The 144,179-nt window shown below is 41.2% G+C and overlaps 2 protein-coding genes across 5 annotated transcripts; both read left to right on the plus strand.

Moving 5' to 3' along the window:
* The first annotated feature begins 3,676 nt into the window (after nucleotides 1-3,676).
* Nucleotides 3,677-52,193, plus strand: faah2a (fatty acid amide hydrolase 2a). 2 transcript variants are annotated; one of them, XM_087992160.1, is made up of 11 exons: nucleotides 3,682-3,918; nucleotides 10,956-11,038; nucleotides 13,398-13,534; nucleotides 15,145-15,354; nucleotides 20,265-20,384; nucleotides 23,283-23,418; nucleotides 29,424-29,541; nucleotides 36,617-36,736; nucleotides 41,772-41,883; nucleotides 48,144-48,338; nucleotides 51,200-52,193. In XM_087992160.1, the coding sequence occupies exons 1-11, from the start codon at nucleotides 3,733-3,735 to the stop codon at nucleotides 51,373-51,375; spliced, it is 1,593 nt and encodes a 530-aa protein (XP_087848286.1). In that variant the 5' UTR covers nucleotides 3,682-3,732; the 3' UTR covers nucleotides 51,376-52,193. The 2 variants fall into 2 exon arrangements, with proteins under 2 accessions (XP_087848287.1, XP_087848286.1); XM_087992161.1 differs by lacking the exon at nucleotides 48,144-48,338 and having other exon boundaries at nucleotides 3,677-3,918.
* A 12,311-nt stretch (nucleotides 52,194-64,504) lies between these two features.
* LOC122557135 (uncharacterized) lies at nucleotides 64,505-103,339 on the plus strand. 3 transcript variants are annotated; one of them, XM_043704480.2, is made up of 9 exons: nucleotides 64,505-64,604; nucleotides 65,355-65,547; nucleotides 75,178-75,304; nucleotides 77,566-77,695; nucleotides 81,372-81,550; nucleotides 90,215-90,390; nucleotides 93,969-94,131; nucleotides 95,411-95,544; nucleotides 102,031-103,339. In XM_043704480.2, the coding sequence occupies exons 3-9, from the start codon at nucleotides 75,202-75,204 to the stop codon at nucleotides 102,865-102,867; spliced, it is 1,722 nt and encodes a 573-aa protein (XP_043560415.2). In that variant the 5' UTR covers nucleotides 64,505-64,604; nucleotides 65,355-65,547; nucleotides 75,178-75,201; the 3' UTR covers nucleotides 102,868-103,339. The 3 variants fall into 3 exon arrangements, with proteins under 3 accessions (XP_043560415.2, XP_043560414.2, XP_043560417.2); XM_043704479.2 differs by having other exon boundaries at nucleotides 65,355-65,543; XM_043704482.2 differs by having other exon boundaries at nucleotides 65,355-65,543; nucleotides 81,375-81,550.
* The last annotated feature ends 40,840 nt before the right edge of the window (nucleotides 103,340-144,179 follow it).

Genomic DNA, 144,179 nt, shown 5'->3' on the forward strand with positions numbered 1-144,179 from the left:
TGCATTTCGTTAACATGAATTCACTATAATGCGATTGATGAATTGGGATCATCGTCCTGAAGAAGGGTTAGGCCAGAAACATTGACTTCTCCATCTTCTTATGCTGTCTGGCTGGCTTGCTGTGTTCTTCCAGCCTCCTGCCTGTCTACATTGGAATCCAGCATCTGCAGTTTTTTTTTGTTTCTGACATTGTTTCTAAAATATGACCTTTTATAACGTGTGCGTTGGCAGTAACGCGAACACATTGCCAACACTTGAAACCCTGTTTCTAAAGCGCAATTTTTCTATAACACAGGGTTGCACAAGAATGCAACTATCATGCCCTGAATACAAAGCTAGTTGGGAGGGAGAACTGTGAGGTGGTTGCAAAGATGCTTAAGGGTGATTTGGCCAAGTTGAATGAGTGGACTAATGCATGGCAGATAATGTATTATGTGGATGAATGTGATGTTATCTACTTCAGTAGGAAAAACATATTTTTATCTGAATGGTAAATTGGGAAAGGGTGAGGAGCAACCAGACACCAGTCACTGAAAGTAAGCATGCAGGCATAATAGCAGTGAAGAACGCAAATGGTATGTTGGCCTTCATGGCGAGAGGATTATTTTTCTTTAACGTGGTTGACCAAGCAAAGCTAGTGCATTTGATGACTATTTTATGCCTATGAAGACAGCATCTTTGTTTGCTTCTCTGGCAGCATAACATGGACAGTGCTCAAAACCTCCTTGACTAAGGTGATCTGGTGCTTGTTATTAGTGAATCAGGTGATGTATTCAATCATGTGGACAATGCGGGAGCTATTGACATTCATGACCTTCAACAAAATTCAGATGAAAGGTCAACCTGGATCAGCCCCCAGTACATGATGGCTCAGTGGTTAGCACTGCCGCCTCACAATACCAGGAACCTGGGTTAGATTCCAGCCTTGGGCAACTGACGGTGTGGAGTTTGCATATTCTCTCTATGTCTGTATGGGTTTCCGGGGATGTTGCCAGGGTTGGAGGATTTGAGCGATAGGGAGAGGCTGGGGCTGTTTTCCCTGGAACATCGGAGGCTGAGGGGTGACCTTATAGAGGTTTATGAGGGGCATGGATAGGGTAATTAGGCAAAGTCTTTTCCCTGGGGTCAGTGAGTCCAGAACTGGAGGGAATAGGTTTAGGGTGAGAGGGGAAAGATATAAAAGAGACCTAAGGGGCAACTTTTTCACGCAGAGGGTTGTACATGTATGGAATGAATTGCCAGAGGATGTGGTGGAGGTTGGTACAATTGCAACATTTAAGAGGCATTTGGATGGGTATATGAATAGGAAGGGTTTGGAGGGATATGGGTTGGGTGCAGGTGGGACTAGATTGGGTTGGGATATCTTGTCGGCATGGATGGCTTGGACTGAAGGGTCTGTTTCCATGCTGTACATCTCTATGACTCGATGTGTAGGTTAGGTGTATTGACCATGCCAAATTTCTCATAGTGTCCAGCAGTGTGCAGGCTAGGTGGGTTACAACATGCAGAGTGACAAGGTCTGACAAGGGATGCTTTTTGGAATGACGCTTTTCGGAGGGATGGTGTGGAAGTGATGGCCAAATGGTTTACTTCCACAATGTAGGGATTCTACAGGTAGCATTATTTCTGAGTCTTCCTCTGCTTCTTGGATGGTTTCTTGATTACTACATGATCATTTCGGTGCCTTTCGGGACACAGTACCCATTGCCACAGTTGCTGACTTATTCATGGCGTCTGATTTCACAGGAACAGGGATGTCTTGCTGCCGTTGTACAGAGCCTTAGTAAGACAATACCTGCAGTGTTGCATACAGTTTTGGTCTCCTTTCTGAGGAAGAATGTTCTGGCTATGGAAGAAGTGCATTGAGGTTTCCCAGTATAATTCCTGGGATGGGAAACTGACGAGAAGCTGGATAGATTATGACTATATTCACTGGAGTTTGGAAGAATGAAGGGAATCTTATCGAAGCCTATAAAATTCTAACAGGGTTTAGTGTAATGGAAAAAACATTAATGTAAAACATGCAAAAATGATGTTCTCATGACTGTGGAGTCTAGTGACAGGAGCCACAGTTCAAGGATGTGGTGTAGGCCATTTTAGTCTGAAGTGAGAAGAAATGTCTTCATCCAGAGAATGGTGAGCTTGTAAAAATCTCTGCCACAGATAACACGGGAGGTCAAAACATTGATTATTTACAAGAGAATTTAGATATAGTTATTGAGCTAAAGGGATCAAAGGGTATGGGAGAAAGTGCAAACAGTGTATAGAGCTGAATAATCAGCTGTAATCATATTGAATGTCAGAGCATGTTTGAAGGGCTGAAAGCCTTACATCTGCTCCTATGTTCGATGCTTTTCTGTTCTGTAAGCTGTAAAAATAAGTTTAAAAACATTAATGAAAATTTACTCATTCAGAATGACAGCTTTCCCCAGAAAGTATTTCATGTTAGTTTATACCCAGAAACAACAGGTTTTTAATTCACTTGTGGAACATGGGCATTGCTGGCTGGCTAACATTTATTGTCCATCCCAAGTTTTGCCTTTGAGAAGGTGGTTGTGAGCTGTCTCCTTGAATCACTCCAGTCCATGTGCTGTAATTAGACCTAAAACGCACTTAGAGAATTCCAGGATTTTGACCCAGCAAAATTGCTTGATAAAGATTAAGCCAAAGCTTTCATCTCACACTCATCAAGACAAATCAATAAACCAAATTTCAAAGATCAGATCAATTTAGATTGTAGGAGAAAAGGGTGCTGATTGATTGTCAAGTTGACACGGCTTGGCTGAGGAATACCAGGAAGGCCCAAGGCCTAACTCTATTCTTTTTGCAGACATTTAAATTTTTTAAAAATTGTTTAAACAACATTGAAATGTGATTAATGTCTTGAAATCATTTATAGAGCCAACGTTATACAGCACAGAAACAGACCGTTCAGTCCAACTCATCCACATCGACTAAATACCCTAAATTAATCTAGTCCCATTTGCCAGCACTTGTCTGTATCTCTCTAAACCTTTCCCATTCATATACCCATCAGATGCCTTTTAAATATTGTTACTGTACCCGTCTCCACCATTTCATCTGCCAGCTCATTCCATACAAGCACCATCCTTTGCGAAAAAATGTTGACACTAAGGTCCCTTTGAAATCTTTCCCCTCTCACCCTAAACCTATGCCCTCTAGCTTTGGACTCCCCTATACGGGGGGGAAAAGACCTTGACTATTTATCCTATCCATGCCCCTCATGATTTTATAAACCTCTATAAGGTCACCCCTCAGCCTCCAATGCTACAGGGAAAACAGCTCCAGCCTGTGCAACCTCTGTGTATAGCTCAAAACTTCCAACACCTGGCAACTCCTTGCAATTTCATCACGCAAACTAATTCCCACTTGAGTCATTGCTTTCCTTTTCTCTCTCTTTAATGTCCTGGTGTTGCTCTTGCACTACCCCTTCCAGCCTTAAGGAAACATAAATGGAGAGGTGGCGGCAAACTAGTGGTAAAGTTACTGAATTACTAAAAACAGTTACATAGATAAATGCTGGAAGGAGGGTGGCAGGGAATAGGGGGATTGATGAAGGGTTAAGAGAGAGGAAATGGTCTGAGTGGTCCCCGGAGAGTAGTCAGTCCCGCCCCGTCCTGCGCCGCCCCAAGTGCGCAGGCTCAGCCTTTGCCCGGGTCTCGAGCACTGGCAGTTGGTCTGCCTGTCCTGGGAGAGGCACGGTCTCGAGCCATGTCCCGGCCGACGCTCGAGCGGGGCCTTGCGCTGCTGCTGCGTGCCGTCTCGCGCCTTCTGCTCGCCCTCCTCTCGCTCGTGCAGTCCTTCGGCTCCCGGGACCTGCGGCCGGTGCCGCCGGCCGTTCAGCCCCTCCTGCTGCTGCCCGGGGTCGAATTGGCCCGCAGGATCCGCCAGCGACAGGTAACCGGTTTGCGGGGCGAGGGAGAGATGGGGCGGGGCGACACAGTTCACAGTAATCCATCATCTGAGGTGATGAGGCTAAGACAACCCCGCCAGACGTGGAAGTTGTGACAGATCTCCGAGCTGAAAACAGAAAAAATGTGTCATTCAGGGCTAGGGCTGATCTTCCTGGCCGCCTTGTCTGTAGATCATCTGGCTGATGTTGTGCCAGCTGTAGTTCAGCTGGTCTCGGTTACATTCGCTTCTGAGTCAGCGAAGGCCACAATTTGCTGGAAAAATTAGCCTCGTGTTAACGATGACCCCTGATCAAATTGTACTTTGGCCAGAGACGCTCAGCAAATTGCGAATCCTCACAGTGTCCCAGATAGTTTGAGCGTTTGAATCATCGAATGGTTCGAGCGGAGAACAATCCATTCACGGCGGAAGCAGTGTCAGCAGTCTGGACCATTTATAATAATTCACCCAAGGCTGTTTTGACAGTATCTTGCAAACTCAAGACCATTACTATCTGAAGAACAAGGGCAGTAGATACATGGAAGCACCATCACATGTAAGGTCCCTTCCAAGCCATTCATTATCCCACCTTTCAGCTCTTCAACTTTCTCTATTTAGGATTCAAAGACGGAGACAGTTTACATCCAACCTGCTGGTGTTATAAACCACTTCAGTGAAACGTTTTCAATAATTAACTTGTAAATATTTCTGCTAGCTTTGAGAACTAGTGGGTTTTTGTGTACTGGTGGGGGTTTCAAGGTAACAATTGTGTATCAAGGTTTGTTAGAAATTTCTGGGCTTGGCCTTTTTTAACACTAAGGGAAAATACTCATTGATTAGAGAGAGAGATCTTTCCATTTTACTTTCAGTTTTGGGAGTTGTGCAAACTGCTTGATGAAAATGGGCATATAAGTCTCTGCTCCTTAGAAAGGAGGGAAATGGTTAAATTTGTTAATGTGAAATTACCTTGGAATAAGGAATTAATAATAGATTGTGAATGTAAGTATTTGGATAAAACTTTGAAGAGGTTATTTGAAGCTGAGTACATTCAAGCTAAACTTGTATGATAGCTCTTGCTGGTGTGAGAACTGTACAAAGGGTACTTTTGGATACTGTTCAAGGAATGTTTTTTGAAATGTGGAAAGGAGTATTTTGAGATCAATAGGATTCTGCTTCTACTGTGTTTAAAAATCTTTGGATTTGTGTTATAAGTAAATGGCTTGGTTTCCTTTTATTATATCTTTGTTTCTTTATGTTAATAAACATATTGTTAAATCAAAATCTGCTGATGTTTCAGTGAGATATCACCTCATTAAAGCCAAAGTAAAATCTGATCTTTCAAGCCAGATTTCATTCTGGAAGATGACTTGTTTTAGTAATAACATCAGCTGAGATCATAAGCCAAATAAAGGAATTGAACAAGTTGCTTTACCTGAATAGACAGGCCCAACTTACACTCCTAAACTTTTGTGGCAGCAAGAGATGGTTTGATTGAAACATGTAAAATCCTAAGTGTTCTTAAAAAGGTAGATATGGAAAGTACATAGGAGGGTCCAGGGGTCACTGTTTAAAAATAGGTCATCCATTCAGGTACTTTTTTCTACAGGGGTGAGTGTCATTGGAGATCACTTTCTCAAAAGATGGTAAAACAAAGTCTATTTACATATTTCTAAAAATAGATATATTCTTGATAAGGGGCGATTGATTATTGGAGCTAGGCAGAAATGCCAAATAAGTTAATCAATGGCAGTGCAGGCTTGAGGTGCCAAATGGCTGACGACTGGAAAAACTTTCAAGACCTTACCCCAATCCCCATACACCAGGTTTTCTCATCATGTGTGCTGATATCACTCTCAGCCCATTGTCAGCTACTAGTCAGTCGTAGAGATGTACAGCATGGAAACAGACCCTTTGGTCCAACCTGTCCACGCCGACCAGATATCCCAACCCAAACTAGTCCCACCTGCCAGCATCCAGCCTATCTCCCTCCACCTTTCCTATTCATATACCCATCCAGATGCCTTTTAAATGTTGCAATTGTACTAGCCTCCACCACTTCCTCTGGCAGCTCATTACATACACATAACACCCTCTACATGAAAAGGTTGCCCCTTGGGACGCTTTTATATCTTTTCCCCTCTCACCTAAACCTATGCCCTCTAGTTCTGGACTCCCCCACTCCAGGGAAAATATTTGGTCTATTTATCTTATTCATGCCCCTCATAATTTTGTAAACCTCTAAGTTCACCCCTCAGCCTCCGACACTCCAGGGAAAACAGCCCCAGCCTATTCAACCTCCATATAGCTCAAATCCTCCAACCCTGGCAACATCTTTGTAAATCTTTTCTGAACCCTTTCAAGTTTCACAACATCCTTCTGATAGGAAGGAGACCAGAATTACATGCAATATTTCAAAAGTGGCCTTGCCAATGTCCTGTACAGCCGCAACATGACCACCCAACTCCTGTACTCAATACTCCAACCAATATAGAAAAGCATACCAAACACCGCCTTCACTATCCTATCTACCTGTGACTCTACTTTCAAGGAGCTATGAACCTGCACTCCAAGGTCCCTGTTCAGCAATACTCCCTAGGACCTTACCATTGAGTGTATAAGTCCTGCTGAAATTTGCTTTCCCAAAATGCAGCACCTCGCAGTTATCTGAATTAAACTCCATCTGCTACTCCTCAGCCCATTGGCCCATCTGATCAAGATCCCGTTGTAGTCTGAGGTAACTTTCTTCACTGTCCACTACACCTCTAATTTTGGTGTCTTCTGCAAACTTACTAACTAACCTCTTATGCTCATATCCAAATCATTTATGTAGGTCATTAAGATGTGGGTGAATTATACCTTTTAAGAGAGTTAAGAGCTAGCTGTAACATCACCAAGTGCTCTCAATAAACACAATGTGATGTGTTCCAGCTACTGGAGTAGCTGGTTGCCTGGAAATGACAAAAAGCAGATTTGAATTGGGCCAATCAATTTAAATTATACCCTGAAAAATACGAAATTCCAATCAAGTTTGAATTGAGTATATTGACAATTTTAAAAGCCAATGACAAAATCCAACGCTTTGGGGGTATAAGATGGGAAAAAATGAACAGTTGAGAGGATAACTGCCAAGCCCAGCATGTAAACAGACTGCCTGAAAAATTGCCCTCTTAAAAGGTATCTTTTCAATCAGTAACCTGTAATGTAGAAATTTCTAAGAAGAAAAAAAGAAGACACGGTAAGATTCAAATAGAAAAACCGAAAGCTGACTGGGTTTGAGATAAGAAATGTTGTTTTGTAAATCTAAATTAGGAGTTTTATCGAACTTGTATTATAAAAGGGAAGGTAAAAGATAGGTTAGAGTAAGGGCTAGTGAATAGTTGTTAGTTAATTATTCTCTGTTATACTTTAAGAAATAAAGTTGTTAATTTTTACTTTAAATAGTTCTTGGCCACTTGAATTTTTACAGATTACTACACAGGATAAATCTTTTCTATTTTGCTGGTTTTACATTAGACAGGAGGGTTTGCCCCGTGTCGTAACATAAGTGATGAAAAGTAGTGGACCCAGCACTGATCCTTGTGGCACTCCACTAGTCACAAGCCTCCAGTCTGAAAAATAACCCTCCAGCACCACCCTCTGTCTTCCATCTTTGAGCCAGTTCTGTCTACCTTTGAAGTGTGGTGCTGGAAAACACTGCAGGTCAGGCAGCAACCGAGGAGCAGGAGAGTTGACGTTTTGGGCATAAGCCCTTCATCAGGAGTGGAAAGGGGGTTGAGAGATAAATATATATCTCTCAGCTCCTTCACCCTCCACATTCCTGATGAAGGGATTATGCCCGAAATGTCGGTTCGCCTCCTCCTCTGATGCTGCCTGACCTACTGTGCTGTTCCAGCGCCACACATTTCAACTCCAACTCTCCAGCACCTGCAGTCCTCACTTTACCAAGCTATTATCACCTTTACCAACATGTAGGACATATCTTTCAGCTGAAAAGTCTGTGAAAATGACTAAGTAAACAAAAATGCTCTCTGCTGTAAATTCTGGCTTTAGAGTGCAAAGTCTAGGTTGGGAGTTTGGTAGAGTACTCGTAATGCTGCAGTGTTGCTAGTGCATTCTTTTGAATGAGATATTAAATGAAGGTCCAGTCGTCTCCTCCTGCTAGACCTAAAAGTTCCTATTGCATTACTTGAAGCATGGAGTTCTTCCTGGTGTCCTGGTGAATATTTATCTGAATGTGCATATTAGTTGCCAGTATCCCAAGACTGAAGTACATAATCTCAAATGTTACAATGCTAACTACTCTTTGAAATATTCAATTGGCTTTAAATTGGGCCATCCCAAGCACATGAGGCATCATATAAATAGCTTACTTTTAAGTAAATTTTTATTTTAAGCAAAGTTTTATTTTGATCTGTTTTGAGTCATAGAAACAATTGATGAGATTTAGGATCCATAGGAGTGAAGATGACCACAGTCCTTTTGAAGTTGTGCTTTTTTTTTAATAACAAGAATTTCACATCTTAAACTAAAACTGGAAGATGTGATAATGTTAAAATACTTAACCTTGTGTGAACAAACATGTTGAGTTATTGAGCTGAAAACCTAGTTAGAAATTGGTACCTGTTGAGGGATTTATGACACACGCTCAGAGCAAATGGAACTTGAACCTAGACCTCCTTTCTCAGAGATAGAGACACTATCGCTGTGCCACAAGGGACCTACTAGCCAGAAATAGAGTAAGTCAGTCAACATCTGAGGCAACCATATGAAGTTCATGTCTGATGTTTGGAAAACTCTGGTTTACTCATCTCTCCACAGATGCCTTTTTTTTTTCTCTGAGCATTTCCAGAATTTTCTGTTTTCTTTTTCAGATGTCCAGCATCTGTAAATACTACATTTTTGATTAGACCAATCTTCATTCATATTTCTTAAATGTAGAATTGTAATAATAGGAATGTACTCTACTAACCTTATTCTCAGGCGGTTTGAGGTTGGTCCTTACCTGACTGTACCTTGGTTTTAATGTCTTTGATTAACAGCTTACTCTCTCACCTTTTGAAAGAATCTGACTTATTGCCTCTCGTTCTCGTTTCCTGAGAATTTGATGGCTAAAGGCTTTGTACAGTGTTGTCCGTCTGCCATTATAGTAATCAAAGGCTTTGATCCTCGTTTTCTATTTTCAGTGCCAATCTAAAAAATCAGGCTATTTTGAGGATGAAGAAAAGTTTTATGTTTAAAGTTTGTATCTAGAGAAGCAATTTGTACCTTTTCTGTTGTGGATTGTGGAGAAATCTATGCTTAATTGTTAAATTACTCCTTTTTATTTAAAATAAAACTATTTGTTGGCGCAAAGTCTGTGTCTGAATTTTGCCAGGGTACATCAAATCTGGTTTTCGAGGTAGAGAGGATAATGCAATAAGTTTCCAAGTATCTTTATTGTCCTAGAAATTGGGCAGAAAATTAGACACTGCAGATTGCAGAAGGCAAGAAGTCCACTTAAAGGAATGACCCTAGGATCTCAAGAAGATACCCAAAGTGAAAATGTAACCATTTTGCTCATGTATTTAAAATCCATATTATTCATCTGCTTGGATACTTGATCCTTGCTTGGAATTTGATCTTTATCATTGCTGTTATCTTGGCTTTTAAGTAATTGGTTTGCTTACTATTAGTACCAGAATGGCAGTCTGAAGGTGTATGATCTATCTTCATTCTCATCAGTAAAAGTGTTAACGCTTATTCTCAATAATAGCATATTATTTATTTTTGACTAGTTAAATAGTAAATGACTTTTGATTATTCATCTGCCAGTCTATTTTTGTTGTTCTTGCTGTAATACATGCTCAACAACTTTTAGCATGAAATAAAATGTTGATTACTATCTTTAATGTTTCCCATATTCATTTAGTGATGTCACCATTTGGTAATTATTCTCAACAAGCATTTATTCTTTCAAAATAATCATTGTGCAAAATGGCATTTTTCTTTAGGAACATATGAATTGGAGTAACCATTCAGTCTGTTGAGCCTACCCCACTCCTCAATTCAATCACAGCTGATGCAACCCTTCAAAACCTTTTTCCCACCCCATTCCTATAATCCTGTATGCCAGAAATATGTCAATCTCTTAAAGAGACTGCATGACTGAGCTTCCACTGTTCACTGTGATAGACGATTCCAAAGGTGCACAGCCCACTGAATAAACACAACAACTCATTTCATTAGCATCCACTTTTATTAAATTTTGCCAACTAATTCTAGACTCCCCAACTAGGGCAATATACTCCCTGCCCCTACCCTTTCAATCTCTTTAAGCTTCAATGAAACCACCTTCCATTCTTTCAGGCCCTGTATGCCCATTCTCTCTCCATGGACAGTTCCACCATTCCAGAACAAGCCTGATGATCTTTCGTTACACTCCCTCAGCAATAATAAACCTGAGGGAAGCAGACCAAAATTGCACAAGATATTCCAGGTGCACTCAAACTACAGGCCTGTACAATTGAAACAAGACTTCACCACTCCTGTACTCAAACAAGCTTGCAATCAAGGCAAGCATTCTATGAGCTTTCCTAATAGTTTGCTGTATATGCACATTAACTTTCAGTGACTTGTTGACAAGGGCACCTCAGTCCCTTGGTACATCTGTATTCTCCAAACTCTTAGCATTTAAAAAATATTCTACACATCTGTTCCTTAAACCAAACTGGATAACCTCCCATTTTTCCACATTATATTCGATTTGCCATGTTCTTGTTCAGCTATTAAGCCTTTCCAAATTCTCTTGAAGCCACTTTATCTATCTCATAACATACATTTCTACTTAGCTTTGTATCATCTGCAAATTTGGAAATGGTACATTTGGTCCCTACCGCCAAATCATTAATATATGTTTGTTGTAATATTCTATCATTCCCCCTCCATATGCAGAAAAATAACTAACCAAGATGTTTCTCTAGATGTTAAATTTCTGATGCTGGTGTGAAATAATGTTACAAACTGCAAACTAACTTTAACAATTCATCTCTTGCAATTAATTCTAGGTAAAGTGTGTGGACGTAATACAAGAATATATCAACAGAATCAGGGATATCAATCCGATAGTTAATGCTCTTGTTGCAGAGAGGTAAGGTATTTGTTTTGTGTGCCATTTGCCAAAACACCTTCTTTTTTTCCTGTGATCACCCGAGTATCCTATTATCTGAATAATATGGCACAGCAATAGTAGGCATGCGGTACTTAGTCTCTCCCTTGCCATCTTGGGGAGAAGGAACAAAACACTACGTCTGTGCCCAATTCCTGAACAGTTTGTATATCGGTGTTGGAGAGGTTAAAGTTGAAATTGGTGCTGACATGATCAGAATTGTTACCTTGTTGATGCCCACTGCTGAAGTTCACATAAGTGGCCACTTGTATCAATTCTGGAGAATGCCTGTGACTTCTGAAATAATATCTCAGCAAAGGATCATTGCGTTCACAAAAGAAGGGTTGAAAACCGATTGGATAATACACAATTTGTGTCATACTTGGCACTATGAGGCTTCATTCAGTTTCTGCCATCACTGACATATGAACATAAAATGTAGGTGCTGGAGAAAGCCAATCAATTCATTAAGTCCACTGTGACCTAGAATGAGCTCATGACTGATCTGATGATTCTCTGCTCCATTTTCCTTTCTTTTCCCCATAGCAATGATTCCCTTACTGAAAAAAAATCTATCTCAACCTTGAATGTACTTAATAATCCAGCGTGTTTTGTCTTCTGATAAAGAATTCCACAAATTCACAAACCTCCAAGAGAAGAAATTCCTCCTTGCCTGCAAACTCCTTATTCTAAGATTATGCTCTCTGATCAGAGATTCTACCACAAGGGGAACAACCTCCCTGTATCTGCCTTGTCAGGCCCCCTAAAAATCTTGTTTGCTTAAATCAGGTCACCTCTGATTCTACTTCAGTATTTGCAGACCCAACATAATCAATCTCTCCTCATAAGACAATCCATCCATACCCAATATCAGCCCAGTGAAACCTATCTGACTGCTTCAAATGCCTTTGATAAAGGGACTAAAACTGTTTGCAGCATTCTGTGTGGGGTTCTAACTTGTGCTTATGTAGCTTTAGTAGGAATCCTTATTTTTGTATTCCATATCTTTTGAAATAAAGGTTGACATGGCATTTGCCTCCTCTGCTACTCCTGAACTTGTATACTATAACATAAGGGTTATGAGTCACTTGGCTCACTATTCAGTTTGATTATGGCTGATCTGTTAATTCCGCATTCCCTTATATTCCTAATAACCTTTCATTCCTTTGATTGTCAGAATTTATCTACTTCTACCTTAAACATTCAAAGACTCTGCTTTCACTGTCTTTTGAAGAGAGTTAAAAAGACCCGTGATTATCTGTGAGAAAAAAAGTTATCCACGTGTCTTAAATGCTGTCACCTTATTTTTAAACAGTCACTCCCAAGTTCTAGATCCTCCCACAAGAGGAAACCCCCTTTCCCACATCTATCCTGAAAGTTCCCTTTGTGATGTTATGCATTTCAATGAAGTAATCTCCTACTCATCTAAACTTCAGCCAATAAAAGCCAAGCTTTTTCAACTTTTCTTCATGAGATTACCTGCCAATTCTAGGCATTAACTATATCTAGATCGATTAAATATTCTCTGAACTGCTTCCAATGCATTTGCAACCAACCTTAAATAAGGAGAGCAATACTCTACATAGTACTTCATTTGCGGAGTGGCTATGCAGCTTGTAATTTCATCAGGTACTTCACAATTTTTAAACCATGCCGCTTCATCTGAATACTGTCAAAAGCCATCCCTGTGAGCTCTTCAGTGCCTCAGAGTATAAGCCCATGCCTGGATTCTTCCAGAATCTCATTACCATCTTTCCCATTCTTTGTGTGTTCTCTTACACATTATGAAAACCAGGTTGGTACGGTGTGAAATTTATATCAGGAGTTTTGTATAGTTGTTAAAACAAAAGGTTATTATACTTGATTCAAGGGAAAATTCCATTTTAGTCTGTTAATCCTTCTCAATTGCTAAAGCATTAAAATTTGACTTGAAGATGATTTTTCTTAAAGTTCTGAAAAGTTTTTGATTCTGACTTTCATATCTCGACTTTAGCATTGTATTAGATTAGATTTAGATTACATTACATTACAGTGTGGAAACAGGCCCTTCGGCCCAACAAATCCACACCGACCCGCCGAAGCGAAACCCACCCATACCCCTACATTTACCCCTTACCTAACACTATGGGCAATTTAGCATGGCCAATTCACCTGACCTGCACATCTTTGGACTGTGGGAGGAAACCGGAGCACCCGGAGGAAACCCACACAGACACTGGGAGAATGTGCAAACTCCACACAGTCAGTCGCCTGAGGCGGGAAATGAATTCGGGTTGCTGGCGCTGTATTCTTATATGCTTTTTTGCCCCAACCTCCATTGGCATATTTGTCGCTACTCTAGGTTTGCTGCTGCCTTGAAGGAGGCCCAGCAGGTGGATGACAGGCTTGCTGAAGCGAATGAAGATGAGAAGTTGCTAGAAGAGACTGTTCCTTATCTTGGTGTTCCTTTCACAGTCAAAGAAGCAATTGCATTAGAAGGTATGTTAATAATTTGTATGTGACGCAATGTAGACCATATTATAGGTGGAAGTTCTGGTGACCATGAAGCTACTAAAAACTATAATTTCATTGTCATTCTTCATAATGATCACTGAAGTGGTCACTTTGGTTTTCTGTCAATCTTGTATATTTTTTGTTTTGGGTCAACTGGTTATGATCCTGTTATTTTATTCTCTAACTTGTAATCTGAGTTGAAATGCTTCTACTACTGTCACATGTACTTCTAATCCTGTGATTTTATAAGGACTGAGCCAAGTCTCTCTCTCTCTCTCTCTCTCTCTCTCTCTCTCTCTCTCTCTCTCTCTCTCTCTCTCTCTCTCTCTCTCTCTCTCTCTCTCTCTCTCTCTCAGATCTAAAAGGTGTAGTCCAACAGTCACTGACTTGTCAGTGGAATGTGCACCCTGTTGTTACCATCTGTATGAAACTACCAGCTGTGCAAAAGGCCTTTGCTACATTCCATGGCTGTTTGCTTAAAGTGTTCAGAAACATGCTATTTTGAGCAATCTGCATACTTTGACCAGACACCACTGTTTGAACTCTGTGAAATTATGCAATACTGGTTTTAGTTGAAGGATTGCTGGGTGAAATCCTAAACACTCGTGAAATCCTAAACACTCATTCCCCAACTACTTCCTTTGCCTTCCTGCATCTTCTAGACTTCCTCCTCCTCATTTGCAATATTGAACAATCTCTATATGTAGAGAAGAAATGAGCGCATGAAAGAAATGACCTTTCTAAGAGGAATCTCTTCCGTCAAGTATTTTTGGAAGGCTATTTGGTAGTGTTCTACTTTGTTTTAGGAGCAAAATCAAGTGCTTTTATGAGGCAAAAGAACATCGAACCTTCTAAGTTTGTTAAGAGCTTCATGAAAGACATTATTCCTTTATTATGGAAACAACTGGAAGCTACGTTATTTCTGGTTTCCAATTGGGTCAGTGAGTGGCGTGTCAATTTAACAGTACAGTGAAAAAATTAATTTAAAATTTGTGAAACAGACATTCTGCTGTCTACATTGCAGTGTTAGTCTCAAAAATGGCAATTCATCTCAATTTGTGCCGTTTATAGTTATGAGTATAACTAGGAAAGGTTTGGAGGGATATGGGCCAAATGCAGGCAGATGTGACTAATTTAGTTTGGGAACATGGCCAGCATGGCGTAGTTGGACCAAAGGGTCTGTTTTCATGCTGTATGACTCAAAACATTTGCTGTATCGTATAATTAGCCGGCACTTATGGGCCGGGAGTGTAACAGTTGATCAAATATTCCAGGTAATCAAGAGGTACGCATAACCACAGTAAGTCCTGACCAAATGAAACTTCAAGACATCAATATCCCTCAAAAGATCAATGTGGAAACATTACATACCTCCTAAAATCAAGGTTAATAACACAGTAATAGAATTGAAATGCAGTGAGTATACATGTCACTGTTATACTTCATTTACAGCATAAATACTCTGTCACTATAGATTGTGGTATCTGCATATTTTTGCCAGTTTATCAAGCGTGCCAGTTGATAAGGTGGCATTTAAAACAAAGTTTGCAGTGCTATCTTTGACATTTGTTTACACTTCTCCCTTGCCTGCCCAGGTTCACCCAATTCATCTGGCCTTGTAAGCCGAAAGAATGTGATTGCCCTTACTGATGCTGCTGTTGTGACTAACCTCAGAAAAGCTGGTGCCATCCCACTAGGTGTAACAAACTGCAGTGAACTCTGTATGTGGTATGAATCCAGCAACAATGTATATGGAACAACTAGAAACCCATACAATGTGGATCGCATTGTAGGTGGAAGCTCAGGTGAGCATTAAGCTACATAACAATTAGAATTTCATTGTCATTCTTCATAATGATGGGGCTTGATAAATTAAGTTTTGTGAGAACATGTCATAACTTCTAAAGCTGTTCAAAAGAAACTACTATTGCTGAAAACATTTCTATTGCTATCAGGAAATAAAAGGCTGCTATTAAATCAAAACATAAGGAGATTTCATGGCAGATATAGCCCTAATAACCTCAGTTTGAAAATCTAAAAGAATGGATATTGCTACCTCGCCTCTGCAACATGGAATCAAATCCAGTTCAAACTGCTTATGAAAATGCCTCCTGTCTGTTTGCATTAAAGATTCAAGCTATATCTAAATCCTGGTGATGGAAGCTTGCAGTACAAAAAAAATCCAGAAATGAAAGTCTCACTCAAATGATCACAGGATGGCTGATGTCCAAAAAGCACAATCTCTCAAATGCAATAAATGCCAACCTTATCCCAAGTATTATTGATGAGCAATTTGACAGAGTGGAGCAGAGCAGAGGATTTGAAGATCTGTATGGGAACCAAACCTATTTGTTTGGACAATTTCTATATAAACTTAGGGAAGCCATAGTAAGTGACAGAGATGATTTGTGCTCCTCAGGTTGAAAGTTTTCTTTTAAATGTAGTACTGGCAGTGCATTTTTGAAGAATGATAATTCAACAGAAATGCTATAGAAAAGTTACAATTATTCTTTTCTCTGTTTTTTTCCATGTTATATAGGATTACCAATGTGATGGACTACCTATTCCTATCAAGCATTAATTTGTTTTTAATCTTGTTTTAAAGATGCAAATTTCTATTCACCTCCCTCTATTTGCCCTCTTGCCAGTAACCCTCCCTATTGGTGTGGACTGGGGACAGTGTCACTACCTGTGGCCTGTCTACATCAGTTTAATAAGGTATTGGAATTAGTGATATTATCAAAATATTCAGAATCTTGTAAAGAATTCCTCCTTGAAAACCCTGAAGTGTCCAAGATTTGATAATTGTTTTGTGTTAAGTAGTATCATATCTGACTTGAGGAGTCCCTGATGCAGACAAGTGTTTGTAAAAGCAGGCACAGAATGCACGTTAACAGAAATTAAAGAACCTTTTGCAATTAACCTGACTTATCCAGAAAATAGCATTTAGTGGGCATTCGTGAATTAGGAGAAACACTGTTGAAAGCGCAAGGTTCTTGAGCTTTACATGAGTAGACATGTGGGAGGACTAGAATAGGAAAAGCAAGATAAATACTTTGAAAAGAAAGGGAAAAGACTAAAACAAAAGTCAGATTTTGTGCTTTAGGCATGAAATGGAAAGGAAAACTAATTCTTATGGAATACAGGGAGAACTAGCCATTTGGATACAGAACTGGCTCAAAGGTAGAGGAGAGGGGTGGTGGTAGAGGGTTGTTTTTCAGACTGGAGGCCTGTAACCAGTGAAGTGCCACAAGGATCGGTGCTGCGTCCACTACTTTTCATCACTTGTATAAAAATGATTTGGATGTGAGCATAGTTAGTAAGCTTGTGGATGACACCAAAATTGGAGGTGTAGTGGACAGCAAAGAGGGTTACCTCAGATTACAATGGGATCTTGATCAGATGGGCCAATGGACTGAGAAATGGCAGATAGAGTTTAATTTAAATAAATGTGAGGTGCTGCATTTTGGGAAAGTAAATCTTAACAGGACTTACACACTTAATGATAAGGTCCTAGGGAGTGTTATTGAACAAAGGGACCTTGGAGTGCAGATTCATAGCTCCTTGAAAGTGGAGTCGCGGGCGGATAGGATAGTGAAGGCAGCGTTTGGTATGCTTTACTTTGTTGGTCAGAGTATTGAATACAGAAGTTAGGAGGTCATGTTGCGGCTGTACAGGACATTGGTCAGGCCACTGTTGGAATATTGCTTGCAGTTCTGGTCTCCTTCCTATCGGAAAGATGTTGTGAAACTTGAAAGGGTTCAGAAAAGATTTACAAGGATGTTGCCAGGGTTGGAGGATTTGAGCTATACAGAGAGATTGAATAGGCGAAGGCTGTTTTCCCTGGAGCATCGGAGGCTGAGGGATGACCTTATAAAGGTTTACAAAATCATGAGAGACATGAATAGGATAAATAGACAAAGTATTTTCCCTGGGGTGTGGGGAGTCCAGAACTAGAGGGCATAGATTTGGGGTGAGAGGGGAAAGATATAAAAGAGACCTAAGGGGCAACTTTTTCTCACACAGGGTGTTGTGTGCATGGAATGAGCTGCCAGAGGAAGTGGTGGAGGCTAGTACAATTGCAACATTTAAAAGGCATCTGAATGGGTATATGAATAGGAAGGGTTCAGAGGGATATGGGCCAGGTGGGACTAGATTGGGTTGGGATATCTGGTTGGCATGGGCGAGTTGGACTGAAGGGTCTGTTTCCGTGCTTATCAGTCTCCCATGGGGAACCTTGTTAAACGTCTTACTGAAGTCCATATGGATCACATCTACTGCTCTGCCCTCATCAATCTTCTTTGTTACTTTAAAAAACTCAATCAAGTTTGTGAGACATGATTTCCCACGCACAAAGCCATGTTGACTATCCCTAATCAGTTCTTGCCTTTCCAAATACATGTACATCCTGTCCCTCAGGATTCCCTCCAACAACTTGCCCACCACCGAGGTCAGGCTCACCGGTCTATAGTTCCCTGGCTTGTTGTTACCACCCTTCTTAAACAGTGGCACCACGATTGCCAACCTCCAGTCTTCCGGCACCTCACCTATTTGTATCGATGATACAAATATCTCAGCAAGAGGCCCAGCAATCACTTCTCTAGCTTCCCACAGAGTTCTCGGGTACACCTGATCAGGTCCTGGGGATTTATCCACTTTAACTGTTTCAAGACATCCAGCACTTCCTCCTCCTGTAATCTGGACATTTTGCAAGATGTCACCATCTGTTTCCCGACCATCTATATCTTCTATATCCTTTCCCACAGTAAATACTGATGCAAAATATTCATTTAGTATTTCCCCCATTTTCTGTGGCTCCACACAAAGGCCGCCTTGCTAATCTTTGAGGGGCCCTATTCTCTCCCTAGTTACCCTTTTGTCCTTAATGTATTTGTAAAAACCCTTTGGATTCTCCTTAATTCTATTTGCCAAAGCTATCTCATGTCCCCTTTTTGCCCTCCTGATTTCCCTCTTAAGTATACTCCTACTTTTTTTAATACTCTTCTAAGGATTCACTCGATCTATCCTGTTTATACCTGATATATGCTTCCTTCTTTTTCTTAGCCAAACCCTCAATTTCTTTAGTCATCCAGCATTCCCTATACCTACCAGCCTTCCCTTTCACCCTGACAGGAATATATTTTCTCTGGATTCTTGTTATCTCATTTCTGAAGGCTTCCCATTTTCCAGCTGTCCCTTTACCTGTGAACATCTGCCTCCAATCAGCTTTCGAAAGTTCTTGCCTAATACCGTCAAAATTGGCCTTTCTCCAATTTAGAACTTCAACTTTTAGATCTGGTCTATCCTTTTCCTTCACTATTTTAAAACTAATAGAATTATGGACGCTGGCCCCAAAGTGCTCCCCCACTGACACCTCAGTCACCTGCCCAGCCTTATTTCCCAAGAGTAGGTCAAGCTTTGCACCTTCTCTAGTAGGTACATCCACATACTGAATCAGAAAATTGTCTTGTACACACTTAACAAATTCCTCTACATCTAAACCCTTAACACTATGGCAGTCCCAGTCGATGTTTGGAAAGTTAAAATCTTCTACCATAACTACCCTATTATTCTTACTGAGATCTCCTTACAAGTTTTTTTTCTCAATTTCGCTCTGACTATTGGGGTCTATAATACAATCCTAATGAGATGATCATCCCTTTCTTGTTTCTCAGTTCCACCCAAATAACTTCCCTGGATGTATTTCTGGGAATATCCTCCTTCAACACAGCTGTAATGCTTTCCCTTATCAAAAATACCACTCCCCCTCCTCTCTTGCCTCCCTTTCTATCCTTCCTGTAGCATTTGTATCCTGGAACATTAAGCTGCCAGTCTTGCCCATCCCTGAGCCATGTTTCCGTAATTGCTATGATATTCCAGTCCCATGTTCCTAAGTATGCCCTGAGTTCATCTGCCTTCCCTGTTAGGCCCCTTGCATTGAAATAAATGCAGTTTAATTTATTAGTCCTACCTTGTCCCTGCCTGCCCTGACTGTTTGACTCACTTCTGTTCTCAGCTGTACCCATCCCAGATTGGGCACGTGCATGGCAAATGAAGTGTAATGTGGATAAAGATGAGGTTATCCACTTTGGCAAAAACAGGAAGACAGAGTATTCTATGTGATAGATTGAGAAAGGGGGATGTGCGAAAGGACCTGAGTGTCTTTGTATACTTGTCAGTGAAAGTAGGAATCCAGCAGGCAGTAAAGAAGGTAAATGGTATTTTGGCCTTCATGGCGTGCGGATTTGAGGACAGGACCAGAGTAGGCTTGCTGCAGTTGTACAAGCTGCACCTGGGTGTAATACGTAGTTTTGGTTGTCTTACCTGAGAAAGGATGTTCTGACAGTGGTGAGAGTGAAGCAAGGCTTACCAGACACATCCCTGGGATGGGAGACTGATGTGTAAAAGATTCTGGATCAATTAGGACTAAAATGACTGGAGTTCAGAAGAATGAGGGGGTGATCTCCTAGAAACCTATTAAATTCTAACAGGGTGAGTCTGTGTAAACACTGGAAAGATGTTACTCATGACCAAGGAGTCCAAAACCTTATAGCTTTCTGGCCTTAATATTGAGTTTAACAATTTCAGAGTGTGAGCACCCCTATGTTTGTCCCCCTTCCTCCAGATTAAGGTATTGTCTGCTATGCACCACTCTCCCTCTCCAGTTCTAAAGACCTGAAATGTGATTCTGCTTTCTTGTTTTGTGCTTTTGTAGGTGGTGAGGGATGCATAATTGCTGCAGCTGGATCAGTAATGGGGGTAGGTTCTGACATTGGTGGGAGCATTCGAATACCTGCCTTCTTCAATGGAATTTATGGACACAAGCCTACAACAGGTCAAAATTTTCTTGATCTTGACACTGGTTTGGTCGTGTGAATCATATTTCAAAATACTGCCATTTAGATATTTTTTGTGACTAATATGGTTTTGCATTGATTGCTAGTTAATTATTTTTAGTGAATCTTGGATTTGAGTTACAACTGATATATTATAATAGCTCTTATGTTTAATCCAGTGTTTTCATTTCGTTGAATCAAAACATGAAATTACTTTGAATCATTAAATAGCTTGTTGGCTCCCACAGTTAAGAATTTTTTCTTTTTTGTGCAGTTGTCTACATTTCAACAATCTGAAATACCACTCTCCCTATACATATTTGCCACTACGTCTCTCTTGATCTATCCCTTAACCAATTTGTCAGTTCACTTTAGCTAGCTTTGCCTGCATGCCTTCATAATTGCTTGTATTTAAGTTTAAGATGAGAGTCTTGAACCTATTCTCCCAGACCCCCCCCCCCCCCGAAAAAAAACATAAAATTCAATTGGAACACTTAGAAGATGCGGTCGTTAATTTATCCTGTCTTGATGCACAAATTGGTTCTAGTATTACTTGCTCTATAGTTGGCCTCAATGTTCTGAGAAACTATCCTCAAAACCTACGAAATCCTCCTCAAGCTACCTTTGCGCGTTTGATTTTTCTAGCCTATATAGATTAAAATCCCACATGAATATCACATACTTTTCTGACCAGTTTCCATTGTTTCCTCCTTGATATTCATTATTGCTGTGTGGTGATTTTTGGGATCTGTGCTACTTCCCCAAGCAATTTCTTGCCGCATTTATCATTTCTCATCCATGCCTAAACCTGCTTCTACATCCTGGTTTCTTAACATAGATTATGCCACTGTATTGTGCTCACACCTCCATTAATTAATATAACATCTGTCTTTTCCTTGCTTCAGTTCTCAAATGAAATTAATCTTGGAGGATAAAGAATCTTCTACGCCGTCCAAAGTTGTGCATTTATTCTGGCCCTGGAAAATTATCCTGTATAACAATTTTGTTTTGTAGAGATCAGTTTTGTCGCCTCTCTCAATTTGCTACTTTAGTCTCTCTTGAAACTAGCTTCATATTGTTTTGTTACAACATGGTGAACCTTTTACTGTTAAACCAAAAACCCAAAAAAGCTCGGTTCACCTCTCCTCGTAATTTGTTAAAATATGAGTGACCAAGAACTCCTAAATTCCACTATTTAAAGAAAGTTTATTTTCTTATTTTATTTTCAATTTAGTTTCTTACTCTAAAAGTAACATTAAACTAAAAAAAATCACAAATCTAAGCCCCTTTTCTCTTAACTGCTTGCTCTCTGACTCTAATTCTATAACAATGTGCTATTCCGGTAAGACACTTAGTAAAATTACATTAGCTTAATCTCCAAACCACACAATCTCTGTCGTCTTCTATGTCTTCACTCTTCTGGCTGCTGATTTCCCTGGGTCGCATCTTCCTTTTTACTGTGAGTATGTTTCACATGAGAAGTTACCTTTGACAGACAGTGTTTTCTAATTTCTTTGAGAGCAAAATGTTAGATGAACGATTAGCTCTCCAGCAGTTTCTCTCAAGAGCGTTTGCTCTCTGACCAATTTTGAAAATGTCGACATTCTTATACCTCCAACATCGGATCTTCTTGTTGGCAAAATGATAAATTCAAACTCTGTTGTGTTTTAGTATCCTGTGGCATGATTTAAACTGGTTAAATTCAAGTTGTTGTCAAAACAGCAACCAACTTCAATATCCATTTCACAGCCAAATGTTAACATATTTTCAATTTTCCAGTACACTCTGGGACTGCTATCTAGTCATATACACAGGTGCTTGTAATCTGTCAGTTCAGAACAGTATTCATGCTCTCTCTTGAAGGTATAGTACATGCCTTCAACTTCATAACACTTTTAACTTATTTCATCTTGGTTTCTTGTCCATTTATGTGAGAGAAAGACTGTGGATAGTAGTTACATCACTGGATTAGTAATATAGTAGTCCAGGCAAATACTTTAGGTAACTAGACCAAATTTATCCATATCAGTGGGTAGAGTTTAAATTCAATAAACGTAAATCTGGAATTGAAAACTAATCTCCGTCATGATCATGAAACTATCATTGTTGAAAAAATAATGCCTGTTTGAGAAAGGAATCTGACATGCCTACCATTCTGAAGTAGGGTCACTGAACTCAAAATGTTAATTCTGCTTTCTTACCAGAGATGCTGCCACACCACCTCAATTTCTCCAGTAATTTCTGTTTTTTTTTGTTTTGATTCTTACCTGTTAGATCTACACGTACTCCAGATCAACAGGAGTGTGGTCGGTTCTTCAGTACACGCTGATGTGGTTTAGCAAGGGAAACTTAAGATGGACAACAAACGTTGACTTTATCAGCAGTGTTCATCCCATAAAAGAATAATGCTAAATAGATTTAAGACAAGGTTTCAAGAACAGAAGTGTGATTTTGATCTATCTGCATCTCTAACTTCCATCCAACTTCATTCCATTTATTTTTAAAAATAAAATGAGTGACTACAAAGAATTCTTGGTTTCTAAACAAGACGTGCAGATTGAAATTCAGGAATCTGTAAGATTACTTCCCTTATGAAGATTGGATTTTGTTTTCCCTTTGTATCTTAAACTATAAAACCTAGCCTAGATAAATGTAGATTGTAATAAAAAATGTATTCAGCATGAACTAGATGCAACTAGGAAAATATCACGCATTAAGATTTTCCTCTTTGAATCATACATTATTTAGATATTCTCACAAATTAATTAAAAAATGTCCATGTATCACAATTGTGATTGGCTTAGTATGTACCCCTCTGATGTTGACTGCACAACTTATGCGAAGTCGTTTGTTTTACCTGTGGTAATTCTGTAAACATTTTAATGCTATGCTTTCAGGTTTGGTGCCTAATGATGGTCAGTTTCCAAATGCAATGGGTCTAAAAGCTGAATTTCTCTGTACTGGTCCTATGTGTCGTTATGCTGATGATCTCATTCCAATGTTCAAAGTCATGGCTGGCCCAAATATCTCCAAGTAAGAAAAAAAAACTTAACCAGTAGTCATTATTTCTATTGACTAACAGACCTTTATACTTCACAGAAGAAAGAACAAATGAAAGTCTTGTAAGTGATTTAGAAAAGTTGACTGAAAGTTTGCTCAAGAAATCGTTTTGTGGAATGGTTTTTGAAGGTTGATATATCTGAAAGTTTTGCTATCAACAATTGGTTTTGCGGGATATAAATTGACAAAAGGCTTAAAGCAGGATTTTACCTTTTTATTATGTAATAATTGGGATCTATGTAAAGAAAAGGTGTAGGGAGAGAACTAGGAGCACAAGGACAGTCTTGAGGAAGAAACATTTTTGTCCCTCCATAATTGACCTAAGGTAATGAATGATCGGTTTGAAGCATTGGAGTTGTCATGTTGGTGCTTCTTCAATGATGTTAGTATTAGGACGCTAATCCAGTATTGATGAAGATACAGCATTGTTTGCGAAAAGTAAATATAGTGTATAATCTTGAGTGATGTTCACATGGTATTGCTGTTCTTTCCTGTTTTAGTTGCTCAAGATACAGGAGAAGTTGCTGTCATAGTAGATAGCCGTGATCATAGATAACAGTATAGTACGCTGGTTTTGGGTTGAACGTTGCGTCCAGTGACATGAGCAGTTTTGATCAACAACATTTACTTTCATGCTGTAGGTTCCTTATGTTTGACTATACCTATCCAGTTGAGTGTTTCATCACACTCCTGATTTGAGTCTTTTAAATGATTGAGAGGTTTGCAGGATCTGGAGCTGAACCATTTATATACTTCTACTCTGCTTTTCTTTTTAATGGGTAATGTCTTTCACTGGCAAAGACAATATTTGTTGTGACATGCTGGCTATATCAAAAGGCAGTTCCAAGTCAGCCACACTGCTGTGGGTTTGATGTCTAATGTTGGCAGATTTTCCTTCCCTAAGGGACATGAATGAACCAGAAAGGTTTTTTCCAGCAATTACTGATGATTGTCATGATTATCAGCATTTGGGTTAGCTTTATTTTTCAAATTTATTAATTTAAATTCAAATTCCACCAATGGCTATGATGAGATTTGAATCTCTGACCCAGAACATTAACCACTGGGTTATTAGTGCGGTAATATTATCACTACCTCGCACCTTCTAGTTGTTTTTAATATGACTGATCAATTCAACATCTGGTCAATGGTGACCCTTGGAATTTTATTGGTGGTGGACCTGACGGTATTTAATGTCAGGAGGAAGGTGGCTTGTCTTCATTTCATTTGAAATGGTAGACTAAGTGTGGAACCAGAAAGGACCGAATATGTTTAATAAGAAGCAGCACTGCAAGAAAATCCTCAATCAGCACAGAGCACTAAAAGAGGAGCATCTGTATTTTAAAAAGGAGCAGTTGCAACAGTGCATATAACATAGGGAAAGAGCACAGATGGAAAGTAACTGATTTGAGTAACAAGCTTTATTTTGTTAACAAAAGCTATCTTCCCTCAGAGACTGAAGTAAGAAGATATGAGGCAATTGATGAGAAGCTGTTTTTAGTTGAAAAGAATGCAAACTGAGTTTTGTTTGTAAACTAGAAAATTGTAAATTATAGTTTGGTAAAATTAGTAACTTAAGCAAGGTAAACTGTTTAATGCAATTAAAATCTTCAAATTTTAGTTAAAATTCACTAAGAAAACTAATTGATCACACAAATTGATCCATAAGATGAGATAGAAGTAACTGTGCAAATTGTGTGCTGTAACCACTGCAAAAGAAGGGTGGATAGTATTGTGATTGTGACTGTGAACATTCATATCCGTAGCGTTTGCAGCTGGAGGAATGTCACCTCAGTGTTGTTAAACTGGAGTCCAAGATGTAAACATTGTAAGACATTGGGTTGGGGAACAGTTAACTGGATATTTTGTTTAAGGATGCAATCACACCCTTTAGATCTTAAAGGCTGGCCATTGCACAGGTAAAGGAGGATATGACTGTGAAAAAGGTAGGTATGAGGATCCAAACTTCAGAATGAAGGCACCTTGGCTCTTAGCCTTGGCAAAGGTTGTGAATCACTTGCTACACGTTGGATGAGAATAAGGACTGTAGGATGGGCAGGAGGCAATTCAAGTGAGATGAGTAATAAGGAATGTCGTAGAGGATAGTATCATTAGCGCAATAGAAACTGTTGTCTGCAATCCTAACTCAGTGTTGGAGAGTTTCCTTGTGGGAGGAATAAGAGTAGAGATGAACTTTGGGGAGAATCCTGTTGTCCTGATCCATAAAGGAATCATTGACTTAGATGAACTAGGAATAATGTTCTGCTGAGAAAGCTTGAGGACGAAAGGTCCAAACTTAAAATACAGAGCCTCAAAGGTAATGATTTGTGTTGTTATTAATAGGGCATTAGTGACTGAAGTTATATCAAATAAAATTAGAAAAAAGTTAAAACTAAATTCATTGTCTGAATTAAACATTTTCAACAAATTAGAAGAACTAATAGCAAAGAAAAAAATAGTGTGTTATAATAGCAACAGCAAAAGCATGGTTATGAGATTTGGAATTAAAATGTCCAGGATAATTTTTAGAAGAGGTAGGTAAAAGGGAAAAGCAGGAAGGGTAGCTGTAAAGGATTGGATGACTGCAGTAAATAGAAGGGATCTTCTATTTTGAGTATACACAAAGCAAGAATCAGAAAAAAAAAGGTGTCTATGAACAACTCCCTTAAACAAGCCTTCTGGTGTAGGACAGACAATAAATCAGGAAATTAGAAGTGCATGTAACAAGTGTAGCGTAGTAATCTTAAATTTTCATATTCTTTTAGACTGAACAAACAAAAATTACAGGAAAGGTGTTCAGCAATTTCACGCTTTTTTTGCTTTGGGCAGGCCCTTGACATTTTCCTGCAGATGTGCACGTGTGGTATCTTGAAGGGACAGACTAGTGCATGACCTCTGGGGAATGTTTGGGTTGGAGGCCACAAGCTTAGAGGGAAAATTGGTGTAGAATTAATGAAATGTATATGTTTTTGTTTGTATCATAATGCTGAGGAATCAATTAAAAGAACAAGTTATTTTGGATCTTGTATATTGCAGTAAGGAAAGGTTAGTTACTAAGGTAAAAACAATGATTACTAATCCTGTTGTAAAGGGCCATTGAGAGCAGTGTGACCATAGTATGGTAACATTTTTAGATTAGATTACTTAGTGTGGAAACAGGCCCTTCGGCCCAACAAGTCCACACCGCCCCGCCGAAGCGCAACCCACCCATACATTTGCCCCTTACCTAACACTGCGGGCAATTTAGCATGGCCAATTCACCTGACCTGCACATCTTTGGACTGTGGGAGGAAACTGGAGCACCCGGAGGAAACCCACGCAGACATGGGGAGAACGTGCAAACTCCACACAGTCAGTTGCCTGAGGCGGGAACTGAACCCAGGTCTCTGGCGCTGTGAGGCAGCAATGCTAACCACTGTGCCACCGTGCCGCCCACAAATTTATATTAAGCTTGAAAGTGATTTATCAAGTTTGAAACTAGGATCATAAGCAAACAATGCAAGTATGAGAGATAAGTGAGCCAAGATGGATTTGGAAACTACAGTGTAAGTTGTGACAGATAAGTAGCAATTAAAGAATTGAAACATTATTTATAACAACTGTAAGTCTGTTCAGGCAACTCACACAGAATTGTGCCCAACTGTGGTTAACAAGGAGAGTTAAAAGATCATATCATACCAAACAGACTTTGTGTTGGTAAAAAGTGTAATAGGTCTGAAGAGTAGGACAATTTTAGGATTCAGCAAAGCAAAACAAACCAAGAAATTGATAAGTGACAAAGGATTTTATTAGCATAAATTTAACTCTCAAGCATTCAGTGGAGGTAGATGTGGATGTATTAACAGCACAGACAGATGAATAAAATTGGTGAGTAAGGAAATAGCAGACACATTAATGTAATATTTTGGATCTGTCTTCATGGTGGAAGTTTCAAAATTATTCCTGAAATAATGAGGGACCACCAAGGATCTCGCACGAATGAGGAATTTGAAGAAAAAAATACAAGTAACGAAATAGTATTGGAGAAATTTATGGGATTAAGTAGGAACAAATCCTCTGGACCTCATAGTCTGCATCCAAGAGTATTAAGAGTTTCCTGACGGCTTGCATGCATTTGTCATTTTCCAGAATTCCTTTGATTCTCGATCAGTTATCAAGGATTGGAAGGTGACAAACATATTCCTGCTATTTATGAAAGGAAGAGAAAATGACGATTTATGTGCTACTTCTCCTAACGTTAGTAATAGAAAAAAAGCTAGAATATATTATTGAATTAACTTGATTGTCACATTGATTGAAGTGATAGCAAGGCACTCTGAAAATAATAACTTAGATTAAGCCAAATCAACATGAATTTATGAAAGGAGAATCATATTTGATAAATATATATATTTTCAAGATGTAGCTATTAAATGGATAAGGGAGAATCAGTGGTTTAATGTATTTAGATTTTTAGGAAGTATCCAGTGAGGTGCCACACGTGCGGCTACTACTCCGCATTAGACCTCATGGGTTTGGGACAGGTTAATAGATGAAGATTGGAATATATGAAATGTATGCAGGTTGAAACTAGTGTAGCACTAAAAAGATTAGTCGTTGGATATCGGGTATATGCAATCTACTTGAATACCTTTGATTAGATTTCTGAATGTTATTATAACACTGTGGTTAAACCCTTCTGCTAATTAAACCAAACCCCCACACAAGCTCACCTCTCCTCGTAATCTGGTAAAGTATGATTGTTGGAGAACTACCCAAATTCCACTATTTAACAAAAATATCAATTTATTCTTTAACTCTAAAAGTGAACATTAAACAACAGCTACTTTACAACTCTAAGCGTCCTTTCTCTTAAAGATTTGTTATCTACCTCCCACTCTCTAACAATATACCGATCAAATAAAGTCCCTATTAAATTTACAGCAACTTAGTTTTCAAAACCAGACAGCAGCTGTCTTTTCTGGTGTCAGTCTTCCTCTGTTTGTAGATATTCCCGGGTTGTCTTCAGTCTTCTGCTGCAAAGAGGTTTCACATGAAAAAGTACCTATGACAGAGTGTGGTGAATAGCAGTCTTTCAATGGCAGTTGGCCAACTGTCCAAAATTCCTACTTTTTTGTACCCAAACATTGGATTGTGTCATTCATTCGGTGTTGTCATAACAGTAAAATTCAAATTCGATTCGGTTTTAGTCTCTTGGGGCATAGTTTAAACTGATTAAATTGAAATCGTGGCCAAAACAACTGGAGTATCTAGTTTAAAGCCAAATGTTACATATTTTCAATTTTCCAGCACACACTGTGACTGCTAATCAATCACATGATACGTGCTTGCCAGCTTTCAGCTTTCACTCTCTTGAAGGTACAATACACCCCTTCAACTTCATAACAACGTCATGTATCGAAATTCACTGATGCTGCGCAGGTAGGTGAGGAGATGTAAGATGATATCAATAGGTTCGGATGAGTGGACATGAACACAGCTGTTGGGATACATTGTGATAAAATGTGAAGTTATCCAAAGGATTGTTGTGGCCCAACCTTTGTGCAGTTTTGGTTCCTTAAGGAAGGACAGAACAGACTTATCCTTGAAGTGTGGCAAAAATTCATGTGTGTGGTTCCTGGGATAAAACTATTGTTCTCTGAGAAAATATAATATTTTTCAATATTCAACAAGTAGATTATCCACAACTGACAGACTGTCCATTGTTGTTCTACTAACCTGTTCCCTATTTGTAACCTGGAATGCTGGTATGTGTCCTGATTTAGAATTTTTGAAATTGTTGATCTTACTTTGCTATCTGGAAAAAATATCTGTTGTCAACTTTTAAACATTTATATAAAAGTTGACTTAACACTGATAAGGCTATCTGAGATTTCAATAGAATTTGTTTATTTTTAAACTACCTTGAGCTCTATGGAATATTAAATTGTCAGAACTCTTCTTCCCGAATAACTTGTTCGATTTTTGTATTGAAAAAGGGTGAAACTTGATGAAGAGGTTTATATTAAGAAAGTGAAATTCTATTCCATGGAACACGATGGAGGATCTCCATTCCTGTCCAAAGTGGACAAAGAACTGATTCATGCTCAGAGAAGGGTATGTTGAGGACTTGATTCCAAAAGTAATGAACTGTTGTTTGTATTTTCAAAAGGTGTTGCCCATGCTTTCTTGTCCTTGAGTAGAAAAATGTTCCTGGTTTCCCCCTTGATTGACTTCAGAATCTCACCCTTGAGTAGTGACTGCTATATTTCCACCATTAGCATCTCATTAAAAGAACCAACTTGCTCTAGTTAAATCCCACTTCCAATTCTCCTCTCCTCCACTGATAAATTAGGTGGTGCAAATTCCTGACAGGTTAAACAGATTGGGCACATACCAGCTGCAGCTCACCTCATGCATGTTCCAGCCATTATTTTAATTGTATCTTCACAATAACATCCCCACATGATCCACAACCACTATCCTCTTTGTTCCTTCATCCACACCAATCCATGTCAACAAACCACGTCTTGTCTGCTCTCAGACCAACTACGTTCCTTTCCTCAGTTTCTCATGCCTTCAGTACCACTTTGAGCTGATGGATGCTGCGAAATATTGCATTTTAGGCAGGACTTACACAAAGGCAGGACTTACACAATTAATGGTAGGGCCCTGGGTAGTGTTGTAGAACAGGGAAACCTAGGGTTTTAGGTACGTAATTCTTTGAAATTTGCACCACAAGTGGACAGGGTAGTTAAAAAGCTGTTCAGTACATTTGCCTTCATTGCTCAGACCTTTGAATACAAGAGTTGGGATGTTACGTTGAAGTTATACAGGACATTAGTGAGACCTCTTCTGGAATACTGTGTGCAGTTCTGGTTGCCCTGTTACAGGAAGGATATTAAATTGGAATGGATTCAGAAAAAGTTTACTAGGATGTTGCCAGGGATGGAAGATTTGAGTTATAAAGAGAGGCTGGATAAGTTAGGACCTTTTTCACCAGAGCATGATGGGTGACCTTAGAGGTCAATATAATCAGGAGGCGTGTAGGTAAGGTGAATAGCAAGGTCTTTTCCCAAAGGTAGTGAGTTCAAAACGAACAGACATATTTTTAAAGTGAGAGGAGAAAATTTTAAAAAGGACGAGTGGCAACTTTTTTACACAGTGGTTTGTTTGTGGAAAGAACTACTAGAGGAAGTGATGGCTGCAGGTAGTTACATTTAAAAGACATTTGTTTAAGTAAATGAACAGGAAAGGTTTGGAGGGATATGGGCAAACATAGGCAAGTAGGACTAGTTTAGTTTGGGAACATGGTCGCTGTGGACTAGTTGGACTTGAAGGGTGTGTTTCCATGCTGTATGACTCTAAAACTTTATGAACCTGCTTCCACCGCCTGTGACGCAGGACTCCAAAGTTGCTTCATATTTGGCAAAAATGTTTCTCCCCATCTCTGTTCTTAATGGATAAATTCTAATTTGAAAACAGTGCCTTCCAATTCTGAACCAACCCCAGGAGGAATAGCTTCCACGTCAACCTTGTCAAGACTATTCAGGATCTTGTATACTTCAATCAAGCCACATGTCACGTTTATAAACTCCAATGGAAACAAAGCCACCGTGCCCAACTTATCTTCATAAGACAACCCACTCATTTTCAGATATCAATCCAGTAAATTTCCCCAGAACTTCCTCCAGTGTATTCGCCTCCTTCCTTCAACAAGTAGACCCAAACTGCACACAGCATTTGAAATGTGTTCTCACCAGTATCCTGTTCACATGAAACAAAATACATTTAAGGTAAATTCTTCTTGTAAAAACCTATTAGCCATCTTTAATACATGCTGTACTCAACGTGATGTTTTTTTGTGACTCCTGCATTAGAGCAGCAATATCCCTCTGTACCTTGAAATTTTGCTGTCATTCTCCATGTTTTACGAGTTCACAGGATGTGAGTGTTACAGGCGTATCCAGAACTTATTCCCATCTCTAATTTCTCTATAACTGAATGACTTATTAACAGTCAACCATATTGCCTTTTTATTTAATTCACTTTTAGGCTGTGGGCATGCAAACTAGGCTAGCATTTATTGTTTGTCCCTAGTTGCCATTGTTGAAACTTTATTGCTGGAACAGCACAGCAGGTCAGGCAGCATCCAGGGAACAGGAGATTCGACGTTTCGGGCACAGGCCCTTCTTCAGGAATGAGCAGAGAGTGTTCAGCAGGAGAAGATAAAAGGTAGGGAGGAGGGACTTGGAGGAGGGGCGTTGGAAATGTGATAGGTGGAAAGAGGTCAAGGTGAGGGTGATAGGTCGGAGTAGGATGGAGGCGGAGAGGTCAGGAAGAAGACTGCAGGTCAGGAAGGCGGTGCCGGGCTGGAGGATTCGGCTGAGACAAGGTGGGGGGAGGGGGGGGATGAAGAAACTGGTGAAGTCCAAGTTCATCCCCTGTGGTTGGAGGGTTCCCAGTCGGAAGATAAGACGCTCCTCCTCCGACCGTCGCGTTGTTGTGGTTTGGCGGTGGATGAGTCCAATGACCTGCATATCCTCGGTGGAGTGGGAGGGGGAGTTGAAATGCTGTGCTACAGGGTGGTTGGGTTGGTTCGTCCGGGTGGCCCAGAGGTGCTCTCTGAATCGCTCCGCAAGTAGGCGGCCTGTCTCCCCAATATAGAGGAGGCCACACCGGCTGCAGTAGATGATGTGGGTGGAGGTGCAGGTGAATCTGTGGCGGATATGGAAGTTTCCTTTGGGGCCTTGGAGAGAAGTGAGGGGGGAGGTGTGGGCGCAAGTGTTGCACCTCCTGCGGTTGCAAGGGAAGGTGCCGGGAGTGGAGGTTGGGTCGGTGGGGGGTGTGGATCTGACAAGGGAGTCGCGGAGGGAGTGGTCTCTACGGAAAGCTGATAGGGGAGGAGAGGGAAATATATCCTTGGTGCTGGGGTCTGTTTGAAGGTGGCGGAAGTGACGGCGGATGATGCGCTGTACATGGAGATTGGTGGGGTGGTAGGTGAGGACCAGTGGGGTTCTGTCCTGGTGGCGGTTGGAGGGGCGGGGCTCAAGGGCGGAGGAGCGGGAAGTGGAGGAGATGCGGTGGAGGGCACCGTCGACCACGTCGGGGGGGAAATTGCGGTCCTTGAAGAAGGAGGAGGCCATCTGTGTTGTACGTATTTTGAACTGGTCCTCCTGGGAGCAGATGCGGCGGAGACGAAGGAATTGGGAGAATGGGATGGCGTTTTTACAGGGGGCAGGATGGGAGGAGGTGTAGTCCAGGTAGCTGTGGGAGTCGGTTGGTTTGTAGTAGATGTCCGTGTTGATTCGGTCGCCTGAGATAGAAACAGAAAGGTCTAGGAAGGGGAGGGAGGAGTCCGAGACTGTCCAGGTGAATTTGAGGTCGGGGTGGAAGGTGTTAGTGTAGTGGATGAACTGTTCAACCTCCTCGTGGGAGCACGAGGTAGCGCCGATACAGTCATCAATGTAGCGAAGGAAAAGATGGGGGGTGGGGCCAGTGTAGTTGCGGAAGATGGATTGTTCCACATACCCTACGAAGAGGCAGGCATTGCTGGGGCCCATGCGGGTGCCCATGGCTACTCCTTTTGTTTGGAGAAAGTGGGAGGATTGGAAAGAAAAGTTGTTCAGGGTGAGGACCAGTTCGGTCAGTCGAAGGAGGGTGTCGGTGGAAGGGTACTGGGTGGTACGGCGGGAAAGGAAGAAGCGGAGTGCTTTGAGTCCTTCGTGATGGGGGATGGAGGTGTACAGGGACTGGATGTCCATGGTGAAGATGAGGCGTTGGGGACCGGGGAAGCGGAAATCCTGGAGGTGGAGGAGGGCGTGGGTGGTGTCACGAACGTAGGTGGGGAGTTCTTGGACTAATGGGGACAGGACCGTGTCGAGGTATGCCGAGATGAGTTCGGTTGGGCAGGAGCAGGCTGAGACGATGGGTCGTCCGGGGCAGTCAGGTTTGTGGATTTTGGGCAGGAGGTAGAAACGGGCGGTGCGGGGTTGTGGGATTATGAGGTTGGAGGCGGTGGATGGGAGGTCCCCTGAGGTGATGAGGTTATGGATGGTCTGGGAGATGATGGTTTGGTGGTGGGGGGTGGGGTCATGGTCAAGGGGACGGTAGGAGGAGGTATCTGCGAGCTGGCGTTTGGCCTCAGCGGTGTAAAGGTCAGTGCGCCAAACTACTACTGCGCCTCCCTTGTCAGCTGGTTTGATGGTGAGGTTGGGGTTGGAGTGGAGGGCTGCGCGTTCCGAGGGTGAGAGGTTGGAGTGGGTGGGAGGGGTGTGGGAGTTCAGGTAGCGGTTAATATCACGGCGGCAGTTTGCTATGAAGAGGTCGAGGGCAAGGACCGCAATTTCCCCCCTGACGTGGTCGACGGTGCCCTCCACCGCATCTCCTCCACTTCCCGCTCCTCCGCCCTTGAGCCCCGCCCCTCCAACCGCCACCAGGACAGAACCCCACTGGTCCTCACCTACCACCCCACCAATCTCCATGTACAGCGCATCATCCGCCGTCACTTCCGCCACCTCCAAACAGACCCCAGCACCAAGGATATATTTCCCTCCCCTCCCCTATCAGCTTTCTGTAGAGACCACTCCCTCCGCGACTCCCTTGTCAGATCCACACCCCCCACCGACCCAACCTCCACTCCCGGCACCTTCCCTTGCAACCGCAGGAGGTGCAACACTTGCGCCCACACCTCCCCCCTCACTTCTCTCCAAGGCCCCAAAGGAAACTTCCATATCCGCCACAGATTCACCTGCACCTCCACCCACATCATCTACTGCATCCGCTGCAGCCGGTGTGGCCTCCTCTATATTGGGGAGACAGGCCGCCTACTTGCGGAGCGATTCAGAGAGCACCTCTGGGCCACCCGGACGAACCAACCCAACCACCCTGTAGCACAGCATTTCAACTCCCCCTCCCACTCCACCGAGGATATGCAGGTCATTGGACTCATCCACCGCCAAACCACAACAACGCGACGGTCGGAGGAGGAGCGTCTTATCTTCCGACTGGGAACCCTCCAACCACAGGGGATGAACTTGGACTTCACCAGTTTCTTCATCCCCCCCCCCCCCCCCCCCCCCTACCTTGTCTCAGCCGAATCCCTCCAGCCCGGCACCGCCTTCCTGACCTGCAGTCTTCTTCTTGACCTCTCCGCCTCCATCCTACTCCGACCTATCACCCTCACCTTGACCTCTTTCCACCTATCACATTTCCAACGCCCCTCCTCCAAGTCCCTCCTCCCTACCTTTTATCTTCTCCTGCTGAACACTCTCTGCTCATTCCTGAAGAAGGGCCTGTGCCCGAAACGTCGAATCTCCTGTTCCCTGGATGCTGCCTGACCTGCTGTGCTGTTCCAGCAATAAAGTTTCAACTTTGATCTCCAGCATCTGCAGACCTCACTTTCTCCTAGTTGCCATTGTGAAGACTGGTGAACTGCCTATTTGAACCACAGCATCCAAATGCTGTAGGTAGACCCTCAATGTTGTTAGGGACTGAATTCCAGGACTTTAACCCAATGACACTGAAGGCTTGGTGGTATATTTCCAAGTCACGATGGTGGGTTGCTTGCAGGGGAACTTGCAGGTGGTGTTCCGATGTATCTGCTGCGTTTGTCTTTCTAAATGGAAATGGTTGTGCATTTGGAAGGTGTTGACAAAAGGGACTTTGGTGAATTTCTGTCATGCATCTTGTCAATGATGCTCATTACTGCTACTGAGCATCAGTGATAGAGGGAGTAGATGTGGTGTCAGTCAAGTGGGTTGCTTTGCCTTGGATGCTGTACGTTGGGAGGATTTAATCACTCCTGCCTTGTAGATGATGGACAAGCTTAGGAGCGTTGAGAGGTGAGTTACTCACTGCAGGGTTTCTAGCCCCTGACCTGCTCTTGTAGCCACTGTATTTATATGCTAGTCCAATGAAGTTTCTGTTCAGTGGTACCACCCAAAATGTTGATGACGATTCACTGATAGCAAAGTCATTGAATGTCAAAGGATGATGGTTAATTTGTCTCTTATTGCACTTGACCATGCTTGGCATTTTTGAGGTGCATCTGTTACTTGTTTGCAGTTGCATATATGCTATACCAAGTAGTTTCCTTCCCTCAAAATTGGTTAACCAGATAGGTATTTACCATGATCTAATGGTTACCATTGGACGAGCTTTTAATTCAAAATTTTTATCATACAAAATTTCATGATGGAATGGTGAGATTTGAATTGCAGTCCCCAGGATTTAAGTCTGGGACTCTGTATTGCTAGAGTAATGATATTATCATTATGCTGCTGCCTCTCTCTTAAAATTGATAAGAACTGCTGAAAAATAAGTTTGTGATACTCTGAACTTTTATTCTTCCTGCCAAAGTGAGCATTTTCCCACATAATACTCCATCTGCCATACTTTTGCACACTTGCTTAGCCTTTCTGTAACTGTCTGCAAATTCTGGTACAGAGTCATAAACTGGCATCCTTTTTTCCAGAATTTAATTGGGGCAAATTTCTGCTGATTATGGATAAGAAATATGATAATTTAGTAGCAGTGGTAGAATTGCGAGTGATGGCATTGTAGAGCTATATTGTAAGTGTACATGCGAAAAATAACATTGTACCTCCCAATATCACTGCAAGGTAGTGTGTAGATGAGCAATAGGAGTCATTGGGGGAATACAGTGTGCTTCACTGTGTAAAAGACTGCAAACAGCTTGAAGAATGACAAGGGAATGTTGACCATTGCAATCATGTAGGATGTCATTTGTGACTTTGGTACTGCCAGGAGGAGGTAACCTGACTGAATTCAGACACAGAGTTCTGAGACAGCAGAATGGATTTAAGAGATACTATGTTCAACGACTCTGGAAGAGGAAAGGAAGTTGGAGATGGGCCTGTGGATCACGAGTGTTCCTTTTCACATGTGTAACTATAGACAATTTAAGAAAGTTAATTGATTTATCAAATTTCTCCTACACTGTCATTGTACATGGTCTGGTATTTTGCAATTTGGCACAGTTTGTCTTTATTTATTTATAAATTATGTAAGAACTTACCCAAACATTTTGAAGGATATAATTTAACACTCCTACAGTTACATACTCTTTGGCTAACAAGTATTTCTTATTTACTCTCTGTTTGCCATCAGGCAGTGTGAATCTTGATGCTACATATTTAATGCTTTTGTGCATTATTTTGCCATTTTTCAGCTAACTGAATATCTTGAAGTGCAGTTTGGTGTTCAGGTACAGCAAGTTCAGATCCACAAGATGAAGTACGCTTTCCAGATTTGGTCAGCAATGATGACTGCCTCAGAGGCTGATGGCAAGGTATAGTTGTTTATTTTTGATATTTGAAGAATTTATAGTATTTACTTGCTTTCCTTGTTGGAAGAAACTCTGAAGTCAAACTTTTTACACTTGAATTTCCAACATTCATTTTTATGATAATCTGTCCCCAAAATTTAAACAAAGGCCCTGATTTTCTGACAGCCATGCAACCATTATTCCAATATTTGTGAGTTCTGCAGAGGGACCTTGCAGAATCCCCATCATAGTACTCTGAAGGAATTGCCCAGGCAATTGAAGATTTTGTTGGCCAATCCTCTATGCCTGAAATCCTCTCCTCTATTTAACTCAGATTTCAGACAATTTTAATGAAATTAAGTAAAATAGTGACTAGATAAAATGTATAGTCTAACTCCAGTGTAATTATTCAACATACTCAATACATAGTCCGTACACCAATTCCCAGCACTACATCCCCAGACTCCATGCTTACCGGACTCTGTCCCGGGGTAGTTGAGTCCTAATACTCCCTTCCCCTACTCAGCCCTCAACAACCCTCATTTTCCCTGCTGCTGGACCAAACCTGATGCCCCTCCATCCCTCCAACTTCTCCCATTGCCTGACACCTACCCCCTTATCTTGCTCTACGCTTTATTCTACTTCCCCATTGCAGAGTGTGAGCCCCCACCACCCAGGCCAGACCACATCCCCCCCCCCCCCCACCCGCCCCTTCTCAAAACCATACCCAAACTGTGAAGCTAACAAAGCATCCATGCCCCTCCCCATCCAGTCAAGAACGGCCAGAAGACTCCAGACCCAGTTTTTCCCACTCGCCCCATCTACTCTAACCCCACTGCATTACTTTATTTGGCCACCTTATTCATTTGGCATCCTAGTCACATAGCACCCTGCCACTTGCCCACCTGGTATCCTACTTACCTGGCCAACTATCCTTATTCATTTGGCCTCCTACACCTGGCAACCTGACCAGCCGATAGTCCAGAATTCTGTTTACCTGGCATACTACTCTCGCAGCTCCATATCCTAGCACCCTGACATTGCACGCAGCCAATGTACTAACTGTTTGACAGCAGCTGTCAAAATGGCTGTCAGGATTTTTAATTTTCAAATACAGCAGCTGACAGCAGTGAAAAGGGGGCATGGTTTGTCTGTCTTCCCCATCCCTGACAATCTGTCCTTTCAGACATGTGGAGCTCCCTACCTGCATTTTTTTAAAAAAGGACTTTTGCTACTGTTTGGAAAATCTGGCCTGTAGTTAGTTCCTTGATCTTTTATTTCACTTTTTGGGTTGAACTCAGCATCCTGTTTGACTTGGAAATTATCATGTGGTATAATACTTTCCACCACAAGGATCATCTATTTCATTACCAGTACATTGCATACGTTTAGCTTTATCTAGTGCGTTATTGTTGAAACCTTGATCCATACTTTTTCTTTTATACTGACACCTCTATTTATGGAGTACCTGACTGAATATTCTATACTTTGTCCTTTTTTGGATTTGAGTTTGCCAATAGTAGCCAAATGTATTTTTCTCGAAATAAATCTCTGTGGAGTACACCCATTTTCTTTCTCTCTCCTGCATATAAATAGGAGAGTTAGGAGTATTTAGAAGGATAGATATTTATACTTCCATATTTCCAACTGTATTCATTTGCTTTAAATTTTTGCTAAATAGTTTGCTTCTGGTGGATGGATGTCAACTCTAATGTGTGTGAAGTATTTAGCTATATTGGTAAAATGGATAAAACACTCCAATTTATGTTATGGTCAGTAGGGTATGGAACTAAGGAGGGAGACAGTGCATTCCTTTAGCCTTTGGTATAACGTTGATTTGTATAAATTTCCACTCTAGCAGAGGGTTAAATGTGTTGTGGAGGATATGTAGAAAGTTGATTAATTTCTCTGGGCATCTGGCATTTGACAGGTCTTTGAGCCCTTCCCAATTGACTGTGTCAAATGCCTTTGTCAGATCGTTGAAGACCATGTAGAGAGGCTGGTTGTTCTCCTGGCATTTATTTTGGAGTTGCCAGTCAGTGAATATTATGTCCATAGATCCATGGTTGTGTCAGAAGCCACACAGGTTTTCAGGAAGGATTTCCTCAGACAGGGAAAAGGTGCCTTGTGAGGATTTAGGTTATAGTCTTCCAGGTGATAGAGAGCAAGAGGAGTCCTAAGTAGTTCTCACCGTCCACTTTGTCTCCCTTCTTCTAGATCGTGGTGATGGTATAACCCCTAAGATTTGCAGGGATCTCTGTACAGATTTTCGGGAACAATTGATGGAGGTGATGGGTAAACTGGTCTTTTCCAGAATAGTGGGCAGTGTTAAGTGGGATACCACTGGGAGCAGTGCCAGGACTTCAGCTATTCAATATAATATTGATTTGGATATGGGAATTAAATGTAATATCTCTAAATTTGCAGATGACAAAGCTGGATGGGAGGATGAGCTGTGAAGAGCATGCAGTATCATTCAGATAAATTGAGTGGGCAAATGCATGGCAAATGCTGAATAATCTGGATAAATGGGACATTTATCCATGTTGGTCACAAAAACAGGAAGATTATTATTGGGCTATAAACTAATAGCACATTGAGACCAGAGTGTCCTTGTAAAACAGTCACTGAAGCATACTGCTGTAGCAGGTGGTCAAGAAAGAAAATTATATTTTAACCTTAATAGGAAGAGGAAATACAGGAGCAAGTATGTCTTGCTGCAGTTCTACAGGGCCAAAATGAAACCATACCTGTAAAATTGTGTGTAGATTTTCCCTCCTTATCTGAGGAAGGATGCTTTTGCTATAGAGGGAGTGCAGCGAAGCTTTACAGGACTGAATTTTGAATAGTTGTATCAGTGTGAGGGGAGATCTCATTGAAACCTAGAAAATTCTAACAGGACTACAGAGGAGCCTTGATTATCCGAAGAACATGGACGTGGAGTATTTTGTTCAATTAATCAAATTCCAGATAATCGAATGCCAGTTGACATTGTTTACCCAAACATTGAGACCTTGCTATTTTGTCGGATAATCCAATATTTGGATAATCGAATGCTGGATAACGGAGGTTTCTCTGTATATAGTATATGTAGAATGAATATTCCTAATGGCAGGCATGTCAACAACTAAGGGTCACAGGCTGCATGCCCTCTAATCTGCATGCGGCCAAGCATTCTGATGTTCTGCGCATGGCGATCTGTGTCAGAAAATCAATCACAACAGTGACTTCAGTTCCAGAGGTCACTGCCAGAAAAAGACGTTGTAGACCCTTGCAGCAAATAAGAATATTGGAGCCAACACTGGTCATATTGTAAGGATGCAGGGTCAACCATTTCTGACTGAGATGAGAATTTCTTCACCCAGAGTGTAGTGAGTCTGTGGAATTCATTACCACAGAAAGCAGTTGAAATCAAAATATTGTCTGATTTATGGAAGGAGCTGGGTATAGCACTTAGTGATCAAAGGGTATTGAGGCGGGAAGCAGGATTAGGCTATTGAGTTGGCTGATCAGCCATCACTATTATGAATAGTGGAGCCAGCTTAAAGGGTTGAATAGCTTACTCCTATTTTGTGTTTGTGATATGGTACAAAATACCAAGGATGCTGGAAATCTGAAATAAAGATAGAAATTGCTGGAAATACTCAGCAGACCTGACAGCCTCTGTGGAGAAGGAAACAAGCTGGCAGTTCAGGTTGATTACCTTTTCATCAGAACCACGTTGAATACTTACAAATATTTTCAATTGTTGTTCTACATTGATAGCTAATATTGTTCTCCATTTTCTTCTTGAAAGTTGTATCCAAATCATTAATTTATTAAGTTACTTTATATTATGCTTATGTTCTTTATTATTATGTCATAATATGGTTATGTTTATTGTGCCTAGATATTCTAGATAGTAGCAAGTCTTCCCCTGTTGAGTCTTTATTTTGGGGTTAGGAAAAAGTCCTTAGATACATTGAGAACTCCATCAAATTACCCAATTTATTTCCTTGATTTTCTCTTGACAAATGAATATTGGAGTAGTTGAAATTCCTTCCATTACTTTTTTTTAACCCCCCAGTCTCCTTTCTTGTCTACCTCTCTTCTATTCAATGGTCTATATGCCACACCTGTTAATTTGATTAATTCTTTATTGTTGTTTATTTCTGTCAGTGCGAATGGTTTCTGTTTTGGTCTTGATGAAAACTGTATCTCATTTTTACACTGTCATTGTACATCCATAATAAGTGCAGCAACTCCTTGCCCCTTTTCTTTATATCTTCTAAATATTTTGCAGCCTGCCATGTTTTGTTCCCAGTCCTTTACTTTGTCATGCTGCTGTATTCCCTACTATATCTGTTTTCTCTCAGCATGATTGTCTCCAACATGGACTCTGTGTGCTTTACTATATGGGCAGTCACTTAATCTTCATAGGATAGTCTTCACTTTATAATGCACTATTGTTTTAGATTCTTCTTCACGAATTCTTCTTTTTACTTTGGTATATTTGTCCTCTCTTATTTTGCTCTTCGCTATGCTCTTCTTTGCTGTTTTATTTATGTTAATGCTATTCACATTTCTTGTAGATACCTCCTTACGTTTTGTTGTCTAAAGTTTTTGAAACTTCCCTACTTTCCATTTCTGCTAGAACATGGATCCCATCCTTGTACAAGAACTGGTGCAGTGTCTCATGAAAAGGAGCTCCTCTTCTCACATCAGATCTTTGGCTTTGTTTCAATTCTCCTAATATGTCTTTGTGAATCTGCATCTGGGATCAGGCAATAATCCAGCCTGTATTTTTAAGTTTAAACCTAATTCTTATCACTTTCAACAGGAAACACTTCACACAGTGTGATAATGGTTTGCAGTTCTCTTCCATAAATGACAATTGATAAATTGATGGATGCTTGGTGCAAAGCTTGGTACAGATCCAACTTCAAATTTTATGATGATGATTGGAGTTTTGTGATGATTGGAGATTTTTCTTGTGTAATTAAGTTGACTCTCCCATTAGTCAAAACTGCAAACTGCGAAATCAGATTACACATTTAAATACAGTACTTTACTTTAACAGGAATTCAAGTCGTTCAAAGATTTGATGGCAGATGGTGGGAAGGAGATAAAACCATTGTGGGAGCTAATGAAAAAGGTTCTGGGGATATCACCACACACATTTCCTGCAATAGGTAATGTATACCTTGACAGAATGCAGAGTGTTGTAATTGATACATTAAAATATAATTATACTACTTAGTTTATATTGTTGTAAAACTTGTTCATAACTTTTTCATTGAGATACTACGTTTGTAGTGTTCAAGATTTTAGAAGTACTAAGACTGAAATTTTTCAAGTGAACACAGATATTTGGATAATCATAGCATAAGGAATTTACTGTCAGAATGAAATGCTGTGCAATTTGGCTGCTGATTTAGAATGCAGGACATCAAGCAGTGTAACCCATCAAACTAGTATCTTAGTTTATCAATACTGATTTGAAATCTGAAGGCAGAAAATATCCAATTGAATTAAATATGCCATCACTTTTTAAAAAAAACTTAGATAGACTGTGGGTATAGCTGGCAAAGCCAGCATTTGTTGGCCATCCCTAGTTGCCCTTGAACTGATTGGCTGTCTTCGCCATTTCAGAGGACTGTGAAGCATCAATCACATTGCTGTGGGTCTGTAGTTGCTGTTAGGCCAGGTGAGGTAAGGACGATAATTATCCTTGCCCAAAGGACATTAGTGAATCGGATCGGATTTTGTAATGGTTGCCACTTTGTAATGTAATGTTGCTACTAAACTAAATTTGCTTTTAAGTATTTGCCATGGTGTGAGTTAAACCCATGTCTATCAAGTATTAGCCTGGGCCTTTGGATTACCAGTCCAATGATATCTCTCATGTACCTCTGCCTCCACACAAGTGAGTCTGTTTGCTGAATGTGTTCCATACTGGCTTTTTAAGCGTACTGTTGGAATCAACTGTTTTAGTGAATTTGGATATAATAGAAGTCTTCCAGTCATGAAGTATCCTACAAACATGTTGGTAATTCTGCCCTTGTGCCTTGGTCTCTCTCTGCAGCCTTAGAATGCAAGTGACAATTACTATTTAAGGTCAAGATGTTGACAAACCACAAGATTGGCTCATACCTTGAGAAAATCATCTGCACATTGCAGTCCAATAACATTTATTTCAATGTATTGTTTATTTAATGCTTTGCTAATTCCACCCTTGCTACATTATCTATAAATATGTTCTTATTCAAAATACTATGGGTATGTGAAACTGGCTCAGGAGGCATGAAGTCATTATTTGCATAGCTAAATGTGAATGTGGTGTTATGGAATTTTTTTCAGTCAACAGTAATAATACAGAAGAAAAGTAGAAAAAAAAGCATGTTTATTTCCAATCGGAAAGCTTTGAAGACATTTTATGGGAGAAGTGAACTGAAGGGGAAAATATAGCTGGTTTAGAGAACCTGGAGAAAGTTCTGTGCAGTTTTTCATTAACTAAAAGGACAGTTTGTCTGTGTTTTTTTTTCACCTTTGACTTGACGGAGCAGTACTAAAGAATTTGGAAGATAAATTGTGAAGTAAAAATAATGGTCATGGGAATGGTAATATTAGATAGTATCGCGAAGAAGATTGACACTGTTCTTTCAGCAACTCATGAAAATCTAGGAGGCTCTGTTGTACATCCAATATCAGGGTTCAGTATGTCTGCTCAGGACTTCAAAGGAATTTGATGTTGGAGAGTGGTGATTCAGTAGGTACCAGTAACACAGCAGAACAAAGATAAAGATTCTACATAGTCAAATGACAAGCTCGGCACCAAATTAAGAAGCAGAATTTCAAATTAATAATCTTTTTATTATTTGAACCACTTGCGAATTGGGATGGGCTAAATAAGATTAAAGAAGTGAATGAAGGCTCAAACTTCTATTGGGTGAAGTGAGGTCTGCTTGATGGACACTATTCTAAGTACTGGGGAAAGTGAGATTTGTACTGTTGGGATGGTTGAAGTGTGCTAGGATTGGTGTTCTACCAAGTTGTGTAACTAGGGAAGACGAGAAGGTTTTAAACTAAATAGTTTTTAGAGACAAAAGATCATATTTTGAAAGTTAAGATACTTCAAAAAGTAGAGAAGATAAGTGAGCAGTTCTAATACTGGAAATGATAAGCAGACTAAACGTCAGCTAATTTACAACAGTTTAATAAAAGGGTAAAACTGAAACCTTTATATCTGGAATGCATGTAATATATAAAACAAAACAGATGAACTGAAAGAATACAAAGAAATAAATATGATCTGATGGCCATTATGGAGATATTGCTGCAGGTTGACAGATTGGACATTTCAGAAGGTGAGATAAGGTGGAGATGTGATTCTGCTTAATTAGTGGTCGTGTTAATACAATAGAAATGGATGAACTAAGTTCAGGAAACCAAGCTATAGAAATGGTTTGGGTAGCGAACAGAAACATGGGCAAGGCGTTGCTTGTGAGAGCAGCGTACAGGACCCCAATCAATAACCCCAGTGGAGCAGAATATAAAGGAAGAAATAATGGAAGTAGTCAGACAGATGTTGTGATAATCAGGAGATTCTGGAAAGTATGGAGAATTCAGGTGAGCAAAAGCAACCTCGATAAGTTCATAAAATCTTTTAAGGATAGTTTTAGAATAGCATGTTCTGAAGTCAACCATAGAGAAGCTACTTTAGAGCTGCATCGTGCAGCAAGATGGGATTAATTAATTTTATAAATGGGAAGGTGTCTATAGGAAGCAGTGATTACAAAATAATTGACTTTTACATTTTGTTGAAGGGACAAAAGGGTGGGTCCAAAACAACTGTTTTGTATAGGGCAATATTGAGATCACGAAGGCAGACTAAGTTTAAGTGCATTACAGCAAGTGATGGTTAAGGAATATGCTAATAGAAATGTAATGACAGATATCTATGGGGATATTTCAGATTATAGAGAAGAGAAAAACAATCCAAGGGGAGTACCCACCATCAGTTTAAACTAAGGAAAATTAAGGCTGTATCAAACTAAGCACTTGCTTGTGCAACAATGGGTGGCAGGTCAGAAAATTGGACACAATTCTTTAAAAAAGTGAAGAATGAATAAAAGATGAATTGGGATGGAATTAGGCTGAGAAAAAGCTAGCCAGAAATATGGAAAAAGCTATTTAGAGTTTGTACTTAATAGTGGGAAAAACATGTGAGCTTGGATCATATGGTGATTGAGTCTGGAAATTCTACAGGTTATTTGCATTTGCCTTCATCATGCAAGAAAGGAAGGGTGGTGGGATAGCTTAGTTAGTATGAGATTGAATAAGTACAATAGCGAGAAATGATTTGTACTGAAAGTTGCAGAATCCAAAAAGTGGAAGTAAGGAATAACAAGGGGAAGAAGACACTGGTTAAAGAAGTCTGTAGGCACCTCTAGGAGCTGTCCTGTAGGTTAGATAATAAGTTGGGAGATAATGAGAGTTTGTATAAAGAAAAAATACAGTACATTAATGCGAGAAGATTTTAATCATTTTCCAGTTTGGGAAAATCAAATTGACAGAGTTAGCCATGAGGAAGAATTAGTAGTGTATTTGAGACTTCCTTTAAATATACAAGAAGGGATATAGAGGCTTATGTGAATATCGGTCCCTTAGAGAATGAAGACAGGGAAATAATAATGGCTTGCAAGGAAATGGCAGAAAAATTGAATACGTCATTTGCATCAGTCGTCTTGGTAGAGGGCACGCAAACATTTGAAAAATACCAAGTGAAGGACAAAAAGGTGAAGAGGTAATAAATACAACAACAATCATTCAAAAAAAAACGTACAAAGTAAACTAGTGGGGCTAAAGTCTAGTATGTCCTTTGGACTTGGTGAGCTGCATTCCAGGATATTAAAGGAAGCAGTTGTAGAGATTGTGGCTGCATTGGTTGTGATTTCATAAGAATCCTTAGCTCCTGGAACAGTCATAAAGCATTGGAAAACTGTCAGTGTAACAGATTTGTTGAAAAAAGCAAGTCAAAAAACAGGTGACTACAGGCCAGTTGGCTTAACATCCGTTATTAGGAAAATTTTAGTCTGTTATTAGCAGAGCATTTAAAATGCAAAATATAACCAAGCAGTATCAGCATGAAGACCAAATTATACTTGACAAATTCTTTATAGAGTCCTAGAGATGTACAGCATAGAAACAAACCCTTCGGTCCAACTTGTCCATGCCGACCAGATATCCCAACCCAATCTAGTCCCACCTGCCAGCATCCTGCCCATATTCCTCCAAACCCTTCCTATTCATATACCATCCAGGTGCCTTTTAAATGTTGCAATTGTACCAGCCTTCACCATTTCCTCTGGCAGCTCATTCCATATACGTACCACCCTCTGTGAAAATGGTGCCAATGTCCTGTACAGCCACAACATGACCTCCCAACTCCTGTACTCAATACTCTGACCAATAAAGGAAAGCATACCATATGTCATCTTCACTATCCTATCTACCCTCAACTCTACTTTCAAGAAGCTATGAACCTATACTCCAAGTCTCTTTGTTCAGCAACACTCCCTCGGACCTTACCATTAATGATTTAAGTCCTGCTAAGATTTGCTTTCCCAAAATACACCTCCGCTCACTTATTTAAATTAAGCTCCATCTGTCAGTTCTCAGCCCATTGGCCCATCTCATCAACATCACGTTGTAATCTGAGGTAACCTTCTTCGTTGTCCACTACACCTCAATTTTGGTGTCATCTGCAAACGTACTAGCTATACCTCTTATGCTCACATCTAAATCATTTCTATAAATGATGAAAAGGAGTGGATCCAGCACTGCTTCTTGTGGCACTTCACTGGTCACAGGCCTCCAGTCTGAAAAACATCCCTCCACTAACACCCTCTGTCTTCTCACTTTGAGCCAGTTCTGAACCCAAATGGCTAGTTCTCCCTGTATTCCATGAGATCTAACCTTAATCACCAGTCTCCCATGGAGAGCCTTGTCGAACACCTTACTGAAGTCTATATAAATCATGTCTACCGCTCTGCCCTCATCAATCCTCTTTGTTACTTCTTCAAAAAACTCAATCAAGTTTGTGAGACATGATTTCTCATGCACAAAGCCATGTTGGCTATCCCTAATCAGTTCTTGCCTTTCCAAATACATATACATCCTGTCCCTTAAGATTCCCTCCAATAACATGCCCACGATTGATGTCAGGCTCACTGATCTATAGTTCCCTGGCTTGTCCTTACCACCTTTCTTAAACAGTGGCAGCACATTAGCCAACCTCCAGTCTTCTGGCACCTCACCTGTGGCTATCAATGATACAAATATAGAATTCTTTGAGGAGGTAACAAAGCAGGTGCAGTTAGGTGCAGTTATTAGCATGGTTAGAGGATCGGCTAACTGATAGATACTTTGGATAAAAGGTGTATTTTCAGGTTGGTAACCTGTAAATAGTGGAGTGCCGCAAGAATCGATGCTGGAGTCACAATTGTTTACAGTACGTGTTTATGACTTAGATGAGGTAAGTGAATGTACTATTGCAGATGAAAAAATAACTGGGAAGGTAAATGGTGAAGATGACACGGAGAGTGTACAGTTGAATATAGATAGGTTGTGAATGGGGAAGCACTTGGCCAATGGAATATAATTTGGGTAAATGAGGTTGTGCACCTTGGAAAAATAGAGGAACGAGCTGTTTAACTTGGGGATAAAAAACTGCAGATAGTTGTCACATAGAGGAATTTGGGGATCCTTGTGCATAAATCACAAAAAGGTAGCATCGCAATCTCGGCCTGTAATGGGGAAGGGAAATGGAATTTTGACCTTTATTTCAATGGGAATGGAATATAAAAATAGTGAAGTCTTGCTAAACTATACAAGCTCCTAGTCAGACCACACCTAGAATATTGTGTAATTTAGTCCCCTTAACTATAGAAAGATATGCTAGCAATGAGATGATCCAGAGAAGATTTCCTAGATTGGTCCTGGGGACGGAGGATTTTCTTGAGAGGTTGAGTAGGTTGGGTCTGCACCCATTGATGTTTAGAGTAATAAAGGCGATCTTATTGGAAAATTGTAAGATTCTTCGTATGTAGATCCTGACAGCTTGTATCCCCTTGTGTGAGTGTCTAAAACCATGGCATAATCTCAGAGTAAGGCATTGCACATTTCAGACAGATGAGGAATTGCTTCTGAGAGTAGTAAATAAATGGACTTATTTACCATCGAGTACTGTTGAGGCTGGGTCATCAAGCATATTCAAGGCTGCGAAAGTTTTTTTTCATCAGCATGGGTTTATGGGGAAAAGGCAGGAAAGTGGAGTGAAAGATTTTCAGATCAGCCATGGTCTCAATGAACGTTGGAGCAGAGTCAAAGGGCCAAATGGGCTACTTCTGCTCCAACATCTTATGATCACATTGTTTGTTTCTTTATACAGGTCTTGGTATTGTGGAAGATTTGGCCAAGGTAGATCACCGTAGTAATGTTAAGCTGATGAACATGTGTCACAATCTACAGACTGAGCTGTCCAGTTTACTAGGAGATAACGGTGTGTTGTTATATCCATCCCATCCAAAAATTGCACCTAGGCACCACCATCCCAAACTTATGCCCTTCAACTTTGCATACACAGGCAAGTAACAAATCTGAAGTTGAATATTTTTAAGTTACATAATCTCATAAAGAAAAATTGTGAATTTAAAATGTAATTTCTTATTTAGAAAAGTGTCCACAGCTTTTATTGCCAAAGAATAAACTAAGTTGCACAAAATTTTAAAATTTCGCTCATTGCCATAGTCTATAGCTGTTGGGGTTCTGTTCGCCGAGCTGGGAATTTGTGTTGCAGACGTTTCGTCCCCTGTCTAGGTGACATCCTCAGTGCTTGGGAGCCTCCTGTGAAGCCAGGCTTCACAGGAGGCTCCCAAGCACTGAGGATGTCACCTATACAGGGGACGAAACGTCTGCAACACAAATTCCCAGCTCAGTGAACAGAACCACAACAACGAGCACCCCAGCTACAAATCTTCTCACAAACTTTGAATAGTCTATAGCATCCTGTTCAGAATCTGTTGTATTTGGTATGAATTATAACAGTGTAAAGTGTGCAGTATCTCCTTTGGAATTTCATTTCAAACCTATGCACACACAATTCGAATGTACTAAGGCAATAAATCAGCAAATTGCTAACTTCACACTTAGTACTCACCAGCACTTGTCAAATATTTACCTTTTTTTTTACACTTGCCGGTTTCACATTTGTTGACTTGTTTAGGTTCAAGATCTGCTGTCATGTTTTACAATTCCCCATTCTTTGTTCTTGCCATGTTTCTCGTCAAAGCTGAATATCACTTGCTACTTTAACCTTTCTATTAAAGTATCCAGATACCCATCAAGAGATCATTTTAAATTGATCATTTAGGAAACCTCCAATAATTAAGTTGGTTAAATTGAATCATCCTGGTTTCTCAGGATCTCCGCTTCTAATTTCATGGTTTGTCTGTACTATTGTTGGATACACAGTAGTGACCCAGTAATATCTTTGATAAAAAGTTATTATTCTTGATTCTGAAAGCTGTTTGAGAGTTTAATGGGGACATGCTGCTACATTAACCCAAAAGTAAGGATAGAGTTTTAAAACAGATGGAGGTTATCTGCCTATAGAAACCATTGGCACCCCTGTCTTTGCTCAGTTGAATCATCTGCCTTTTAAATTATTTCAGAACTTTGCATTTAGAAAGTCATTGCATATATAAATTGCCCTCCACCTGAAGTGTTTCCCATTCCTCGACTTGTCTTTGATCAATTTGCATCTATGTTTCCTTGCTGTTATTTGTGGCTTAACTTGAAAAAATTAATTAATCTTTATTAAGAGATGAACATCAACTTGAATTTTGAACTGTGGTGCAATTCTAACTGTTGGTGAACTTACCATTTTTCCGGTATTGAATAGTATAAATATTACCCAAAGTAATTTTTAAATCCTTAAGCTTAAGTTTAAGCATTTAAAATGCTAAGATAACACTCAACTTCATTGCAATGTTCCAACTCTGACAGGAAGAATATGCTGGAAATCAAGTCCCACTATTCCACAAGCCGTGTAAATACCAAAATCTTACTTTGTCAACAAAAATAATCAATTTGTTTCTCTTTGTTATTCCTATCTTGATCAAGAGACGTTAACTAAATTTCTTCAATGAACTTGAAGATAAACATATTAAGTACAAACATGTTTTTAAATAACTGGCAAAATGAGAGAAGACTGCACAGCTGTACGAAGTTTTGTAGATTTGAAAACAAACACACGAGAAAAAAAATTTGTGGATCGCTAGCCCAATCTAAATGGTTAGAATGAGTTGACTTCTCAGTTCGTACAGGCACAGAATCCCTACTGTGCAGAAAGAGGCCATTCAACCCATCGAGTTTGCACTAACCCTCCAAAGTGTATCCCAACTAGTCCCAGCTCCCCTACCCAAACCTGTAGCCTCACATTTACCATGGCTAATCTATCTAGCCTGCATATCCCTGGACACGACAGACAATTTAGCCTGGCCAATCCAATCAACCAGTACATCTTTGGACTATGGGAGGAAACTGGAGCACCAAGCAGAAATCCATGCAGGTACTGGGAGAATGTGCAAACCCAACACAGTCACCCAAAGCTGAAATCGAACCTAGGTCTCTGGTGCTGTCAGGCAGCAGTGCTAAGCACTATACTGCCATGCCCAAGCCGTTCCTTTGGTCCTATAGCTCACATCATGTTGGTTGCAAAGCAATGGAAGATCTTCAGACTAGATTTTAGAATCAAATGGAAAACAGGAGTCCTGATATTAGAAACTTTCCGTTTTTGTTTTTTTCAAATTATTTCCCTGAGTGAAAAGTAACTTTTTATTTGGTTTTACTTTAATGAGCATTTTCTTTCTTTGAGGTTCCCTGTTGCAAGGTTTTTTTCCAACTGCCACTTTTCAAGAGAGACTGAATATGCTGTTTCCAGCTAGAAGGTTCTTTTGCAGTTGAGGGAAATAAATTATTGGAAGAACCAGCAAGTTGCTACCAGCAACCTATAATCTCTTCCAAAGCTGTTTTGTCTAACAATTATAACCTTAATGAAAACTCTTATTTCTATTTTAAAAGCACTTTCTTTTGTCCCCAGAGTTACTTGGCTTTGCATAAAAAACAGGCAATCCCAAAATCTCTGACATTTGAAGCCTCAAACATCCTTTGCAACCCAAAAATTGTGCAAATCTTCCATTATCCAAGATTTAATCCATAAACCTGTTTCTAACATTTAATTAGTTACCATAATGATAGAATTACATTTTAAATATCTTGAGTATTATTAATGTTAAATTGTAGACTTTTATTGTTCAGAAGAAAAAGCAATTTTTCATTAGTTTTCATTTTATGTTTACTGAATCTATTTTCTGGGTATATTTAGAAGTAAACTGGGTAAAATGCATTTAAACTCCATTTAATATTTGTTATTTCATCTTCTAGCGATATTTAATGTGCTTGGACTGCCAGTGACCCAATGTCCCCTTGGCTTAAGCAAAGATGGACTGCCTCTTGGAATTCAGCTTGTGGCTAATCACCATAATGACCATCTCTGTTTGCATGTGGCTCAGCATTTAGAGAGTGCCTTTGGTGGATGGCGAAATCCAGGAGCATCCTAAATAAATCTCAAATTAGACTTAGTCATGCTTCAAAAATTATAGGATTTTTAAAAAATTAATGATAGAGAGCCAAAATTCATGTATAGATGTTCAATATCAAGTTAGAAGATTTATTCCTTTGATGGAGAATTATCACTTAAATATGTCAAACCCTGCAATAATATAAAAGTGAAACAATTTTGAAAGCTATGACTGATGCTTGTAGCTATGTTTTTCTTAGTTGTTAATTGATACTTGTGAATACCAAGTCTGCACACTTAAGTCATCCCTACTATCATTGGTGTAGAATTATGTTTGCCATTATTTGCACTGTGAATAATTTGCCTGTACAACCTTGATCATTCTAGTTAGTTTTAATAGAAGTTTCGTTCTAAGAGAATATATAACTCTAGAATTCATTTCCAAAATGCAGGCTTTTGACAATTTTTTTATACTTCATGTACAAATTATTTGTGCTGATTTGTAATTTAAAGAAGCACTTCTTTAACCACTGATTTCCACTGGTCCTTCGATTATTTGTAACTTTTGCAGTTTAGTAGAACTGTGTTTATTGTGCTTCTTTCTTTGTAGCTCTGCTATTGTAAAATTTAAGTGTGATGTTATATCTTAAAGTAAATTTAGGACAGGTGGACTGTTCTAAATAAAATTACACAAGTTAGTAAATACATGGAAATCTAAGAATGTACAGTTACGGATTCATATGGCATTGCACTGTTAATTTTGTTTACTGTGTAACAGTTTGAAATAAATTTTGATGTGTTTGTGCTAATGCCCCGTTTATATAACTGATGAGCAATAAAGCTACTTTAAATGATGTGGTTAGAGGTTTTTCTGCATCTTTACCTTGACAAAACCTCAATTAATCGTAACCTAGTCTTAATTTACGCTTACGCGACTGGATTAAGCCATGTTTCTAGAAATGCAACAAGCATTGTTATCATTAAAATTTGCTTATACTTTCAAGCCTTCCCATTCTTCTATTACAGAAGTCAATAGGTTGTTACTGAGTGTTGTGTACTTTGTGCACTTTCCCTTCATAACGTTACATTTATTGCTCAGTGAAAGAGTATAGTTGAAACCTCCAAACATATAATTTGATGTATTCTACAGTTACCAATGTTGCCTTAGCATTCAATTCTACTTGTCATTTTGGTTCTGCTCTAAGTTCAAACCAAAATTAGCTAGCACTTGGTAAACTTGTTAACCTCCAATGGTACTTCAAGGTTTATGGGAAATGTAACCTATTCTCACTGATATTAAATGCACTATCTTCCAAATTTTTTAGTCACATTTAACTTATGTGATGATGTTTCTTCTGATTGAACCCTATTGTCAAAGAACCATATGTAAACAGGACAAAACAGATGATATAAGAAACATTGGAGTTTGGTGTTGTTAAAATATCAATTCTTGTGGATGTTTACTTGCAATTTACCTTCCTCCATTTGTTTTGGACCATGTAAATCATACAGGCTTGTTGAATTAAATTGGCCAAACCTTTTTCACTATTATATTATTAGATGTAGTTACATAATTTATTTTCCTGCCGGTATTCAGATTATAACTAAATCAGATTGCAGCAAAAATCCGATTCCAGTAAACTGTAAATAGAAAATTTAGTGTTTCATGGACAGTTGTAGTCATACCGCACAGGAGTGCACTTTGGCCCTTCGAGTCTGTGCTGACCTATCTGCAGTAACCCCACTTGATAGCATTTGGTCCATAGCCTTGAACATCATGACATTTCAAGTGTTCATCCATGTTCCTTTTACAGATTGAGGTTAAAGGTTTGCACAAAGAATTTTAGCTGGTGCCGGTTGTCATAGTTGTGGGTGTGTTTGCCGAGCTGGGAAGTCAATTTTCAGATGTTTTGCCCCTTGTCTAAGTGACATCTTCAGTGCTTTGGAGCCTCCTGTGAAGCACTGCTGTACTGTCTGTTCTGGAATTTATTTGGTTCCATTCGATGCTGCTCCTAGTTGCCAGTTCCAGTTGTTTGTTGTAGTGGCTGGTACATTGAGTCTAAATCTATGTTTGTTGATGAAGTCTGTGGATGAATACCATGCTTCTAGAAGTTCTCTGGTTGTCCTCTCTTTAGCTTGTTCTATGATCGTTGTGTTGTCCCAGTCAAATCTGTCGTCCTTGGTCATTTGTGTGTATGGCTACTTAGGACAGCTGGTTGTGGCATTTAGTTGATGGTTGTGGATGCGTCTATATAGTGTTTTGCGCAGTCTTTGCATGGAACCTTGTAAATTGTTTGTCTTGCACATGATGGGTATAGGGTATTTCATTCTGGTGAGTTGTGTGAACATGGCTGTCAGTTTATGGGCTGTCAATGGTCGGAGAAGTTTGGCTGTCAGTTCAGAGACATTCGCTATACAAGATAGCGTGGCTAGTGAGTTAGGTCATGGCATGTCCTCATCGCATTGCTTGTTTGTTAGGCATCTGTGGATGAAGTTGCAGGGATATCTTCTTTGCAAAGACAGAGGACAGAACAGAACTATAAGCAGCGAGAGAACAGCACTACAAAACAAAATGACTAACCAACAGCCGAGAAGACAACATGACAAGACACCTGGGTAAGAAACCACTCCAATAGACAGCTTACAGACGCAGAAAAAGCTATACTAGCCAAGGGACTCAACAGCAAAGACAAGGGCACAAAATTAACAGACTTCCTAGCTGCGCTAGAATGTAAGCTCAGAACTAATGCACTAACCAAAGAGAGACAGCAAGCAGACTAAACATTGTACCCTTACTAACAAAAAAGGTAAATAAACAGCCTCAACACCAAAGAGAGAGAAACCCTAAAAATACTCAAAAATGACAAGAACATGATCATAGCACCAGTGGATAAGATCAGAATGACTCTTATTATGGATATGATCAAATATATTCAGAAAACAGAGAAACTACTTGCAGATACCGACACCAACCTACAGAGGGAGTGTGACTCTACACTACAGCTAACCAATAGAATAAATAATATATTACAGAACCTACAAAAATGGCTTATAACCAGGATTGACTTAAGAGAATGAAACCAGAACAAGCCACTCTCCCACACATCCAACCCAAATCTGGATCAAATGTGGATGACACTTTTGTTCTTATTAAGAGAACAAATGGAGAACACACCAGATAATCAACACCATGCTCAGTGATAAGATTTGCAAGAGAGGAGGAAACCAATAATCAACTCCTATCCCTGGATGTGATGGTAGAAATAGCACACAACAATGAATGCGCCAACGTTGGGCAACTGTGTGGAGTTTGGACATTCTCCCCATGTATACGTGGGTTTCCTCCGGGTGCTTCCGTTTCCTCCTACAGTCCAAAGATGTGCAGGTTAGGTGAATTGGCCGTGCTAAATTGCCCATCGTATTCAGGGATGTGCAGGTTGGGTGCATTAGTCATGGGAAATGTAGGGATCTAGGGTTGGGGAATGGGTCTGGGTGGGTCACCCAGAGGATCAGTGTGGACTTGTTGGGCAAAATGGCTCGTTTCCACACTAGGAATTCTATGAAAAGTGTATAGAAAAGTCATACACACGGACCGCATCCTGATCGACAACAGCAACCACCCAAACGCACAAGAGAAGTTGCATTAGGACCCTGTTCAAAAGGACAACAAACTGCAACACTCTAGAAAATAACAAGACATCTACAGAGTCTTTGCAAAGAATGGATATCCCTGTAACTTCATCTGCAGGTGCCTAGCAGGCAGACAACACAATGAGGACATGCCACAATCTAACTCACTAGCCACGCTACCTTTATATTAAAAAAAAAAGTCTCTGAACTGACAGCCAGACTTCTCCGACCACTTGGATTCATGACAGCCCATAAATCGACAGCCACCCTCTGGGAACAATTCACCAGAATAAAAGGCCCTATACCCATGATGTGCAAGACAAACATAATTTACAAGACCGCATGAAATGCTGTGTAGGACAAACAGTCAGACAACTAGCAATTTGCATCCATGAACAACTCTCCACCAAACACCACAACCAGCTGTTCATAGGAGCCATAAACATAGATGGCAAGGATCACAAATCTGGCTGGCACAACATAATGATCATAGGACAAGCTAAAAAGAAGACTGCCAGAAAATTTCTAGACGCATGGCATTCATCCACAGACTCCATCAACAAACACATAGACCCAGACCCAATACACCAGCTACTACAATGAACAATGTCAACTGGCAACTGGAAGCAGCAGGAATGAAACCAAATAAATTCCAGAAGAGGTATGGCAGAATAGCAGTGATTCACAGGAGGCTGTAAAGCACAGATGATGTCACCTAGGCAGGGGACAAAACATCTGCAAATCAATTTCCCAGCTCTGTGAACATACCCAAAACTACGACAGATTATGAGGTTCCCAATCTCTGCTATTATCCTAGGCAATGTATTTCAGATTATCTGGGTAAAAATACCTTTTCCTTAAATCTCCTATAAACCTATCCTTTGCTTTAAAATTATGCCCCCTTGCTACTATCCACCCTGTCCATGCCTCTCAATCTTTTGCACTTCAGTCAGGACCCACACTCGCTTTCTCTACTCTTAAGATACCAACCCAAGCCTATCCAGCCTCTCTTCATAGATAAAATGCTCTAAACTAGGCAACGTCATGGTGGTGGAATTCTGCAGCACAAACACTCTGCATGCCTGGCTAGGAGTTTTAAAAATATATCCATATTTAAATATTGCAGTATTCTTTCAATGCAATGTATTACAACAAATTGCTTGAAAGGTTTACTTAACATGTCTGTTCCTGTTTCAATGATTCTGTGAACTTGTTTATTACAATGTTTAATATCCTTTAAAAATAATAGAGAAAGGAATTCCATGAATATTTAGAACAGTCGCATACCAGAATTGCTATAAGCTGGTAAAACCAGTTGCTACACCTCCAATATGATTAATGATGTTTCACTACGTCGGCATGTATATGTAATTTTTGTGTGGTTTATTACTACAATGGAATGTTCATCAATGATTCTCTTCTAATTATTCATCAACTTGACTATCCAAATGTTCTGATTCATAATTCAAAGTATACTGCAACTTTGCTATTTATTTTCTCCCTATAATTTTCAGGTTTTATGGCAAAGAATTGGAAGAAATTTTAAGTTTAAATCTTCTCACTTGCAGAGTTAAAATTGGGTCCTTGCAATTTGGTGTCACTCTTCATTTATATAATTCATTTCAAATTAATTGTTCTGCAAAATGAAAGAAGCTAAAGATGTTCTGATAAAATGTTTAAGTATTTTCTGTTTTTACATTTCACATTTCCAGCATTCGTAGAATTTCATGTTTGCCCTAGTTCCATGAGATGCACTATAATTTTCCTCATTTAGTTTTGCAGCACCCACACCTGGCAATGTTTTGATGAAACTATGACCAAATATATTTAAACATCACCCATTTCAAAAACCTTTCGGTTCGCAATTCAGTTGCCAGATAATTTTCCATTAATATGAGGTAAAGTGTTTTTAGCTGTATTTGATCATGAATTTCAAGAGATTTTGATTGCTTTTTGGATGTGAGATCCGAATGCTGAATAGCACAAATATAATTTTGGCTGGTGCCTTGTGTAGAAACTTCCCATAAGTTCATCGAAATGTAGCCAGTTGTTGAGGAAGAGTAGCAGCACCATGCATATTTTAAAATAAGATGTCAACCATGTGAAGCTACAACACGGTTTCTGTTACATGCCAAAAAGCAGAAGCAGCATGCAATAGAAAGGCTATTGATTCCTACAGCCTAAGGATTAAATTTAAGTTTTGCAATCCTGCCACTGTCAGTGGTGAATGGTGTTGGACAGTTAAGGCTTTTGTCTAAATACAGTCATCCTTCCAACTCCTCTTTATGACTCAGAAGCTTGGACAACATTAGAGACGCTGCCATCAGGCTCTTGAGAAGTACCATCAATGCTGTTTGAGATAGATTCTCCACATCAGCTGGGAACACAGACGTACTAACATTAGCATACTTGAAGCAGCCAATAGCACCAACATCAAGACCCCTGATCATCCAAAACCAACTCTGTTTTAGGATGCCTGAGTTCTGACTACCAAAGCAAATCATCTTCATCCAGTTCAAGGAAGGCACTTGAACGAGAGGAGGACAAAGGAAACATTTCAAAGGCTCACTGAAGGCTTCTGTCAATAAATATAACATAGACATCAGTGCATGGGTGACTTATTCAGTACAAACTGACTTGGAGGAAGCTCTTGTATGAAGGGACACAATTACTTGAAAACACCATTGGCAAGAGTAAGTACGGAAAAGGAACTAGAGAAAGGCATGCCAGCGATTTCAAGGCCAAGGACCAAATCCATCTCCGGGGGAAACAGCCAAATGTTTGGTCAGAGGTGCAGCTCCAGGATCAGGCTCATCAACCACTCAAGGATCCACAGAACTCATGACCACTGACATAGGATTTCCTATGTGGACAATCATGCTTGTTAGCGAGTGATTGCTGACAACAACAGGCAATTAAACAATCAATAGCAGATGGATGTTCCACAAATATCCCTGTTCTTAATGATTTTGGAGTTGAGTGCATTAGTGGAAATGAGAAGCTGAAGTATTTGCACAAACCTTCAGTCAGAAGTATTGAGCGGGTGATCAATCCCAACCTCCCCCTGAGATCACCTGCATCAGAGGTGCTAGTACTTAACTACCTCATTCCATGTGATAATAAGAAACAGTTGAAGTCACTAGATATTGGCAAAGCTATGGCACTAGACAACATTCCAGCAATGCTCCATATTAGCCATGTCCCCTAGCTAAGCTGTTCTGATACATCCCTAGCATTTATCCAACCAGTGTAGAATATTGCCCAGATATGTCAAGCACACAGAAAGCAGGAAAAATCTAACCTGATCAAGTACTATCCCAACAGTTTACTTTGTCATCAGCAAAGTGATGTAAGGGGTCATCAACGGTGCTATTAAGCAGCAATTGTAAAGGAATAAATTTACAAATTCCCAATTTGGGTTCCACTAGGGTTACTCTGCTCCTTATCTCATTGCAAGCTTGGTCCAAACAAGGATAAAAGAGCTAAACTTCAGAGATAAAACAACCTTGATATCCAGGTAGAGTTCACTCTAGTATGGCATAATTGTGTCCTACAGAACTGGAATCAGTTGAATGAAGGGAAACTCTGTCAGTGGCAGTCGAACTCAGCACAAAGGAAGATGGTTGCAGTTTTTGGAAATCAACTATCTCGGCCATTGACCTGAGGAGTGTCTGCATTCCCTGATGCCCTGGAACTGAGATTTCTACAGGCATTCCTCAGACGCAACCATCTTGAGCCACTTCATCCATGAGCATTATATAGTAAGGTCAATTGTGCGAATGTTTGCAAATGTTCAGCACCATTTGCGACACCTCAAGTAGCCTATGTCTATTTGCAGCAAGCCCTGAGCAACATCCAAGCAATGTTCCCTCAGGATGGTGCAAATGTCCACAAGTACTGCTGGCCTGGGGGGTCAATGCACAGTGGTCAGTATGCCAACACCATTTGCAGCATTGACTTCTACTTCCTCAAGTCACTGCCATTCAAGTACCTCAGAGTTTTTTCAGAAGAAAACAAAACTAGCCAGGAATACCGGTAGCATGTAACATTTGCACCACACAAGTGCTATTTTCAAAAAGAGGGATTCTAACTGTTGCTTGTTGGGAATTGGGGTCCCTTCAAAACAGAATTTTCCTAATAGTTACTGAGTAGCATGAGATTTCATTTCACAGTTGTTACAGCATATTTATTTAACTTGCCAAAATTCTACTCTCGGAAAACAAGTGAAGAATTTTGAGAAATGAAGAGATAAGAATATGCATTGAACTAGCGCCAGCATTTTTCTGGTGTCAAATGTACTGTTTTATCAGTATGGTTTTTGAAACTAGGATGATTTTGTTCTTAAAAGGAATGAAAATTAATCTTCAAATGAGGTGGATAAGGGAACAATGGTCATCCAACATCATGAGTAGTTATCCTATGGCCATTGACCAAAGGGTTCAGACAATTGATTGACATAGCATAAACTACCAGCCCCTAGAAAGATGATAGAACAATAAATGCAGAGAACGGTTGTCATGAGATAATTATTTAGAAATGGTCCTTTGAGAGCTGTTTTCTCACATGGAAGACGGACCAGAAGAATAGAGAAAAGTTCCTAACACCCAGGGAAAACCCAGAGAAGAGTTCCTAACAGCTTGCGAAATGGCAAGTTCCTGCGCTCACCACATTAAAATGATATTCATCTTAATCAAAAATGCAACTCCCCCCTCCCATCTTTCCACCATCTCTGCCCTGCCTTAAGCACCTGTACCCTGCCACATTAAGCTGCCAGTCCTATTCCTCCCATAGCCAAGTTTCTGTAATGGCTATAATATCCAGTCGGACGTATCTATGCATGCCCTGAGTTCATCGGCCTTACCTGTCAGCCCTCTTGCATTAAAATAGATGCAGTTTAATGCAACAGGCATTCCTTGCTCCCTGTTGTGATCCAGCCTGACCTGTCTCTTCACTTTACTATTTCTGATTACTCTATCTCCTTCCAGCTTTGCAGCTGCCTCCTTGTTGTTGAGGATCCCACATCCCTATCAATCAAGTTTAAACCTTCCCTTGTAGCACTAGCAAACCTGGCCGCCAAGATATTGGTCCCCCTCCAGTTCAGGTGCAACCCGTCCATCTTGAAGAAGTCACCTCTGCCCAGAAGACATCCCAATGATCTAAAAATCTGAATCCCTGTCCCCTGCACCATTTATTCAGCCACACGTTTGTCTGCCATATCCTTCTGTTCTTACCTGCACTAGCACATAGCACTGGAAGTAATCTGGAGATTACCACCGACCAGATCCTAGTTTTTAACTTTTTCCTAGTTCTCTATAATCACTCCGCAGGAACTCGTCCCTATTTCTACCTATGTCATTCGTGCCAACTTGCACAATGACTTCTGGCTGCTCATCCTCCCATTGAGAATGTTCCGCAGCCACTCTGAGATATCTTGGACCCTGGCACCTGGGAGGGAACACACCATCCTGGATTCCTGTTTGTGGCCACAGAATCTCCTGTCTGTCCCCCGACTAAGGTCTTGTTTAACCTTACCCTTTCCCGATGTGCCCCAGACCCAGTCGTAATGTCATGATCTGGCTACTAGTGGTTTCCTCTGAATGATCACCTCCCTCACACCCCCTCCCCAAACAGTATCCAAAATAGTATACTTGTTTTCAAGGGAATGGCCACAGGGCATTCCTGCAATCTCTGCCTGCACCTTAGATGTGACCATCTCACTAAATCTCTTATGTATGAAGTGCTCAGCATCTTGCATGATCCTGAACACATCCAGCTCCAGCTCCCTAACACGGTCTCCCAGGAGCTGCAGTTGGGTGCACTTCCCACAGGTGTAGCCACTAGGGACAACGGATGTGTCCTGAGTTCCCACATCCTGCAGGAGGATCATGAAACTGCCCTGACTGCCATCTTAACAGCTGTTAAGAGTAAAGAAGAAAGGTAAAAGTACTTTACCTGAGCTTACCTGTACTTCTTGCTGAGCCGTTGCTCTCTGTAGCCTCTTGAGCCAAAGCCTTACTACTTACTAGAGGGGAGGGGAATTGTATTTTTGATTAAGGTGAGTATCACAGCAGTAATCAGAGATGAAATGACTGAAGAATTGTCCAATGAGGATTTGTGGCTATTTTTTGCATAATTGTTAGCCACAGGTGGGGTCCCAGAAGACTGTGGGAGGTGGGGGGGTAGTGATCGTGAATTTTGTGCCACTATTCAAGAAGGGCTGCAAAGAAAAACCTAGGAACTATAGACCAGTGAGTGTAACATCTGTGGTAGGTGAGTTACATAAGAAGATTCTGAGAGATAAGATGTACATGCATTTGGAAACATAGGGATTTGATTAGGAGCAGTCAGCATGACTTTCTGCGTGGAAGATCCTGCCTCACAAATTTGTTAGAGTTCTTTGATGAAATGACCAGGAAGGTTAACAAGAGCATGGTGGTAGATGTAATCCAAATGGATTTCAGTAAGGCCTTTGATAAGGGTCCACATGGTAGGCTGCTCTGGAAAGTTAGATCGCATGGACTCCAGGGGGTGCTGGCAAATTGGACACACAATTGGCTTGATAGTCAGAATCTGGATTGGTGGTGCTGGAAGCACACAGCAGTTCAGGCAGCATCCGAGGAGCAGTAAAGTCGACGTTTCGGGCAAAAGCCCTTCATCAGGAATAAAGGCAGAGAGCCTGAAGGGTGGAGAGATAAGCTAGAGGAGGCTGGGGGTGGGGAGAAAGTAGCATAGAGTCAGGACATGGTTGAAGAGCTTCAGGGCAGAGGAAATGACCTGGGAGTTGCAGTGGGAGAGGGACTCCCTGAGATTCTTGTAGAGAGAGGAGGAAAACTTCTTCAAGGCAGGCATCCTTGCAAGATAGTCAGAAGCAGGGAGTAATAGTGGAAGGATGCCTGTCGGACTGGAGGCCTGTGATTAGTGGAGTGCCTCAAGGGTTGGTGCTGGGCCCATTGCTGTTAGTTATCTGATGAGAATGAATAAGGCATGATTAGTAAGTTTGTTGATGACACTAAAATAGTCAGCATCATGGACAGTGAGGAAGATTATCAGAAATTGTAGCAGGACCTTGATCAGCTAGGGAATTGGCTGTGAAATGGCAAATGGAATTTAATATAGATAAATGTGAGGTCTTGCATTTTGGAAAGTCAAATCAAGGTAGGAGTTTCATGGTGAATGGTAGGGCCTTACGGAGTGTAGTGGAACAGAGAGACCTTGGAGTTCAGGTACACAGTTCTCTGAAAGTGGAGTCATAGGTAGACAGGATGATGATGAAGGCTTTTGGTGCACTGGCGCTGGGCATTGAGTATAGAAGCTGGGAAGTTATGTTGCAGCTGTACAAGATGGTGGTGAGGCCACACGTGGAGTATTGTGTTCAGTTTTGTCACCTTGCTGAGGAAGGATGTTATGAAACTGGAAAGAGTGCAGATGAAATTTACAAGGATGTTGCCAGGATTCAACGATCTGAATTATAGGGAGAGGTTGGACAAGCTAGGACTGTTTTCTTTACACCATAAGAGACTGAGTGGGGATCTTATAAGAAGTGTATAAGATCATGAGAGGCATGGATAGGGTTAATGCACTCAGTCTTTTTCCAAGGATTGGTGATTTGAGGACTAGGGGAATCAGTTTAAAGATACGGGGAAAGAATAAAAGGAACCTGAGGGGCAACTTTTTTACACAGAGGATAGTATGCATATGGAATGAGCTACCAGTGGAAGTGGTTGAAGCAGGTACATTAGTGACATTTAAAAGGTATTTGGACAAATACATGGATAGGAAAAGATTAGAAGGATATGGGCCAATTTCCATGCAGAGAAATGGGGTTAGCGTGGATGGACATTTCGGTCGGCATGGACTAGTTTGAGCCACAGAGCCTGTCTCTGTGCTGTAGGACTCCATGTATCTATGACCACATATTCTGTGCCAATAGCTTGTTTAATTCTCTGGTATTACTGAACCATCTACAATTGTCACAGTTGTACACCATCTTTATCTCATTAAGTGCTGTATCATATCTAAACTGCTGCTTCTTAACAAACACAAACTATCATAAAGTCTACAAAATTCTATGCAAGGACTGCCAGAAACACTAGGTAGGACAACAGGAAGAAAGTTAGCCACCAGGATACATGAACACCAGCTAGCCACAAAAAGACACAACCCTCTCTCCCTTGTAGCCCTACACACGGAGGAAAAAAAACACCATTTCGACTGGGACAACACATCTATCCTGGGACAGGCTAAGCAAAGACATGCCAGAGAATTTGTGGAGGCCTGGCAATCCAACCACAACGCCATAAACAAACACATAGATCTAGATACCATCTATCAACCCCTCAGAAAATGAACAGGAAATGACATCACTACAAACCCCAGGAACCCCATCCAGGACAAACATATAAATAGAAAGCAGGAGACAACAGCTTTGTTTCACTTGGAGGTCGCCACTGATGATGTTACCTAGCCACGTAATGAAACGTCTGGATATCAAACCTACAGCTCAGCGAGCAAACCTACACCCTAAACTATCATGACTGGATAGTTTAGGGTGTAGTATCTATGCTGCTTAACTCTGTGATCTGCCTGCATTGCTCACAAGGCAAAGCTTTCACTATGCCTCGGTACACGTGACAATAAATTCAATCTCCTTCAGATAAAATTAAAAATCACACAACGCCAGGATGGACCGTGAACCTGGTGTTGTGTGATTTTTAACTTTGTCCATCCCAGTCCAACCCTGACACCTCCACATCATGGAGAAAGTGAAGACTGCAGATGCTGGAGATCAGAGCTTAAAAATGTGTTGCTGGAAAAGCGCAGTAGGTCAGGCAGCATCCAAGGAGAAGGAGAATCGACGTTTCGGGTATAAGCCCTTCTTCACAGCATGACTACCATCATTTAGAAAGCACCTCTTTTTGAGTCTCACCTGAGCTGGCAGATCAGTTATAGGCTACAGTTTAAAATGCTATCCTTGTGGCGCAGCGATAATGTCCCTATCCGTGGAGTGGGAGGCAAGGATCCAAGTCCCATCCTCTCCAGAGGCGTGGAGTAACAGGTTGAGTAGATAAACAGATCACGTCATCCTTTGATATTGCACGAACATCAATACAATGTTGAATTTGGCTCGGGTACGTAGCCATGCAGAAGTAAAATTTGCAGTTTTTTCCGTTTGCGAGACAGGAATAACAACAATCTTCAGAAGTGATTGGGAATATTCTGACCAAGACACGCTTCTCTTTGCTTCACGTCTTTCGTGAAGCTAGCCTCTCTATATGTAGCACGGTCTATCAAGTGGTTTTAAGCTAAGTGATGGTAGGAGATGATGCGTTAATGGAAAGATAGATTTTAGTTATAAAATCTGCCCCGCCACAAGCCACTGATACTTATAGCGATAAGTGGATGTTCTCTACAGCTGCAAAACTAAGGTGCCGCCTCCAGGTAAGTTGGAATTGAGTCGAAGCTTCTGATTGGTAGCCGGGGCAGGCATAGAGATCAGCAACACACGCTAAGGCGGAGTCTGCTTGTCGGAAATGGACAAGGATGATACCAAGGCACCGAAACTTCAAGCAGGAGGCTGGCGAAGACATCGACTGGGGGGAAGAAGGTGATCGGCCGGTAATGGACAAGTCGACTTTGAAGGTAAGCGGACAAGTAGGGAGGAGGCACACTCTCACGTTAATGGAGAGGTATCTCAATCTGTCCATTGGGAAAGCTGACACTGTCTATCCTCTCATTCCTGAAGGGCTCCGGCCCGAAATGTCGGTTCTCTTGCTCTTCAGATGCTGCTTGACCTGCTGTGCTTTTCCAGCAACACTGTCGATTCTGATCTCCAGCATCTGCAGACCTCACCGTCTCCAACTTTCTATCTGTAACCGAGCTGGTATGACGAAGACCAGCCGTAAAAAAAAACAATAAACAAGGCAACTAGTGAACCGTGTTAGAAGAATTTAACACAATTAATTTTGCGAAGACGAAATGAAAAAGGGATTTTAAAAACACGTTCTTCTTCCTCGTTCTATTAACTATCCCTTTTCCAACCTTTGCAACGCGATAACACAATTCCGCGTGACTCTGCCATCAAAATTTATTTCGGAATCCACATTGTTCAACATTATGCAAAATATAAAGCATTTGAGAAAAGCTGTTTTTGCTCTGTTTGGACAGACCTCCTTATTTAAGCAAAATTTTATTGTCGAAAATCAAAGTTGCTTATTTGAGTAAAATAATTCATTCCTTAGCATGAAATTTCCACTTTATTGCTATCTATTTTGCTCAGCTCAAGTTATCGGACAACTCAGGAATTTTCATTTGTAAAAAGAACTTTATCAGGGATAAGCTGTTGTCACGGCGTTAACCTCTCTCTGCATGTCTGCCATGTCTTGTTTGCAGTAATCCATCGGCATAGATTGTGTTTCGAACTTCTTCCATTCCCACATGGAAACGCCAGCATATTCTCTTACTTCAGAATTGCTTCAAAGATCTGGCCGTTGCAGCTCCTTGAGCCCTGGCTTCCGGTGAACCGAGAACAGCAGATTCTAACTTTTGGAATGTTTGGATTGTACAGTGAAGCTCGCTACCGTAGGTAACACTCCATGAATCTTTTCAGGTGTTTTTCGTTCAGCGTGACACTAGAACCGGTTTAGAGTTAGAATTGTCACTTTAGGAAAAGTTAGTTGTAACTAGGTGTAGCAGAACACTATGCTCCCGAACGACCATCAAAGTTGTTTTGAAAGCGTGGTACTATTCAGTGACATTGGTATCTATCCAGCCATGCCAGATGATAGATAAGCCCTTTTAGTGGGGAGTTCTCATATGGTGAGCCTTTGCTGCTGGCTCCCAATGCCAATGCTCGAGAGGTAGGCACTACCACAAAAACTGTCCATGAACCTGTTGTTGAGGGTTGCTGTTTTTTGACTTTGACATCTGTTGTCACTGGTCACCTTGGTGGAACACTCGAGCCCACAGGTGGGCTTGCTATTTGCTTCTTTTGACAGCTAACCACTCCCACATTGCAATAATCAACGTTTAGGGCCCACAAGTCACACTGACAAGTGTCCTTAAAGTGGAGCTTTGAGTGTGCCACATGGTCATCTGACTCTGGCTACGTCTTCATACACAAGTCCTCGTATTTGCAACTGAGCTGTTTCTGTGCATCAAAACATCCTCTGATTCATTTGTGCCAACACACATGGAAGTTCTGCCCTCGAGAGCACTTTGTCTTGCCAGAATACACCATAATTCTTAGAATCCCTAGTGTGGAAACAGGCCCCTCTGCCCAACATTGACCCTCCAAAGAGTATCCTATCCAAACCCATTCCTCTACGTATACCCCTGACTAATGCACCTAACTAACACACCCATGAACACTATGGGCAATTTAGCATGGCAAATACACCTAACCTGCACATCTTTGGATTGTGGAGAATGTGCAAACTCCACATAGACAGTCACCCGAGGCTGGAATTGAACCTGGGTCCATGGCACTCAGAGGAAATGGTTGATCCTGTTTTCCTGGTAGCTTTAATTCACCCATGCTTCAGAGCCTCACAGAGAGCTGTTGTGAACCTTATAAAGCATTGGCGTGCTCATACAGGCTAGCTTGGCATTCTTTTTATTCTATGTGCACTTCATGAGTTGGCCAAAGGTAGGAGCTGCTTTCCTTCTGCATGCATCAATCTCTGCGTCAAGGGATCAAGGTAGTAGAATTTGATAATCACTTTACATTGGGTGCTATTTCACATGATTAATGGCAGGCATACGAGGGCCTATTATTTTCTTGACCCTGTCAGCGAGAACAAGTTATAGACCGAGGAGAGACAGTCTGTACCCCTTTGTAGCTGCATTTCCAGGTGGTATTCAGTGACAGCATTAGTGAGTCAGAGTAGTTTTTAAGCAGGATAGAAGAAAGAATGCAGTATTAATACAACAATGTCTCATGCTTTATGAGCTATTTCAGTCTTTGACAGAGATTTTCCAAAGCACAAAAATGCGTATGGAATGAATGGGCTCGAGGAGCTGCATGACTGTGTTGTTCCATTCTATGTCATTAGTCTTACATTGACACAAGCACAAATTTATACAGCACCTTTCACAATTTCAGCTTGTCCCAAATCGTTGGATAGTTATTGTGTAATACTCCTGTCATTTGAATGTTTCACACACTGGTTAATTCTATTTATTATGAATTAATTAGGTCTAGGATTCCTTTTGTCGAAAGAAATCTCTGAATCAGAACACTTCAGAATATCCAGGCTATCGCTATTAAAATGCTAACACCACTAATTTAAGCAGATGAAATGTATTTTTGTGTGGACTCAAAGCAGACATGATGCTTGTGTACTTTCATTACAGCCAACTTGTTTAATGGCTGTTTCAATGGATTAGTTTTACATTTAAACATTACTGGAGGGTAACGTTGCTATTGTGACAGAGAGGGAGGAAGTAAGTAATAAAAATATGCCTCCTCTGGCGTCCATCAATTTGTTCAGGCATTTTTATAGATAGGCCAACTTGCCTTACTAATGAGAAATTATAGCACTGATGTGGAGTTAAGTTGAAGTAGGAAATCAACAATTGACTTAGAGAAAGAGGAACAATAGCTTTGAATGCTATTTTAAAGTTGTCAAACCTGACTAACTGCTAGCACTCTCTTCTTTGAGTTAGAATGTTGTAAATTCAAATGCACATACTTAAAATGTGAGCACATGATCTAGGTAACACTCTAGTGCAGTATGAGGGCATGTTACAGTGATTAGAGTTATCATCTTTCAACTGAAACATTAAACCAAGCAGGAATGATCCTGGGCGGCACGGTGGCACAGTGGTTAGCACTGTTGCCTCACAGCGCCAGAGACCCGGGTTCAATTCCCGCCTCAGGCGACTGACTGTGTGGAGTTTACACGTTCTCCCTGTGTCTGCGTGGGTTTCCTCCGGGTACTCCAGTTTCCTCCCACAGTCCAAAGATGTGCAGGTTAGGTGAATTGGCCATGCTAAATTGTCCATAGTGTTAGGTAAGGGGTAAATGTAGGGGTATGGGTGGGTTCGCTTCGGTAGGTCGGTGTGGACTTGTTGGGCCGAAGGGCTGTTTCCACATTGTAATGTAATCTAATCTAATCTCTCAGGTAGTCATAAACAAGAACTGCCTGGCACTTATCACTTAACTAACACCATGGAAACAGAGTATATAGTCATAGAGGTCTACAACACAGAAAAAACCCCTTTGGTCCATTGAATAAGCAGCTTTATCTTATTTTCCTGCTGCCACATCCTGAGGAAAAGATCATTTAACTGTAAGTTCTTTTATCAGAACTTTTCATTTTGCACTTATTAGGACAATTCGCAAGAATACCAATAAATGAGAAAACCACAAGTAACAATAAAATCATTCATATGACTCTATTTGTTCATTCATTCAATGGTCAGTGCATATATTAGGACCAGGAAGCCTGGGTTCAAGTCCCATCTGCTCCAGAGATATATAACATCCCTGAACAGGTTGATTAGAAATGTCTACACATTGGGGTCTGGGCACTGGCGCACCAAAATTATGCTAGGACCCGCAGAGAAGCTGCACGTATGAGCATCATACAATGTAGGGGGAACATTGCTTACTGGTAACCTCAGAAAGAAAGCCCAAACTATTTGTTCACCACAGAAGTTTGATGTTGAAACAAGGCACTGCAAAGCCACCCTATTGGATAATGGCTATCTTGATCAGATCATCTCACACTGTAAATCTCTCAAACTCATGAAACGCACTAAAGTGGTCACTCTTGATTCTAAAAAGTGCCCAGTCTGCTTCAGATTATCCTGGAATGTTTGAGCAACTGGTGAAGTTATCTGTTTCACACTGTTACTGTTCAGTAGCAGCACAAGTGGTCGTAGAGTCATAGAGTCATAGAGATATTTACCATCAAGCCAAAAAGACATTATGTACTCTTTGCTACCTTCCCTCACCCTCCTCTCTGACCTATCACCTCCATCCCCACCCCCATTCACCTATTGTACTCTTTGCTACCTTCTGCCCAGCTCCACTCCCCCTTCACCCCCCATTTATCTCTCCATCCTGGAGGCTTCCTGCCTCCATTCCTGATGAAGGGCTTTTGCCTGAGACGTCGATTTTCCTGCTCCTCAGATGCTGCCTGACCTGCTGTGCTTTTCCAGCACCACTCTGATCTAAACTATGGTTTCCAGCATCTGCAGTCCTCACTTTTGCCAATAACACATGATGCCTATCCCACCAATGAGTAATGGTATATTGCTGAAGTATGCTTGGTATTTGAGCTATATGTCCCAAAGACTGGTGGATCAATCAAGCAGCATATCAATTTATTAGTTCACGACAGCAAGTTACTGGCAAAGCTCACAACACAGGTCCAACATCAGGTATGATTCTGTAATTGGACAATACTTGCTGGATAATCCTGGGTATTTAAAAAAATACACTAGCACCCAATTCAGGATTGCCAGGATGTTCACTGTATGATGCAATTAATTATACTGCAAACCACATGTACTAATGTGCCCTGTTCTTTGCAGACAGAAAGAACATGTGCATGCACTGTGCTTGTTTCAAATCAACAATATATTTGATAGGAATTCACTGGCTCATTTTTCAGGGCAACACCCTCTCCAAACAGAGTCAACTTGCCTGGTTTAAAATGTAAACAGATCCTGACTGTTAACTGTCAAACATTATTAGAGGCAAGGTTAGAGTGGTGCTGGAAAAGCACAGCAGGTCAGGCAGCATCCGAGTGGCAGGGAAATCGACGTTCCGGGCAAAAGCCCTTCATCAGGAATGAGGCAGGGAGCCTTCAGAGTGGAGAGATAACTGGGAGGGGGATGGGGCTGGGGAGAAGGTGGCTAAGAGTAAAATAGGTGGATGGAGGTGGGGATGAAGGTGATAGGTTGGAGAAGAGGGTGAAGTGGATAGGTGGGAAGGAAGATTGGCAGATGGGACAGGTCATGAGGATGGTGCTGAGCTGGCAGGTTGGAACTGGGGTAAGGTGGGGGGAGGGGAAATGAGGAAACTGGTGAAGTCCACATTGATGTCCTGGGGTTGAAGTGTTCCGAGGCGGAAGATGAGGCGTTCTTCCTCCAGGCATCGGGTGGTGAGGGAATGGCAGTGGAAGAGGCCCAGGACCTGCATGTCCTTGGCAGAGTGCGAGGGGGAGTTGAAATGTTGGGCCACACGGCAGTGGGTTGATTGGTGCGGGTGTCCCGGAGATGTTCCCTAAAGTGCTCTGGGAGAAGGCATCCAGTCTCCCCAGTGCAAAGGAGACTGCATCGGGAGCAACAGATACAATAAATGACATTGGTGGATGTGCAGGTGAAACTTTGATGGATGTGGAAGGCTCCTTTGGGGCCTTGGATGGAGGTGGGGGGGAGGTGTGAGCGAAGGTTTTGCAATTCTTGCGGTGGCAGGGGAGGTGCCAGGAGGGGAGGGTGGTTTGTTGGGGGGCGTGGTAGACACAGAGGGAACAGTCTTTGCGGAAGGTGGATAGGTGTGGAGAGGGAAATATATCCCTGGTGGTGGGGTCCATTTGTAGGTGGCGGAAATGTCAGTGGATGATGCATTTTATGCGGAGGTTGGTAGGATGGAAGGTGAGTACCGGGGGGTTCAGTCCTTGTTGCAGTTGGAGGGGTGGAGTTTGAGGGTGGAGGTGCGGGACATGGATGAGATGTGTTGGAGGGCATCTTCAACCACATGGGAAGGGAAATTACGGTCTTTAAAGAAGGAGGCCATCTAGTGTGTTCTGTGGTGGAACTTGTCCTCCTGGGAGCAGAAATGGCAGAGGCAGAGGAATTGTCAAGCATTATTACCTAAGTCCACTTACAAGCCAATCAGCACTTTACTCACATGTCAAATAAATGCTGGTTTTCCTCTTTATTGGTATTCTTGCAAATTGTCCTGTTGAGTGCAATTTAAAAAGTGTCAACAAAATCTGCATTCTTTCAGAGGATGGCGGCAAGGGATGTTCAGGTTTTGCATGACTCAATCACTGTAAGTTCTATTGTTGAATTTTATGATGTTTTATGGACTGTATAGTTGATAGATTTTAATTGTATGGTATTTTGCTTAGCCAGTGTCAAATTTCTGAATTTATAAAATCAGGCTTGTCAATACAATAAGTTTGAACTGAAATTTTTCTATCTCAAAACAAAGTCAACTGGGAGTTTTGAACACAGAATGATTGGCAATAATGACATTCCTTGATTAGACATTATGGCATTTATTCAGTTGTGTTACATGCATGCATTTGAAATAAATGTTCCAGTTTGATTGTTGGAAAATCCATCTGGTTCACTAATGTCCTTTAGGGAAGGAAACTGCCATCCTTACCTGGTCGGACCTACATGTTACTCCAGACCCACAGCAATGTAGTTGACTCTTAACTGCCCTCTGGGCAATTAGGGATGGGCATTAAACAATGGCCTAGCCAGAGAAGCCCTCACCCCGTGAATATAAGTTTCTTTTATCTAATTAATAAATAGTTTCAGCTTATTTATCCATTTACTTTAAACTAGTGTCAAATGTCTTTGTAGATACCTGTTACCTGATGGTAAGCGGGTCTGGTAACATCTGTCATGAGAGAAGCAGAATTAGCATTTTGAGACCAGAATTGAAAGGGATTGGGAATTATTTTTAATACTTTTGACAGAGGCAGACAACTTGCAGCTAAACTGACTGGACAGAACCTGACATCCCAAAAGGGTTGACCTAAACCAACTGTGTGATTGAATGGGAAAAATAACAGAGAGAATTAGGGAGAGCAAAATGGGTAGGTAAAACCAAGTGGAAAAGGAAGATCTGTAGGGAGGGAGAGATTAACAAGGACCCACCAGGGACTGTAGTGTCATCAGCCCTAACATTTCCTGTCTTTTACACATTATACTTAGACAATTATTGGCTTATTTACTGAAAACAAGAATTTCTGATGCCCACAGAGGAGTAAAGAACCATGACACACAACAGAAACAAAAATGTGGGGACAGTTACAAAATTGCCAAATAATAAAGATTCTACTGATTGTTGACCAACAATTTAATAAAACACAACTGCAAAATCTGACATTGAAACAGCTAGGCAGTAAGACATGAGTTTTTGAGAACCAATGTTGAACAAATGTTTATGTTTCAAAATCTACATAGCTAATTTATCCAACATTTTATTCCATCTATTTCACGGCAAGAACAAAAAAAATAGCAGCACAGTGTGTAGCAGTGTTTGATTTGGAAGTGACTGAAAGGCGATGACAATGCTGAAATTATGAAATTTGTCTTAGGAAGGGGAATAAACTATGAAACATAAAGGGAAGAGAACATTATCCGATGTTACAGGGGAGTGCTCAGCGATTGACAAGAGTCAACCTACCAGGTTTAAAATTTAAACAAAGCTTCGCACTTAACTATCCATCATCAGACCAGCGAATTCCCTACAACATTCCTACCAATCAAAGACTACTTGATATCCAATCAGCACTCTGCTCTTGTACAACATGAATGTGATTTTCTCTTTATGCTGGTATTTCTTGTGAACTGTCATTGTAAGTGCAAAACATAAAGCTTTAAAATGTTGTGGGTTTTTCTCAGGAGTATTGAAAAACCATGTTGGGATTACCACTAACAGTAGGTTGATCCTGTGATGTGTGAAGTGGAAATTTGATTTGTTAACGCTTGCTGTTCTTTGTGGAATTCTGGCGTTTTTTGAAATTTTACATTTTAAACAAAAAAGTAATTTATTTTGCATTAGCCATAATAAATTACACATTTTACAAGATCATAATGCCCGAGATAATACCCTGGTTAAGATAGCGAATACAGAGAAAGCAAAAGGAAACCCTAAACAATCATTTGCCACTGTCAGCAACTTAATGCACCCACTTTATGTTGCTTATTTGACCCTGTCAAAGAAGTTTGATCTTTTAGTATTAGATACAAAAACAGTGAGGGACAACAGTCACTCAGATGCACAAAATTGTGGCTTGCACCAACAGTAACCAGGAGATAAATATTTTGAAGTCAGCTGCAGCTGACCACTAGTTTATCTATTTTAATCTCAGGATGTTATGAGCATTGACTTGTCGAATGCAAATTTTCTGGGTCATCTCCCCAGTTTTCACTGGTAATGACACTTTAGCCGTAATCATGTCAGCAAACAAAATATCTTTCAAAGCAGATTGCAAACATTTCACCACAAACAAATCAAAGTTCCACTTCACACATCACAGGATCAATCTACTGTTTATGGTAATCCCAACATGGTTTTTCAATATTCCTGAGAAAAACCCACAACATGTTTAAGCCTTACATTTTGCACTCATCATGACAGTTCACAAGAAATACCAGCATAAAGAGAAAATCACATTCCTGTTGTAGAAGAGCACAGTGGTGATTGGATATCAAGTAGACTTTGATTGGTGGGAAAGTTGTAGGGAATTCACTGGTCTGATGATGGACAGTTAAGTGCGAAGCTTTGTTTAAATTTTAAACCTGGTAGGTTGACTCTTGTCAATCGCTGAGCACTCTCCTGTCAGATAGGATAATGCTGTCTTCCCTTTATGTTGTGTTTCTTGTAAATTTTCAAGGTGAAAAGCTGTGACAAAGTGAGTCACTTTTCAGCAATCTTCAAGTTCTGAATATTTCTGATGTTTAAAATTAGATAAAAATTCATTATCCCTCCAAAACCAATTCCACCCACTGGTTGGAGAACAAGCTGGAGACCCACACCATTCTGGTGGCATTCTCTGAATGAATTAAGTGCTTCTCATGGCAGTAAAGTGGTCATCATTGGATGTTCCTCAGGATTTAGGACCACAGCACCAGAGATCCTGCACACCAAGAGCTCCTGGTGCATCAGAGTCCTGCACCTTTCCAGTATTAACTGCACCACCAGAAATGGGGTGCTGCCATTATTACAGTGAGGCCTTCCCCACAGATCATTCTGAGATCCTTTCCTGGAGGGAGTCGAGTAGGAAAGATTGGGAGTTGCCAGAAAAAGGAAAGGGAGGATGGCTAGGGAGAGGAGCGAGTTGTGCTGAATGGGTAGGCTCCCTCACCAGGCACCTCCTGCCTGATGCCAGCTCCTACACACTAAATTCCTTTGAAAGAGGGAGTCCCAGCAGTGCTTTCCAGAGAAGGCATGGGAGATGTGTGTCAGCTTCGAAGAATTCCTGAGCCGATGCCAAATCTTGGGGAAGATGACATTTAAGGAGCCTGTTATTGGGCTTCTTTAGCAAATGTGCATGTTCCCCACCTCACTCCATTTCTGCTGCTGACTTAATGGGATGGGATTTCCTGCCAGCAGAAATGGAATGTATGGCCTCTCCTGCAAATATGTAGGCATCTCCACCAACTAACTGGTTCTGACAGTCTCATAACACTTGTTTCTTGCATGATTTTGTTGTCCTTAGACTTGACTATTCCAGTCCTGTCATGAATGGACTCCTGTCTTTCATCCAATGTGATCGTGAGGTAATTTTAGCATTTACTGCCTATATGCTAACTCACATCAAGTACCATTCACCTATCCTTACTCTGTAATCAACATTGACTTATAGTATGGTAGCATTTTAATTTTAAAATGCTGATCCTTGTTTTCAGATCATTCAATACTTCCCTATCTCTCTGACGTCCTCCAGCCTTACAACTCTATGAATTATAAAACCAAAAATACTGCAGATACTGAAAATTTGAAATAAAGTCCTAGAGAAACTCAGCGGGTCTGGCAACATCTATGGAGACATAAACAGAGTTAAGTTTCGAGTTTGATATGACTTCTTCAGAATGAAGAAGAGTCTTATCAGACGTGAAAGGTTACCCTGTTTTCTCTCTGTAGATGTTTCCAGAACTGCTAAAGTGCAGAACTGCAATTCCTATTTAACACTCTGAATTATACTGTGCTGTGCCAAACTTGGCCATTGCCACATTGCCAAGTTTGTTTGCTTGGCCATTGGTCTCATGCCTATGCTGTAAGCTCCAAACTTCCCTTTTCTCTGCCCCTCTCCTCCTTTAATATGCTCCTTAAAAAAAACTCTGACTAACTGTTTTGTCATCTGCTCTAATAATACCTTATGCAACACAGTGTCATATTTTGTTTGATAACACTACTGTGAAATGTTTCATGCATTAAAGACGTTGCGTATCTGAATGCAAGCTGTTGCAAGGCTCTGAGGAAAGAACCCTGCAATAATTTGTTGTATTAATTCTGCAGGATATATGATGCTGTCCGGCAGAAATGCTTCAAAATGTCAATGAGACACTTTTGGCTACATGGGTGGATGCAAGCATGGCTAAGTCTGCAGTATGGACTGTAATGTTCTTGCATCTTCTTTTGCACGGTAAGTTCTTTTATTAGTTACAGTAATACTATCATTATTAAAGTAAAGCAAACATGCAATAGTTGAATGAGTTTAAATCAGACCCATCCTGTTGTGCAACCTTTTCACAATTATAGAAACAAAGTCACTTTTTTAAAGAGATACACCTTCAATAGTTGATATTGACTTGAATTTTGCTGTCAGCCCAAAATTAACAATGCTACTAGCCTTTCATTACTTTTACACTTGGGCTTTTGCACTGGAACCTCAAATTATCAGGAACCAAAACAGAGCTGCGCTGGGAGAACTGGTGTGTCTCTTTAACCAAAACGTTGAAGAAATCTTGACAGAGTTATGCAGAGTTCAGGAAATGTGACTTTGATGATTTAATTCAATGAAAAAATCATATATCGAAGGTAAAATAAAATGAGGGAAAGAAAGTTTGTTTAGGTGAGTGCGATAAGAGATTGAAAGAAGGAAAATGTACGAAGTGTTTTTTATTTAGGTTTAAATTTTATTAAATTCTCCAACAATAATTAAGATCTGAACAATTCCAATCCATGTGAGTAGAATTTATTTCCACTGCTGGAGAGGTTCTTTGGCAAAATCACGCTGGAGAAAATTCTTAACGCTTGAATGCACAAGGGCTCTGCTTTTTTGGTGTTTAATGAGCATGTAGTAGAGCAGTATCATAATTTTGTTCCATTCTTGAGTTTTCATGTTGAGCTGCTCGGAATGATGCTGTTGTAATGAAGTTCAGAAAACAACTTCCTGATTTCCATATAAAACCATTCTACTATAGGAAGGATGTTGGTTTGAAAGGTTTCAGAAAAGATTTAAAGGGTGTTGCCAAGGTTGGAGGGTTTGAGCTATAGGGACAAGTTAAATAGACTGGGGCTATTTTCCCCGGAGCGTCAGAAGCTGAGGGTGATCTTAGGTTCATAAAATCATGAGGGGCAAGGGTAAGGTAAATAGACAAGGTCTTGTCTCCAGGGTGGGGGAGTCCAAAACTAAATGGCATATGATGAGGTAGAACTAGGTGCTGTCAGTACATGTGTATACTATTCCCAGATGATTCAAACCGCTGTCTTTTTCTCACTATTCATTAAATATTCTTTATTCTACCTAATGAAGGTTCTGTATTGTACACTTTCTAAAGTGTCTTTTATAATTTGTTAAGATTGAAAATACTGAATTTCCTGTTTTAATCTGTGCCTCTGGTGACTCAAGAGACCTTTTTCAGCTGGAATGCTAATGGAGTCATAGAGCTATACAGCATGGAAACAGACTCTTCAGTCCAACTCGTCCACACTGACCAGATATCCTAAACTATTCTAGTCTCATTTGCTAGTATTTGGTCTATATCCCTCTGAAGCCCTCCTATTCATATACTCATCCAGATGCCTTTTAAATATTGTTATCATACCAGCCTCCACCACTTTCTCTTGCAGTTCATTCCATACACACACCTACCTCACATGAAAAAGTTGCCCCTCAGATCCCCTTTAAGTCTTTCTCCGCTCACCTTAAACCTATGCCCTCTAGTATTGTGCTTCCCTACCCTGGGGAAAGGACCTTGGCTATTCACCCTATCCATCTTCCGCCTTGGGATCCTCCAACCACACACAATCAATGTTGATTTCACCAGTTTTCTCATCTCCCCTACCCTCACCTTATCCCAGATCTGACCCTCTAACTCGGCACCACCCTCTTGAACAGTCCCACCTGTCCATCATCTTCCTTCCCATCTATCTGCTCCACCCTCTACTCTGACCTATTGCTATCAATGCCCCCCACCCCCCCCCACCCCCACCACCTTCATCTATCAATCACCTTCCTGGCTACCTTCTCCTCAGCCCCCAAACCTCCCATTTATCTCTCAGCCTCCTTGCCCCCTATCCCTACCCACCAAAATTCCTGATGAAGTGCTTGTGCCTGAAATGTTGACTCTTCTGCCTGACCTGCTGTGCTTTTCCGGTGGCACCCTTTTTGACTCTATTCCTCATCATTTTAATAAAGCTCTGTAAGGCCACCCCTCAGCCTCTGATGGTTCAGGGGCAAAAAGCCCCAGCCTAATCAGCCTCTCCCTGTAGCCTCTCAGACCCTCCAATCCCAGTAATCTTTTCTGCACCCTCTCATGTTTAACAACATTTTTGCTGAAGTGCTTCTGTTTGACCAGTGAGTCCAGTCTGCCAAGGTGCAAGTGTGGTAAAATTTGTGGTCAGTGAGAATCTGCATTTCCCTTTCTGTATAAGGAGGCTAAATGTATATTTATTCTTTAGTTTTAGGTCAACTACCTGCACCACAGAATGTAAAATTAACCTCTGTAAACTTTAAACATATTGTAACATGGAAACCAGGAACTGGTTCACCCCCAGGTACACGGTACACTGTCGAATCTTGCATGCTAAGGTAAGTATCTGTGTGTTAGCGTTGGATTTCTGAAATATTTCCACGGTGAATATATTGTGGTTTCTTAATTCAGTCTCAGTGTGTGGTGTTGCTGCCACATAAGCAGTTATTCCTGTTTTAGTTGTCCTGGATCAGATAATTTTGAGCTTCTTTGTATTCCTGCAGTCTTTCTTAGGAAGGCATATCTATTTTGCTATTGGGAAATGATTTCTAAGATTATGATGCACAAATGAGCAAGGGACTGCATATTTCTGAAAGTGGGATTGTGTGCGATATTTCCATGTCCCTGATCCCTTTGCCATCTTTTGGCAGAGGTCATGTGTTTGGGAGTTGCTGTCAAAGAAGGTTGGGGACATTGTTGCAGTGTACATTGGAGATGGCAAGTACTGTGGGCATAATGAACCAGTGGTGAAGGGAATGAACGAAGGTGTAGTTGCTTTGCTTTACTAAGTGCCGCCAGTAGAACCTATATTAAAAGCCATGTTGATAAAGAATAATTGTGAGTCATTTCAAGGTAAATACAACAGTGGAATGATAGCTGTATATTCTTGAGAAGAGTTGGAAGCAAAATGAATCAGGAGCACAAATTGATAATTCAAACTCCTCACATTCAATGAGCTCCTATTTTGTGCAATAGTAACTTTTACAAATTATCCAATGCTTTAATGGATTAGTTGTATTTAAACTGCTAATATGCATGACAGCAGTAGTCTTCATGAAATCTTGACAAATCTTTTGAGTATTTACAGTAATTTAAAATAGAATCAAAATACATCATTATATGGTGACCTATATCTTAATGACAACAACACTCTGTGCAACAAAAAGAAAATGTCCTGGACCCATTGGCAATTACTTTAAACTGATAGAGTCATAGAAACAGACCCATTGGTCCAACTCACCCATACTGACCAGATATCCTAAGTTAAAGACCAGATGCCTTTTAAATGTTATCATACCAGCCTGCACCCCTTCCTTTGGCAGCTCATTCCATACTCACATTGTGTGAAAACGTTGCCACTTAGGTCCCTTTGAAATCTTTCCCCTCTCACCTTAAACGCATGCCCTCTAGTTCTGGATACCCCCACCCTGGGAAAAAGACCTTGTCTATTTACCCTATATGTGCCCCTCATGATTTTATAAACTTCTATAAAGTCACCCCTCAGCCACCAATGCTTCAGGGAAAACAGACCCAGCCTATTCAGCCTCTCACTATAGCTCAAACCCTCCAACCTTGGCAACATCCTTGTAAGTCTTTCCTGAACCCTTTCAAGTTTTGCAACATCTTTCTACCGCATGGAGATCAGAATTGCACCTTGTATTTCAAAAGTGGCCTAACCAAAGCCCTGCACAGCTGCAACATGACCTCCCAACTCATATACACAATACACTGACCAATAAAGTCATGCGTACTAAATGCCTTCTTCATTATCCATTAAATCTGTGACTCCACTTTCAAGGAACTATGAACCTGCACTCCAAGGTTTCTTTGTTCAGCAACATCCCTAGGACCTTACCATTTAAGTGTACAAGTCATGCTCTGATTTGCATTTCCAAAATGCAGCACCTCACACTTATCTAAATTAAATTCCATCTTCCACTCCTCAGTCCGTTGGCCCATCTGATCAAGGTCCTCTTGTACTCTGAGGTAACCTTTTTCGCTGTCTACTACACCTCCAATTTTGGTGTCATCTGCAAACTTACTAAACATATCTGTTATCGTCATATCCAAATCATTTATAATAAATAACGAAAAGCAGTGAGCATCTTCTCTAGTACATAGATCCACATTCTGAATCAGAAAACTTTCTTGTGCACACTTAACAAATTCCTCTCAATCCAAGTCCTTAATACTATGGCAGTCCCAGTCTTGTTTTCATAATTTTGAATACTTCTATTAACTCTTTAATTAACTGCAGCTCTTCATCCCTAGTACTAGTCAAATAAAATCCTTCTGTCATCTTGCAGTCTGTCCTAAAGTGTACTGTCTATAATTAGCTACAATTTTTCAGCCTAATCAGCATTTATTAAGGCTTTGCATGACTTACTCCTTTTTCTACTCTATGTATCTTTTTTATATATATATAATATGAACAATGCAAAAAGCTTTTCTAACAACTTACTCTACCACCTTCAATGGCAGCATGAACAGTTCATAAGAAAGTATTGACCATCACCTTGTTAATCCCCTCAGCTTCCTGTTCCTCAACTTAACAGAGATTTCTGATTTCATGCCAGAGAGAGTTGCTATATGCCTGCAGAATTTACATTTCAAAATCTCTTTTCACAAGCATTCCATTGGGATTCCAACACACTCTGTCAAAGTTATGACAGGGAATCTGGGGGAAACGTCTACAGACAAAAACACTTAGTTATCTTTGTCCATGGCTCACCTTTCTCTGAAATCTCCCCCAGCTTCTATCTTCCCCACATTCTTTGATTTTGTTGTTCGCCAGTATTGCACCATCAGTGACAAAGTTTCCATGTTTCTATTTTTTAATAAATCACTTTCACCAATTGTTTTAATCTAATTTGGCTTTACATTTGTAAAGCTTCTTGCTGTTTTATTTCTCGTTCAAGGTGCTATATAAAGGCAACTCATGCTTTTAAAATGTCTGCGAATTACTCTTACCCTCACAGAGCTAGAGAATGGCAACGTGTTTCACAAGCATGGGCCAAGATGTCTATGGCATCATTGACTGTAAATTGGTTTTGGACATCCTGCTGTCGTGAAAGGCACTAGAGGAATGGTTGCTCTTTTCCTTAAGAATTTGTCACAGTTTGCTTTCCCATTCACTATTTTATTTTTTCTGTCTTTTTTAGTTTTTCATTTTCATGTCCAAAATTATAACTAACTACTGACTTGCATGCATTTGAAGTCCACTTTATTTGTTGCAAATTCCTATGACCACATTCATAATGGAACTCTCCATGTAAACTTGCTGCACCATGATTACATTCTTTCACCAAATATAATGCTGCAGCACCACAAGTTTGCAACTCACAGCTTCTTATCCTGGACAGAGAAGTTATTTGTCTTTCACATGTCTGCTAATCAATGGTGTAAATAGATTTATGTAAGATCAATTTAGTATATATGGACTGGTTAACAATTGCATGCCCTGGTTCCATTGACCTATGTGTTGATATTAGATGTGTCCAATCCCATTTGGTGCACTTGACTCCCTATGAATGAAGTAAAAACAATGACTGCAGATGCTGGAAACCAGATTCTGGATCAGTGGTGCTGGAAGAGCACAGCAGTTCAGGCAGCATCCGAGGACAGGCAAAATCGACGTTTCGGAAGGGCTTTTGCCCGAAACGTCGATTTTGCCTGTCCTCGGATTTTGCCTGTCCTCGGATGCTGCCTGAACTGCTGTGCTCTTCCAGCACCACTGATCCAGAATCCCTATGAATGAAGTCATAGGGGAATGAGTGAACAAAAGCCTATGTCTCAAACATCAATTTCTAACTCTGCATTTGAGTTCTGAATTTCTAAGGGCACATGCAATTCTGACTGTTATATACTTTTACAGTAACTTAACTTTACCGTTTTTTCAAATAAAATTGCTTCATTTTCTGCTAAGAACCACTAAATTTGCCTTGGTTAATGTCGCACATGAAACCCTCAACTAACTTTGATGTGTTGGGTAAATTTGTCGTATTTTATTTAAAGCAGGAATGCTGACAGATTCATTCCAGTGAAACATTGCATCAATATTTCGACCCTGTCATGTGACGTATCATGGACTTTTACATCTTTTAGCGATCTTTACTGGGTACGAGTTAGAAGTACTACAAGCACAGATCAATCCAACTGGGTGGAATCGAAAGAACTTTGTCCATTGCGTGACAGTGAGTGCCTTTCCTTTTGAAAAATCTGTAATAATTTAGTACTAGCAAAGACTAATACAATTTTTGCAAAATTGTTGGTTTGAAATGATTAACTCGGAAGCTCAGAATAGCTTTGCCAGTTAACGCCTTCTTCCCGACCCTGTCTACCTGCGACTCCACTTTCAAGGAACTATGAATGTATATCTCAACATCTCTTTGTTTGGCAACATTCTCCATTAAGTATATAAGTCTTGCTCTGATTTGTCTTACCAAATGCAACACCTCACATTTATCTAAATTAAAGTCCATTTGTCATTCCTTGGCCCATTGGCCCATCTGTTCAAGATCCTGTTACATTCTGAGATAATCTTCTTCGCGGTCCACCACACCATCAATTTTGGTGTTATCTGAAAACTTACTAACCGTACTTCCTATATTCACATTTAAATCATTTATATAAATGACAAAAAGTGGTGGACCTAGCACTGATCCTTGCGGCACACCGTTGGTCATAGGCCTTCGGAAAATCAACCCTCCACCATCACGCTCTAATCCATCTTCAAGCCAAATTTGTATCCAAATGGCTACGTCTCCCTGGATTCCATGTGATATACTAATGCTATCCAGTTTACCGTGTGGAACCAAGTTGAACGCCTTGCTAAAGTCTATATAGACAATGTGCACTGCTCTACCTTCACTAACCTTCCTTGTCACTTCTTCCAAAAACTCAATCAAATTGGTGAGACGTGATTTCTCACACGCAAAGCCATATTGACTGCCCCTAATCAGTCCTTGTTTTTCCAAATACCTGTAAATCCTATCCCTCAGAATCCCTTCCAACAGCTTACCCACCACTGGTGTCATCTTTAAGATGCTAGCATTTGAAGCATGGTACAAGTTAATAGACAAGTTGTTGGCAATTTGAATAGCTTCTTTCAGTCATTAGTTTCGCTGTTGCTGTCATTCAAAGTAACTTGAGTGTCCTTGAATGTTTTCTTCACCATACACTGGGACATTTGCCATTTGAGGACCTGAAGGGGGGACCTTGAAGATGATTTGGCAGGAATTATGTTTGAACCCTCGTAGACTTAGCTTCAAGCAGGACTGGGAATTACCGCAGTCCGGGAGTAAAGTCACAACAAATGCTCTGTACACTTTTGTTGCCTTGGGGAGATCTTTGTGATCACTCACTCACTGCTGTTGATTAATAGAAGGCTGTACTGGCACAGCACATCCATTCTTGGATTGTGTTATCAATGGTGGCCTTTAGAGAGAGGTGACTGCGATATGGGAAATGTTCATCAAATTCCAATATCTGCCATTCAGTAGAATAGGAGATGGAAAAAAACTAAACATAACCCAGTTAATTCAGATTTGTGAAACAATCACTTTTGAAGAAAGAACAGTGTTCATTATAATTGATTATTAGTAATAGAAGTACACCAGATAAAGCAGGCTTGAGGTGCTGTTTGTCAAAAACACTTCTTTTGAATTTTTATGTCACCTAACCTTAATTAATTGGAAGCTTCCAGTTATGTTTATACATGAATATCTGTAGCGTTTTATATGCAAAATAACTTGTGCTTATAAATGAAGTAGGTGCTAAGATGGCATGTGCAATTATACCTGTGTGGCAAGTGTTACAGTTTATACATAATAAGTTGGAGCAAATAAATTTGATGATTGCACAGGCACAGAATTTATTAATAATGGTTTAAAGCTAGATGGTGAAAACAATTAAGTACTGATAGCGACAACTGGTATTGTTGCAAATGCATTGTTAAATCATAAATCCATAAACAAATTGAAAAAATGGCCTACAACATTTCAACTTTTGCTGTTTTTATTTTAACAGAAATCAGAACCAATGCAAATTACAACATGAATTAATAAGCGAATACTACTGCTAATAAATAGGTTCATTTCACTTTGTAAAATCAATGCAGCAATGATGCATCTTAAGCCAAAAGCATTCACATCACTCTCCACATTAACATAGCTACATAGCTCCACAATATGCTGTTTTATATTGACTCATAACAGGTCACGAGTCCTGAAAACTGCTGGGTGTCATCATATCTCTGAGTAGTTAATTAGAAAATATCTTCACCTGTTAAGTTTCATGGGTATGGTTAGCAAGGTACACTTCCATTAACTGTGTCTCCATCAGGTCTTGACTGTCCTGATGGTATAGTTTTCTAGAATTTCATTTCAATTGACCAACCACCTATGAGAAAATACCCAGCACTTCAGCATCTCAGGCTTTCAGCATAACTTTCTAGGTTTTGGACCTATGTTAAGGAGCTCACACAGTACTGACATGAGATCCTGTCTTTCTCTTATAATCAAATAGAAAAACTTGACAGCAGGTCACTTCTTAATAGAATTCTCTGTGTTCCTTATTCTGTCTCGGTATTCTTCTGTTTGGTGTCTGGATCTATGCACTGATTATCTTCACCTCCAGCTCCTTGCATTGTCTTCTGTTTTCTGTCTGGCCCCCTTTGGTCATAGCTTTTTTCCTGTTAATGCTGTTTCTGGTCAAATGACTCAGTGTTTCTTGGAGTCATAAAGTCATACAGCGTGGAAACAGATCCTTTGGTCCAGCCAGTCCTGTCTTGCTGCACTTGGACATGGAGTACATCAGTATCTGTGGAGTTGCGAATGGTGCTGAACATTGTGCAATTATTGACAAACGCCTCCACTCCTGAATTAGGATGTAGGTAAGGCCATTGATGAAGTAGCTGAAGATGGTTAGGCCAAGGACACTAACGTGAGGAACACCTGCAGAGATGTCCTGGAGCTCGACCATCCTCATATGTGCCAGATATAATTCCATCCATTGGAGGATTTCCCTCTGGTTCCCACTGACTTCAGTTTTGTTAAGGCTTCTGGATGTTACACTTGAGTAAATGTGGCTTTGATGGCAAGGGTTGTCACTCTCACCTCGCCTCTGGAATTTAGCACTTTTGTCCATATTTGAACCAAGGCTGTAATGAGGTCAGGAGCTGAGTGGTCCTGGCGGAACCCAAACTGGGCATCACTGAGCAGGTTATTGCAGAGCAGGACCTGCTTGATAGCGCTGTTGATGACATTTTCCATCACTTTGCTGATGATTGAGAGCAGACTGATGGAGCTGTAATTGGCTGTGTTGGATTTGTCTTGCTTTTTGCATACAGGACACCCTGAGTAATTTTTCACATTGTTGGCTAAATGCCAGTGTTGTAACTGTACTGGAACAACTTAGCTATGAATGCAGCAAATTCTTAAGCACAAGTCTTCAGGACTATTGCCAGACTGTTATCAAGGCACACATTCTTTGCAATATCCAGTGACTCCAACCATTTCCTGATACCGCGTGGAGTGATTCCAGTTGGCAGGGCCCATTGGAGGAGGCCAAGATGGACCATCCACTTGGCAGTTCTGGCTGGAGATTGTTGCGAATGCTTCATCCTTATATTTTGCACTGATGAACTGGGCTCTTCCATCATTGAGGATGCAGGTACTTGTGGAACCTCCTCCTCCAGTGAGTGAATTAATTGTCCACCATCATTCATGACTGAATGTGGCAGGACTGCAGGGCTTAGGTCTGAATCCTTCAGTGTAGAATTGCTGAATTCCCTCTACCATTTGCTGCTACAGGCTGTTTGACATACAAGTAGTCCTGTTTGGAAGCATTGCCACATTATCTTCAGGAATGCCTGGTGCTGCTCCTGGCATGCCCTCCTGTACTCTCCATTGTGCTGCTGTTGATGGCCCACAGTGCCTCATGAATCCCAGTCTTGAGTTGCCTGATCTGTTCATAGTCTGTGACATTTAACATGGTGGTAGCACTACAGAACACAATTGAGTATATCCTTAATGCAAGGCAGGACTTCGGCTCCACAAGGATTGTGCGGTGGCCATTCTTACCGATACTGTCATGAACAGATGCATCTGTGACAGGCAGGATGAAGTCAACTATGTTTTTCTCTCTTGTTGGCTCCGCCACCATCAGTTCCAGACCCAATTTAACAGCTATGTTTTTTTATGGCTCAACAAGCTCAATCCGTAGTACTACTGCTGAGCCATTCTTGGTGGTCAGCTTTGAAACCCCCCACCCAGAGTACTTTCTGCACTCTCACCATGCCTTTCAGTGCTTCCTCTAAGTGTTGTTCAACATGGAGGAAGCACTGATTCATCAGCTGAGGGAGGATGGTGTGGGTAATCAGCAGGAGGTTTCCTTGCAGATGTTGACTTGGTGCCATGAGACTTCATGGGGTCCAGAGTCGATGTAGTTGATTCTCAGGCAATTCCCTCTCAACTGTCTCCAGTGTCTCAAGATTATTTGTAGGTTAAGTTTCCAGAATAGTTAAAAGAGTGGTAGGTTTACAATACAGCAAACAACAATCACACCTCCTTGTTAAACTTTCTCATCTTCACAATTTTGTTCTAAAGATCAAATTTAAATGATGGTCTGGTACCTCATATTGGGAAAACAGTACTAAAAGCAACAAAGTAGTAGGGCTATATACACAACTCTCCAATCTCCAAACTGTTTGAGGACATGCTGAGTAGAGGCTTGGTCACTCGTTGCAGGAGGAAGCAGGTTTGAAATGAAATTTTCCTTTGCCCAGCTTCTCCCAGCAGTCAGCCAAGCACAGCACTACTAATAGTCACTTGCTGAAAAGCAAACCACGGGGCAGCAAAATGTCTAACATGTTAGTGCAGCGGCTGACCATATTTAATGTGAAAATCTGTTCAAGCTGGAATTATGTTAAAGGTGACTCATTGTTTTATGGGGACTGGATAAACATCGGCTAGGGTAGTGGGCTGATATCTTTCAATGTGCTCATCTGAGAGAGCAGAGTCTGATTTTGAATGAAGAAGTTCAAAAATCTTGTGGTTTGAATGGAATAGACTTGAACAATGCTGTTAAACTTCGCAATAAAACACCAGGAAAGTATCTGCCAATATTTGATTCTAGAGTGTGACAAGGTTTGTGCCAATTTCTCCAATTTTACTGAAGCACCCACCTGCCAGATGCCTAGACTCCAGAGATGAAAGTTGCCGGTTTTGTAGGTAGGTGCTTGCCCATACAGCTATGTGGCATTCTCTTCTGGTGTAAATGATGAGTGGGTGAGGCAATGTCTACCTTAGTTTTGTTCCCATTCCCATGAGAAGGTTCTCATTCTCTGATTTGGAAAATGGGATGAATGGAGACCAGCTTAGTCACTCATTGCTCATGAGATCAGAAGCTGTGTGAATAATCTGCTTGTCTCTGTGGCATTCCTTCATAAAGGGGACAGCTCCTAAATCTTCCATGTTCTCCTTCTTTGATGGCCCTTGCCTCCCACTTGGCTCCCACTGACTCAAGGGACAGCTATATACATATGGTGCATCTGTACCAATGCATCAGAAAGCACAATTTCTCGTGTTAGAGTTGATGGGGAGGAAAATGGTGAGGAAATTATTTTACTTTAAGGCTGGTGTTTGGAATTAGTAAATGAGGGCTATCAGCTCCATAAACTGCAGATCGATGTTGTTGCTTCTGCACACGAAAATGTGTTTTATTAGTAATTTTGGGGCGATTCGTAGCAATGCTACCATTAAACTGATTGCTTTGTGCATGGACGTATTTAATGCGTTTTACATGCTCTGTTAGAATTGAAAGATCTATCTCATCAATAAACCCTCAATGCATTGCAATTCTTCCCTTTCAAAGATGAAAGCCTGCTGAATGTATCATTCTTCCTTTCATTCAGACTTCTTTTGTGTGTGGTTTTCGAAGGAAGTATAGTCTAGGAGGTGTAGTGATTGTAACGAGGTCATCCAGATGGAAAACATAGAATATGAGTTCCCTGATTGGGGCTGTCAATCTGGTCCAATCGGGGAGCTCTGACTGACAGGTATAAGCAGGAGTAAGGTAAAAATAATGACTGCAGATGCTGGAAACCAGATTCTGGATCAATGGTGCTGGAAGAGCACAGCAGTTCAGGCAGCATCGAGGAGCTTCAGCAAAATCGACATTTCGGGCAAAAGCTTTATTCCTGATGAAGGGCTTTTGCCCGAAACGTCGATTTTGCTGAAGCTCCTCGATGCTACCTGAATTGCTGTGCTCTTCCAGCACCATTGATCCCAGGTAGAAGCAGGAGTGTCAGAGGTTCTGTTCACACTGAGACCTGGCTCTGAGGGAGCTGAATCAACATCAAGGACTCTCCACATGTAAATAAAGTGTGATTTGGTGACAGGATACTGACCTCTGTGGAGTTACTTCAGAAGAACTAGTCATTGTGAAATTATGCCACAAATACTATAGAATGACAACATTCTATGGATGTACCTGCCCTTCTTGACATTAACAAAGATGTTTTGGAACAAGGGAAAAAAATGTCTTTTAAGGGTGGAGCACTGGATTTTATTGAACAAACTGAGCTGAAATATTAAGTGACTGTGCCTGGTTAAAATAGTAAATAATGGCTCAAATCCTCTGAACGAGGTTTGAATCATTGTTTCCAACCCTAGGCTATGGCAAGATGTGTGACAGTACTGAACAAAAGGTCCAGTGAAAGCTGGAAATGTGTTGCTGGAAAAGCGCAGCAGGTCAGGCAGCATCCAGGGAACAGGAGAATCGACATTTTGGGCATAAGCCCTTCTTCAGGAATCCAGTGAAGCCCATCTGGAAGTTGGGGTAAACTTGTTGCACCTTTTATGCTTTTGGCAAACAGTGTGGTAGATTTCTCACTAGGTAGTGACAAGTTGCTAATTAAGAGCGGGGTGGGGGGTGGGGCAGGTGTGCTTGTTGTTTGTTAAATGCCTCATTGATGACTCAACACACCTCAGCTTTCTATCTGACAAAACTTGCCAAACAATCTGGACATTAAAAAAAATTGTACGTGGAAATCAGTCACCTGGTGACTTTAGCTCCTCACTAGATCCCAAAGACCTCCATGCTGGGCTCTATCAACCTGCAGCCCAGGGTGTGATCAATGGGCACCAGTGCCACCTCATGACATTTGCCAACCCCTGATGACCAACATGGCCCTCCTCTGACACACTGGTGGTGCACTCTGAGAGTATTACAGTGCACAGTGCCATCTAGCATTGAGAAGGCTGCAACAGAGAAAGTTTTCACGCGTGGATAGATACCCAGCTCGTATAGTGAAACAGGCTACATTTCCAGGCTGCCTGCTTTTCTCTTATCGTTGGTTCATTTCATGCCTACCTGCTTGCTCACATCATTATGCAATGCAATGCCAATGAATACAGTCACACATCCCAAAGGAAAATCCATCAAACCTGCGTATAATGCATATTGATCCAACTTGTTTTAAATAACTCATAACAGTGTTCTAATATGACCAGTATGTTTGTTTCCAATATCAGCATGTTCTTGCTAGTTTTCCCTCTGCATAACCAGGCAGCTTACCTCCTTGGTCAGCAGCCCTCAGTCAGAGGAATGGACATCTTGCTGTATATTAAGATACTCCATCAGTCTCACCCTGCACCATGTGCGAGCAGCAAATGCAGCGACACTGTACATGTGCAGCAAGCAAGCAGCCATGACTCAGACTCTTAGGGATGTCATTGTCACTAAAGTCGATGGAGGCACCCATCAGTCAGGAGATCCCAGCAATAAGTCAAGAGCAGCTTCCCGCACCAGTCCAGGAGAAGCCACAGTCACATGTTTGGCTAGGGTGTTCTCGTTTGGGGGAAGATCTATCCCTTTGTAGTCCTGAGAATGGGTCACAGCCAATGCTGTCTTGGCTAGAGGCTAATGTGGACAAGGAGGTGTTACATCCTTCAGTCAGGGATCTGGGCACTTCTTAGCCAGAAATGTCTGGCTCAGTGGTCATAGCCAATGGTTACATTTGGTATACAATTAATGAGAGTGCCAGTGCTGTTAATGTGAGAATTGGAATGAAGAGTGATACTTGATTGATGGGACATAGATGCCTCACTATCCCCGTAGCAGCAATCCCAGTCTTTTCCCGTGAGGAACAGGGTTTCTTCTTTATAGGGGCTAAGGAAACTTATGTTGGGCATCCCTCTACCCAATGGGTTCACTCTGTCCCATTGGACTGAGAAAAAAGGAGGGATTGAGTGAGATGTCAATGCAGGGACGCAGTAGGTAGTTATCAAGATATGCTGAGAGAACTTTCTAGGCCTTGCAATGAAAAACCCTGCTAAAAATTCAAGCCACCTTGGAATCAGCCAAAAAGAATGAAAGATCCAGCATGCAATTCCTCACCTGCAATTTTTCAGGCCTAGTATTTTGACGGGGAATCCCACAGAACACACTGAGCACAAGAGTTGCTTTACAATCAAAGGAATGTAAGAATAAAATATCTTTGTTATTTTGATCATGAAGATGAATTATTTATCTGTTCAATTCCTGTGATTTATTTCAATGGAGTACTTTAACATCTGATGGCATTATGGGGAATATGCGGTATTTTGGTAACTGGTGATATAATGTATTGCAATGCAGAAATACTTGCCGTTGTTTAGCTAAATATTGGATTTAAAAATGCACTCCTCATTGCATGGAATGCAGAGTCTAGTTCTGGAATGACTAATGATACTTAGCACAAAATTGTTTACCTAAAATCCCAGACAGTGATGGTGTACTACATTAACAAGTTCTACATCTTTTTAGATACTTTCATATTAAGTTATTAATGCATTTTTCCTTATCATTTCATACAGCCATCTTGGGTCCCCCGATCATCAATGTGACAAGCAATAATCAGATCATTGAAGTTAGTCTTGACATGCCTCTGACTCCACAAAAAGACAACAAAAACCTAAAAACTGTGAAGAATATTGATAATTCATTAAAATATATTATTATCTTACTCAGCAAAGACGGCTCAGAATATGTGGTAACTATATACTTTTAAATGTATACAAATGTGCAATGGGCATACTATCCATGCGTTTACATTAATAAGTGTTGTGCCAATAAGAAGAGAAGGATTTTCACATCACTAATACAGCCTTTCTGATCTCCTATTTGAGGGCAAATTGGAACCAAAGCCCACTTTAAAGTTTTGTTTCCTACACTGTAGTAGGAAGTCAACTAACCATGTGGACAAACGCTATCCCTGTATCTATTAATAACCTTTACTAACCCTATATGGCCACAAATCAATGGAGCTAAGGTAAAAATCAACCATTATTGGATTGAATATTGTGACAGGCTTGGGGTTTGAAAAGCTGATTCCTGTTGCCATGTTCCTTAGCTGTAATAAGCAAAGTCACATCTTTTTAGTCACAACATCCATGCCTTTTTCAAGACATTGCTGGACCAGTGTTCACCTGTCTGATGGTAATGTGAAACTTCAGCTTAAACCTCTGCTAAATATTTGAGGTGGTCATTGATTCCTGTTGTAAGTGCTTGATGTACAGTAAATACAAGTGTGAAGATGGTCGAGTCTTATTAAAATGCTGATGTCTGCTGGTATAATTGTATCAGACCGTTTGTTCTACTCAGGAAATCCGTGCACTATTTCTGAAAAATATTTTAGAAATTTTATTTTAATTGTTAATACAGGAACAAAATGTTGTGATGAAACTTTACTCTTTAAAAAGGTTCTGAGGTATAAATCTGTGCATGCAGATAAATATCAGCTTCAATTTAATTCAAAATTGTTGCATATGATGTGTCAGTTTAAGGATTCAAATAGAAACAGAAAATGTTGTAGACACTCAGTAAGTCTGGTAGCAGCTGTGGAGACAGAAATGGAGAGAACGGGTAGAATTTTTTCCCTTTTTCAGTTAAGATATTTTGCCTATTCAGAATCATGCAGCGACTTTTCACAGTCATCCACTCTTCCACCTCATCCATTACACAAACCAAGTTCTTCTGCGCCTTTTATTTCAGAGAATTGAGCAGCCAGAGAGGTGAAAGTGTTTGTCATTGCTTGGACCTTCCAGCATTCGTACTACAGACACCATATGGAAAGCTCAGTTGTACATCACTTCACACACTGTAAGCAAGGAACAGTGTCCGACTGTTATCATGAGGACCTAACCCACTGGAAAGGGAAACTCACTCCCTGCTTCACGGATAGGGGCATTTCCAGACCATAGGACTGCTCTCTCATTGCAGAGACACAACTTGTGGTCGTCTAACCTCACCTCAGTTGAGGGAAGAGGTAGACAAGGACAGTCCTGCACGGTAACCTCAGCCAGTATGGGAATTGAACCCATGCTGTTGGTGTCACTCTGCATTGCAAACCAGCTTTCCAACCAGCATGGTATCTGGCAGCCGCAGCTTGCCAAATATGTTTCCTAGCCATTATCCAACTGCTTCTTCACAACATCCCTGCATTCTCAAATGGCCAGCATCCTCCTTGACCCTTCACCTGAGCTAACCAACCCCCATTGTGAACTAATTAACTAATTGTGTTCAAATGTATATAAAGAAGAGTCATCCTGAATGGAGGTGAACTTCAAAGTGTGTTGTTGGTTGAAATAAAACTACCTGGAAGTTGTGTGTTTGGACTTTGTTGAAAAGATTTTAATTTACATTGTACAACAATCATGTGCCACTATCCTCTCTCTCTGCTTCCTCACACTGATAGGGTCAGCACTCACTCTAACTCTGCCAATATACACAGCCACACCAAGATACATGGACTGCCACCCTTACTATTGCATGCAGCAGCCCCTCCCCTATGTCATCCTCCCAACCTCCTGGCCCTTCCTGCCCTCTTGGCTTTCTGTTAGTGCACTGGGGACACCACCACTTTTTGCGCTTCTACATCCCTAACTGCTCTTGAATCCACTTCCATCATACCTAACCCAAAACCCTTCCCTTTGTCTATTTGCAGGAACAATTAACCTGCACTGAATGTTCCACTGAACCCAACTGTTTGACCTGTAATCCTCAAACTGGTTGCATTAGACTGTGGCCCAATCCCTGGTTTTGCATGGACCTGAATTTCCAGATTTGGAGATGCCGGTGTTGGACTGGGGTGTACAAAGTTGATGTTTTGTGTACCTGGTGTTGTGTGATTTTAAACCTTGGATTTCCAGAATCTGGTGGGACTAAAGCAGTGATTAGTTAGACACACATCTGTGGACTGGAATAGAATGAGCCCGTTCACTGACTGTGGTGGTACCTCCTGACTGACTAGTCCCTCTTCACTCCATTAAGGACTGCCCCCTTTTGACATTCACCTCATGGCCGTTTGCATGAAACACTGCAGTGTATTCACTGTGTAAACTTCTGGCATGCAATATTGATGCAGTGCAGTGCTGTGCAGTGAAATATCCAGCCCCCGGATTGTTCATTGACCCCCAATATAACAGGCTGCCTGACATTCCCTCTGCACTGAAAAGCAAAGCAAGGCCAAGAAGCTGGCAGCTTGTGACTGTGCATGAAAGAGTCTGGACACTAATAAACCAATATGACCCATACAGATGCTAGCAGGCTGTGAGTCAGTAATCATGAGCTAATCTGAAGTATACAAGGGCAGGCCCTCCCATCCCTAAAATAAGTGCTAAATGAACAAGTGCTAAGAAAGTGAACTAAAAGCCCTGAGATGCAGCCTGTACGAGAGGAGTGTGTGCCCCTGCATATAAGGTGACCTGGCGGAAGCCCGCAAGTCGTAGGTGTGCCTGAGCTCCAAAGTAAAGCGTTGAAGGGCTGACATGTTGCGTGAGTTGGTTCAAAGCAGGAACGATAATATGATGAAGCTGGTGATTTGTCACTGCTGCCACACATGGGGTGAAGGGTCAAGGAGGATGCTGGCCATTTGAGAATGCACGGGTGTTGTGAAGAAGCAGTTGGATAATGGCTAGGAAATATATTTGGCAACCTGCAGATGCAGATACCATGCTGGTTTAACATTTGTCCCACCCTCACAAAGAAGCTGAGTACAGACGAACCTCGATTATCTGGCATTTGATTATTGCCGAATATCGGATTATCCGGTAAGATTGCAAGGTCCTGATGTTAGGCTAACCTCTGTTGTCCGGCATTTGATTATCTGGAATTCAATTAACTGAACAAAATACTCCCTGCCTGTGAATTTGGATAATCGAGGTTCTTCTGTACAAGGCAAACTGAGGCTTGTACACAGAAGTAGGGTGGTCATAAATAAATGGTGAGATTCTGAATTTAGCATTTAATGCTTGAGGGAAAAATTGCACATAATTTTCTTGATGATGAGATTCTAGGTTTTTTTCATATTCTCTCCATATTTTCTATTTTCCTCACCATTGGTCACATCGAGGAGGGGAAAATTCAGCCAAAATGTTTCAGACGAATGCATCATCACATTTTCTGGCTCTCCTTTGACAGATGCTGCTGCCCTTATTTTCTGTCCTTATTTCCTATTTCCAAAGTCCACAGAATATTGTCCTGACTTAAGTATGAGTAATTTGATGTCTATATTTCATGATTTTCTGAGTAATTAACATTAGATTAATGACTGTATGCTTTTCTCACCAGAGCGAGACAGTATGGCCTGATGATTCAGGGAAAGGGTACTTTAAGTTTAACAATCTAAAACGCAAGTTTACTTATTGTGTTACAACAAGGTTTGATTCAATATCAAATCCTAACACGAGGAATTCAAGAAAAATCTGCACAACCACTTCGCCTCAAAATACAAGTAAGTAACGTTTATTTCTTTGTGAACTTGTGGAATGCATAACGTCTTTTTCTATCGCCTTGTTGACTTTTGAGCATTCACATTCGATAAACATATCAACTAATTGTTAATAGTAAAAGGAAAATTAATTTTTCAATGCAAACAGATTTGTAGCACTACAGAAACTGGGATTTCACTACTTGCTGTGGGGTTTCAACTTGTCAGGGGAAATGACACTAGGGCAGGTTGGGGGCTGTTGCCTTCTGGTGTGGTCTGAGGCCTCAGTGTGGAGATTGGAGCTTGGGTTTAGGGTCAAGATCAGAGAACTCGGATGGAGGTAAAAGTGAGAGGTCAGAGGGCTTTGAATTAAGTTATTGCTGATAAGTATGTGTTACACGGCCTATTATTAGCTTTAAATCCCTAACCTCCTTCCTGTGAGTTGATTGGTTGCTTTCACCATTTAAAACTGGGCAGGATTGGGGTGGAGATTCAGATTTTTGATCTTTTTAACCTTCTTTTTGCCCCACTTCTGCCCATTTTCTGGGGCTCACCTGGACTTTCTCACTGATATCGAGATTGCAAACCACACAATTTATAAGAAGTGTTTAAATGTAATATCTTTAAAAAGTACAATTAGCCCTTGAGTACTTGAAAAGATTGTAACAGTAATTTCCATTGGTGGTTATATGTCTGTTTATCTAGCTATCCATCTACCTGATTTTTCCTAGCAGGAATTAAGGTGATTAGCATGTGGACTGGGACCAATGCACATCTATTCATTATAGCACATAAACTGATGACGACCTTGTGATATAGTGGTAGTGTCTCTACCTGGATTAGGATTGTATTCACTGGAGTTCAGAAGAATGAGGGGGGATTCTTACAGAAACCTTCACAGGATTATTGAGGATTATAGAGGGTAGATGGCAGTAAGGATGGTTCAAAATAGTGGTGGAGTGCAGAACCCAAGGTCACAATGTAATGATATGGAATCAACCATTTAGGACTGAAATGAAATGAAATTTCTTTACCCAGAGAGTGGGAGCCTGTGGAATTCTCTGCTACAGAAACCAGTGGAGGCTAAACCATTGTATGATTGCAAGAAAGGGTTGGATATAGAATCTGGGGCTCGAAGGATCAAAGGCTTTGGGGGGAAAGCAGGAACAGGCTATTGGGTTGGATGATAAGCCATGATCATATGGAATGGCAGAGGAGACTCACAGAGCCAAGTAGCCTCCTCCTGCTCATATTCGTCATGTTTCTAATGGAGGTCATAAACTTGTCTGTATTTCTTTTGCAGATATAATGTGGATTGCACCTATGGTAGCAGCACTACTTTTAATTGCAGGTGCAATTATCATCACTTTAGTGATTTGGCTGCTGAAACAGTTTGCTTGCTTGTGTTTGGCTAAGTCGCAACTTCCTAAATCTTTGGTATGTAAACCACTTTCTGCATGGCCTAGATAACTGTGTTTTGTCTTTTGGAGTTGTTGTATTATCATTTAAGTTGGTAGAACTTTGGGGAACACAACTCTTCTGATCAGCCAGTTTATGGGAAGGTGCTGTCTAAGTCTCTTTGGTGAATTTCTGCAGTGCATCTTGCTGCTATTGAGCGTTGGTGGCGGAGGGAGTGGATGCTCGTAGATGTGGTGCCAATAAAATGGGCTGCTTTGTCAATGAGAGCTGAACAATTAGAGAGATTAGTGGGAGGATTTTCTATGCTCAAGAGCTACCAGCCAATTTAGTTGCTCTGGCAGTTCCATCAGTGTCAGAAATAAGTAGCAGACACTGCTGGTACTGTGAGCATGGTCTCATGGATGAAGACAGCTATGGTGCAATGACCCAGCTTAACTTGAAGGTTTCAAAACTAGAGGGCATAGGTTTAAGGCGAGAGGGGAAAGATGTAAAAGGAACCTAAGGGGCAACTTTATCATGCAGAGGGTGGTACATGTATGGAATGAGCTGCCAGAGGACGTGGTGGAGATTGGTACAATTCAACATTTAAAAGGCACCTGGATGGGTACATGAATAGGCAGGGTTGAGAGGGTATGAGCCAAATGCTGACAGATGGGAGTAGGTTAATTTAGGATATCTGGTTGGCATGGACCAAAAGGTCTGTTTCCATGCTGTATATCTCTATTACTCTATAAGTGAAAAGGGAGCTATGAGAGATGAGGGGGGTGGGGAACTGAGTTTTGAAGGTGATTCCCTTGATCAAGCTGACTGCCCTGCAGAAAGGTTATGTTTGGTTGGATGTTAATGGGCTCAGGCAAAGCCTCCTTCTCCTTTTTGGACAAAGCCTGGCTTGGAAGGGGCTGCTGCTTAACCTGACTGTCTGATGCTACTGTAGTCTCAACAGTGACAAACTCAGGTGGTAGCCATTACTGAGACAACAGGCAGTTCATAGAGAACATGTAGTTATGGAGACAGGCCCCACTGAAGGAAGGTTCGAGTGTGGGGGAGGGGGGAGTTTGAAAGATGTAGAGGAGGATCAAAGAAGGGATATGACCTTGGTATGGTGTGCCTCTGATGGGGACAGGAGATCACCCCAAAGATGTACAGCAAACAACTGAGTGGCTTGCTAGGCTATTTTAGAGGGCAACTGAGAGTCAGTCACATTGCTGTGGCTCTGGAGTCACATGTAGGCCAGGCCAGGTGAGGATGGCAGATATTTTTCCCTGAAGGACATTAGTAAGACAGATGGATTTTTCCGACAAACATCATTTAAGGAGGTCAGTAGTCCCAAGGGTGGGCAGATCCCCCAATGCCTACACCACTGAGTAGCCTCTTGGGAAAATGGGATGGCACTTGGGGGCCATATGCTACATTTGTGGACCCCCCCCCCCCCAAACCCTCACTTTCAAACACAAGTATGGGCATGTAAGGTCCACCTACGTGTGTATTAATAACAAAATCAAATGGCATACCTGAGGATATATGCAATACCCATGAAGAACTGAATGCCATCTGGAGAAGAGAATTAGTGGAGAAAGAAAATACTTCCATTGAAGCATGTAGAGCTCTGTGCTTCCCTGTGTTTGAAAGGTTGATCGGATTGACTGACAGCACTTAAGGATGGGTCAACCTCTCCCTGAAAGGTAGAGTCCCACACTTTCTGCTCATTTAGGTCTCCAGCAATGTATAGCGGCTAGGCTTTTTCAGGTCGCCTAGCATGGAGGCAATGTTTGTAATGTGGGGAAGGTGGTACATGTCTCTTCACTGAAATCACACTCGATAGATTTACATGTAAGGTTAAAGCTGATAAGAGTTATGGGATTATGGTCATCATCTGCATGTGACGTACAAGTGTATCCTGAGTGGGATCTTTTATCCGAGGTACAGCAGTGATATGGGTGATCAAATACTACAGGAAATGAAGACTCCCAAAATGTTTTGACTCCATACGTATGAGATCATTTTAGGTAACTGCTAAGTCTAATACGGTAGAGGAAAACCACTTTCTAATCTAACAGATAGATTAGATTAATTTATAGATAACAAGATATCGTTTTTTACATGTTACAGATTACACTGATATGACAGACATTGGTACAGAGATTCTGAGGAGGCCCAGACAGATGAGTTTATTATTGTGGGTGGAGTTTATGACACACCTCTGCATTAAGCCCTTCAGACTGTCAGTCCCATATACAACAACATCCATCATGGCCATTTGCCCTATTGCAAGATTCTCTAACAGCAAAGAGAGGGCGATTGAATGAGTGCAGCCCAACAACACTCAAGAAGCTTGATGCCATCCAGTACATTTGATTGGCAATGCATCTACAAGCATCCACTCCCTCCACCAGCCATGCTCAGTAGCAGCAGTATGTACTGTCTACAATATGCACTGTCGAAATTCACCAAAGATCCTCAGACAGCATCTTCCAAACCCATGACTACCTTCAGCTAGAAGGACAAGATCAACTGATATATGGGAACACCACCAACTTGAAGTTCCCCTCCAAGTCACTCACCATCCTGACTTGGAAATATATCACTGTCCCTTCACTGTAACTGGGTCAAAATCCTGGAATTCCCTCCCTAAGGGCATTGTGGGTCAACCCACAGCAGGTGGACTGCAGCAGTTCAAGAAGGCAGCTTCTCCCCTCCACCACCAGGGATATATTTCCCTCCCCACCCCTTTCCGTCTTCCGCAAAGACCGTTCCCTCCGTGACTACCTGGTCAGGTCCACACCCCCCTACAACCCACCCTCCCATCCTGGCACCTTCCCCTGCCACCGCAAGAGCTGTAAAACCTGTGCCACACCTCCTCCCTCACCTCTATCCAAGGCCCTAAAGGAGCCTTCCACATCCATCAAAGTTTTACCTGCTCATCCACTAATATCATTTATTGTATCCATTGCTCCCGATGCGGTCTCCTCTACATTGGGGAGACTGGGCACCTCCTAGCAGAGCGCTTTAGGGAACATCTCCGGGACACCCGCACCAATCAACCACACTGCCCCGTGGCCCAACATTTCAACTCCCCCTCTCACTCTGCCGAGGACATGGAGGTCCTGGGCCTCCTTCACCACCGCTCCCTCACCACCAGACGCCTGGAGGAAGAACGCCTCATCTTCTGCCTGGGAGCACTTCAACCCCAGGGCATCAATGTGGACTTTAACAGTTTTCTCATTTCCCCCTCCCCCACTTCACCCTAATTCCAAACTTCCAGCTCAGCACTGTCCCCATGACTTGTCCGGACTTGTCCTACCTGCCTATCTCCTTTTCCACCTATCCACTCCACCCTCTCCTCCCTGACCTATCACCTTCGTCCCCTCCCCCACTCACCTATTGTACTCTATGCTACTTTCTCCCCACCCGCACCCTCCTCTAGCTTATCTCTCCACGCTTCAGGCTCTCTGCCTTTTTTCCTGATGAAGGGCTTTTGCCCGAAACGTCGATTTCGCTGCTCCTTGGATGCTGCCTGACCTGCTGTGCTCTTCCAGCACCACTAATCCAGAATCAGCACCACTAATCCAGAATCTGGTTTCCAGCATCTGCAGTCATTGTTTTTACCTACCCGATTGAATGAATTGTCAGATCCAGAATGAAGTAGCTGAGAGGCAGTCTTCAGTGTATGGATTTTTGATCAGCTGCTTTTCTGGTGTGACTAGAATGTAACATAGCACCTGTGACCCAACACCAAAGAAAAACAAGTTTGCATATGGATTTATCACAAACAAGTATTTAGCAACATATATTTAGCACACGGCATTTTAGAGGCATGAAGAAAATGATTCCTAAACCAGACAATGCTGTGAGGTATGCCATTCCAGCATTTTACCCCAGCAACACTAAAGGAACAGGATATGTTGTTATAAACAGGAGAGGAAGTAACACAGCCCTCCTCTCTTTTTAACTCCCGTCAGTCAGTTGCAACACATTTTTGATTAATTTCAATTTTTAAAATTCATTTTGTGGCATGAAGGCACTGCTGGCTGGGCCAGCATTTATTGTCCATCCCTAGTTGCCCTTGAGAAGGTCGTGGTGAGCTGCCTTCTTGAACTGCTGCAGTCCACCTGCTGTGGGTTGACCCACAATGCCCTTATGGAGGGAATCCCAGGATTTTGACCCAGTAACAGTGAAGGGACAGTGATATATTTCCAAGTCAGGATGGTGAGTGACTTGGAGGGGAACTTCAACTTATGCCCGAAACGTCGATTCTCCTGTTCCTTGGATGCTGCCTGACCTGCGCTTTTCCAGCAACACATTTTCAGCGCTGTTCCTAGCATGTCCTGCTGCACTCACCATGGAACCAGGGTTCATCCCCTGGCTTGATGGTACTGGATGAGTGGGAGATGTGCCAGGCCACAAGGTTACAAATTGTGCTGAACGACAATTCTGCTGCTGTTGATAGCCCACAGTGCCTTATCATGGATCCCCAGTTTTGAGTTGCTAGATCTGTTCTGAGTCTGTCCCATTTGACACAGTGATAGTGCCACACAACACGCTAGAGGTTATTCTCAATGTGAAGGCAGGACTGTGTGATGGTCACTCTTACCCATACTGTCTTTGGCAGAAATATCTACAGCTGGCAGATTAGTAAGGATGTTGTTCCTTCTCGTTGGTTCCCTCTCCACCTGCTGCAGACACAGTCTAGCAGCTATGCCCCATGTCCAGCTAACTTGTTAGTACGCAGCTCTTACACTTGAATTCAAATCAGTTAACTGCATGAAAATGAAGGAAAGTTTGATTCCAAGGTTTTTCTGAGTGATAGGCAGTGGTGTTTTAATGCTTGAAAAATTATGAAACGCAACAGTAAACACATACAAACCACAGGTAAAGAGCTTACAAAGAAAGTGGAGGAGTTTGACTGGGACAACACTACTATTATAGGACAAGCCAAACAGAGAACAGCCAGGGAATTTCTAGAGGCATGGCACTCATCCACGGATTCAATCAATAAGCACATTGACCTGGACCCAATATACCAACCACTGCAGCGGACAGCTGGAACTGACAACCGGAAGCGGCAGATTCAAACCACTATAAATGCCGGAGGAAAGATCACAGAAGCGCTTCACAGGAGGCTCCCAAGCACTGAGGATGTCACCTAGACAGGGGACGAAACGTTTGCAACACAAATTCCCAGCTCGGAAAACAGAACCACAACAGTCATTAATACAGGCAAGAGAGTGAAGGGCAGTTTGCAATTTTTCAGTCTTTGAGTTGTGAGAATGAAACTTGAGTCACGTCAGCTAAAGCAGGCACTGACCAGATAAACTTACAACCTCTGGATATGTTGTTTCTGGGGCAAGCTGGAACTAACCACTTTGATTCATATGCTCTGGTTTCCTGCAGTGGAAGTATTTGGGGAGATTTTTCAACTCTCTCCCATATAATTCTACCTTTTCAATGGCATTTGGCAGCTTTGTCTGGTCTCCATTTTTGCCCAGTCTTGTCTCTGGGCTTTTTACCTCTCCCTCTGATCATGAATGTACTGTGGCAGTTTCCCTGAGTTAATATGCTTGTGTGTTAGCTCATAATCACCAGCCAGAGCTACTGCTTGTTTTGGCCTTTCAAACCCCCTGTTCCTCAACACGAATTGGAAAGAATATTGAGATTTTGAACTCCACAACGAGAATGACCTCATTATGGTAGGATAATTTTTAGGTGGCTTTGGTTTTAAGTGCATGGACTCACTGGTCAAATATGTGCTGCTAAAGATATTTGTATTTCGCTCTTACTGGCAAACGCTTAAAATAATCCCCTTTTGCTGCCTCACAATCAGTGTCACTGCCCACAGTTAAGAAGGAGTAAACCCATAAGCTTTCCCTGTCAACCTGCTCTCTAACAGCACAATGCAGCGATGGTCAGCTACTTTAACTGATGTGCTATTCTTCAAAAGAGATAAAGAAAGTGTCTTGCTCTGGTGCAGGCCATCAGATCCAAGGGAATTGCTACCATTTAATCCTATTACTTTTCCTGGTATTTGGTGTATAGTGAGTGTTTTTTGTAAGTTCCTCCCTCCTTTATACTCCTTGATTTTCTGCAATTTTTGTGATGCTTTTTGTGGACTGCTGCTGTGAAAGCAGATTCAAAATTCTTGTTCAAAGTCTTTGCCATTTCCTCATTTCCTTCATTAATCACTCAGCCTGCCCTGCTAATGGGACCAAAGTTTGCTTTTCCTGCACTTTCCTTTTCTACACTTGTTAAAGCTATTACAGTTCGTTCTTTATGTCCTGAAATTTGCAAACATAAGTCTAATTTCTCCCTCTTTGTTCGAGAGTGAGAGAGATAATAATCCTTGGCCACAGCCCCAAACATTCATTGGATTGTCAAATATCCGATCAATAATCCAAATAAATCTTTGTCCATAATATTGAGTTATAACTAAACAGATATTTTCCTTTTCCAGCAAAAGTTCATCAATAACCACAAATAACTAAGGAAATATCTTTCTCATTGGAACAGGCCATTATTTCTGAGGAGTTGCACATGAATCTGCGATGCCAGGAGTCAAATGAGAATCCAGAAGGTGATCACATCTCATTTCTTATGAATGATGAAACCTCAAATGATTATCAGTTGAAATTTCAGAGCACAGATCCTGCCCAAAACTTACAGCCAACCACAACTAACTGTTCAACTGACATGGGTGAAAATGCTTCCTACCAAAGTAATAGTTTCAATAGTGGAAGTTATGAACGTAACAGCCTTCTGAATGAGCCAGATGCTTGCACCTATAGGACTGCGGGTGACCTTCCAAACTACCTAACATCATCCTTTGAAGATAGGGACAGTACAAGCATTACACAGCAGAACAGCCCTGAAAGTCCAATGCCCCATAATGTACAGTGCTGGTCAAGTTTAAGAGACGATAAAGAAGCCAGAAGCAGCAATGCTATTGAAAATGACCCAATAGGAAAGAGTTTGCAATACAACTTCAGTTCATTCCAAGAAACTCAGGTAGAACCCATGAGCATAGAGCTTTGGAAAAGTGCTGATGTTCCTCTAAGTACAGTAAAACTTTGTTTTAATGATGATTCTGATAAAGACGATTCTGATGTGGATGCTTATGGCGATGGAATCTCCAACTTGTTAAAAACCAAAGACTTGTGTTCCCAATGCACTTGTGACTTGACAACAGCTGATGATCAGTCTCGAAATAGCAATCTGGAAGATCAAGAACAATTCACAAAATTAACTCAATTTATAAATGACAATGAATTTCAGGGCTTGGGTAAAAAGCCAACCTTTCATACCTCACCATCTGACCGTATGCAACTCTCTGGATATGAACCACATTGAAAATTATTTGATGTGTATAAATGAGCGAATGTTTGGACTTACCTCAAAACCAGAAAATGTCTTTATATTCATTTTGTTTAGGATATCCCGACTTTTGAAATTGGATGAAATCTTCAACTTTTTTTCTGGTTTTTAGTTTAAAGCATTTGTATTTTCTAAGTGATATCTTGATATGTTAAACATTATTAAGAGTATCAGTATCTATGTCAGCTTTTCACTGTTACTGGTCCAGAATTTGTAACATTGCAGCTTGGTTATGTTTAAACAAATTCTCGTTTCCTTTATCCCCACCCTTTCTTTCCTGAATGCATTGATGTTTTGTAGAGTTAAAAGTGTGGAGGCAATGAAGTGACCATGATTCATAGCAGAAGATATCAATATTGAAGAATGGTTTTTGCAACAAAAGCCAACTTCTAAGAAAGTAACCTGGAAGAGATTGAAAAACTATGACTACCTGTTGTGTATATATATGGGGGGGGGGGGAAATTGGTGAAGGGACTTGGAATAGAATGGCACTGCCAAGGGTAGGAGAAGAGAAGTGCTTAGACCAGATGGGAAATACACAGTGGTAAGCAATGCAAGTGCACTAGGATTGGAAGACGACTGGGTGACTGGCGAGAGGGACTGAAGAAGGTGGTATATCACTTTCATGGTGATTCTAAATACAATGGGAGAAGCCAAAAGTAGAAACTGGTATGGCTTCCAGATCCCTTATTAAAATTCCACATCTGCACACGTGTTAGTAGTGGGTCATAGCAAGCCATCAAGAGAAGAAACCATCTTTCATTGTCCTTGTCCTGCCCTAGGGGTGTTGACAGAAATTGGAGTGATCCTATCCATACCAACCCTAAATGAGAACAGTTAAACTCAGCATAATCCAAGGATGAAGTCTAATCTGTACGGCAATGCATTGTATAAAATCAGAGGAGGGTCAGCTACAGTCAGAAAACTAAAGCGGACATCTATTTTGTTCATATAAATAGTAAATTATATTGTAATTATATGAAAGAGAATTTGGAGAAATACAACTTATTTATTTTATGTCCAATGATCACAGTGTGTCAATAGCCCCAGAGGCTTTTATGGAATTGTTTCTCTGTAAAACCAAGCCACCTTGCATTTGCCAATCATTTGACTTAACCAAAACATTTGAAGGGCATTCTCTGTTCCAATAATGAGCAAGATTTTTGATGACTGCCCCTCCAGACTTCCATCAGTTTGTTGAAACAAATGAGCACAAGACAAAATGTTGTTTATTTGACAGCTTTTTAAAAAATATATACCTTTTATTAAAAAAAGATTTTTTTTCTTTTGAATATTACAACAAATACAAAACCAAACAATTCAAACCAAACAATATTAAAAAAAACAAACCTGCTAATGACATAAATAAATATCAACTAATAAATAAGCTAAAAAAGAAAAGTCTTATCAATAATAATAATGATAATAACCATAACACAGCCCAGCAAAACAAAGCAATCACCCTCGATCATCGAGCATGTAAGTTTATACATATTTATATGTTCATAGTTCCTCCCCTCTGGATACCAGATTCATTACACAGAATTGCCATGGCTATGTAAAGGCTCTTATCAGGATGGCAGACAAATCTGTAACCAGTTAGGCCAAAAAGGACCACCATGTCTTATAGAAATTCTCAGTTTTATGGTGCACCATATTTGTCAGAAAGTCCAGGGGGATGTGCTCCATGACTAGCTTATGCCAGCCCTGGGGGATCTTCCGACACCCAACCTAATAGAATGTTCTTTCTGGCACAAAAACTGAGGATACTGAAAAGCCTTTTTTTGTGTGCATCTAATGAAAGTGAATTAACAAAGCAAAGAAGAAGAGATACCAGGTCCATCTCCATCTCCGTCCCCAAGGCCTTCTCTATTTCGCCCACCAAAGTGCTCCAATATGCCCACAGTCTGTGGCAGGACCAAAGACAATGAGTAAGCATGCCCATGCTCACTTTACATTTAGAACACATCAGAGATGCTCTCGCTTTAAATGTATCGAGGCAGTCTGGGGCCAGATGGACTCTGTGGAGGCGTGGATCCTGTTGCAAATCAAGGTCCTTCTTGCATTTCCCTAGATATCCTCCAATATTTCAGAAGAGATCTCAACGTTCAGTTCCCTCTCTCATACCTTACAGAGCCGTTCGGTCTTGTCCAAGGGATTCTCAATGGATGATAAGTATTGCTAACAGATAACATACCCACAGCAATCAACACCCTCTTCTCCATGTCAGACCTATAAGGATCAGTTAGAAGTGTAGTCTCTTTTTGTATGAAGTTTCTAGTTTGAAAGAAACAAAAGAGGTCTACACTAGGCAATTCAAATTTTCTGAGCCAACAGGTCAAAGGACATCAGTATATCCCTTGCGAATAAATCAGCCAGGAAACACATGCCGCACCTGCCCATAGTTTAAACCCAGAGTCCATCAAACCTGGCTGAAAGCCTGGCAAACCAATTATGGGGGTCAAAAATGATGTTTTGGCAATATTCCCCTCACCCTGACGCATTGCCTTCCATACCTTGACAGTATGGATGACTATTGAGCTTTGGATTGAGAGTGTGTTCAGCCATAGGGAAGTGGGGTTGGTTGGTGCAGGTGTCCCAGAGATGTTCTCTAAAGTGCTCTGCGAGAAGACGTCCAGTCTCCCCAACGCATCGGGAGCATTTCAACTCCCCCTCCCACTCTGCTAAGGTCATGCAGGTCCTGGGCCTCCTCCATCACTACTCCATCACCACCCGACGCTTGGAGGAAGAATGCCTTATCTTCCACCTTGGGACTCTTCAACCCCATGGCATCAATGTGAACTTCACCACTTTCCTCATTTCCCCTCCCACCACCTTACCGCAGTTCCAACCTTCCAGCTCTGCACTACCCTCATGACCTGTCCTACCTGTCAATCTTCCTTCCCACCCATCCATTCCACCCTCCTTTCTGACCTGTCACCTTTACCCCCACCTCCATCCACCTATTGCACTCCCAGCTACCTTCACTGCAGTCCCACTCCCCTCCCATTTATCTCTCCACCCCCAAGGGTCCCAGCCTCATTCCTGATGAAGGGGTCCTGTCCAAAACATCGATTTTCCCATTCCTCAGATGCTGCCTGACCTGCTGTGCTTTTCCAGCAACACACTCTCAACTCTAATTTCCAGCATCAGCAGACCTCACTGTCTCCGACTATTGGGCTATGACAATATTCCTTTTGTCTAAGAACAGCAGGCTAATAAGGGGGCACCTTGCCTGAGATGCTTCGAAGTGAGCGAGGGTCCCCCCTATGGGCCCAATCGTTGACAACTTTATTTTACTTTGATCGTTTTGTCAGTGGCTTTATTGTTCATTCACACAGGGAAAGAGATGTCAAGTGCATATAGTCTCTGCTATTGATATTGAAGTACTGATAGACGAGACATAGAAAGGATTGTAAGAACAACAATTTTTCTAAAGGAAGTAAAGAATTGCTTTTGAGGTTACAGAGTTCATTGGTTCTGTATAGAGTGTGTATGTGGACATGTAGAGCTATAAATTGACACAGAATGCAAAAAGAGCATGAGTTGGCAAGGAGGTATGAGGGGCGTTGGGGGTAAATGGAGATATGGATAAGACATTCTGACATTAATTTTCAAAATATTCTGCGTCCAGACTATAGTTCACAACTCTCTTCGTGCAATGAACTTTGACTCCTTGAGAACCTCATCCAACTTCCCAAACGTTGTGACAATGAGTGATCGGTAGTTAAAATATTGCTTTTGATATTATATTGGTAGATTCTTAAAAAAATGAAGTGAAAGAGATCGGTTTTGCTGAGGATTCGCTGGTTCGAATCAAGTTATTTTTTTATATAATAAAACAAAAGTATAGATTATTGCTCTTTTTACCAAAAATGTAGCATTGCTTTTCTTGAAATAAAAAAAACTGTGAAATAAATTGTGACTGCAATAATGCATTTTACCCTGAATCATAGCTGAGTTTGATAAATTCTGACTCCAGAACAAAATACTAAAATATTGGAATATAAAGAGAAAATGTTGGAGAAATTTATCTGATTTCCACAAAGGCTGCCAGATCAGCTGAATTTCTCCGTCACTTCCTGTTTTTGTTGCAGTATACACCAGCATTCACCTTTGATTTATTTAAAATATTTGACCTTGTTTCATTTCCACTGAAGTTTACATTTCTTTTATAAAGGTGTTATCTTTTTATTTAATAACTTGAGTCATTGTGAACAGAGAAAACATGCTGATGGAGTATTGTGAAAGTGAGCAGCTAGATTACTGAACCCTTGTGCAGAACTCTTGTCAAAGTTCACTCATGCTTTTTCTTTTTTTTAACCACCATTGCAAAATTGATTGAATGCGTGACAGCAGCACATCTGTGGGAGACGTTTGAAGTTGGGATCGGGGGAGTCAGGAGCTCAGACTGTGTCAGTTATCTAGTTGCCCAGGAGTTAGACATGGGTCTAATTTGAGAGTGTGGTGCTGGAAAAGAACAACAAGTCAGGCAACATCTGAAGAGCAGGAGAATCAAGATGAAGGATGTATGCCTGAACCATTGATTATCCTGCTCCTCGGATGCTGCCTGACCTGCTGTGCTTTTCCAGCACCACACTCTCGTCTCTGATCTCCAGCATTTGCAGTCCTCACTTTCTCCATGGGTCTAACTTGTCCAACATTTCCTAGGTAACTATCCAAGTCAGTAAGTCAGGTCTCTCCTAAGTTTTCGACTCAAAGGGAGAGATGGAGACATTTCTGCAGAGATTTCACGGAGCAAGTGAATTGCCCATCATATGTTGAAATGTCCGTGGCAATTCGCGCAGAGTCAGTGTATAAGGAATTCTAAGGGGTATATCTTACTAACTGTGGCCACCGCACATCTCTGCCTACCTGGAAACTGGAACATCTGTGTCCATGTATTTGAGTTGGAAAACACCCTCTGTGGTTAAATTGGGAGGATCCTTCAATATCGCAATTACTGCCATCAACAGAATGTTTTAATAATTTCCCTCTTGTTTTTAAAACCGCTTTCAATCTTTGCCTGTGATAACATAAATTCACATCTGAGAAATAACGATTGGAGAGAGATAGCGTGTAGACTGATCTTACACCTTTTGAACGTGGGCTGTTTTTCTTCACTATCATATAATTGACTCCAGTTTGACAGTTTCAAATCTCGTCAGCTGCCACCTTTTTAGCTGGAGAACAATGTATGACATTTAGGAGCAAAAGAAGTGCATTGATTTCATTGTCCCTTTACCAGTTTTCTGTGGGACAGTTGAAGTAGGATTTGTGCTGTAGATTGCTTAATTCCACCACCATTCTGCTTTATTGTTGTGTAAGCCTTCTCCAATCTTACTTGTGGTTGAAGAACTGGAGTGTAGGCTACAAACCAGTAAGTGATCGATAAAATGAGAAATCTGATACACCAATTTTTGGTGACTTTTTTTAAAAAGCTGAACAGGACATAACATATTTCAGTATTCCAGACAGGGTGTGTGAGCTGGATTTTTGTTGGAATGCACAGGGGTCCTTTCAAATTGATCCATGGGATCTGAATCCAGGCTAATTTCACACAGATCCAGTTTTTGCCATTAGAGGAAAAGAGGCAGGGGGTGACCTACATAGTGGGGGTACTGAGCTCAGCAGTGCCACTGAGTTCAAACAACCTACATTTGATTGTTGCAAAGATCTTAAGCCACAGTGCAGAAGTCACAAATTGGTGATGTAGGTGTATACTCTCCTAAAAGGCAGAAAATTCCCTGAACCCATATTTTTCTATCTATTTATTTCCATGTGAAGGGTAACTGGAAAATTCATGTTGGAGTGCAATTAGATACCTTTTGTAGCACATAGTATTTAGCATTGAGAGTTCAAAATGCGATCTTTGCATTATACCTGAATCCCAAACTCACCAATCACCACCATGTGGTGAGAGATATGGAAGTCCTCAAGAAGGTATCAGAACGGAAGACCAAGATGGATAAAGGTGGTAGGAATATGAAGATTGGATACAAAATATTTAATCAAAGAGGATAAATTGGAGTAAATATTTCTTTTCACATAGAGTCACCATTTTCCGAAGCAAATGACCAAAGCTAGTAACAAAAACAAAAACTTTTACAAAACCTCAGCAGGTGTGGCAGCATCTGTAGAGAGAAATCAGAATTAACGTTTCAGGTTGAGTGACCCTTATTCATCACACTTACAAAAGTAAGTGATGGGTGTAGGTTCCTATAATCCTTCAAAGTTTTCCAAAACAAAAGAGCATTTTGAGTTTGTGACGGTAAGCCAAAGCTTACTTGGGTTGAAACATTTTTATGGTTTAGTGCAAAAACTGACAATGATTGTTTATTATGAGTTCCCCTGGACCCTGGTCTGATTGTCTTAGGGAATCAAAAAATAATATCTTCGAGCCATTTTACAGTAATCTTACGGAAGGCAAAATTTATAGCAGCCTGCAGCACAGGAGAAGGCCATTCTAATCATCATATATGTGCCAACACTTTGAAAGGGCTGTCCAATTTAGATGCCACACATCAGCTTTTTCCACATAATCCCGGTAAAGTAGTCAGCTTCATATATGTAGCTAATTGACCTTTGAACGTCCCGTTAGAATCTGATCTCGCCACTATTTCAGGTAAACACCTGTGTAAAAACTCTTCTCATTTCTCTTCAGTCCTTTAGTCAACGGGCTTAAACCGGTGATGTCCAGTTGTCAAGGACATGCTTGAAAAACACTGCAAACAAGGGAAGAGTAAAAATTGATCTCTTCCTTTTGAATGCCTCTATGAAATCTCTCCTTGGCCATCTGTGATCAAGGAGCAGAAAACCCATTTCTCCAACCTTTCCTGATTACCGGAGTCCCAAATTCCTGGTAAAACTCCTCCAAACTCTGCACATTATGTGTCCAGGAATCAATGTAAAACATATGCTGAAAGTGGTCCAGTAGTTCATAAAAATTCAGCATGCTTTCTTGATTTTGTTTTTAATGCCCCAATTTGAAAAGTCTTAGTAACCCCCATTCACTTCCCCAACTGCTTTATCAATTTTATCCCACGGGATCTAAAGTTATGTGAATGTGCTTGTGCCATACTCATCTCAGGTTCCCTAGCCTCTACTCAAAGTTTAGATTTAGATTTAGAGTGGATCATGCTGGTCATGCCATTACTGTCAGTATCGTAGATGTCTCTATCTACCTAGAGATGTCTTTCCAAAAGTGAGCTGAAGTTAAATTTAAATGAGAAGCTGCTGTAGATATATGGGGCATGAAGTTCCATGGCAGAGGTGAGCTAGGTCGTGCCCAGGCAGGAGGTTAAACCAGGCCTGCCTGGCATGACAGTACAGGGCTCTCAGAGTGTCCCTGCTTTGCTGCATTGAGCAGTGGTGGTAGTGGGGTGGCTTGGTCACAGTGCTCAGATTAAGGGACGGGGGGACCAGGCCAGGGGCAGCACCACGGCCCACAATCTCTACCTTTGCCCCCAGTGCCTAGCGCTACTTGTTAGAAACCCGCATTGCTGCTAGTGGCCTCTGATGCAGTCCACATGATGATCTTATTGTGGAGTGCATGTAAAGCATTTGAGTTAACTCTATCCTAAAGTCTCACATCCTGACCTAAATGATGTAATCCCAGGATTGGGCTCAAATTCACGTGATGCTCGGCAAATAATTGTTATGACCAGAGCTTGGGTCAAGAGTCTCCAATTCATTACAGGAGGGAAGAACTAGTTCCCCTTCTTAATTCATGCACCCCATCAGATTAATTTATGATGGGTCCATTCCCTTCTCACAAACCCCTCAAGCTTATGGTTTAAAAGGAGCCAATTTAACTAAGCTTTCTTGAGTTAATGAGCTGTGACTTCATGACTAAATGCAAGAAGAATTAAAATATTGCAGCACATGTATACCTAGATTAAAAATGAGCTGAATCCAAAATGACAAAAGCCTGGTAAGGCCCAGTCTAACTGGAGTAGGTGCTGAAGCTGTGCAAAAGTGGAAGAACAGGAAGAAGTTACAACAATTGTCCAACAGACTCGTTTTTTCAAATTAATAGCTTTGGCTCACACTTAACTTCAAGATATATACTTCACAACTTGAAAACATTGTTTAACTATGGCAAGCATATTGCCCAAGGACATTGCACTCTCTGTCAGACTTCCCTGTCTTTTGCATGACAAAATGCCCCATAATGGGCAGAGGCTGTAGTTAATTGGCAGGAGACACTGGTGTGACATAAACAATGGCAATAACTTCCCATCAAATGTGCCTTCTCAAATCCCACTGGGAGCAAGTGGTGTGCTCAGAGAGCTAGCAGTCATGGGCATTGCCTTTCTCAAGTGCAACAGCTTTCCTTGTAGCCTTTAACAATTATTATTAACCTTCTAAATACTCAGCATTTCCACATACACAAGAAGACTTACTAGAAAGTAACTAACCTGGAAGGGGTATTGGGGGAAGAGCATTTTGAGTTTGAGAAGATAAGCCAAAGCTCATTTGTGCTTGTGCTTAGGTCTGTGTATTTCAGAGAACGTGTTAAATAGAATAAAATAAATAAAATTGTGATAAGGAATAATAATAAGGAAACAAAATAATAATGAGGAAATAAAATCCTCAGAGGGGTCATTTGACCTGAAAGGTTAACTCTGATTTCTCTCCACAGATGCTGCCCCACCTGCTGAGTTTTTCCACAATTTCTGTTTCTGAGTAAATCAGTTATGTACATGTCAATACATTATCAATGCCTTTTGAAAGTTCATACATACAATATTTGTCCACATCACCTTCACTGAACCTCTGTTATTTTGACAAAGAAGTCATTTGGATTAGTCAGACGTGATTTAACTTTAACAGCTTTTATACACCGATCACAATTTTTCCCATTTCATCAAAATTAAACTGCTAGTCTGACCACATGGCAATATTGTTCATGAGAATGAGAGCAAAACTATGGTATAACCACTTGAAAAGAAGGTGCTCTCAATGTAGCTAACATTTCTCTATGCCAGCACCTAAACCAATAAATTAAACAAATATATTCTCTGGTTTTCATTGCGGTGTCCCATAAGTACAAACATAGAATGAATACAATTTCCTGTTTAACTTACATAGAATTAACAAGAAGAGCCCAAAATGTCTTTTGGCAATTTTTCAAATGCCAATGATCTTTTTTTTAACCATCTACAATGGTTAGATGCAACAGTAATTTTGCATATACAATTTAAAACAGTGTTAAGATTCTCAGATGTATGATTTAGAAGGTTTCTAGTTGTAGATTAACTGTAAGGGCGCTTTGTAGTTTTATTGTGAGAATAATCTTGCATTTTTCATATGGAACTTACTGGTTTTTATCATGCTTGGGGAATGGAGTTTAATCCTACTTCATCTGTTACAAGTGATTAAAGTAATTGATGTTGTATATTTAAAACTGTAAACTTGCTTGAATGTAGTTTATGGGTCCTTATGGCTGAACATTGAATGTTGTCCTGACTGTCCTTTGCAGAAGATTTGAAAACAGGATGTGCTGCAATAGGCATCTGTGACTCATGTCATGGTACCAGCAAGATGTATGCAGAAAAAAAATTACTATTCACTTCCAGCTTTACCCTGATGTGTGTTTGAGCTTTAAGCCCAAAGCTTTGTAATTTCTGCCTTAAAGTTTTCCACCCTCAATTCTCCTCTTTTAAGACATCAGAACTATTTCTTTAAATGAGCTTTGGTATCCTTCTTTGGTTCAGGGGCAATTTTGTCTGATTACACTGAACACCTCTAGGTAGTTTACAATGTTCAAGATGCTTTATAAAGATAGCTAATCCACAAATCTTTGCACACTTCTTCCTCTTATATAAAAAAGTTATTCACTGTCTCAAGATTGCAATCTGTGGTTTGATGATGTTTGCCATAGAAAACAATGATAATCTGTGTCAGTTCATGTACATTCTGATGAAAAGCTCCTGCCCGAAATGTTGATTTTCCTGCTCCGCAGCTGCCTGACCTGCTGTGGTTTTCCAGCACCACTCTACTCTTGACTCTAAAGCAATCAATGGTCAACCAGTGAAGATAAGGGCGAAATTGAATTGAAAGAAAAAAACACACAATGTGGCAAAGATGAATGCTAAACTAGACGATTGGGAACATTTTACAATTCAAAAAAAGATGCCCAAAAATAAATAAGAAGGGGAAAATAAACTTTGAGAGTAAGCTAGAAAGTTATAAAGATATATATACATACATATAAATGTACAGTAAGATCTCCTATATTAAATAGGAAGAGAGTGTCAGAGTGAACACAGGCCATTTGGAGAATGGGGAAGCTGCAGAGGTAATAACCAGACTGAGAAGTCTGGTCATCATCTCCAAGATGTGTCTTCTTGTTTAGGTTTGTTGTGGAGGAATCGGCAGATTGCGCTTATCGGGTACCCGTTGTGCCTGAATATATTGTACAGGTGTTTTTCCTTGGCTTCTCTTAGTTCCTGGGTGCTGCAGTGTGTTGTGGCTCATTTAAGTAATGTCCTGATGCAGCTCCATTTGTCGGGTTTTGGATGATAAGAAGACACAACATGCCCAGAAACTCTAGCCACCCTGCCATACGTTAAAGACATCTCGGAGATGACGACCAGACTACTTTGGCCCCTAGGGATCACGGTAGCCCGCAAACCTACCACCACACTGAAACAGCTCCTGATGAATTTAAAGGACCCCATACCAACAACCAGCAGAATGAATGTCATATACAAAATACCCAGCAAGGACTGCAACAAACATTACATTGGACCAATGGGCAGGATACTAGCCACGAGGTTACATGAGCACCAACTAGCCACCAAAAGATATGACCAACTATCACCAGTATCCTCACTAGGCGAAGAGGGACACCAGTTTGATGGGGACAATACATCCATCCTGGGACAGACTAAACAAAGACACACACAGGAATTCCCAGAGGCTTGGCATTCAATCTGGAACTTCATGAACAAACATATTGATTTGGCTCCATTTACCAATCTCTCAGAAAAACAACCAGAAGTGATATCACCCACCACAACAGACCAAGACACATAAATAGCAAGTGGGACAGAACACCAGCGTTTCACCGGAGACTCTCACTGATGATGTTACCTAGTATGGTGATGAAACGTCTGGGAACAAATCCACCAACCCAGCGAACAAACTTACAACCTAATCCACACCCTGAGCTACAAATCTTCCTCAAACTTACATAGAGGATAACCTTAGTCTAATGGTGGAAAACATTAAACTAATGACATTGTTTACCCAAAATAACAGGCAGACCATATCAAAAAACATGTTAATTGACTATTCACAAAAGACAGTAAGCTGATTGTATTTAGCCAGACTCTGCTTGCAAGCTGCAGAATAGCATATCCATCATCAGATGTGCTGTTTATATTGGGACATAATTTGGTAAATAATCTGAACTGCACTAAGAATTACGTCAGAACCAAATTTAAGATAATCAGGCAGGCTCTCAGCGTGATGCATTTGGGCATGCTAAAAGCTATATATATTTAATGCACCTGACTCTACTTTGTGTAGGTTGACAAATTTGGACGTACAATGCACTATTTCATTGGTTAAATAAAGGGTCACGGAGACTGTCAATCTCTATTGCATTCCTGTAACAACGACCTCAAGTCTGTTGCTTCTGTCCTAGTTCTGATATGTACTAATGAAAAGCTTAAACTTTCTTGTCTCTTTTTTGCAATGTTAAAACTCTTTTATCTCGCAGCTCTGTCTTTTCACTTCTCATTCCCTAATTCATTATTGCCTTCTTTAAAAATGTCGAATGTTGAACTTTAAAAAATGGCAATCTGATTTCCACAGCGAGGAGTGAACCTGCACACTTTATTTGACACCAACATCTTTATTTTCAATTCTACTGAAATGAAAGTTTCACCACAACCACAAGATCTTCATAAACAAGCTTTTGTAGAGCAAGGGGGAAAGATAGCAAAGGTGCCAGTTCATCTGGGTAATTATTGTACCAGGGACCCTTTAGACTTCCTTTATGTGCAGAAACACTCTATGCAGACTTGGCCCATTTTGACAAACTGCTCAAAACACCAAGCTTTTTCAGAAACTCAGTTTAATCAAGATCAAACATGCAAACTGTTGAAGACCCTTTAAATAGGTGGGGTTCCTACATGCTGCTGAACACATGTTCATCCATATGGGGCTAGCTAGGTTAGTGAGGTCACAAGACAGCTCTGGTAACACATCAATACAACAAATGCCACCCGTAGTGTTGAAACAATACTCAAGGGGTTCTGTTTTGCTGACAATGTTTCCTCTTGTGGGCAGTAGGGGGCATAATATAAATAAATAAATGTAAAATAGTATCTAATAAATTTGATAGTGAATTCAAGCCAAATTTACCCAGAGAATGGTTAGAGCGTGGCATTTAGGAGTATAAAAAGCAAACAGCATAAATGTATTTAAGAGTAAACTAGACAAACTCATGAGGGAGTTAATAGGAGAATATATCGATGGGTTTAGCTGAAGAATGACAAGAGGGAACTACAGTGGAGTACAAATAACAACCTGAAATTATTTGACTAAAGTCAGTTTTTGTGCTGAAAATACTTGAGAGTTTTTTCATTCTCCCCTCATACAATTCCACATTGTTTTCTCAGGTCATGCCTTTGATAAGATACATCAGTTTTTAACCAGCAGTACAGTATATTTTTCACAAATGGGAACAAGGCCTGGATAATGGTTAGAATGAGCAAAAAAGGTCAAATTCCGACCAGTCACATTTACCCATGAACAGTTAAAGTGCTTGCATTCCATTTCCAAGCAATTAAATAGTCCATTCATTTTAAGTTATCATTTGGTCAGGAAGAACATTCAGGTCTGATTTCTGACTAAAAGTGCATGCCAGAGGAAGCTATCTCTCACTGATAACCAATTACACAGGTAGATTTGAGGAAGCCTGACATTTGGCTTCCCTTTCAATTCCAATTGTTATTCTATGCTGTTTCTATTATAGTGCTGAGTGAATGATTCTAATAAATTATTCATAATTATAAGTTTTCAAGCAAGGAAACACTGGATTGATTATATCAAGAGTGCACTTTGACCTAATTGTATTAACAGCTTCGAATATGTTAATTGTTCAAGACTAGAAAGCATATGGATCCAACTTAACCTTCTGTTTAATCTTTGCAGTATAGGAGGTATATGCAAATGAGACACAGTCCATATCCTCACAGGAAGTGATGCAGACAATGGTCTGGTGATATAATAGTGTTTTCTAGTAGCCTTGTGGCAAGTTGAATTCCCTATTCAATGTTGTTACTGTTAACTATGGTTTTAAATAAAAGTTAATGTTTTTCATCATTCTCAGTAGACTCTTTGACCTAAGACCAAGAGTATTATAAGGTTGCAGCAACCACCAAGCAGATATCGTAACAGCGGCTGACATCAAAAAGAAAATACTATATATGATGAAGTAGTAAAAGCATTCTTCAGTCGTTATAAAAATGCTATTTTCAACCAAGTGAAATTTAATAACACAGGCAGAGACCATGGGATAATGTTGATGTTGTACAAGTTGATGAAAAATTGTGCTGTTTGATGCTTAAAAGAAGAATTGATCAGGATGGGATTGTTTTGAGATTCTCAGACAAATCATTGTTGGACCTCTTGTAGTCAAGGATTGGCTTGACATTAACAAGTATTTATTTGGATGGGACAGCTGAGGTTAGAATGAAGAATAGTTCAGAATTGAGGGGAAGACTAATTTACAAAAACGAAATCAACACTGTGGAGTTTGTAAGGTTTAAAAAAGAAAATGTGCTTTCACTTTTGAGTTGTTAAATACTTCTGACTAAAGCTTGTTGCATTTATAATACTAAAATGCGATAGCTTGATTTTGAACACATCTTCCTGCTCAATGTCTATGCATTCTGCTTGCATGTCCAGTGAAAATTCTGCAATCGTGTTCAGGTTCAGCAACTTGCTCAGCGTGTCTGAGCTGTCTGTGTAGAATTGCAAAGAGCAGGTTGTGCCATTGCATTCCAGCTCTCATTTAAGCTATTCTTGTATGTGAGTGCTGTACTTTTTTTGAGGGTTGCTGGAATTGCATCTTCTATGAGGTACGATATGACACTGCCTTTAAAACTTCCTATTGCATAAAACCTGTCCATGTATAATTGTTATATATCTGGGACTGACTTAATGCCAGTGTTTTTGGTCTCTTCTGCTACCATGGACATCTTGGTGATCTCTTAGATCATCATAATATTGGGATCCACTAATGCTGACAGTCCTGCCACTGCTGGCCCATTTATATCTACTTGTGGTTTCCATGCCAAACTTTAATAGCTGCATTGCATTTTAAATGTGCCAATGTAATGCAATGTGCAGTTAATTGAATGGTCATCAACGATACCATTTGAGTTCCAACGATCCCACATTTTTACTTCCGAATTCAGACTGGTAGGATATTTGCACTAGTTCCTGCATCACTCTGTTTTGGTTGTGTGTTTTCCAGCTTCACTTGGGCAAACTGCATTTATTGTGGTAAAATAGTTGCCTGACTTCATCTGCAGAATGCATTACGTTCACAAGCTCTAGTTGAATGTTACACCTCTCAAGGTCTTATCCCAGGTCTGTCCTGTGGTGAACATTGTGTATTTGTGCAGGTATCAGGTGCACACTTTGCTATGGTTACCATCCTGCTGTCCCTGCCTTCTGTTTGGCTGTACTCTGTTCTAGACTCTGCTTGTAATTTTGAAGCCAGATTTTTTGTATCGGTGGGCCAAGTATTATTTATATCCCATGCCTTCCGTAGTTCTTGGAATGCAGACAGCTTCACATTGTCTGCATTAAATAACACTTAGCACACAGCTTACCTGCTTTGTATGTCCTTGTTATACTTGTTATAAGAACATAAGAAATAGGAGCAAGAGTGACCCATCTGGAATGTCAAGCCTGCTTCGACATTCAATAAGATCATTGCTGATCTTTTCATGGATTCAGCGCCACTTACTTGATGACTCACCATAACCCTTAATTCCTTTACTGTTCAAAAATGATCTGTCTACATGATGCAAAGAATTTGTATTTTCTGTCCTGTGCGAGCAGCAGATTTATGCTGTAACCTTTTCTTTCAAAGAGGCTGTTTTTAAAAATTCCTTCATGGGATGTTGGGCATTACCCATCTCTAATTGCTGTGGATAAGGGGAGGTGAGTTGGCTTATTGAATCATTTAGCAGAACGGAACACTTAGTGTTGTCTGGAAGTGCCTTCTAGGATTTTGACCCAGCAACACTGAAGGATTGGTAATGTTCATCTGAGTTAAGATAGTGTGTGATTTGGAGAGGAAGTTTCAGATGGTGGTGTTCTCATATATCTGTCCTCATGTATCCTATATGTCCTGTCCTTCGAGATAGTAGTGGTCCCAGGTTTGGACATTACCATCAAAAGAGCTTTGGTGAAGTACTGAAATTCATCTTATAGATGGGACACTGCTACCATTACGTGGAGGTGGTGAAGGGAGTGAATGTTATAGGTTGTGGTGGGGGCACCATACGAGCAGGCTGCATTGTCTTGAATGGTTTCTAGCATCTTGAGTGTTGTTGGAGCTGCACATATCCAGGCAAGTGAAGGAAAATTACCATTACACTCCTTGTGCCTTGTATGTTGGGAGACAGAAGATGATTATCCCCTGCAGGTCTTCTAGCTTCTGACCTGCTCTTTTAGCCACTATTTTTATAAGACTAGTCCAGTTCAATTTTGGCTCATGATAATACCTGACAAGTTCATGGTGGGGAATTAAAAAATAGTAATGCCATTACATATCAAGGGGCATTGATCATATTTATTTGCAACACAACAGAGCCAATAATAATTTTTAATCATATTATATAATCTTTTATGAAGGCAACTAATGACTTGCAGCTCCAGCCATCTTGCTTTCATATTTTCTAAATCATAATTACTTTATTTACAAGATTTGGAATGTTGAACTTTAAAAATGACAAAGTGATTGCCAGAAAGAGAGGTTGAAGTGAATTTACGCATTTCATTTGGCACACTCACCCTTTATTTTCATTTTTAATTGAACTGAAAGTCAAACCACAACCACAAGAGCAAGGACTCTATAAGCATGAGATCCCCAACTTTGGTCTGACAGTTAGGGTTTGCACTATGTGGTTCAGATTATCTGCATGAATCTAAAACAAATGAGCAAGAGAGGATGATATCGCAGTTACATTTTCCGTGCTTGGGCTAGAACTTTTCTAGTTTTAGGACTGAAATACATCTCCTGCTTCAAATGTATGTGTTCTCAGTGTCTTTTCTTTTAAGCAACCAATTGTTCACAAGTTCAGGATCAGCCCTTTAAACTTACAGTTTGCATGGGTCCAAAAAGAAAGACATTCTTAGCTTCATATCTGTTCACCCCAAAATAAGCACTGAAATGTTATAAAGACAAAAGTGCTCTCAGCCAATAGCACAAGATAGTTTGCATAATTTATCAACATGTTTTTCTTTTGACAAATGTTTCTCAAGTGACTATAAAATATAGTTAGGAGACCATTAGATTAGATGTGTTTGAGACTTGATGCAAAGTAACATTTTCCACACTTCTGTCCTAATGATGTAACTCTACCATTACCTCAGACATATACCACACAGCAATTGACTGACATGTTTCATTTACCACACAAGGCAGACACTGATTTTTCGAGGAAAAGTCAACAATTTGATGTCAATTTCCCAATTCCTTTGTTTCCTGTGTCAGCTCCTGTGAGGACCTAAGTGGAGTTTAAACTTATTTGTGCAGGGAACCTTTGTAACATGGAAGAAGTTTTCAGGAAAAATTTATAACCCAAGTAATAGAGATGAAAGGCAAGCTCAAATGTTAGCTTCTCCTCTAGTTTATTTGCCACGCTGTCTTCTATCTTTGCCACAGCAATGTTACTTTACCATGCAAGTGAATTTCATACTATTGTCAACACAACTCTTTTTTACTTCTTCGTACATAAAGAAAACTTTCAGAAAAGCTGTTGCATTCAACATTTTTTTAATGACTTTGATTTTTATGAAAATATCTGTTTACATATTGGTCCAGATTTTCTGATGTTTAACAATGGCATTTGTTTTTGTTTCAAAAGTGTTGCTAACATTTTTGTGATCAGGAAATCTAGGTCAGTGATTACACCTATAGATCACACCTTTATGGTTTCTTTACTTTTTTTTAAAACTGCTCAATATTGCTGCAGATCACCGTTAAGTGGTACTTCTAAACATGAAACCTAGTTGGTTAAATACAACACACTAAAGATGGCAGGGCAGGTGATGTGCTGCAGCTGTAGCATGTGGATGCTGGAGGGCATCTGTGTAATCTGTGGAAATGATGTCTTCAGTTAAGTGTCTATAGATCAAAAACATATGGTTTTCAGATGACAAACTTTATACGCTGCAATGCATTAGAAATGGCAAAAGGACCTGTCAGGTTAAGAAACTGTACAGTTTATAATCAGGGAGGAGAAAGTATGAATGCAATGGAGGTGGCAATGGAAGAGCCTTAGTCCTTGTCAAATTGACTCTTGAGATGATGTGAATGAGAGCAGGGATTACAAGGTGGATAAGCAAACTGATCACAGTTCCATGGTATAGGGAGCCACTCAAGTCAGGGGAGTAAAAGCCATTAGGGCCGAAAATGTGTTGCTGGAAAAGCGCAGCAGGTCAGGTCAGGAAGAAGGGCTTATGCCCGAAAGGTCGATTCTCCTGTTCCCTGGTTGCTGCCTGACCTGCTGCACTTTTCCAGCAACACATTTTCGGCTCTGATCTCCAGCATCTGCAGACCTCACTTTCTCCCCGAGTAAAAGCCATTAGAATGATAATGGGCGAGAGTATAGTTCAGGGCTGAATGTTGTTCTCTGCAGGTGTGATCATCAGTCTGGATTGCCGTACTGCCTACTTGGTCTCAGGATTAAGGACATCTCTTCGAGGCCATGATCATATTGAATGATGGAACAGGGTTGCTAGGCTGCATTTGAAATAAATCTCCTATCCTGACTTACTTGTATAATGCAAACTAACATTTAGAAAGCAAAGCAAATAAATATATTGATTTATCGTATGGAGACAACATGCAGATATTAAAAAGGATTTACTGTTGTTTAATACACTAATCGATAAGTCTAATGCAATAATTAATACATTGTTACCAAATTTTAGGAGTAAAGTTCAGTAGGGCCCATTTATAGGCACAGGGATTGTGATGCATGATTACCCTATGTCTAGTCCCATTGATGAATGTGCTCATCAACTTGATTGTAGAATACAGCCCAGTGCTAAGTACACTACGGCAAGCTCAGCAAGGGACGCAGGAGCATGTGAGAGTAGTTAAAAAAAACATGCATCTTCTTAATCAGTCAGGCATGTCATGCCACACCTTTGGGACAGAAGGTACTCATACTAGATAGGGACACTGCCGTTATACCACAAGACTCTCAAAACCTAGACTTTGAGAGACAGGGTCACAGCATTAAAACTCATGTGGATGGATTTTTAATCAACCTCAACAGGTTATTGAGTTCACTATCTTAACCACTCAGCTATGACTGCAGGCTACCATGAGTACATGGAATGACACACAACTATCCTGGACTTCTTAAGAAATAGCTGCACTTGTGCAACAGGAGCAGCTTCAACAATTCTGGGAAGACTTTACTGAAAGATAAAGCACAACAACTGACACAACAGGCTTGAGAGGGGCATTCCTCATTTTGGATGTAGTGCTGGAGACTTTAACAATGGGATTAAAGAAGAAAAACGTGCCAAGTCTCTACAGGGCCCTGGTAAAGAGGAGAAGCTGGCCTGGGTAGTCAGTTCCTGGACTCAGCTGGTGGGTTGGAAAAGGCTCACCTGAGTAATCATTTTCAAAGGAATCTTTTTGACCAACCACATCACCAATCTCTCAGCAGGGTATAACGCACCACAGTGCCCATCACTCACCATTCAGCAGGCAGGACTTATGTCCAACATTCAGATACCTCACAGCAAAATCCGAAGTTGTTGGAGAAACTGAAGAAGAGTCACTGGACTTGAAATGTGTTGACTGTTTTCTCTATATAGGTACTGCTAGATCTGCTGAATCTCCCAAGCAATTCCTGGTTTTGTTTCAGATCTCCAGTATCTGCAGTCTTTATTTTATTCAGATAATCCACCTTTACCCAACACATCTACCATGCTGCCAAATCCACCTCTCAAAGCTCCCATACTACTCCAGCTATTTGGTTCTGTGGCAGACTCATCAGCTAAACACATTACAAGAAGCACATCGACATTCTCACCTCTCTCATGCAACACAAGATAAGTTTATTCACTATAAGGGTTCTAAGCAGAGAGCTGGTGGATGATCACCACTTCTTCATCTCCTGAGCTCTCAGGGGGTGGATGGTGTTCTGTATCACAGGGCTGGCTGTAACACATTGGCATGATACTGAGACCATTCAAATAATCGATCTCTCTCCAAAACACATCATACCTTCATTCTTCCATCTGACATGAACTGGAAGCTGAAAATGGGGTAAACATGGATGTCTTCAATTCAAGCACACTCAGCCTTCTCCACACTCCAACACCCCCCTTCCCTTTTTGTATTTCTGATATCAGAAAAGATGAACCAAGAGCAGCCACTCAGTCAAGCAGTACAGCTCTCATGCAGAGAGCTACAGTACTCAAATGAAGAGGCACCGTCCTTTTAACATGACAATTGTAGCACCAGCTCGGCATTCATTAGTTAAGGTGAATAGTTTTCTTCTCTGTGTAAACCCAACACAATTTTCCAGACCTTCATCAAATCTCCTATCAATCTTCTTTGCTCTAATTAAACAATACAAGCTTCTTCAATTGAACCTTGTAGCTCAAATCCCTCATCCCTGGAACCATCTTGCTAAATCTCCCATTCATCCTCTCACTGATGCTCACACCTTTCTCAAAGTGAGGAGCTAAACAGTGGAAACAATATGTGATTGTGGCCCACCAAAGCTTTATAAAGGTTCTGCACAACCTACCTGTTTTGTACGCAATGGAAGCAATTCTTCCCTCGATGAGGGGATGAAACTCCTGGCCGGTATGATGATTTAGTTGGGTGAGATTCTGTATGTTTCGGTAAACATTTGCAACTAATTCCTCCAACCTAGATGGTGAGATTGAATTATCACTGTCAGGTAGCGCGAAGCACAATAGCATGTATTTGCACCTCTGATTGTATACCTGGCACCATCAACTTTCCCTCGCTGATTCACTTCTTGTCGGTCACGATATTTGGTTGCATTAACCCTCAACAATATAAACTGAATGGGTTAAGATCAATCCTCAGAGATGAGTCCAGACAAAATCACAACAATGTCAGCCCTCCCTCCTTTTCTTTATTCTGCTTGAAACCACTTCAGGTGAGTCCATGTCCATGGCAACAGTCACTATGGACTCACCATTCATGCAACCGGACAGTGGCAACTCATCAGCCTCAGAACATTCAGTTGCTTGTTACCGGTCAAGCTCAGACAACACAATTTAGCTCCGAGGTGACATTAGCAGATTTGGACAGCAAAGTGTCCTGTGGATTTTAGATAAATGCTTTAATACAGATGGACAGCCCTGCATATTCTGTGACAGTGATAGGGAGGAGTGCATAGTGGGGCTATTGCGAGCTCCAGTCAGTTCAGGATCTCAGTATTTCCAGGATTTGGTCAAGGTCAGACCAAATGGTTGCTGTGCCATTGTGGTCTGGGGATTGGGCTGCATTCATTCCTGGAAATTAAATCCAAGCAGCCCTGTCATTCCATCTAGGTTGTGCTGCAAAATTTGTCCAGTGCTGGGCAGGGGTCAATAGGCATGCCTTTTAAAAGTCGCATTGGGACACCGGTCCTAGTCAATCAGGAGACGGTTGGGTCACACATAATGCTTTAAGGTGCCAGTCTGTTAGGGAGTTGAGGCTGTTGGCTGCAGACATTGGCCTTACTGTATTTGGTGCTGAGGGAATGGTCTTAGCAATCGGGGCAATTTGAGATAGTAAGGTGGTGTCTGGTCATGTATTAAAAAGGACTGTGTGGGCTGGAATTTGGAGGGGAGTCAGTGCAAGCCACGGTCACTTTTGCCTCACTGTGAGCAGGGTGCAGTACCAGCAAAGGACACCGTCACCTAGGGCTCTGGGGGAAGATGTCATATTCATAGCATTGTAAAGGGCTCAAGAGAAATGGAGGATGGGATAAGGATCATTGGCATCACAAGGAGGGCAATGAGAAAGAGAGTGGGAAGAATGAGAGTGGGGGGTGTGTTGGTGAATCACAGATCATAAGCAGAGCCTACAAGTCACTCACATTAAGTTAGAACCTCACTATTAAAGTCCAAAAAGTTATGTGTGTAATATGATTCGAAGCTGTAATGATCGGTTTGCAATGTGGGAGGAGTTAATATTGTGTTTTTTCTTGATGCAAAGGATTATGTAATGCTGTATTGTGAATCCTTGCAAGGGGCCACTGTTCTCAATTATTCAAGTGATTAAGCAATGGTTGCTTTCAATTTATAATTAATTTGATAATCAACGTTGTTCCAGGGATAATATTCAGAAAGAGTTTAGGTGGGACAATGGTAATATCCTGACCATTGGACTACAGATCATGGACTGGAGTATCACCTGCCCCATAGGTGTGTTATAACATGTTTGAACAAATTTGTTTTTGTTTTAAGATCAAAATCAGGTCAGCAAACCTGGGGACTCAATGGGATTGCATGGCACTCATTCACTACCACCTCGTAATCCGGCAATTCACCACACCCTGACATGGGTCAAAACACACAGCCCTGGGAATTGGAAGCATTTGTCCTCACCTACCACATCCTGGCAACCGACAGGAGGTCCGCTTTATGACTGAGATTCATTGGCCGGGTTCGGGCATTTTCTTAGGGGGTGCTGGCAGCTGTATCATGTCAAGAGCAAATGGGGAAGTAGTTGGGCAATGTTACCAGATTAAAGGATGTTTTGTTCTGAATTCTTTCTCAATCCTGTACAGTAGTTCTGCCGCACAGGTTTAACATTACCCACTGTGAGTGCATGACATCCACCTTTATTACAAAAAGGGATGTCAGGGGCCAAGCATCTCTTTTTTTATTTTTATTGGGAAACTTTTTCTTTACAAAATTATAAAATTACAAAAATACAACAACTTAACATTATAACAACAATTACAATGAGCTAACTTACTACCCTGCTCTACAAAACAAATCAATGTTACACTCACTACAAATCTATAAATAAATAAATAATGTCACCCAGCGCAAGTACACCAAAGTTCCCAACCTTTAGGAGCATTAATTATCACACCTGTATTTATATGGAATTCTTCCTCTCAGGGCACAAGGCTCACTAAACCTAATCATCATGGCTGAACAAAGGCCCTAATTGAAATGGCAGACAAGTCTGCATCCAGGTAATTCAAAAAAGGCTGCCTTGTCTTATAAAAAAGTTCAATTTTCTGGTGGACCATGTTTGTGAAGAAATCCAAAAGGATGTGTTCCATAATTAACTCACACCACCCCAACAGGCCTGGAGGGTTCTCAGACACCCAGCTCATCAGAGTGTTCTTCTTCGCACAATAAGTGAGAATGTTAAATAGATTATTTCCATGTGTGACTAAGGAAGATAAATTCGGCAGACCCAAGAGAAGAAAGACCTGGTCTACCTTCCCTATGGTACCCAGGACCATCTCTATTACTTCTGCCACAGTGCTCCAGTACCTATGAAGCTTGTGGCATGACCACAATCAATGAGTGAGAGTACCTGGGCTTATTTTGCACTTGAGGCCCATTGGAGATTCTCCATTTCTGAATTTTGCAACATGATCTGGGGCCAAATAAAACCTATGAAGAGCCTTCAACTGCATGGCATGTATTACGTTACAGATTTAGATCTTTCTTGCATTCTCCCAAATGTCCTCCCATGTCTCTGAGGGGATTTCCACACTCCCAACTCTTGCTTCCAGATCTCACATTGTCAATCAATGTCTTTCGAGTCACCACATCCCAGTAGGTGGTAGAGATACTAACCGAGAGAGTGCTTGCGGCATGAAGCATTCTCCTCTCTGTGTCAGATTTATAGGGGTTGGTCAAAAGTGTAGTCTTTTTTTTGGGATGAAATCCCTAACCTGAAAGTAATGAGAAAGATCGCTGCTGGGCAATCCATACTTGTGGCGAAAATGAGTACTGCAGATGCTGGAGATTAGAGTCAAGACTGTGATGCTGGAAAAGTACAGCAGGTCAGGTAGTATCTGAGGAGCAGGAAAATCGGGCAAAAGTCTTTCATTAGGAAGGTGATGCTGCCTGACCTGCTGTGCTTTTCCAGCACCACACGCTTGATCCATACTAGTGGCTCATTTGGTCAAAGGACATTATGACCTCCCCCTCAAACAGATCTCCCAAACAAGAGACTCCCCTAGGTGCCCACAGTTTGAATCAGGGTCCGTCATCCCTGGCCGGAATCCCGGCGTACCAACTACAAAGCAACCTCAATTATCCGAATATCAATTATCCGAATATCAATTATCCGAATATCAGATTATCCGAAGGTGATCTCAAGGTCGTGATATAAACATTACATCAAAGATGTGTTTCAACACTGATCGTGTCTTTTGTTTACAATGACTAAACAGGCACTGTCTCCAAATGACTGACCACCCGCCCTCTCTCCCTCTCTCCCTACACTTTCCCTGGCGTTCTGCAGAGGGGTGTACCCTAAGCCCCCCTTCCCCACATAATCTCTCCAACATTGTTCTGTACAGGGTAAAGGTGGAACCTGTCAGTAAAAAGGTGTGTGTGTGTGTGTGTGTGTGTGTGTGTGTGTGTGTGTGTGTGTGTGTGTGTGTGTGTGTGTGTGTGTGTGTGTGTGTGTGTGTGTGTGTGTGTGTATGTGAGAGAAGCAGCCTTCTTGGTGTACAGTCCGGCTGCCCTGGAGAGGGGGCGGGGTGGACGGGGTGGGCAGTGTCGGATGGCTTTGGGAGGCAGGCAGGGGCAAGGTTGGACAGGTTTGATGGGTGGGAGCAAGTGGAGTGCAGTGGTGAACAGGGTTGGGGGTGGGCGGTGGGCAGTGGGCATTTTTGGAGGTTTGGGGGCTGGTGGGGGGGTGAGGTTGGATGGGATTTGGGGCGGGTAGGAGGTGTTGTTGGATGGGGTCGGGGCGGGTGAGGGGGCGGCGTTGGATGGAGTTGGGGTCTGGGCGGGGGGGCAGTGTTGGATGGGGTTGGTGGGGGCAGGTGGGGAGCGGTGTTGGACAGGGTTGGAGGCCGGGCGGGAGCGTGGAGTTGGATGAGGTTGGGGGGAGCAGCATTGGACAGGGTTGGGGGCTGGGCAGGGGGGCAGTGTTGGACAGGGTTGGGGGCTGGGTGGGGGCAGTGTTGGACAGGGTTGGGGGCTGGGCAGGGGGGCAGTGTTGGACAGGGTTGGGGGCTGGGCAGGGGGCAGTATTGGACAGGGTTGGGGGCTGGGCAGGGGGGCAGTGTTGGACAGGGTTGGGGGCTGGGCAGGGGGGCAGTGTTGGACAGGGTTGGGGGCTAGGCAAGGTGGCAGTGTTGGACAGGGTTGGGGACTGGGCAGAGGGACAGTGTTGGACATGGTTTGGGGCTGGGCAGGGGAGCAGTGTTGGACAGTGTTGGGGGCTGGGTTGGGGGGCAGTGTTGGACAGGGTTAGGGAGCGGGCAGGCCTTATGCACGGTTTGCTGCTGCCTCATCTTCTGAATGGGGAGTGGACTTAAAAACCTCTGAGACCCAGAGGAAAGGCATTTACTCGATTAACCGAATAATTGATTATCCGAACGAAATAGTGCCCGCCCATCTCGTTCGGATAATTGAGGTTCGTCTGTATAAGGGTATGAATGGAGGTTTTAGATAAGCTGCACTTGCTCAGTTGCATTGCAGTCTATGCTTTGACTGTATTAATAATGATTGGATTCTGACAGTATTCCATTGCTGTCCTCATCCATAAACAACAGAGTAGTAAGGGGGTACTTTGCCTGGGAGACCTCGATATCCAACCATACTGATCTCAGGTCCTCACAAGTCCAGTCACTCACGAAAGACAGAAAAGGGCTTAGTTGGTATCTCTTAATATCTGGAAAGTCTACTCCTCCCAACAGCAATTTGGCAAGCTTAGTGAGGGGCTGCCTGTGACACCAAATAAAAGAACTGAGCCAGTCAGTGATTCTCTGCACTGTTTGCCTGGGAAACATCAGAGGGAACATTCGCATGGGATATAACAGACGAGGAAGGACATTCATTTTGATAATCAAGAGATTGGAAGGGCCTCCCATCTTTGAAGGTCTTGTCTAATCTTATCAAACAAGTGAGCAAGTTAGCCTTAAATAACTGATCAAAGGTGGAGTAACAAAAATACCTTAAGTAAAAAAAAACACTGCGACCATTTAAGGGGAATCATAATTCACCTTCGGTATCAGGTATTCCCTTAAGACCCTCCATGGACATAGCCTCTGACTTTGCAAAATTGACCTTATATGCTGAAAAAGAGCCAAATAAATTAATACATTGTATTAAATGGTGTACAGAAACTGCCAGGTTTGATAAGAAGAGGAGAACATTATCTGCGTATAATGTAATCTTATGTGCCCTTCATCCCACCTCTGGGGCAGCTATGTTCGGGATCTTATGGATTGCCCCTGCCAGTGGCTCATTCACCAACGTAAACAGTAGTGGTGAGAGGGGACAACCTTGCCAACTACCCCTACCAACACTGAAATTACAGGATCTTACACATTGGTGAGAACCATGGCCAGAGGATCATTATACAGGATCTCCGTTCATCTGACAAAGTCCTCATCTAGAATTTATAATATATGTACCTATCAAGCACTGTAACAAATATCTATAAACTATCTTACCCACATCCAGTTCTTATATTATGGGAGTGAACATATATTCGTACTTCATAAGACAATACATGTTGGAGGCAAAAATTCACATCATAGTTGATAGATAACGTGAAGACTTTGTCCAGACTACAATGGACCATGTGAGTCGAGACCAGTCCAGACTGCATTGTAAAGTGGAACAGAGTCTGGGGAGGAATTGGACATTAACACACATAGAAAAAGATTAGTCTTCATCTCATGTAACTATAAGCTAGCATCTGGTTTACCTATGGTTACCATATAAAGCAGCATTTAGTATTAATTCATATTAAGTAATGTTACATTGAAGTTTATTCCTGAAGATTCATCTTGACTTAACTTTCTCCTTAACAAACTTATCTTGAATCCAAAATCATGGTATGACATCATCCTATATGATAGAAAATGATCCATTGTTGCTGTTTAATAACCCCGCAGTGTCTTGGTACATGAGAAATATCCAAAGGCTGGAAGAGAATCAGTCGCATTGCAATGAGTGTCAATCCTGCAACCCATTGTGGGTGTAAATACACTCGCAGGCATTAGCGGCAACAATCAAATGGAAGGATTTTGAGGTGTAGCCCGTTAACAATGTGTGGGAAGAGTTGCTGTTATAGATTCTAATTGCAAAATGTGCCCTAAAACAGAAAATGCATTTTTATTTTGACATAGGCAGTGTGAAAGGGAGGAAACAAATTGTGATAGACAGATCTCACAGCTACTTAACATAAGGAAACTAAAGGCACTTCTATATTGGGCAAACTGGTAAGACACCTGAACTTAATCCTTGATGTGTTGATGTGGAAAACTACACTCCTCCAGTCCCAGGCTGTTTGTGTGGCTCATCTCTATGATGTCAAGCAGAGTTTCCTAAATAATCCCATCTGCAGTGGGATGAGAGAGTTGCTCTAGTAGGTTTCAGTGTTCTCTTTTTAATTTCACTGAAATCTCTTCCTCGATAAAGTAATATCCCCTTTATTGGCATGCTCTTAAAGTTTCAGAACAGCATAAATGCCTCCCCCACCCCCAGACCCCAAATAGAAAATTTCATTGCCTTTCATGCTTGCAGTATGTTGTAAATCAGTTCAGTTCTAGTTGCTTCAGCCTGGTCAGATATTCTCTGACACTGAGATTCAGGGTCAGAAGGCAATGGCTGAAGGGGCTTGATAATGCTTCTTGGGAATGGAGGTAACATAAAACCTCTCTACAAAAGGCAGTCGGGGAAGGAAGTGTCTCTGCAATCACGGTTTACCAGATCTGATGTTTGTGGCTGCTAAATTCTGCACTTTAGCTGGTATCTTTGAAAGAATTGGCTGTTTGTGATGGATGTGGAGCTGCCTCCAGAATTGGCTCCTTCGTCCACCTCCTGTGCTGAGCGTTCACTCCGTCTTCCTTTTACTTGACATATAACTTCACCTTGGGAAGAGTTCTTCCCCGTTGATTCCCACTGACTTCAATGTTGCTAGGGTTCTCTAATGTCACTCAGTGAAATGTTGTGTCAATGTCATGGGCAGTCACCTTCTCACCTCACCTCTGGAATTAAATTCTTTTGTGTCTGAGCTGGACCAAGGCTACAATGACATTGAGAACTGAATGGTGTTGGTGGAACCCAAACTGAGTGTCAGCGAGCAGGTTATTACTGTTTAAATCTCAATGTTGGAAAGTTTACATTTAACAATTTCCTTGTCGACCATATGATCTAGGAACAGAAGTACATCAAGTATTTGCTGCTACTCAGTGCCTGATTGATAAGCCTCAACTCCACTGCCTTTTCCTCTGACCCTTGTTTCCCTTAGTGATTGAAAATGTCTACGTCAGCCTCGAATATACCCGAATGCCCCAGCCTCTGCAGCTGTCTGTGCTAAAGAATTCCACAAATTCACTACCCTTTGAAAAAAAACTTCTTCCTCATCCCTGCCTTAAATGGTTAACCCTCACCCACATATTCACTCTGAGATTATGCCCTCGGAAATTCAACATGAAAAGCGAGATATAGCAAGATTGCAGTGCAATGACACATCCGTTAGAGGGAAGAGAGGGAAATAAAGAGGAAGGGAGCTACTGGGGCCTGACTCACATTGCTTGAAGCACACTAACTGTTAGCTGAGTGTGGAACAATTTTGACGTGTTATGGAAATGTTTATGGGGTATTTTATCTGCAGATGGGGGAAGACCCAGGAACAAGCTTACATATGTAAAAAGCAAAATGAAAAAAATAATGATTGGGATCATTAGAGAAGCAACGGACTCTGTGAATAAAGCCAGAAAGTTGAAATCTGCAATGGCTTATTGTTATCGATGTAGCTATAAAGTTCTGAAATGAATGTTTTTTTTTAATAGATATTTTTATTAGAAATTTAACATTTTTACAAGTTTACAAAAATAAACAAAACTCTCAGATATAAACATTGATATACAATTAGCTCAAATATACAATAGCCAAAATTTGACAAAAAAAAACAAAACAACAAAAAAAAACCGAAAAAAAAACAAACAAACAAAACTCAACTATCTACTAATCTAACCTACAACTAACCAGGGTGTATATTTAAGTCTCTTACATGCTCGGGATGTGTTAACATCAGATATGATAAAACCCGTATTCGTGCGGGATTCCTCCCCCGAGGGGCCGCGGACCAGCCAGGTTTGTAGTCTCAATTAAATAAAAGCCCTTGTTAGGATAGCCGAAATATCTGTATTTATGTAATTCAAAAAGGGCTGCCATATTTTCTAAAATAATTCGGTCTTTCGGTGCACCATATTTGTAAGGAAGTCAAGGGGAATACATTCCATAATTAGTCTGTGCCAATTTGAAAGTCCAGGGGGGCCCTCCGCCACCCAGTTCATCAAAATATTTTTCCTTGCACAGAAAGAAAGAATAGAAAATAGTCTCTTCCCGTACGTGTCCAGGGAGGGAAAGTTCGAAAAGCCCAAGAGGAGAGATACGGGGTCCACTTTTATTTCCGTTCCTAAAATTTCTGTCAGGGTACTTGCTACTTTAGTCCAATATCTACGGATCTTATGACAGGTCCATAAGCAATGTACAAGAGTGCCCACCTCTATTTTGCATTTAGGACACATTGGAGATGCTCCTGCCTTAAATTTTGCCAATCGAACCGGTGCTATATGGGCCCTATGAAGTATCTTCAGCTGGATAGCCTGGGTTCTGTTACAAATAGTAATTCTTCTAGCATTTTCCCAGATATCATTCCACGTTTCTGTGGAGATTTCTAGTCCCAGATCCTGATCCCATGTTTTAAGCAGATTATCCATATCTCCCGATACTTCATCATGTAGCAAATGATAAATATTACTGACGGAAGATACCCCCACTGGTCGTAGGACACTACATTCTCTATCGGATTTATAAAGACTATCTAATAACGTAGTCTTCTTCTGTATAAAATCTCGAATTTGGAAGTATCGAAAGAGGTCTCCATTGGGTAATCTGAATTTCTGACGCAGCTGTCCGAAAGACATCAGGACCCCATCTTTAAATAAATCCCCGAGACATGAGATACCCCTGGATCTCCAGAGTTTAAAAGTGGCATCTGTTAACCCCGGTTGGAATCCCCATGCTCCCACTATCGGTGCATAGGGGGATGTTTTATGTGAATTACCCTCATTTTGCCGCATTATATTCCAAGCCTTGATTGTATTCAGTATTATAGGGTTTTTACAGTGATCTGTAATGATTTTCCTCTTGTCTGAGAATAAAAGGTTAATAAGTGGGTATTTTACTTGAGAAGCCTCGATGTCCAACCAGATTGATTGTGGATCAGACAAGACCCAATCAGCTATATAACTTAATAGGGAACTTAATTGATATTTCCTAAAATCTGGGAAGTCCAATCCACCCCTTGCCTGTGGAAGCTGTAGCTTCTTCAGCTTAATGAGGGGCCGCCTATGGTTCCAGATAAAGGAACCCAGCCAGCCATATAATTTACATAAAGCTGTCCTCGGCAGCATCACCGGAAGCATTCTCATAGGATATAGGAGACGGGGCAGGATATTCATTTTGATTAATGCTATTCTACCCAACCAGGAAATTGGCAGGTCTCCCCATCGCTGGAGGTCCTGCCTTATCCTTTCCAATAAATACACAAAATTAGCCTTATACAACTGGAGTAATAAAAATGCCTAAATATAAGAAACCCTCCAGGGACCAGCGAAAGGGAAAAAGGGAACCGTCCGTTAAGAGGGGTATCACAGCAAGGCCACCCATTGGCATAGCCTCCGATTTTGAAAAATTAATTTTATAGCCTGAGAATGCACTAAATGTATTAATAACTTGGATTAAGCGAGGTATGGACATCAAAGGGTTACTGAGGAATAGAAGAACATCATCTGCATAAAGGGTAATTTTATGTTTACCTGTACCAATCCTTGGGGCCACTATATTAGGATCAGCTCATATAGCTTCTGCTAGTGGTTCAATTATTAGCGTGAATAACAATGGCGAGAGGGGACATCCCTGACGGCAGCCCCTACCCACACTGAAGCTATCCGAGCCTAATCCATTGGTAACCACAACTGCTTTGGGATCACTATACAATGTTGAGATCCATTTGGTAAACACCTGTCCAACACCAAACCTCTCCAATGTGTAAAACAAATATGACCATTCGACCCTATCAAATGCCTTTTCCGCGTCTAATGAAACCACTACTCCTGGTATCTTTCCCTGATGACAAGCTTGAATCATATTCAGAGCCCTTCTAACATTATTGGATGATCTACGGCCCTTAATAAACCCCGTCTGATCCTCCTTTATAATATGTGGCAGTATCCTTTCTAATCTCAGTGCTAACGTTTTAGAGAGGATTTTAAAATCTACATTTAGCAAGGATATTGGTCTGTATGATGTACAATCTTCTGGGTCCTTTCCTTTTTTAAGGATAAGAGAGATATTTGCCTCTTTCAGCGAAGGCGGGAGACAGCCCTGACTATATGCATAGTTATACATGTCCATAAGTGGACCAACCAGTATTTCTGTAAATTCTTTATAGAATTCAGCTTGAAAGCCATCTGGGCCCGGCGTCTTACCATTTTGAAGGTGCCTAATTGCATCAACTATTTCTTGGGGTGTAAGAGGAGCATTTAGGACCGATACTTGTTCCGGAGTTAGGTCTGGAAAAGTCAAATTTTTAAAAAATGACTGCATCCTCTTCGTCCTATCTTCACAATCCTGTGATTTATATAACTCAGAATAGAATTCTCTAAAGGTCGCATTAATCTTTTTATGATCATGAGTCAAAATACCCGTACTTTCCTTGATAGACATAATAGTCTGAGGGGCCTTTTTTTTCTTTGCAAGAAATGCTAAGTATCTACCCGGTTTGTCGCCATATTCATATAACCTTTGCTTTGCAAATAATATTTCCCTCTTAGCCGTTTGAGTAAGTGTAGTATTTAGAGCTGTCCTAAGAGCTGTAATCCTTTGCAATTTAATAATAGAGGGTCTATCAGTGTATGCTGTTTCAGCCGCTTTTAAGCGGGCTTCAAGCAGACGCTGTTGTTCTCCCTTTAATTTCTTCTGGGTCGCTGAGTAGGAGATGATCAAGCCTCGCGTGTAAGCTTTGATGGTCTCCCACATCATTGACGGGTTGCTAGCTGTACCTGAATTAATTTCTAAAAAAGTTTTAAATTCTTGAGAGAAGTACTTTACAAATTTACTATCTTTCATTAAGAAGGGGTCCATATGCCAATGCCGAGGGGATGTCCCACTGTTCCTCGCCTTAGTTTCCATATATACAGCAGCGTGGTCAGAAATTGCTATATTACCTATTTTACAGGATGATATGGAATTTAAAAAAATTGAGGGGGCAAAAAACATATCAATTCTGGTATGACATTTATGTGGATTAGAGTAGAAAGAAAAATCTCTACCCTGTGGATGAAAACATCTCCATACATCTACTAATCCTAATTCTTTGTTCAGATCCATCAATTGTCTAGATCTGGGAGATACTCCTGCAGTACTCTTGGGAATCCTGTCTATTTCCGGATCCATAATACAATTAAAGTCTCCCCCTATAATTATATGGCGGGCATCAAAAGCCATCAATTTTGAAAAGGCTTCCGTTATAAATTTAAAGGGGTGTGCCGGGGGGCAGTACAAATTTAAAATCCCATATTCCTCTCCATTTATGAGAGCTTTAATCAAGATATATCGTCCAGATTCGTCTTTTATCTGCTTTAGGATTTTGAGAGGGAAATTCTTCCGAACAAGAATAACAACTCCCCTGCTTTTTGAGCTAAAAGAAGAAAAAAAGGCCTGATCAAATCCGCCCTGTTGTAATTTCAAGTGTTCTTTATCTGACAGGTGTGTCTCCTGTAGGAGAGCTATATCAACTCTTTCCTTCTTAAGATTTGATAATATTTTCTTCCTTTTAAGTGGCGAATTACTCCCCTTGACATTCCAGGTGCACCACTTAACCGATTGATCAACCATAATCCTCTGGGCCAATCCGAGACCCCTCGGGAGGGGGAACCCTATCCAGAACATCCCGAGCATGGAACATGTAAAATTTACAAAAATAAACCCTCTTTAATACACCCACAACAATACAGTAAAAAACTATTTCTAAATAAAAAAAATATAAAACGTATCTAAGTGGAGACTTTCCCCCTTGTTCCCAGGGGGCATCACTTCCTCTCCAAAAATCCCTCATATCCTCTCCCAACCAATGCCCCACCCTTGACCCAGGCACTCCTCAATAAAATGAGGAAAATTCAAATATAATACAAAGCTAGAGTTAACAGTGAGCACCCCACCCCCACCCCTACCAACACCTGGGTATATTTGGTAATGTTAATACCATATATAAACATATAACTATAAAATTACCAGTTCAACAAATAATAATTAAATATGATAATACAAAATAACGAAGGGAAAAACAACCCCGCTCCTAAAGACAGAGGTAAAATCGAATAAGGTAACCACCTCCCCCCACCAACATTAACCAAATCCCCCAGCTTATATATACATATATATACATCCACATACATATATATATATATACATACATACACACACACATATACATACACCCCTCATATATACATAAAATAATAACAGAAAACAACTCCAAGGGGGGGGGGGGGGGGAGAAAATCAAATCCCTCTCCCCACCCCCCATAATAATATTAAGCAATAAGGTAAGAAAAAAAAAGGGAGGGGATATAAACCAAAATGGGGGGGGGAAGGCAGACCAACATCCATTATGTCCTACAGTTTATCTAAGAGAGTCCAAGAATTCCTTAGCCTTTTCTGGTGATCCAAAGTTATATACGGATCCTTCATGGTTAAAACGTAACATCGCTGGGTAGCGTAAGGAGTACTGAACATTTAAGTCCCTTAAACGCTTCTTCGCCTCGTCGAATGCCTTCCTCTTTCGAACCAGAGCCGGGGAAGAGTCCTGAAATAGCATGATCTTGGATCCTTTGTGGATCATAGCTTGGGGGTCTTTTCCGAGGTTTCCAGAGGCTTCTAGGAGTATCTGCCTCTCCCTGTAGCTCTGCAGCCGGAACAGGACCGGGCGCGGGCGCTGGTTCGAGCCGGGCCCGCGTATTGCGACCCGGTAGGCCCATTCCACCCTTACCTGGCCTGATCCAGCTTGCAGATTTAAAAGTTGTGGCAGCCACTGCTCCAGGAATGCTGTAAGCTGGCCTTCCTCTTCCTGTTCGGGAAGGCCCAGCAAACGAATATTTTTTCGACGACCTCGATTATCGAGGTCGTCAATATGATTTTCCAAGGTCCGGACTCGCTGCTCGAGAGTCCGGACCTGATCCACGGCCGATTGAGCGGTTGTCTCCGAGGTCGCGGCCTTTAGCTCCGCCCCTCCGACTCGGCGTTGAATTTCTTCAATTTCACGGTCGTGCTTCTGCAGCGCGGCCGAGAGCGACTCCCAACGATTTCTGGATTCGACGATAAAGGCATCGATCTTCGAGTCAAGCTTGGAAAGCATTTCTGCAAGGCTTGCTACTGTAGGTAAGTCCCCCGGGGCGGCTGTGGACGCCTCTGCTGCAGCTGGAGAGTGAGGGGGAGGGGTTCCTGCTTGCTGAGAGCTGCGGGCTCCCTTCCCTTTAGTCATTTTTACTTAGGATAAAGTTGCTTAAATGTAATATTACACAACTAATTGAGTTACTAAACTATTATAAATGATTTATAAATGATTTGGTGAGCTTGGTAGGGGGTAGGTGACCCACTGTGCCCAAGTCTTGGGAGGAGCACTATAGACTCAGTCTTACTGGGTCGCCGCCATCTTGGATCCCCGAAATGAATGTTTAAGGCTTGCAGTGTCTGTGAAATAACGTACTAAAAACTTACACATATTTCATGTCAATTAAACAGGTCTAAGGCTAACTGCTACACTGCATTGTTTTGGTGTTGAGATCTTTGAGTGTTTTTGGAGCTTCATGCAACCAGGCAACTGGAAAATATCCTCTCACTTTCCTGACTTGCAGTTGATTGATAGACTTTGGGGAGTCAGGAAGTGCTTTATCAAAACAGGATTCCCAGCTCCTCACCTGTTGTTGCAACCTTGATATGGCTGCTCCAGTTTGATTTCTGATTAATAGGGGACCCCATGATATTGATGGTAGGCATTCAGCAACATTAAAGCCATTGAATGTCCAGAAGAGATGGTTAGGTTCTCTATTACTTTTATTGGAGATAGTCAAAATGTGACAATTATGTAACCCCAATTTACTTGCAACTCATCAACCCAATCCTGAATGCTGTTCAGGTCATGTTGCCTGCAGACATGGAATGCTTCAGTGTCTGAGGAGTTGTGAATGGTACAAAACACTGTGCAATCATTAGCAAACATCCAACTTCTGACCTTGTATTGGAGAGTAGGCTATTGATGAAGCAGCTGAAGATAGAAGGGCCTAGGATGTGACCATGAGGAAATCGTGCAATGATATCATGGGGCTGATGTCCCTGGCCTCTAATAAACACAGCCACCTTCCTTTTTCTCAACATCTAGCTTCAGCTTGGGAGAGTTCTATCCTCTTGATTCCCATTGACTTCAATGGTGCTAGGGTTCTCTAATGTTACTCAGTGAAATGTTGTCTCAATGTCAAGGGCAGTCACCTTCTCACCTCACTTCTAGTTGATGGCAAAGGTTCATCTTGGAGTGCTGTCACTAGCAGTGTTCCGCAAGGATCTGTTTTGGGACCATTGCTGTTTGTCATTTTTATAAATGACCTGGAGGAGGGGTTAGAAGGTTGGGTGAGCAAGTTTGCGGATGATACGAAAGTCGGAGGAGTTGTAGACAGTGAGGAAGGATGTGGCAGGTTACAGCGGGATATAGATAAGCTGCAGAACTGGGCAGAAAGGTGGCAAATGGAGTTCAATGTAGCTAAGTGTGAGGTGATTCACTTTGGTAAGAGTAATAAAAAGATGGGGTACTGGGCTAATGGTCGGATACTTGGTAGTGTGGATGAGCAGAGGGATCTTGGTGTCCATGTACACAAATCTTTGAAAGTTGCCACCCAGGTAAATAGTGCGGTGAAGAAGGCATATGGCGTACTGGCTTTTATTGGTAGAGGAATTGAGTTCCGGAGTACTGAGGTCATGGTGCAGTTGTATAAGACTCTGGTGCGGCCGCATCTGGAGTATTGCGTGCAGTTTTGGTTGCCATACTATAGGAAGGATGTGGAGGCACTGGAACGGGTGCAGAGGAGGTTTACCAGGATGTTGCCTAGTATGGTAGAAAGATCGTATGAGGAAAGGCTGAGGCACTTGGGGTTGTTTTCATTGGAGAAAAGAAGGCTTAGGGGTGACTTGATAGAGGTGTACAAGATGATTAGGGGTTTAGATAGGGTCGACAATGAGAATCTTTTTCCACGTATGGAGTCAGCTATTACAAGGGGGCATAGCTTTAAATTAAGGGGGGGGTAGGTATAGGACAGATGTTAGGGGTAGGTTCTTTACTCAGCGAGTCGTGAGTTCATGGAATGCCCTGCCAGTTGCAGTGGTGGACTCTCCCTCATTATGGGCATTTAAGCGGGCATTGGATAGGCATATGGAGGATAGTGGGCTAGTGTAGGTTAGGTGGGCTTGGATCGGCGCAACATCGAGGGCCGAAGGACCTGTACTGCGCTGTATTCTTCGATGTTCTATGTTCTAAATACTTTTGTGTCTGAGCTGGACCAAGGCTACAATGAGTTCAGGAACTGAGTGGTGCTGGTGGAACTGAGTGTCAGTGAGCAGATTATTATTTGTTTAAATGTATTTTGTTAGACTGTCATTGCCACCTTCTATCATTTAACTGATGATTGAGAATAAACTAATTGTAAAAGATGACTTTTTAACTGATTTCTTTATTTTTCTACTTCTGTAACTAAGATTTTGTACCTAGGTACTTTGCGGCGCTGTGTGGCAATATTGTGCACTTTTCACTGTACCCTGTACTTGAGTATATGTAACAATAAACCCTAAATATAAAAACCTACATTTAATTGTATGTAGTATTTGGCCAGGTTGAATTATTCCTATTTTTAGTGTACAGGGCATACCTGTGCAACGTATTGCGGCATCTTGTAGATTCTTATATTTTACTCTAGATGTACATTAGGTTAATGCCAAGTATTTACAGAAGTGAGGCTCTTATCCTGCAGTAGTAGTGTCTCCATTCTTGGGCAGAAAGCCCACGTTCAAGACAATGTTCATGCTCCAGAGGTGTGTCATACATGTTTGTGGTAAATGCTTGTGTTGAAATTGATCTGCAGGCTGAGTCTGAACTATAGGTCTTTAGTATTACAATTGGAATGTTGCCAGGTCCCATTGTTTTTAGTGTCACATGGAGTAAATCAAATTGTCTGAAGATTGAAATTCGTAATGGCTGAAACTTCAAGAGGAAGGCTAGATGGATCATCCACTCAGCACTTCTGGCTGAAGGTGTTTGCAAATCGTTTATCCTCATATTGTGCGTTCTTGGTTGTGTTGTCCTCTGTCTGACTTCAGGAGATGACAGATTGTGCCTGGGGCATATGTCGGTATCTGGCATTGAATGTCACTGTTCTGGTTGCAGTCACAATCCTTTCTGACACTGATAAACATGATTAGAGCCAGACTGAGTTCAACCAAAGTTTATTTCCATCTGTTGGGCTCTCTTGACTGCTATCTGATCATTTCTTTTATCCTTCCAGTGTCTGGTGGTCTCCAGGCACTCCTGTCAGCAGTGAGGACTCCCCACACTTTGACTCTGATCCTAAGCAACTTGAAGTCTTGCTTGCAGACACCCTATTATGTTGCTGATGTGGGAGATCATTTGACCTTGTGTCATATGGAATGTCTCTGAGATACAGCCAAAATTCATTTGACCCACATGAGCAAGTAAGTAGACTTGCTGCTGACCCAAGAAGGCAAATGTTCTGGATGTCCCCATATATGGGTTTACTTCCATATTTGACACAGTTTTATTGGAAATTCTCTATGTTCATCTGAGGAGGGGAAATGAAAGATGTTCAGTTGCTTTTCTTGACTTCAATAGCTTCCAGATGCTGCAGTTCTGTAAAGGAGGGTAAAGGGAACAGAAGCCTGGTATATACAGAAGATTATGTTTTTGCTTATTTGCCATTCATCTACATTTGACTTCTCAACTTTTGACACGGCAGCTAGGTAATTGCGGTACTGATTTTTACAATAAGGACAGGTCTCTGGTCATTGTTGATGCAAGGTATATGAAGATGTCAACAACCTCCAGAGTTAAATTGTCAATGTTGATGGAAGGTGGACGTTGTGACGCAGCGATGACCAATACCGGCAGGACATGTCCATCACCTCTAGGGTATATACCATGCTAGCATGGCAACAGAGTGGGCAACATAAGGCTGAAGAGGAAGCCAAAAAAAGGGAGCTGGTGAAGTACCTGTAAAGGGGGCCTCCAAAAACGAGGTGAGAAAAGAGACTGTGATTTACTGGGGCTGACATTACTAAAGTTTTGTTGCCCACTGTCCCACACTGGAACAGAGGAAGTAAGTCAAATTAAGTAAGTGCATCACAACCTGACAGCCAAAATCCTTAGTGTGAATACAGGCTTTCTTGTCCACAACGACTGTGCAGTTATTGCTCCCAGTCATTCTGCCACAGACCAATGCATCGACAGCAGATAAATTGGTAAACATGAGGTTAAGCTGCACTTAGCACCGTATTGCAAGTCCAATAAGTCTTACGGGAATCAACCAGCTTTGTCAGTAGTGATGCTATGGAACTACTCATGATGATGCATCTTGAAATCCCCTGCTCAGAGTATACTCTGTACCATTCCTCCCCACTGAGCCTCTTTCAAGTAGTGTTCAACATGGAGAAGGACTGAATCATTAGCTAATAGGAAATGATACGTGGTAATAAAATGGAGATTTCCTAGATCATATTTAACCTAATATCATGAGACAGCTTTGGGTCTGGATTCTTTGTTGAGGATGACTAAGATCACTACCACCTAGAAATCACTGTAGACCACAACTAGTTGTTCAGAGTGTAATCAAGGATGGTGCTGGTGGTGTCTGAGACATAAACACATTCAAAGAGTTGTACCTTACAGTTGCTTGCCTTGTCTTTGGAATAATTTGTCTAATTTTAACACAAGCCCAGATATTATTTAGCAGAACGTTTCAGGGTCAGCAGAGCTGGGAGTGTTTCTGACATTGCTTGTGTCTTGGTTGCTGCCTGATAGTCCATCCTGCCTAATTCTTATTTGACTTTCCTCCAGGGTTTGATGCTACAATTCAAAACCTATCCATGCCGGGGGATCTCCCCACCTCCGTTATGCCTCGTTTCATGTTCAGTTCACTTGATTTGCTCCAAATATGAGTTTCTCAACTTTCCCTATCATAGGGATGACCCAAGTTATTGAAACCAAAACTGCCACAGTGGTACTTTTTAGACTGTGATTCAGACTCCAACGTTAAATAATATGTTGGTACCTTTTGCTGCTTCTTCTCTTGGTTTGAATGGGACCTTCCTTTTACCACTTGTAACTGTTGGGATTTGCTGAATTTCCCTTTCTCCACTGAGAATTTGTCACCACAATACCCCATTTTATAGTCTTTGTTAGCCTTGAATCTTAGCAAAAGTAGAAAGCTCTCCTGTAGTCTAAAGGTATATAAAATTGAATATGTTGTCTCAAACTTGTACCCTCTCAGAGAAGAACTCTCCACGTGAGCAGAGGAGCAGTGAATTTCATCGACAGAGTTTACAAGCAGATTTGACCTTATAGAGTTATAGAGTCATAGATGTACAGCACGGAAACAGATCCTATGGTCTAATTCGTCCATGCCGACCAGATATCCAAACCTAATCTAGTCCCATTTACCAGCACTTGACCCATATCCTGCTAAACCTTTCCTATTCATATACAGATTCAGATGCCTTTTAAAAGCTCCAACTGTATTAGCCTCCATCACTTCCTCTGCCACATCATTCCACACACGCGCTACCCTCTGCGTGAAAAAGTTGCCGCTTAGGTCCCTTTTAAATCTTTCCCCTCACACCCTAAACCTATGCCCTCTAGTTCTGGACTCCTCCACCCCAAGGAAAAGACCTTGTCTATTTATCCCATCCATGTGTCATCAGCTAACTTGTAAATGGCGTAAATCTAGTATTTTGTGACGCAGTCATGGGTATACGGTGAGTACAGTAGGGGGCAAAATCATATCCCTCATGATTTTATAAACCTCTATAAGGTCACCCCTCAGCCTCCGATGGTCCAAGGAAAACAGCCCCAGCCTATTCAGCCTCTCCCAATAACTCAAATCCTCCAACCCTGGCAACATCCTTTTCTGAGCCCTTTCAAGTTTCACAACGTCCTTCTGATAGGAAAAAGACCAGAATTGCATGCAATATTCCAACAGTGGCCTAACCGATGTCCAGTACAGCCACAACATGACCTCCCAACTCCTGTACTCAACACTCTGACCAATAAAGGAAAGCATACCAAATGCCTTTTTCACTATCCTATCAACCTGCGACTCCACTTTCAAGGAGCTATGAACTTGCACTCCAAGGTCTCTTTGTTCAGCAACACTCCCTAGGACCTTACCAGAAGTGTGTAAGTCCTGCTCTGATTTGCTTTTCCAAAATGCAGCACCTCGCATTTATCTGAATTAAACTCCATCTGTCACTTCTCAGGATCAGCAATTAAACATTATTTCATTAAGATTATTTTCTACCAGTGAGGGGTCTTTGTTGTTAAGTGGTAGTTTCCCTACTTCTGAGCCAGGAGGACCAACTTCAAGTCCTACTTGCTCCAACCTTGTGTCATAACATTTCTAACAGGCTAATTACAATTTTTTATTGTTTACTAAATCCTCTTCCTCATTTTCTGTTCTGTTTTATTATTCCCATCTTTTGCTTTTATGATGCTTGTTCTATAAAGTATCCCATTATTATCAGCTTTTTAAAATTCCCCTTTTACTACAGAATGATAAATCAAAACTCAGCAGCAGGAAAAAGAGATCCACTTAACTTTCAATTATTTTGTCACATTTTGTAAGTTGCCCCCTACTGTACTCACTGTATACCCATAACTGTGTCGCCAAATACCAGACTAATGCCATTTACAAGTTGGCTGATGACGCTACCATAGTCAGTCGAATCTCAGGTGGCAACAAAACAGATGGGAAGTAGAAGAGCTGGAAAAATGGTGCACTGAGAACAACCTAGCTCTCAGTGATGGCAAAACCAAGGAACTCATTATTGACTTGCGGCGGGATGTTACTCATGCCCCCCCTACACATCAACAACACAGAGGTGGAATGAGTGGACAGTGTCAAGCTCCTGGGAGTGGTCATCCACAACAAGCTTTCTTGGACTCTTCATGTGGACATACTGGTTACAAAGGCCAAACAATGTCTCTTCTTCCTCAGGCAGCTGAAGTAATTTGGCATGATGTCAAATAACCTTGCCAATCTTTATAGGTGTGTCATCGAGAACGTTCTGTTTGGATATATCATTACCTGGTAAGGCAACTGTACTGTTCAAGATCGGTTACAGAGAGTGGTGAACTTAGCCTGGACAATCACAAAGGCCAACCTCTCATCTGTAGAATCCATCTACCAGGTCCGCTGTCAAGGAAAGGCCTCAAGCATTCTCAAAGATCTATCCCACCCTGGCAATATTTTTCTACAATCTCTACTATCGGGGAGAAGGTACAGAAGCCTGAACACGTGCATCAGCCGGTTTCGAAACAGTTTCTACCCTACTGTTGTTAGAATACTGAATGGACTCATAAACTCTTAACATTCGCCTGTACCTGTGCTTCTGTTTTTGCTGCTGTTTACCTATTATTTACTTATTTATGCTACTTAACTATGTGATATACTTGTATTGCTTGCAACACAAAGCTTTTCACTGTGC

Source organism: Chiloscyllium plagiosum, unplaced genomic scaffold, assembly GCF_037043375.1.
Source record: "Chiloscyllium plagiosum isolate Xiang-an unplaced genomic scaffold, Cpla_swu_hap1 HiC_scaffold_11, whole genome shotgun sequence".
NCBI lineage: Eukaryota > Metazoa > Chordata > Chondrichthyes > Orectolobiformes > Hemiscylliidae > Chiloscyllium > Chiloscyllium plagiosum.

Excerpts from the sequence above, each read along its gene's own strand:
- faah2a (XM_087992160.1), top strand. The coding sequence starts at position 3,733 with ATGTCCCGGCCGACGCTCGAGCGGGGCCTTGCGCTGCTGCTGCGTGCC. Across the intron at positions 20,385-23,282 it reads TGGACACAAGCCTACAACAG|GTTTGGTGCCTAATGATGGT; the intron begins GTCAAAATTTTC and ends CTATGCTTTCAG. Across the intron at positions 29,542-36,616 it reads TGATTCATGCTCAGAGAAGG|CTAACTGAATATCTTGAAGT; the intron begins GTATGTTGAGGA and ends GCCATTTTTCAG.
- LOC122557135 (XM_043704480.2), top strand. The coding sequence starts at position 75,202 with ATGCTTCAAAATGTCAATGAGACACTTTTGGCTACATGGGTGGATGCA. Across the intron at positions 75,305-77,565 it reads CTTGCATCTTCTTTTGCACG|TTTTAGGTCAACTACCTGCA; the intron begins GTAAGTTCTTTT and ends TTTATTCTTTAG. Across the intron at positions 77,696-81,371 it reads GTCGAATCTTGCATGCTAAG|CAGGAATGCTGACAGATTCA; the intron begins GTAAGTATCTGT and ends TTTTATTTAAAG.